Genomic DNA, 123,660 nt, shown 5'->3' with positions numbered 1-123,660 from the left:
TCTTTGTTTATTCCTATTTTGTTTATTTTTTGGTGCTAGTGTAAATGGGATTATTGTCTTAAACCCTTTTTCAGATTATACATTGTTGGTGTATAGGTATGTGACCAATTTTTGCATTTTGATTCTGTATCCTGCAACTTTGCTAAATTTGTTATCCTGCCTTAAATTTCACATTCTGGAAATACAAACTTTTTCATGGAGAATTTTTAAATTAATTTTTGCTGGAACGTAATTGAGCAATATAATAGATGACATCCTCAGCCATTATTCTGAAAATAAACATTTTTATAGTCACATCTTTTACTTATTCTTTCATTGACAGACATTAATCGAGTTTTACACATTCCAGTCACTATGCTTGGATCTGAGTATATATTGATGGATAAGACATTCTTGGTCTCTGCCTCATTGAGTATAGATTTTAGTAACCAAATAAAAACAGTGACAGACTGTGATAAGAACTGTGAAGAAAATGATCTAGGAGTCAGGTCAGGGACTACAGAGAGGTCTCTCTGGGGAGATGACATAAAAGCTGAGACCTGGAAAAAGAACACTGGTGAGGATGGGTGGGGAGGCACACTGGGGACACCATCGGGGGAGAGACCCCTGTCTATGAAGGCTGTGATGCAGGAAAGAGCTCCGAGAAACAAAAAAGAGGCCAGTACAGCTTGAGCGTAGTGTGCAAGAAGAAAAGGTGGGAGGTGAAGGTAGGTAAGGTCATGCCCCTTGAAAAGCCTGACGAATAATATTGAATTGTGGTTTAGCAAAGAAACATCTATAGGGTTCATCGAAATCCATCTGCTTTCTATGTTCAGAAAAGTAGATCATCAGATGAACTCTCGCCAATACCTTGTCATGCCCCTGACCATGGTTAGACAAGATAGAGTGTGATTCTTTTCAGGTTGAGCTTTCTGGGGGAGTGACTGAACTATAGATGTGCTGTGTGATTGGGAGAAAGAAGTGCCAGATGGTGAAAATTAAGGTTCTGACTTATGTTTCTACTCCATTAGAAAGCTATTCCACATTCTCTTAACATGATGTGCAGTCAGCAGGTTCAGTAGACATCGCAAAGTCTTAACATAACTCTGAACATACTGTCTTTGAGATGTAAGTAATTTTCAGTAACATAAAAGTTGGCCAAAAATAAACCCTCCAAGTAAAATGTGTATAGATATTCAGTTTCTTGGTTTGTCGAGAAGAAATTTTAAAGGTTTTTAGAGTATACCTAACAAACTAATTTGCCTATAATTTTGGGCAAAGTTTTTTTTTTTTCATCTGATAAAAGGGCTATTTTATCTTATCAAAAGTCGTTTGGAAAGGGCCGAGGCACAGCATTAAAGTTCCAAGCCAGCGTTTTTTCAAATTTCAGATTTATTTGTGCGGTATACTTTCTTCCAAAGTTTAAAAATCTGCTTTCACTTTTAATGGTATTCTTTAAAGAATAAATATAGGCATATTCTGTAATCATCAGAATGAACCTATTGTGTCTTTGTGTGTAGGATCTCCTTGGGGCATAGCAGAATTATTTTGATAATTTCCACGTAATAGGACATAAACAAAGATAGCTTTTAATGTTATCTATTTCATCCAAACATGGTCAAATGATACTAACAATGTACTATACAATTAGAGATTCATCATAGTCTGATTGAAAAAAAGTAATAGCTAAATCGGTTCATTGCAGGGAGCATCGTTGATAAGCCATGCTGAACGCAAAAGAACCTTTACTCCGACCAGATTCGTTATGCCAGTGGTAATTTAACTTCAACAAAATGATATTATTTTGCTTTAATTTTATTGTTTTGCAGCTTTGATTATAATTCGTCTATAAATTGGATTTGGTTTTATGGTTGTATGATAGCTACAAACTGAAGATTATATCTAGTCTTAAATTCACACATATTTAAGAAATAGTATAATAAAATTTTTTTGCCAACATTGAGAGGTGCCAAGAAACTTTTTCCTTTAAAGGGGTCCCAACGTTTCTCAAGTTTGTGAAACATTCTGCTAAATAAACAGATTTGGTGACAAAAGATTGTCTGTTTTGCTCTTCTAGCTTAAAGTGCTTGTTCTGGTGATTCTCAACCCCGATCACACCTCAGGATCAGTTGAAGAGCTTTAAAAAAATACCCACGCCAATAGAATAGAAAAAGATATACTATGCAAACAGTAACAAAAAAGGAGCTGGATTAGCTAAACTAATAGCAAACAAAATAGACTTTTAGGACAAAAATTTTTACCAGAGATAATGACATTTTATAATGACGAAAGCATGAATCCATTAGAAGAAATAAAAATTATAAACATATACATATGTACCAACAGAGCCTCAAAATACACAAAGCAAAACAGACAGAATTGAAGGGAGAAATAGACAATTCAACAATAATAGTTGAGGACTTCAATATCCTACATTCAATGATGGATAGAACGAGGCAGAAAATCAACAAGGAAATAGAAGGTGTGAACAATATATAAATCGACTAGAACTAACAGGCATCTATAGAACATTCCATCCAATAACAATAGAATACACGTTCTTCCCAAGTGCACATGGAATATTCTCCAGGATAGATATGTTAGCCAATGCAAAAAGTCTCAATAAATTTTAAAGGACTGAAGTCAAGCAAAGTATGTTCTCTGACCACGATAGAATAAAATTAGAAATCAATTAACAGAAAGAAATGGGAGACATTCATAAACATGTGGAGATTAAACAATATGCTCATAAACAACATACGGGTAAAAGAAGAAATCACAAAAGAAATTAGAAAATACTTAGAGAAGAATAAAAAGAATAACATAACATACCAAAACCCTGGGATGCAGCTAAAGCAGTGCTCAGAGGGAAATTTATAACTTTAAATGCCTCTATTAAGAAAGGAGAAAGATCTCAAGTTAATAACCCAAACTTCCATCTTAAAAAACTGGAAAAAGAGAAGCAGAAGAAAGTAAATAAAAAATATTAGAGTGAAAAATAAATTAGAGGATAGAAAAACAATAAAGATCAATGAAACCAACCAATCTTTAACTAGACTGGCCAAGAAAAAGAAACACTGAAATTATAAAGTCAAGAATGAAAGAGGAGACATTAGTATCAAACTTACAGACATAAAAGGACTATAAGAGAATATTGTAAACAATTGTATGCCAAAATAATAGATAACCAAAAAAAAAAGATGAAATAGATAAATTCTTTAAAATATACAAGCTACAAAAACTGATTCAAGAATAGAAAATCTAAATAGATATATAACATGTAAATAGATTGAATTAGTAATCCAATCCAACTTCTCACAAAGAAAAGCCTCAATCAGCATGGTATCACTGGTGAATTTTATCAAAAATTAAAAAAAACCAATACTTTACAAATTCTTTCCAAAAAAAAAAATGTTTTCAACTCATTCTATGAGGCTAGCATTACCATAATACCCAAAACAGATGACATCAGAAGAAAACTATAGACCAGTATCTTTTAGAATATCAACACGAAAATCTTCAACAAAGTGCTAGCTAACAGAATCCAACAACATGTAAAAAGGATTATACATCATGATCAAGTGAGATTTACTCCAGGAATGCAGGTTGGTTTAGCATACAAAAACCAATCTATACCATTTTAATAAAGGACAAAAAGAAAAAGATCATCTTGGTAGACACAGAAAAAGCATTTGATAAAAATCTGACACTCATGATAAAAAACAGTAGGAAAAGGAGGAACATATACTAAAAAGTTATTTGTTGTTACCTGAAATTATAGATGGGGCACAAAGATGATTTCTACATGTTTATGTGATAATTTAGTAGATTTCAAAGAGAGAATGGTATACTTTTATGATTAAAAATTCATAATTATCTTTTTACAAGTAAAATAAATGCCAATATTTAAGCATTTTACAACAAAAAAAAGTTTAAGTATGTCCCATGCAATATTTGGGACATACTTATACTAAAATATTATTCGTTTATCTGAAATTCAAATTTAACTGTATTTTTACTTGCCAAATCTAACAACTCTAAAGGATATACACAGCCTTGAGCTACACACTGCCTCTTCATGTTTCGTTGTGACTCAGCTATTTAGGCATCTTTCTAAAATACCCTTAACTGTGAATCTAAACAGGGCGACTCGTCTCCCTCTAGTGGTGAATCCAGTCAATGTATGTACCTTCAATATCCCGCTTAATTACTTATGAAACACTTACCAAATGTCAGCTACAATGTTAAAAAGATAGTCCTTGCTTTCATGGAGCTTGCCATCAAGCAGAAGATACATACGGACAAATGCTATAAAATCTCTCTTAGGGAGCATGCTAGACAAATGTGCAGGTACAGATGAACAAAAAACTTCTACATGTATAAATGGAGGTCTTTTAGGAAGATTTCAGAGTGGATGACATACCTTTATTCTATAAAATTCAGAATCATCTTTTTTGTAAGTAAAACTCTGGAGTATTAAAGCATTATAGAAATTGGGAATAGATGAGAATTGAGTATAAAAGTTGTATTATTATACTTTTGTTATATATTTAAGGACTAATTGTAATCTTTTAGAAAAACAGACCATCTTTCTATTGGAGAGATAGGAAAATGATTTTGATTTTCTTCTTATTCATTCCCTTTCCCTCAGCTCCTTCTTCTCTGATTGATCTAGACAGTTTTCAGGCGGAGGATAGGAGGTGGGGGCAGTGGGAGGCACCGAGAAATATTTAAGCCAGCTATTGAGAGGTGTAAGTTTTCTATTTCCTCCCTCCTCCCGACTTCTTTTTCTAAGCCAGAATAGCCGCGCCACCGTTTTCTTCATCCTCATCAATTATTGCGTCTTCATTCACATGATGTCCTCTGCTAGAACATAAGTTCCAAGTGGGGAAAGACCACAGGAAAGGTAGGAAACTGCTATATCCTTTGCATGAGACATCAAATTTCCCCTTCCTGCCCGTTTTCTCTCAAGTAAACAACATTCCTGTATTTTCTACATCAATAAAAAAAATCCCATCACAAATATCCACACACATTTACGCGGCCTGCAAGACCTGTAATTCTTTGATTACCTAAACCCAAGACAAAAGGTAGTGAGACAAACTGGACGTTACTGGTATTGTTACTACTGTGAAGGAACAGCATTTCTTAGGCACCCAGAAATGAATGTTTGCTTCCCTGTCCATCTTGGAAAAGAAAAAATTGGAGGAAACTTATTAAAAACACTAATATAGAAAGGTTCACACTTGAATGTCAATTGTGTTCAGCTTCAGATTCAAATGTCTGTATGGCTGAGGATAATTTACATGTGGGATTGGAGAGTCTCCTTAGAAGGAGCTGATTCTGAGAAGTATTTGTAAAAAGCAAGCAGTTTAGTTCAAGCGAGCAGAGTAGGCAACACCACTGCAAACTCACAGGTTCAAGGCTGTGCTTCAGCCAAGTCTTAGGCTGGGGCTGTGGAAAAGAGAGAGCAAACAGACTCTTCGTCCAGGACAAGTGATGGATGGTGGCGACAGTGGTGGCTCCTTTGGGACTCAATGCTAGACGTCGGGACATTTGGCACAGGTATCAGCTCCCTCCGTTATGAACACCTTGTAAAGGCATCAGCTGCAGCACCTTTGCTGCACAGAAGTTTATTAAGTTCAAGCACAACGACAAAATCAAAGGCTTTTGGCCCCGATGTTTATTATATAAAACTGTTAACAGCAATAGGGTTTAAGACAAAAATACAAATGAAATAGAAGATATAACAGAAACACTGAAAACACTATGTCCTCCCACAACTCGGTAAACATATACACATTGTCAGAAACACCTACTTTGTTCAAATTTTTGTCTTTCATTCCTTTGTTATTCTCGGTGCATGTTCTACGTGGAAGGCACCGCATTGTTGCGGCTGTTGGGGACACAGTAATGAATACAAGAAAGTCCCTGCTCTCATAGGGCTCCCAGTCTCCTGGGGGCAGACAGACACCGGGTAAAACAAATACCTATCATGTCAGGTAGTCAAAGGGAACGAGGATGAAGGCGGGGAAAGGAAAGGTTCTGTACATGCTTCAAATTCTTAAGTGTTATCTGAGGCTGCTTTAAAACTCACAGCCTGAAAAAAAGATACAAATTCCAAGTCGTATTTTAAAATAGTTTTCTGTAGGTTACAAAATTCTGGCCAGACTCTACAGTTCACAGTTCTGAGCAGCATTTCTAATTTTATAACTAGAGTCTATACTAAGTACTTCATGGCTATACGAATGGAACATGGCCCGTATCACAAGTGCATACATGTGTAGTAGGTGTAAGCACACACGGATGTGTTCACAGACCCGTCACTGACACACATATTAATCTACACTACATATTAATGTAACATTAGTTCTGGCTGTAATGATGTAGATCTTCTACATAAATTCTTAGGTTATACCCAGCCTCTCCAAGAACTATCAATAGTGTGATGTGGAGGCTCTCAAGGACATGGTACTTCCAAGTACTCTTCAAAAAAAGACCACCTTACAAGCAAGCGCATCTGATTAAGCTACATGTGGACTATGAGGAAGAACGGACTTGAACTGCACTTCCTGTCTGGAAGAAGACAAGGCGAAAGTGAGGATTTTCCTGTTTGCTGCTGCTGCTGCCGCCAAATACACGTTCCTTGAAAGCCAGGGAGGTCTTACAACTTGAAGACCTGTGCTCCCACATCTTCGCACCCTAACGATTTCATTGGTCTCTTTTAATGTCTGAGTTTCCCCTCCTTCACATCTCACACAGGGAACGTTTCTTTCTAGGATACCCAGTCTGAAGCAGCTTTTTCCCAGTGGTAAATCGAGGGTCTGTGCGCTAGACGGGACGGGCCCTGCATGAAAGCCAGTGGTGGCAGGGTGTCATGCCACGCTCTTAACGTCCTCTTTAAAGAAGCTCATTTCCACAGACAAGGCCTTTCCAAACAAAGGGCCAAACTGGAAGGTCTGCTTTAAACTAAATGTTTCTGGTCAAAAAGTTCAAAAGGTTGAGTGTGTTCTGGGCACTGCAGGGAGTCTCCAGCAGAGATCTGTGTCTCAGAAGGGGAGACCCTCCCTGGTCCCCATGATGCCTGTGAGGAGGCTGGACCACAAGTCCAGGAAAGCGCACGCTGGGCCCTGCAGAGCTGCGAGCATGCTAGGGTCCCGCTGAGTGTCACAGCCCTCCCCCAGGCAGCTGCCTTCACCTTTTTTCCCACCCGGATGGAACTGACCTCAGCGGAGACTCCTCAGTAAACACATGACCCACCATGCTCTGAGCAGCTCCTTCTTCTTTCTCTGGTCACCATGGCAACCACTGAAGTTGACAATTTTGCCCTAGATTTCCTAGGCTTCCTTCCTGTGAAGGATCTCCACAAATAACCCCAAATATCAAATAGTATAAAAATAAGCTATAGGTGCCTTTGAAAAGCATCATATAATTTTTTAAATTAGGTGTTCTTCCCACTTAGATTTTCCCCCTCACCTTGATAATAATTTGCACTGTCTCGAGTACATGCAGGTAGAGTGGAATACTGCTGGACAATGCAGAGAAGCTGGCTTCATGTTAAAAATGACAGGTAAGCCATAAAAACAAACAATCCCATGTTAATAATTAAAAGCTGCTTATACACCTTATTCTTATTTTTCACTAAAGTCACCTGTTTCTTTCCTAGTGAATTATTCTACTTCTGTCTGTGTCTTTTCTACCGGTAGCATTTCCTGGTACCAAGGCTTCTTGCATACAGTGTCACTAACATCTACATACTCACACATCTTAAAACTAGTAACTTCTCTAATTAGACAATTTTCCATTTTTCTATAAATTCAATGATTGCAAATTCTAATCAGAAGTGATTCTAGTAAGTTATGAATCAGGAAGTCTTAATGTATAGTAAAAGATTACCTGGTTACTACGATGTAGGAGCCAATATTCTTGGGACAAATTGACAGAATTTCCCTGACAAATCCCAAGGACTATGTTTCTGGCATCTGCAGATGTTTTCTAGAGCAAGCTATTTTCCAGAAAATTTCTTCAGTGGAAGTGGTATTCAGCTTTTCTAAAGAATTTCCTAAGGGTCTGCTTTAGCATCAAAAGAAAAGACCAAATGTTCTAAATATCTTCTGAAAAATAATGAGCAATATTGGGAATGGAGAATCCATGACACATGCAGCAACCAGCAGCATCGTGACATTAACTGTTCGAACATAATACTACTTTTCGCCACAAACAGCAGTGGCACTTCACATGTCATCAGAACGACAGTGGGCATCTTTCGGATTTAACTCATCTCATCTAAATAAGACAGGTCCAACGACAGGTCTTATAAGACATTACACAGGGAAAAGAATATGGAAGACTTTTTTCCAAATTCCTGTAATTTCATCTGTCCTAAGTGGTTGTCTGTGTTTTTAGGACCTGTGATCGGATGTTTTTTTCTTCTCCAACAAGCAAATATCCTCTTGATAGTTACTGAGAGAAGCAAGGAGCTCAGGCTCCGAGTATAACTTCTACGAAACCCTCTAACAGAGCTCGTTTCTGTTCATTCAGTTTCCTCCTGTAAAAAGTCTTCACTTGTTTTACTTCCACTGTTTTCGTCTTCGTTCGAATAGTTTCCTGAATCTTGACTGGTTTGGGAATTATATATTTTGTGATTTTCATCAATTTGATTAGTTTCTTCTACTACAGAAATAGTGTCTATATTTTCAATTATAAAACATCTTTCAGTTTGTTCCTCAGAAGTGGAAAAAAATAGATTCTTTAGCGGCTGTTCGGAGAAACACTAATTGAAAAAAGAGAAAGAACAGAAACAAATTATTTAAAATAATAAAAATGTTTCCTAGTTCTAACAGCTTTAGTTTCTTAAGACCTAGAAAACCTGTCTTTTGGCATGCATATTAGAAAGCCAGCTAAGAGCCTATCACCTGCATGGTAATGTTTAGAATAAAACCATCGCCAGGGAGGTCACACACATCTTAACACCATTTCCGGTAAGCACATGCAGAGTGTCCAAGAAAGGGCCACTGGGCTCTCAGGGGCAGGGACCGTGGGAGCACGGGGGAGGACGGAAAGGGGAGGGCACTGGGGCTGTGAAGCTTTATTTTGAAATAATAAAAATTTTTGTACCCAATCCACAAATTTCTAGGACAAACAATAAATTAACTTTTCCCTGTTCAGCTAAGATTAGCTGTTGTAACTAGCTAGTTATAAGTTCTTTAAATAGTAACTATGAGTATTAGAGAATATAGGAATGATATTTAAAAACTCGGGCAGAAGAGTAAAATAGTTAATATTCACAGAGCAGTTTTACGGGGCTAAGCCCTTCTGGTTTATCTTCGTTGCTTACAACTCTATGGGATGGCATCGCTGGCTTCAGCTCACTAAGACCTGCTCGAGTTCGCAGCGCTCATATGTGCAAATACATTACAGCCTCTCAACAACCCACCTTCAGGTGTCTCTGAAGCCTGAGCTCTTAACAATACTCTCTGCCCTAGGCAGATTCTGTGCTTAGGTCTTCATCACTTAGTGCTTTCATGAAATACGCTGACCTCACAAGAGTGCCAACAAACAAGCAAACAAAAAACCAAAACGGAGAGGTGTCATGGGAGGAAACTCATGATTTGTTCTTTTATTTTCTGTGATTTCATCCCTAAAATACAATTTCTGCACTGATGGTAATGTTTTCCTCTGTGAATACAAAGACTTTCAATGGTAAAAACAAATCCCACAGTAGCCAAACTGCAGAAAAATATGAGATTCAGGACAAACTTCACCATCCCAAAGTTAGTTTACTAAAATGACTGTTTCCAAAGTTAGTTTACTAAAATTCTGAAGAAAATACCCAAATCAGTCTATATTATTTTCTAAAGAAAACATATATCCTGTTGAAATCAAATATATTTCCCCTCCATTTTAACAAAAATTCAGCTGTTGACAAAGAAAAGTAACATACCTCGTCTATAGTGGAAGGAGGCTTACTTGATGGAAAGAACACATAATTGATAAATTTCAAGAAGACCCTCACAACAAAAAGAACAACTGGGATCAAAAACGTGACGCAAATTCCAGTTATAAGCCAGGTTTTGGAAGTAGTTCCTAAAAACGAATAAGTGATGTTTAGCATCAATACGTTTTGACACACAAATACGTATGTTACACTTTTGCAGTCAGTATGAAGTAAGTATAACCATGTGAAAGGAACTCTATTAAATGAAAATCTATTAAATAATATCCTCAGAAATATTTCTGGCAGCACTAAGCCGACAACAGCTATAGGCGACGGCGTTTACTTTTTAAGGGTGGCCTGGGAAGTGAAGTAAGAGATCCTTAGCGAAGGATACGATACTGGCACACAGCTCCAAACATACACAGTATTCTCCAGCACTTCCATAATATGCAGCTGGCACAATGTAAGACATTCTGTGACTAAGCATCTATAGGCTACACTAGAAAACTGAAACACAGACTGGGGATAAGCCTTTCTCACATAAAAAAAAATTCACAACGGAACTAATTAAGTGATTTCTACATGGTAATTATAATAAGGATTACATAAAAATTATTTAATACTAAAAAATTACAGGAAAGTTAAGTCTTTCCCACACACAAAAAAATTCACAACGGAACTAATTAAGTGATTTCTACATGGTAATTATATTAAGGATTATGTAAAAAAGTTAAAAGTCTTATTTAATACTAAAAAATACAACAATTACAGGAAACTAATTATGCAGATATTGGATGAAATATAAAGCATTCAAAAACACTAAATTCAGTGGAGCTGTAATACTATTTTCTAAAACTGAAAGACAGCTTGAAGGTATACTTTTTAAATTCATATAGTTCATGAAAAAATATTCTCTATATATTTTTTCAGTAAAAAGGAAGTATTTTACAATTTTCAATGACTTGATTTATTTTTAAGTCTAGTTACATTTTTTGGAAAAGACATAATGAAACGTTCTGACCTGGTTTTGTTTTCTCGCACACAGTATCACTGAAAACACTGCTTTTATTCCCCTTTGGAGTCTCGATCAGTGCTCTGGCTTTGATACAATATACAGTCAGCGGTTTCAAGTTGGGAAAAGTAAAATCAGCTCTTTCCTTTACAATTTTACTCTATGAAAAAATAAGTATATCATTAATAAAATTTAGTCACTTCATAAAATCAGGAAATATCTCTTTTCTGAATTCTTTCAATATTCAATCTAAGACTGGCCCCCTAAGAACCACTTTTTGCCCGCTTGGAGGTGCCCTGCCCCAGGGGTGTGTGGCGTGTCTGGAGGTGGTTTTGGGGGTCACGGCTATGGGGGAGTGCTGAGAGAGAGTGGGTTAGATGCATGCTGGGGAATCGTGTAACGCACACTCCTGAGTTCTACCCCCGAGATTCTGACTGAGTAGGAATGGGCTCGGGGATCTCAATTCTGAAAGCCACTGGGGGCCCAGATGCAGGTGATCCATAACTCTGCCCTGCAAACAGGGAAAAATGCTAATATTTTTCATATTGTGAATATCTGAATTAATCGGCATTTTTTAAAAATTTAACAAATTTCTCTAAAATTTTAACTTCAAGCCTTTTTTTTTTTTTTACCCAATTATAACTTCCAAATTATACTACCTAGTCTTTTTACCTCAGCATTTGAAATGTTTTCCCAAAACCAAATTTCATAAATTAGTGGGAAATGCTGGTCCACGGACTCGTTCTGAGAGCCTTCTGGGGTGCTGAAACAGACCCGCAGCGAGTTGTTGTTAATGGGCTTCATGTCGATGACTGGAGGAAGTATGACAACTGGAAGAAATGTGTAAAGTCAGTGTTAACTTAGATTAGAAAAACAATTTTAAGAATCTGTACCAAACTGAAGAATTATAATCTAAAGTAAAAACTATTGGCTTACTTTGTCTGTCAATATCAAATTTTTCCTCTTCAGACCAAAAGGATGTGTTATTTCCATCAGATGCTTTGACACGGATAAAGTAATTTCCTTTTGGGAAAACATTTTGGGGAAAGACACACTGGGTAGTTGTGACATTTTCACAATTCGGTATTTGTTTCCATTTTCCTGAATAGTTCTCAAGAATCTTTGTCATAAAGGCACTTTTAAGACACAAAAAAAATTTTTTTAAATTCCAAACACATTAATTTAATAAACATTTTTATTGAGTATCTATAATAGGCTAGACGTTGTTAGAAGCTAAGGTTATAAAGATGAATAGTCCCCACCGTCAGGAAATTCGCAATCCAGTGGGAGAGATATGTATACAACACTAAAGAAAACTGAAGATCTTGCTCGTGCGTGATAAATGGTGTGCTAGAGTTGGCTGATACCAGTGCACAGAAATAACTCACATTTTCAGGAATGCCATGAGCCAGTTGTTAAACACAGCCACTACTAAAAGTTAAATTGTGCAAACTTACAATAAGTAAATTATATTAAAGGTAATATTCAAAACTCATTTTGTCTCATTTTACATTTTATTACCTATGCTCAAAGCTTTTATGTCTCCTTCAGTCATACGGTGGAGACCCCACGTAATGGAGTTACTAGGCATCTCTTCCAACTCCAGGCTCACTGACATCATGTCAGTATCCTGAAAGTGGCCACGGTGGGAGGATTTATATCATGAAAACCGGCAAACACTATAAATAAGGCTTTTCCCATTTGGTGTATGCTAATCATGCACCAGCACAACCATGGGTAAGTGCTATAACAGAGACATACACCAGTGTTTTAACAGCAAGTCTCAACAGAGTATGGGCATCTAACCGAGCCTGGACAGGTCAAGTCAGTTGCTGAGAAACCAACAGCTCAAAGCATCTCGATTTAAGCCTGGAACTATAATAGCTTCCTAACTAGTTGGTCCCCGTCTTTAGTTCACTGAAACACATACAATGCAACCATCTTCACTTTCCTCAAATACAGACCTCATGCTACCCAGCCCTCAACACAAAACTCCCAATGGCACCCAAATGCCTACGGGATAGTCTGAGGCTCAGCCTAATGCCATCCCATGCCCCTCTTTCTCTCATTGCTCTCCCATGCCCAAATGCTCTGCTGCTCTCAAGGCAGGTCCTGCCTACCGTGGTAGGCAAGATTCCAAGATGGCGCCCAGTAGTCCAGCCCCTGGTGCACACATCCTCCCCTTGGGCCTGAACGGACTCGCGAATTCCTGATTAGGCTACATTTCGCAGCAAAGGTGAAGAGATGTTACAAATGAAAGTAAGGTCCCAAATCAGTCGACTATGAGTTACTCAAATGAGACCCCTGGGTGAGCCTGACCTGAGAGGCTCCAGAGGTCAGAGATTCCCTCTTCTGACGCCCTTCAAGAAGCAGGCCACCAGGAGTTCTACAGGTGCAAGAAATGAATTCTGCCGACAAGCACACGAGCTCAGGGGAGGACCCTGAGCCTTGTGTGAGACCACAGCCCTCGCTGACACCTTGACTGCTGCCTTGTAAGACCCTGAGCAGAGGACTCAGCTAAGCCATGCCTAGACTCCTGACCAGAAGTCAGAGAGGTAATAAACGGTGTTTTTTAAGCTGCTAAGTTTGTGGTAGTTTGTTACAGAGCAATAGAAAACTAATACCTCGCCCTTACCCCAGCCTAATTTTAAATCCCTTCACATCCCAAGCTTTGCCTCGTGCTGCCGCCTGGCCTAGGATGCCCTCCTTTGTGCACTTTAAAACATCTGATTCAACAATCAAGGTCTGTTTACATCTCATCTCCTTCCAAATGGATTCCCTTCAGCCCCATCCAACATTGTATTTTCGATTTCTATAACCCTTATAATTTGTATACCACTCCTTGGTCCTAAATTACACTTAAGTCAGCTAACTGCTTTAGATTTCTAGAACGTGTTATATTCTGCTGTATCTTTACAATTTCTTCAGTGCTTTTTACAGTGTGGCAAGTAACCCCCAAAAACGTAGAGACCAGCCATCAGAAACCCCTATCCCTCTCTAGTCTGTAGCCCTATTATTTCACATACTTCTGAAAATGAAGCATACACAGATTACTGCAGCTTCCTGATCAGTCTGTGAGATTATATATATACTGAGGGGCACATATACACATAAAGGAGTTTCCATTATACAAACTCTTTTGGTTTAAAACTAACACTAAAGGACAGGGCCATCTATCACAGCAGCGTCAGCTTTCCCTCGCCCTCGATTTTTGTTTCTTTCTAGTCTCTTTCTTCTTACTCTTCCTTTCCTGCCTTACCTATACTTGCCTTTGGTCCCTCTATTCCTCGTCCCTCGATATTTCTTTCTTTTTCACCCCTTTTCTCCCATAATTCACCTCCCCTTCCACCTGATTTTCCTCTTCTCTTCTTGTCTATTTATCCCCTACAATTTTCCATCAGTGTAAACTATGTGCAGGTCTCTTCCACTATGTGGTGCTTAGACATCCATATTTGTCTAGTCTCCACTCGACCACACAGAACACACTCCCACTAAACTCCCACTAAAGTAATCACTAAAAAATTTGTCAAAACCACTTAAATAATAAAATGAGAAGGCTAACTTGAATTGAACGAGTCATAGTGACTGGACTGAAATCATTTCAAGGACTTATGGAAAAAGTGAGTCTGAAGAAAAGACCAGGGTCATACATTAAGCATTCCAGATTGGGGAAATACATACAACTAGCATTGTACCTTTTTTTTTTTTTGGTAAATTTTTTTTTTTTTAAAGAGCCCATAAGGACACTAGATATTAGACTATACCCATTTTACAACAAATGAAGAAACTAAGGCCAAAAGAGGTTAAGTGATTAGCTCAATGTCATCCAGTTAGTCACTAGCATAGCAAAAAAAAACACCTCTCATCAGTCAACGTGTGTGCAAGGAGTTGCAGGTGGCTGAAGTTGAGTGAAAAGCAGCATAATATACTGGGCAAAATAAACTGCAAGAGGAAATTTATGGATTAGAACTTACTGGAGCCACTGAGCTTGAAAAGTCACGTTTTCACGTGTGTAATTCCACTTAAGAACATAGACCTGATTTTTGGCACTGATTTGTATGTTTTCTGGTGGAGGCAGTTTATTTTCAACTGGAAGACAAAGAATATACAAAAGAGCATATATATTTACTCTAGTGACAGAGTATGTGGTAAGAATTCTTAACGGCATGGGCAAGAAGATAAGAGGCTTTCATTCTATCATTATGAGGTAACAGTTAAATAAGTTACAGTGTATATTCATACAATGTAATACCATATAGCTATTTAAAAGAATGCGATAGACTGACATACAAAGAGATCTTCAATAAATTAGATTAAGTAAGAAAGTTGTAAAATATATCCAACAAGATCCTATTTTTTAATTTAAAACACAGAATAACAATAAAAAACAAAAACAAAAAAACTATGTCTGTGTATATGCTGATATAAGTCCTGGAAAAAGTTTGAAAGGAGATACATAAACTGCTAGCAATGCTTATCTCTGATAAACAGAACTGAGGGTAGGAGGCAGGAGAAGAAAACTTTCCTTTAAACCACTCCCTATGGTTTGATTTAAAAAAACAAAGCTTATTAAATTTATAATTAAGGTAATAAACAAATTTAAGCTCCTATCAGTGACTTTAATTGTTGGCAAGATGTCACTGATTAAATATATCAAGATGCTTTCATATTTTAACGTTTCACTTATAAAGGTAGAATTTTTGGAAGACTAACTGTTCTTCTAGCAACTGCCTCCTCTTTTTTGTAGATTCTGAAGAAAATTTTTTGCTTATGTATGTGCTTTTGTTTTAATATCTATTAAACCATCGTATAAATTTCAGCAACTATGCAAAAAATGCCAAAATTAATAGACTGCCTATCTGTATACAGCTATTGAATCTAAAGCAAAACTTCCTCCTTACCTGTAGTATTTACACAATACGTTGGACTATAAAAAGCAACTTTTCTCTGTAAACGTAGTCCTGCTTTAACTTTTAAACAGTAAGTTGTCTCTGGTGAGAGTTTATTAATTTTACTTCTGGGAATAACAATTTCAGTCCTGTCCTTTAAAAAAGTACAAAGTCAAATTTTAGAATTAATTCACATTGTTTTTCTCTCATAGCAAACAAAGATAAAAATAATGCTTACTTCTAAACTTGAAGACTTTTTCCAGATGACTACGCTGTATATAAAGCTTGTACTAGCCGTGGCCCACATGGTACTGTTTTTTGTTCCAGGAGGAGAGATGTTTACTATTATTGCCTTATCTTCGGGATCTAAATGTACTTCTGGAGGACCAATGTGAGCTGCAAAAATCAAAACATTTACTATATAACCTCATTAATACAACACCGAACATTCATTCAACAAATAATTCTGATTGCTTAATATGTGCCTGACATAATAAAGCAGAGGCAGTCCCTTGTTAATGGAAATATGGCAAAAAAAAAAAAAAAAAAAAAGCAAGCCCAAACAAATACATATAACATCATGTGTGCTATAAGGAAAAATGAAGTACTCTAAAGGGACGGAGAATGGTAACAAGAGCTGATTAGTTAAGCCAGTCAAGAAAAGCCTCTCTGAGACACCTGAGCTGAGACCGCACTCAAATGTGGGAGAATGTCATGCAAATACCCAGGGGAAAAGTAGGTACTCCAAGCTGGGCCTGCAGCAAGTGCAGGGCCCCTAAGACGGGAAGGTGCTCGCCATTTCCAAGAGACAACAGGGGGGCTCGAATGTCTGAGAGGTAGAAAATGAGATGTGAGAGGTAGTTAGCCAGGTAATAAAGAACTTGAAGGCTGAGACTGGAGGAGTGCCATAGTATGATCACCCCGATTTACCTACGAGGGAGCAGGGAGACCAGAAGTAGCTATTGCAATAGTTCAAATGACAAAAATGGCTTGATGAAGGCTCGCAGCAGGAGTGGAAGTGACAAGGGGTTGGATTCAGGATATACTCTGAAGGTTGATCATTCACAATATGTTGACAGATTAAATGCAGGACGTGAGGAAAAGAGACGTTAAAGACGATGCCAAGGCGCTTGGCCTGAGCAAACAGATAGGTGGTGTCATTAACAGGGATGGAAACGCTGCAGGAAGAGCTGGTTTCCAGGGGAAAGATGAAGAGCTTTATTTGGCCATTCTAAGTTTGAGACGACTTTTAGGGATCTAAGTAGGGACGCTGAACAGAGCTGAAGAGTGATACAAATCTAAAGGTAAGGGGACGAAAAATGGGGCTGGAGATACCATTTCGGGAGTTAAGAGCATAGAGATGGTGCAGAAAGAGAAGAGGTGAAATGACTGGGCCCTGCGGCAGTTCAACACTGCAGGGTCTGAGAGATGAGGAGAAACTGGCCAAGGCATGGCCGACGAGCAGGAGAGCCAGAAAGAGCAGTGCCCTAGAGATCCAGGGATGGAAGGGTTTCACAAAAAGGGAGGGACGACCATGTCGATGCCACAGAGGAATGGAGCCAGAAGATGACTGGGAACACAACTGGCATCATGCAGGTCGCTGGTGACCTGGACAAGAGCGGCTTGGGTGTCATGATGAGGAACGAAGCTCGAGTGGACAGGGCTGAAGAGGAAGTGGGGGGAGAAGAGGTACAGATAACTCCGAGTTTCGAACAGGGCGGGGGTTCCCAAACTTTCTGGTCTCGGGACCCCTTTACACACTTAAACTGAGGATCTTAAAGAGCTTTTCTTTATCTGGGGTATGTCTTTCAATATTTAGCATATTAAACACTAAAACTGAAAATAACTTAAAGTATTTATAAATTTACTAAAAATGATAAACCCATTACATGCTAACAAATGTGTGTTATGAAAAATTAACTCTATTTCCCCAAACCAACCAACCAAAAAAGCTTAGCGAGAAAAGTGGTGCTATTTCACGTTTTGATCAAATCTCTGGAATGTCTGGCTTAATAAAGAAGACACATGTATCTCACACTGACTCCTGTATTCAGTCTCCAAACCACACATCAAACACCAGCGTACACTCAAGAGAGAATTTAAATGAAAAAGGCAAACGAGTCTTCCGAATTATTACGAAATTGTTTTGGCTTGACCTCCTGAAAGGGTCTTGTGGACTATGCGTTAAGGACCGCTAGTACAGGGAAAGCAGAAAAACGAGTCCATAGCAGGAATGAGATACAGGTTTAAGCGAATCTTTGTGTGTGTATACGCGCGCGCGTGTGTGTCCGTGTGTTTAAGATGGGAGATTTTCATCACGCATGAGAAGCGAGGTGTTCTGGTAATACTTAACAAAGAATATAATGTAATTAAGCTGGCGACTTTTTTTTTTTACCTTGTTTAATTGGTATAAATGAGTCAACTATAGACCATGAAGACACGTTGTTTCCTTTTTCTGCTCTTATACGCAAATTAAGTTCTTCAAAAACATTTATCTTGAGTGGAGAAAAGTCGCATTTCGTACCAGTAATATTTTGACACCCAGGTAATTTTTCCCAATTATCCATCCCAGGCCTTTAAAATAAAAAAGCAACAGAATGAATAAGCAAATGTATAAACACAAAAGAGCATTTCTAGTTTAAGTAGTTACTTCTTTTACTTGAGTTCATATCCTGTTAACATTTTAAGTGTGTAACATTCCACTCTTTTTCCATGCATATATACCAAGTTATTATTCATAAAAAGGATTAATTCTGACATAAAGTTACTTTTTAATACGGTTCTATAATTCTGTGGGTGGTTTAGATTTCAAAGAAGCAGAGAAAGAAATGACCCGTAGGTAAAAGTGGACTCAGAGTCAGCTTTGTTATGTGACTTCTGGCCAACTACTTTGTATTTCTGGATCTTCTCTTTTTAACTGAAATTCTGGGAACTAAATTCCGTCTGATCTCCTCCTATGAACAGATTTACTAGCCCTAAGAAAGACCTTAGAATCAATATGGTTTGAGAATTTCCTCCGCCCTCCTCAAAACCAAAACATCCCTTCTACTTGCGGATCTCCTTAATTCCTTCTATTACATCACTAGAAACAAAGAACTTAAAATGTTAACATAAACTAATAAATTCCTCAAAGTGGATTTCGTCAATCGAAAAGTTTAAGTGATTAATATCAGATTCTTCAAATACATGAAGAAATCAAGTTGGCAGCCTGTGCCCCAAACACAAAGGACCTGTTGCCACAAAGAGGAAAGAAGTCTGAAGCGAAGGTCAGACGTCTATGGTCAGCCCTGCCTACCTTAGCCAGGCAGAGAAACTATCCTCTGAGAAGGCATTTTTGTCAAGCTTAATTTGTAGTTCTAGCATCAGCTGACTTTTTTTGGTAATACTGCAGACTTCGTTTAAAGATGCTTTATGACAACAGAAACTAGGGATGAAATCCAAATAATTTTGGTGCTGCCCCAAATCCAAGTCTACCTTATTTTTCAAAAAGGAAACATTTTTTTTTTTTTTTTAGATTACCGTAAATACACACTAGCATACAGAATCCTTCCTTCCCGGCCAGTTACCTCTTCTACTTTACCTACCTGAGCTCTAAGATTAGAGCTGGTATTAATGACATTTATTTTAATTTAACAAAAACATTCCTCAAAAACTCCTCCGTATCTCGAAATCCAGATTTTTGGGAGATAGTTTTGGTTTTTTTTTCAAATGGCATTTATTAGAAAATACAATTCCAGGGAAAGTAGGAGATACAAAGAAGTCTGGGAAGTGAGTAAAGCACAGACATCTTTAAATCAGGGGCATAAAGGGTCAAAATAAAATGAGCTACTGGCAAAAAGTAACGTGTCTATGGTCCATTCATCTGGAAAACTCTTATATAAACAGAAACTTTATTAAAAATTTAAAACTAAGCCCTGGTATTGTTTCAACTCACCCTCACTTTTACATCCGTCTTTCCTGCACACTCTGTTACAACTGCTTTTGCATATAAGGGAGCCACTGTAGCAGTAGCTACTTTTATTCCTTAAAAAAAAAAAACTTTACCACATACAGTATTTAGATGAGAACAGAATATAATTTAAAAATGAATATGCAACCAATGTAATATTCAGTTCATAAAACAGGTTTCATAATGTAACTTCATGCCATCTTTGTCTCATTCACTAATGTAGTCTAAGCACCCAGAAGAGTGTTTGGCATTAAAGGCATTCAGTATCTGTTGAATGAAAGAATACTACTACACACTACATACACCATAACAAATTTTAGCTATAGGTCACAAACAATGATGTCTTAGACAGCATGGATTCTATAGGCATTGATATCCTAATAGCTTATTTATGTGCCTGTGTATCATTTACCACCAGTGACATACGTGCTACATTCTGAGAAACACCATACGTACTAAAAAATACCGGTCTACTGCTGATACTAATTACACTTCAACTGATCACTTACTCCATGCCACTGTTCTGAGCACTTTATATATAATTGTTCGACACTGATAAACACCTTCTTAGACACTTATTATTGGGGTATCCTAGCCCAGTTTGCCTAGGACAGTCCTGGTTTAATCTTGTTTCAGCTTATGCAAAATTAAGTGCCTCTTTTCACTCTCAAAAGTATCCGTTTGGATGCTAAATTACGTGTGGTCATAGTTTTTACTTAACAGATAAGGAAACTGAGATAGAGGATGCATAAGTAGCAGAGGATGGATTAACCCAAGCATCCTGGCTCAAGTCCCGATTACACTGCAGTACACTAATGCTATATTGTCTCCCCAAAGCTGCAGTCTGGCATATTTCGACAAAGCAACTGTTTATAAAGCTAACAGTACAGAATAAAGTAAGAACACACTGAAATAATGCATCTGATGCTAGAGTCAGAATGGAAGGGTAATAGATGATTGTGGACTGGAGAATTTAAGATAAGCAATGCAACGTGTGGAGGCACAAGAACGTGAGAGCACTGTCGACTGCTCTGTTCTTTATTATGTGGGTAACTTTAAAGAAGGGGATCTGACGTCTTCTTTGTTATACTTAAAACAGTTGTTTTAAGAATGTTCTGAACTAAGGCAAAAAATAAAATTGGTAACAAAACTCAAAGTTCAATTTAAAGAAAACTTCTAGAGATAAAAACCCTTACATTATCAATTCTGAGAAAAACCATACACGTATTTGTGAACATGTACACACACATATATATATCCATACCTGTGCTCTCCCACACACACATTACTGTTTATTAACAATCAGCTGGAGAACAACAGTGCCACAGCCGTGGGTGAAGTGATGGGATCCTGGTGCTGAAGGTCCTATGCCTTGTTTCTTCGCTGCCTCATTACCTGCCTGCTCTTTCCTGGACAGGTAGTGTGGTGAGCACACAGGCCCCAACACTCCAAGCAAAGTACTGTTATTTCCGGAGCCCTGTTTCCTTCTATAATCCTTTCTTCTGCAAGTTTCTGCCTGCCTATCTTCTTGGTATTTATTAAGTAGAAAGTTAGGACTAGGGAGGAGGAACTGAAACTCCAAAAATATCAGATCTGTGGAAATGCAGGGTCTGCCATACTGATGTTTATAAATGGCATGTAAGTTAAAATGTCGTGTGTGATGGAGATAATAGGAAACCCTGACCAGACAGACCTGGTGTCCTATTCCAAAACCGTGGCTAGGCCCTTTGGGGTTCTCTCCCATATCCTCAAGTTATGGTGATGTTCTAGTCCAGAGCCAGATTTATATTTAAAGAACGTGGAGCATCCAGAACAGAGAAGGTATGGCTGTGGACAAGGAAGCTGTCTGCCACTGGTGTCCCCCAAATCTCTTGTGTCAAAAGTCCAAAGATAAATTTGACTGTCTATATTTGTAGAGGTGAAGTTATAAATATTATGAAATTTCTTTAAAAAATGGAAAACCCAAATGTTTCACAAACTGAAAAAAAAAATGTGGTGTTAAAATTATAAGAATTCTTCAGATGATTCTGGCAAAGCAATAAGCAGAGTCACATACGTTTTATAATCTGCTGAAAAAGTCACATTCCCGACAGACTCATCGCTCTGGTTCCACTTCAGGATAAAGGTGTCATCAATGATGTAGACCTCTACATTTTGGGGAGATTTTAAGTTTGTTTCTCCTATAAAGGTAACAAGAAAGAAGACAGTTACATGTACACCACAGACATTTTTAAAAACGTTATTATTCTCTTCACATCACTGATTAGAGAATGAATGTTTAAATATAACAATTAAGTATATAAAATATTTAAGAACACCTAATGATTGATCTCAGGATAGAGAGGTTGCTAATTATATCTCTGCATCTGAGAGAGCTAAAACAAGATTTTTTTAATCTATAAAAAGTGCTGAATGTCCATTATATCTCAGTAAAGGTGGAAAAACAAAGGAAAAAAAGTAAGTGCTGTTTTTTAATTGAAAAAGAAAACAGTCTTTCTATAAAAATAGAATTTTTGTTTGGTCTGGAAGAGATTCTGATGTTATGGACACAGGGTTCAAATGTTTGGTTTCACATTCTATGTTTGAGATAGACACGTGCTTCATAGACCCTGATAGAGAACTGAACAGATGTGATTTCAAAGTTGACAGCTATTCACAGGAAATGAATATTCACATTAACCAAATCGAGAGGGGTATGAATGTTTATGTCAGCCAAGCCCTATAGGAACCTGAAAAAGTCCTGACTGCCGAACTAATCAAGTCTGAACCTTCTGTTTATTTTTAAGGACTTCTAGAGACCTACTTGATTTCTTACATTGCTAGTACCAATTTTACACCAGGTAGATGCCCTCTCTTCTCATTTTTCCTTTCTGGCCCCTCCGATCCGCATTAATCTTCCTCTCTGACCACCCAAATCCTCCGAGAGCCAGCTCAAGTTAGATCCCTGCTAGAAAACTTTTCCTCATGGTCTTGTTCTTTCTTCATATGCTGCACCACGAATCTGTACTGCTCAATTTCATACAGAAGTAGATGAAAAAATAAATAAAGCCCATCACCCGATATCCAGTAGGCTCTCAAAACTTGGTGAAAAGATCTTTAAAAAATTGCTTCTTTGTGTTAAACACAAATCTCCAACTGTCAAGTTCTTTAAGGGCAGGTCTATCCAACTTCGTACTTAATCCACATTTCTCAGAGTACTCGGCGTAATGCCGAGTTCACATGAACTTTTTCAACATCGCAAAGGTCTGATCTTTCACTATGATAAACTATAATTTTTCAAAGACCAGCTTTTAAATTTATTTCTGGTTCCTACAATATTTCTAGCCTTTACTTCTGCCTCAGGGCAAGCATATTTTCTCCTTGCAGACTTTTTTGAGCACAGGGTCCTTGTGTAGAACTTCCTTCATTGGGACTGTTTCCTCTGCTTTCCAGTTAGAAATATTATGGTATGTCGTCAAAGGTAAAACATTTAAGATTTTCTGAATTTTTTTAAATTCGGGAGCTACTCGTTGAGTGCCCCCACCCCGTTTTCCGTTTCACACTCGTATTCTCTGAGACTTCATCCCTGAACAGAACACCTCCCCTAATCCCACTCGTCTGAATTTAGTTCCCATCCCATTTGTTGGAATTTTATAGACTCTGTGCAACTAAAGGGCAGTGATTGGGCTTACAGGGATTAACAAAAGATCTGATGGCATCTGCAGTATCTAGTCTAGAATATTCTAATTCTGTAATTCTGGGCCTTGACACAGGAAGAGGAAATCTGATGGGGTATAGCCAGGAAAACCCTCAGGGAAGCAATCCTGCTAAAGGAAGGAGACCTGGAGCTAGAGACATCCTGGCATTTGAGAGATCGACAGATAAAAGGACAGAGACTTGGAAATAGAGTTATTAGACAAGATTTTAGATTTTATATTTTGTTCTATTAGTATTAGCAATATCTTCTTGATAATAATTTCTTTCACCCTTTTAGCACGCAAAATGCATAGATGGGCATTTAATCCAAACTTCTATTTATACAACTGGTTGTTTCCAACCCTCACATTCACAATGATGAGCAGATGCAGTTTATTATTTTTTTAAAGTCTAATATAAATCCAAATACATAACATCCATACAAATATAAATTTCCTACCCTATTTTTGGATCGTTTTCCTAGGCTGGGGTCCCAGAACTGCATTCACTAGGTTGAAAAGCATGAATGTTGTTAAGAATTTGAAAGATAGAGCAACATTATGATCTCAAGTTAGGGCTAGCATTTCATTTAGTTTTGAACATTACTATTCCTTTGGGAAAAAGTAAATTAGTTAATTGAAAGATAACATAGAGGTGGATAACAAAGAATTTAAATCGTCTGACCTTTAGGGAAACAGTCTAGTCTTAAGCACTGGAGGTCTGAGGCCAGAGTCCCAGGGTCTGATTTCCCACTCAGCCACTGGCTAGCTGGATGGCCTTAGGCAAATTACACAATCTCTGTGTCTTAGTTTACTTATTTGCAAAAGGAGGATAACAGTGCCCAGCGGTTGTTTTGAAAGCTGAAGGAATTTATACCTTTACAATACTCAGAGTAGAGCCTGGGCACATAATTAAAAGCACAATAAATGCTAGCTGTGTATAAAATTGATTTTAGCAGCTCTAATGTAGATTAGAGTTAGGATTCCAATGCACATCTTCCTGGAAAACTCTGGGGGGAAATTCTTATATTAAAGCAAACATGAGTTTAATGCAAATTTTCATTAACGAAAGACTCCAAAGTACCACGGGTTGCACCAAGACCCCTACTACCACTCCTTCTGCTATACTGTGGAAGAGTTTGAGAAAGAGGATACCATGTATCACGTTGGGGTACGCTTTTCTAAGGCAACAGTTAACTATCTGAATCCACTAGGCGGTTTCCGCGACCTCCAGGATTCCTGACCGTGGTCACTTGGGCCCTGCTTCTCTTTGGGTACCCCTCCCTCCTCACTGCAAAATCAACTTTGTAATAGTTGCCATTCCCCAGATAATCCCGGCTAAATATTAAGGCGGGCAGCAAACGAGTCTGGTGGATCCTAGCCTTCATATTTTGGCTGTGTAGTTTCCTTTTATCATTACTTTTTATTAGGCTGCAAGAATCCTTGCAACCCTCATTGCCCTCCTACGTGAGACTGAATAACTGTTCACTAAACGAAGGATAAGCATTTCAGGAACAGTAGCAGAGTTCTTGGCTAAAGCCTTATGATCAAACGGTCCAGCCGAGATGCCCGATTTTTCGAAAAGACACAAACTCGACACGAATCTACACGAAAGCTCCCGCACACGCAAGGCCACGGGGGTAGGAGCCCAGGGCGTGACCGAAGGCCAGCGGGTGGGCGCCCCCGGCACGGGTGCGCTGGCTGCCAAGCGAGCGGCGAGCAAGGAGCCTTAACACCACTTGCCTAAGGCGGTTTCAATACGAGCGCTGTGGCCACGAGGACCAGAGGTCCCCCAGACGGACATCTGTGTTCCGCCAACCCCCTCCGAGGCCGTGACTTCCAACGCCGACACCGCCCAGCCTCACGCCCCGCCTCGGAGCCTGCGCCGGGAACCTCGTCTCTCACCTGCGGCTGCGGGCGACACCCACGGCATGCCAGCGACCGACACTAGGGTCGCCACGCCTAGGAGGTCGAGCATCGTCCGCGGGGCGCCACCGACCTCACTAGTCACGTCCTGGGCCATCGCACGCAGCTGTTCGGTTCCGTACACAGGACGCCGCGGGGTACAGGCCGCGCCCCGACGCTCATCCCCCACGCTCCGCGGCCTCCCCGACCACCCCGGCACGCCCCGCCATTCTCCGCGCTCGCCCGCCCTCCCGCGCACGCGCCTCACTCGCGGATCCCGCGCCAGGGCCGCCCAGTGCGCACGCGCGCACGCGCGCGGCCGCCCCCTTCCGGCCTGTGACCGCCCCCTCGCGGCCCGCCCTTGCCTTCTCGGAAGGCCGCGGCTAGGTGGAGCGCGGGGGCCAGTGCGCCTGCGCGGGTCTCGCGGTCCGGGAGTCGCCCCCAGATCCGGCTGGTTGCTGGCCGAGCGCCCTTCGCGCGTTCTCCGCCCGCGCCTTTCCTCGCCCGGCCCGCGTCGCGGACTCGGAGGCTTCGGAGAGCAGTATGGGGATTAAAAGAAGCTGGAATGAGGAAACCGCCGAGCGGCCCAGGCCGTGCCCTGGGCGCAGGGCGCTGTGGGCGAATCCAGAGTTAGATCTGGACACGGCTGGCGCTCGAGGCGGCCTCGCGGAGGGGGTACGGGCCCCGGCGAGAGAATCACGAGGCCTCCGGGCTTGCGGTGGTCTCCAGAACAACGGACTTTTAAACTCTTTTGATTAATTCTTATCAATAAACCATTTGAGTCCGCCATTCAAATGGTTATTTAAATACCTTAATAGATTAGGTACATTACGAAGATAAGCAAAATGAAAAGGAAAGGAGAGGTGAAATAAGCAATCAAGTCTTAGCTGTTAATTATAACACCTAACAATATTATCAGTTACATGGCAAAATGAATATTTGTAGAGGACAACACGATTTGAACATGCCTTATAAGAAACTGAGGTGTAATTTACATACCATGAGATTCACCCATTTAAAATGAACATTGATTTTTAGTAAATCTGTCCAGGGTTGTTTGGCTTCTTTTTTAAAAACTTTGGGTTATCACTTTGCAGTTCAGCGATTCTTCGTTTTGATTCTGAGTATGTCAGTGCTTTGTTTTAACGATGTAATAGATGGAAAAATACCCGATGAGAACATATGATCCAAAGGAAGAGGGAAATTCCTGCTTATAACTAATTAGTGAATTATGCTCATGTTAAAAAGCCTTTCCAACGACTCTCTGAAAGTTTTAATTAAAAATCCACTTCCTGCTGTCCAAACGTTGTTCTTGCAAAACTATTTGGAATAGGTTGCATTTTTACATTTAGAACAATAGGCCCCAAACCGATGGAAACATCTCATTTGAAAGATTTTTAAACATTCCTGCCGCCCCCGTGCCTTTAGTGGGCAGCTAGAGTTTTTATAGATGTACAGCATTTTTGACAACAGAAATAACATCCAAATGGAAATATCCCCAAATATTTAACCATGCAAGTTATATGTAGCTTATACTTACAGTTTCTTTTGATTTTCACTTGCTCACAGTAAAAGCACTTTTAAAGAATTTAAAGTCAATGGTTTGTTGTGTTTTTCAGTTTGAGACAGAACATGGTAATATCCACTTGTTAAAAAATGGTGGGTAAATATCTCTTGTAAAAATATAATTCATCTCTGGGTTGACAGCATTTGCATGATACAGATTTTCATGGTCTTTCCTCATCTTAATGCGGAAATATATTGTAAATATTGGATTATATTTTAATAAAATTTACCACAGGTGTGACACCCTGTAGCGCTTTATGCAGTTCAGTTTCAATTTATTTGCTCTAATAGTTTGTGGGTGAAGCATAAATTAATTTCCCGTGTGGTGGATGCTAGCTCTCTAACCTTAACTCAGATCCCCCACTCCTTTATTCAAGTCAAAATGATCCATCAGAGGTTAGACTTGTAGATTATTTTTATTAAATTCTTTTAAAACTTTTGTTTTGAAATAATTGCAAATGTACAGAAAAGTTGCAAAAATAGTAAGAGAGAACTTTGTATCCTTTGCCCAGATTCAAAAAATTGTTAATAGTTTGTTATATTTGTGCTTTCTCTCTGTTTATATACACACAAATATAGGTACAGACTCCTCGTGTGTGAGTGTGTGTGCGCGCGCGTGCGTGCGCATGCTTCCCTGAACTTTTTTAGATCTGGCCTTGGTCTTTCACGACACTAACTTTTTATAATACATGCCAGTTATTTTATAGATGCTTCCCAGTTTGGGCTTGTCTGATGTTTTCTCACGATTAGATTCAGATTATGTATTCCTGGCTGGAATACTGCATAAATTGTGTGCTGTCCTCAGATAGCCCATCTACAGGCAGGCTATGTCTGTTCTCTCCTTATTGGGATGCTAATTTTGATCATATGGTCAAGTGTTATCCAGTTTCTCCACCGTATAGTTACTATTTTTCCCCTTGCAACTAATTTGTGGATACATACCCTGAGATCCTGCAAATAACTGTTCTTCATCAAACTTTTTCAGAACTTTTCTAGAATTAGCATCCGTTAATGACCCCTGCCTGAACCAGTCTATTGTGATAGTTGTGAAATGGTAATTTAACTCTGCCTCCCCCACTACAAGTATTAGTTGACATATTGTAGGGAAGTGCTTTATCTTATTTATTATCAGTATGGACTCATAGCATATTATTTTATTTAATTGGTTATAGTTAATTACTATATTTGCTTATTAATTTTTAATGAATAAATTTTTTAGAGCACTTTTAGTTTTACAGAAAAATTGAGCAGAAAGTACAAAGTTTCCACATGCACCCTTTCCTCTTCCTGAGTTTCCCCTATAATTGACATCTTATGTCGGTATAGTACATTTATTACAATTAATGATCTTATATTGATACATTATAATGAACTAAGATCCATAGTTTACATAGTTCATTCCTTGTGTTGTACATTCTGTGGGTTCTGCCAAATGCATTATGTCATTAGATTCTTTGGTTGGTGTGATAATTACATTGACATAATATGGATTAGTAGAAAAACAACTTTAGTTACACATGTATGGGAGCCCCATGAAAATATGAGACTCAAAGAAGTGACTAAAGCAGGCATTTGTATACCTTTTAGACAAATAAGTTTGTGAAGAATTGACAAGACAAAGGAGTTTGGGTTCATTTTATACTTTTCAGCTCCAACCCTGAAATTAGCCATTTCTCCAAGGGGCAGTATTTTAGTGGGGAATGGTATTTAGAAACCAAGATCTGAACACTAAAACTTTGAGAAGAGTAAATTAGTGAAGAGGTAGCAAGGTTAGTTTACACAGACATCTTGGCCCTAAATTCCCTATCTAGTCCTAAGGATGCCTTCTACCTTCCTGGTACAGGAAGCTAATTTTACGTGGGAGATTTATTGCCTGCTTTAAGGGTGACAAAGAGGGTCAGACTGTCCCTGCACCCACCAGTTGTTTCTCGAGTTACTTGAATTCAAAATAATGTGCCAAAGTGGCATATTATGAAGTGGCATATTCTGCTTCGCTTCATCTCGTACCCACCATTACATACAGAAGAGTTTTATTGCCCTAAAAGTCCCCTATGCTCCACCAATTCAGCCTCTTTATTTTAATGCTCTAAAATTATACCAGTTTAGGCCAGTGGGGGCCATATCAAGCTGGTTCCTTTCTGTCTGCAGGTTGTTTTTTTTTTTTTTCTCCCCACTTCTTTTAACTCTGGCATAAGATATTCCAGATTTATTTTACACTTTTTTAGCTCCAACTCTGAAGTCAGCCATTTCACCAAGGGGCTTTGGTTTCTTTTAATGGGGAATAGTATTTTGAAACCAAGATGTGGGCACTAAAACTTTTTGTTTTAATTAAAATTAATTCCTGTCGCCCGTACATCTTGTTTCTTCCTTGGGGGCTAACGAAAAAAAGTAGTTCCTTGTGTATTTGACTTTTGAAAAGGCCTTGTTGGGAATAGCTGCCTTTATGGTATGTTGCCATGTAGTTATATGGCAAACTTAACTTGTTTCTTCAAATCTGCAGCCTTTTGTAAAAAAAGACATCTTCCAATAGTGTTTGTTGGCAGAGGAATATACTTTAGTTTATCATCACATAGTGGCAAGAAAAAGTGTTTCCCATGGCATGTGGCTTTTTAAATTTGCTATTAAGAAATCAAAAGCAGCTTCTAGACATTGTCATCAGTTGTAGTGAAATTTCATAACGAACAAGAGTGATGTAAACACTTGAATACTTTGTAGAGGTTTGGTTTTATGGATTTTTTTAATGTTATGGTCTTCATACTGTCATTAGCTATTATCTCAAGGCTCAATATGATTTAGTGCCCAGATCACGGTTTCTAAATACCATTCCCCACTAAGAGAAACCAGGGCCCCCTGGAGAAATGGCTGATTTCAGGGTGTAATGACAATGGGTATAAAAACATTTCACAAATAGTCTTTGTGATGATTTTTTTTTTACTGGGTTCTTGAAGGGTCTGATCAGATTGTCATTGTTTTTATATCATAACGTTGTCACAAAAAACTCCACAAAGCTCATACCAATAACCGGAAAAGAGTTAATTCTGATGTTATCTTATTCATTTCTGCGTTATGACAATTGTCTTTAACTCCCAGTTTATTAGCAGGAATCTTGTCACATCCGTTTCCTGAGCTTTAATTAAAACTAGCTATGTAATCTATAAACATGCTTGACTGGGCCAAGTAAACAGCTAGACATGGTCACAAATTCCAAAAACGAACAAGTGGAAGCATCACTCACATTTCCACCTGGTGGGACTCCCACTGTGTGCTCAGGTATGTCACACATCGTTGAACGTGACAGGTGATCCTCTGGCATTTGCACTAAGTGCTCGATCATATGTCAACATTAGTAAAGCTTAATTTATTTCTTGTTTAACAATGCAAATAGAATTTCATTGCACCCTAGTGGACCCTTTATTTCAATACAAATCCCAGAGTGGTGTACCCTAGTTTAGAAGCTTCCAGAAAAATGAGTTTACTCCTTTTGGGGTGGGGAGGTTGGTGGAGGAAAGCTCAGAGTCACTGGCTGAGCAGCAGCCCAACGGAGCAAACTTTTAGGGTGCACAGACACCAGCTCCAGGATGCTCAGGGAGGAGTCTGAGCCACTCTGCTCCGGAATTGCCTTTCTCCTTGGTGCTTTATCATCTTACTCCTTTCCTCGTCCCAGCAGGCAGACAATTTAGTGAACTCTTAATAAAGCAAACAGTACGAACACTCAACTGGTGGCCAGGAGTATGGATCTCCGGAGGCGACCTGGAGTAAGAGGTGAGTAAGTGGAGACCGAGAGTGTGAGTAGGAATCAGCCAGGAAAAGAAGACAGGAACAGTGTTCCAGGCAAGCGGAATGTCATATTGGAAGGCCTGTGTTCAGTGTAGCTTGAGGAAAGACTGAGACCGGCCATGCACTGACTGCATACAGGGAGAGAAAGATATCTGGTTTAAGTACGACCATGGAGGGCAGCCACACCTCTGTCCAGACAGTAACTAAGTATCTCTGAAACAGAACGGTGGGCCTGCTGGTTAAGAGCATGCGTCCTGAAGTTGACTTGACCCGAGTATCCGAGCTCCATCACTCTGGAGCCTTGGGCAAGTGATTTGATCTTGTTTCCTTATGGGGACCAAAAGAGTGTAGGTCATAGTGGTGTCGTGAGGATCAAATCAATTAATGCATTTAAAGAGTTTAGTCTCGTATCTGGCATATGGTGTTTAATAAATATTGGCTATTTCCCGACCCTGCCCCCCGACCATTGTGGTTATTGTTTTTCTACTTCTGAAAGGCTCAGGGGGAAGATTCACTTCTGCTAGAGAAAACCCGAAGGATCGCATGGCCCCAACGATCAAAGGGTCTCAACGGTCAAAATGTCATTCTCCAACCTCAACGGGGCTGAAATTTAAAACCTTCTGCACTTACTGAAAATCTCTGCGCCACCACTTCTCATTTTCAGCAGATGCCCTCCCACCCAACTCACGTTTTCTTCCAAAATTCAATCAGTCAACAGACCAGACCTCAGCTTCTCACCACCAAGACCTCAAACGCACCTGAACTCACAGCCATTCTTTCTTTCCTTCTATTCTTAGGAAGACGTCCTTCCTGCGGTTGAAGGGCAATCTCTCCAACCGGATCTGTAAGCAACCCCTTGCAGAGGTGGCTTCCCACTGATTATTTACATCGATTCACACCTATCTTTGTCTTCTCACTTCCCATGATGTCCCTTCCTGTTTTGTCCTGGCCCCCTTTCTTCTCATTTTAAGTAATCTCTCCTCGTGATCTCCCCTCTGTGAGTTTATTGGCTGTCATTTATACTGATGGCTCCCAAAATTGTCTTCGGCCTCGATCTCTCTCCTGATATTCAGATTTTACACCCGCCAGCATACCGGAAATATTCCTCAGTCATTCTGCTCCCCATTGGAGGAGTCTGGTTCTAGGCCAAATCCTACGTGTGATTTTTCAGTCTCAACCATAGACGATTATAAAGCTTTGCCTGGCAGACCTCACAGGGGGAATGGTCCTCTCCACACGAGATTTGGTGCAGAGCAGTGGACTGCAGTTTTCCAGAGGGAGCTGCTTTCTAGAACTCAGGCTTCCTCTGGCCAGCCGTGTATACCTACATTCCAGGCATTTCCATTCAGAGGACCCAGCTGAGGCACTTTTTTCTGCTTCCATTCAGTACCTTTCTACTCCTAGCCCTTCTCTCTCTCCCTCACCCCCTTTTGTTCAACGATCCTTTGGTTCGGGAGTCTTTCGTTCAGGGATCTTTGGCAGTGAGACCATTCTCTCCATCTGTGCTGTATCCTCCCAACTGGCCTAAGCACTTTTGGGGTATAAGGGAACTCTGGGACCTGGGGCCTCTTTTGCTTGCCCTGTGCAGTAAATGAATAAAGGCATGCTTATTACCTTCAGGTTGGCTCTTGTCCTGATGGACTACCTGGACATTTGATTACCTGACATAACTCAGTGGGCCCTTTCCATTTGAAAATTTGTGTCTCTAAAGCTTCTTGGATCTGTGTGTGTTTATGGTTTTCATTGTTTGGGAAATTATTTACCATTATTTCTTCCAATATTTGTTCTTTCCTGCCCTATCTTTCCAAATACACATATATTAGGTTGCTTGAAGTTGCGACAAAGCTCATTGGTATTCTTTTCAATTTTTTCCATTCTTTTTTTTTTCCTCTTTCATTTTGGGTATTTTCTATTGCTATATCACAGATCTTTTCTTCTGCAGAGTCTGACCTGATGTTTAACTAATTCAGTGTATTTTTCATCTCAGATATTGTGTTTTTCATCTCTAGAATTTTGATTTGGGTCCTTTTAAAAATATCTTTCATGTCTCTCTTTAACATACTAATGCTTTCCTCTACCTTCTTGAACATATGAAACATATAATTTTAACAGCTATTTTATTGCTCCAATCTACTAATCCTATCTATTGTTTCTATTAGTTTATTTTTCTCCTTATGATGCGTTGTATTTTTCCGCCTCTTTGCATGTAATTTTTGATTGGATGCCAGACATTGTATTTTTTACATTGTTGGGTGCTTAAATTTCCTGTATCCCTATAGATATGGTTGAGTTTTGTTCTGGGATTCAGTCATTACCCGGTCCTTTCAAGGCTTGCCTTTGTTAGATTGGACCAGACACGTATTTAAAGTGGGGTTAAATTTGCCCCACTATTGAGATGATAGCCTTCTGAGTACTCTACCTGATTCTCCATGAATTATGGGTTTTTCCATTCTGGCCGGTGAACTATTTCCACTCAGGATTTAGCCAAACAATTGAGGGAGACCCTCTGCAGGTCTCCAGTGCTTTCTTGCTACGTACAGCATCCTCAGCCCTGGTACTCTGCCCTGAGAAATCCAGCTGCCTCAGCCTTCTTAGGTGCTTAATTCCATCTCCTCAACCCGCAGGGCTCTGGGTTCCTCCTTTCTGTGCTGAGGCCTGGAAATTCTCTCCAGAAAGTCAGCCCTTAGAGCTTATCTCATTTGTTTCTCTTTTCTCAGAGATCACTGTCCTGAGCTGTCTATGGTCTAATATTTAAACATATATGATATATATTGTATCATATATAATATGTGATATATATTATATCGTATATAATATAACGTTTTACATATATCCTGCCAGAAGCAGATGTCCGTCATTGTCCAATTTTTAGATTGTTAATCCTCTCCAATTTCTCTGCTTTCTCTTTATTAGCAGAAAGTTGTTCTTTCTTGAGTGACCCTTGATGGCTTTTAATCTGTTCTCTCTAGTTTTTAATCTCTTTGTGTTTTTACCTTGGTTATGAAGGATTTACCTGACCTCTAATGAAAATTTTCTTTCCGCGATTATGTGTTTAATTTTCAAAAGCACTTTCTTACTCAGATTCTTCTTCTTTATTTATTCTTTCTTTCTTTTTTTTTTTTTTAAGTAGCATCTTGTTCTTGTTGTATGGATTTGCTAACATCTCAAATCTTTTAGGACTTGGGTTTTTTTTTGTGACATTCTTTGCAACATTCTTTTTCTTCAAGAGTAAACTTGTTTGTTCTATTTGCTTATTTTTGCCTTTCTCTTTCATGCTGCTAGTTTTTCTCATTGTCTGGTAAACTTTAGGTGTTCATTTATATTTAAAAGGTCAAAAGCTGTTTTTGTTTTTGTTTTTTAAATTTCGCAAAGCACCTAAAATGATTCTTGATCATCATACCTGATGTCTTACTTAGTAGGATAAGTTGTTTCTGGGTTGGAGGAAATGAAATATTATGAACCCACAATAGGAGGCTTTTCTCAGAACAGCTGCTGAGACTGCAGAATTGTGTGAGGCTGAAGGGAGGCTGTGGTGAGTCATGTGTACCTACCTGTTTCTTATCTCATTTTGATCATTTCGTAAGTATATCTGCTGCTTCAGGAATAAGCCAAAACAAAACTCCATCTTAAGCAGGAACTGAGTCCTCATTTTCTAGTCCTAAGACCTGGCCCTTAGTGTCTGGCCTTGCATAGACGGATGCTGTTGGTGATCCATCCCCTTTCCTTGTCTGTGTACATCAGCCTGTATTTTCTAACGGCAAGCCCCTGTACCTTTGTTGGATGCAGGTCAGAAATTCTTAGAAATAATGTGGGAAGGTATAAATACCCCAGCTCCCCTGCCCCTTGGCCAGGATATTTCTGAGGATTGTGCTCGACACCATTCTTGAAATTTTCCATGGGATTAAGATTACTCATCCACTTTGATAGCTAGCTTATCGGAAGTCTTCCTTTCCTTGTATCATCTCTGCTCTGCTCCGGTGCTGTTCCTACACCTTCTAGAAAAACTACATGCTCTCAATTGTCATCTCAGGATCTCCTCCTGGGAGGGAATCCAATTAAGATAGAGAGTAACATGGGCCAAAAGTTGACCCCCGACCCATAACTCCTTACACTGAAAGCTTCACTTGTCTCTCTTCAGAAGTTCATTAGGAGTCTGGTAATAGGGGTGGGGTGGGTTTCCACCCCTGCGCTTCCTATAACGTGTTTGATCTTGCTTACGGCAGGAAGAATTCAGACACCTAGAAGGTGGCAGCTTTGTTTCTCAGTCTGTTAAACCACGATGAACCCAAACCTGCGAGACCAGTTGGCATGTAGGGTCCAGCTGTCATAAAGAGTCTCTCCTGCAGATGCTGGGGTTTCGTATCCGTTTATCGACACCACAGTGGGATACTTTTCTACTCCTGCAAGAGTAGAAGGTCACAACAACACAGTGATCTGTAAATTTCGTACTCACTTGACAATTTATATATCCTTTAAAGAAGTGGTTCTCAAACTTTTGTGTGCATCAGAATCATATGAGCGCTTGTTAAAACACAGATTAAAATCTAGGCCTCACCTCCAGAGTTTCTGACCCAGGATCTGAGGTGGGACCAGAGAGTTTGCATTTCTAGCAAGTTTCCAGGTGATTGCTGTTGTCCAGGAAACATACATTGAGAACCATTGTTTTAAGGAATTTTGATGTTCTTCTCACTCTAGCTTAGGTGATTGTATCTTACAGTATCTATCTGTTCCTTTTATGGAATCTTCTAATGAGATCTATATAGTTTTCCATGTGGTTGTATTGGATCTGATAGATTGTCAAAATTTCCTATCAGTGATGATAGGATATTTAGAATTTTCTACTTATATAGTTATCCTCAAGCTAGTTTATTCCATGACAGCAGTTCTCTTACTCCAGTAAAAAATTAATCTACTTCAATTTTAAACACAATTAGCAACCTCATTCTTTTCCGATATCACACCTAATTAACATGCCCAAATATATTGCAAATACAGTGCAGTCGCTGTCAAAAGTGCCAATATTTCAGGACACTATACACACATAAAGTGATAGGCGTTGAAGGCGAAGCTCCGCTCCTTCCCTTAAGTCTGATGCATTTGCATTGTGTTTTCCATAAGAAAGAACAAGGTCCCCTGGGAGTTTGTGGTTTGCAGTGTGTTGGGGAGATGAAAAAAAATTGACGTCACTGTAGGATGGAGAGCAGAGGGATGACTTCGGGTGAGAGGCCATGACAGCCTTGGCCAGCAGTCAATAGCCAGGAGGGCCACCAGCAGAGCCAAAATGCACGTGGTGGAGATCCGGCGGTCCAAGCAGGTTGGAGAGGATGAGCAGGAAAGCAGGAGCGAAGCAGCTTGGAGGAGAGGGTGCTGAGAAAAGGCAGAGGGGAAGCAAAAAGCATTCCTAGCGTCGTAAGCAACAAAGGTGTAGCAATAGCTTTCTCAATGTGTCTTAAACGATGGAGAAGCAAAACTAGTCTCTGGTAGATCTTAATCATGAGATATGCTTCAATTTTCTATAATAAGAAACATTGTGGCATTCAACTGCTGTGTCCAAGAACAAAATATGAGGAAGAAGGTTAGAGGCTCTTTTATATAAAACATCATTAGCCACATGGGGCAAAGTTATTTGGCTTACGTCATACATGCCGTAAGCCAAATACGGCATTGTAATAAGGTGTTGCCCGTATTACAAATCTCTTTAGGTTTCCTAATAATTAAGACTAAGAAGAAAAAACAAGACTTTGTGGGAAAATGTGATGTAATTTGATGATAAATATGTAAGGCATGTCTGTTCTTGAAAATGAAGTTTGCTTAATAGATTGTAACATACTCGCGGTACTTAAACCACCACTACAATCAATGCCACAGTGTTGTGTTGTTTCAATTCACCATTGCAGTGGAGGCTTTGTTAGTCAGAAAACGTGAGATTCTAGACTTAGTTTTATCTTTAGAGACCTGCTCAAAAGCACGTTGCCTGAAACAACCCTATGTTCACTAATGGATGAATAGATGAACAAAACGCAATATTTATATATACACACATTGGAATATTATTCAGCCATAAAAAGGCATGAAGTACTGAAGGATGCTACAGTGTAGGTGAACCTCTAAAACTTCATGAGAGGTGAAAGAAATCAGACATAAAAGGTCACATGCGATATGATTGCGTTTGCGTGAACTCTACCCAGAATAAGTAAATCCATAGAGACAGAAAGCAGATTGGTGGTTGCCAGGGCCTGGGAGAAGGAGATCTGTGGAGTGATTACTTAATGGGTATGGGTTTTCTTATGGGACAATGAAAATGGTTTGGAACTTGATATGGGTGGTGGTTACACAACATCGTGAATGTACTAAAGCCACTGAATTGTATACTTTAAAATGGTTAATTACATGTTATGTGACTTTCGCCTCAGTTAAATAAAAGAAAAGAAAAAAGAAAAATATTGCCTGTAGCACACATCGGATTCAAATGCAATGTGAAGCTTTTTCTTCTGTGGCAGGTACTCGGCTTCTCTCTTCCAGAGCACGTAGAGGGAGCTTCTCAGCTCTGCTTCCTGTAGCACCTCTAAGCTCAACAGAGAAGGCGAGCGTGACTCACGTGACACAAACCCCCAGACGAGGAAGACTCCTGAGAGTCACGGAGGGAGAGAAAAAGCAACGAGAGGGTAAACTCTCTGCCATAAATTCCACATTTTAGGGTAAATGAGAGAAAGTCCATGGGAAAGTGTTTACATTGCCACATGAGGGAAAAGACGCCGTAAAGTCCTAGTTATGGGTATAGATATTATTTCACTGCAAATTGAACAATGTTAGAAGGTTTACATGTGCTTATTCCAAGTTGTGTACTGATTTACTGGATGGCCTGGGACATTCCTTCATTCGTGTATTCATTCATGCATTCAACAAATAGATCTTAAGCACCGTTCTAAGGCCTGGGGATCCAGCATTGAACAAGACACACAAAGTCTCTGTCCTCGGGGAGCCTACATAGACACAGACAAACGCGAGAACAAATATGTGTTGACCTGAATTAAAATAATGTAATGTCAAGTAATGTAAGCAGAGCGTTTTTTTTTTTTTTAACAGAGCATTCGAGTCTAATACTCCGCAGGTCCCAAAGGAGGAGGGAGCGGCTGGAGTGTGGGGGCGGGATTGGGGTGGGGGTGGTGGAGGAAGGCAGGTCTGTAGGGCCCGCAGCCCATGAGAAGGGTTTGTGTTTCACTCTGAGGGACATGGAGGCCATCACGGAGATTTTAGCAGAGGAATGAACTTATGCCTCAAAAGGGTCACTGTGGCTGCTGTGTAAAGATTCAGGTATGGGGTGGGGGGCTAGGAAGGAAGTAAAGACACCTGTTGGGAAGGCACCACAGTAACCCAGGTGATCGGTGAGGGAGGCCTGATCAGAGTGGGAGCAATGGCAGTGAGGAGGGGTGGTGCACACTGAGATATAATTTGAAAATAAGGTGTGCAAGTCTTGATGATGGATTGTATTCTGGGGTGAGAAAGTACTGGAGGAGGCAAGGATGACTTCAAGATTTTGGCCATGTCCTTGACTCTCTAAGCCTCTGTGTTTTCATATATAAAGTGAGGGGATTCAACTAGGCAATGTCTACATTTCCTCTCGCACTGAAAGTCCAAGATTCTAACAACACTGGACGATACACAGAAATGGAGGTAGCAAACCTCAGTTTACTCGTCTGTTAAATGCACTCATTTGAAGCTGATGGTAAGGAGCCAACGAGGTCGTATATAGCATTAGCATACCCTGAGGGTCAGTTACGAGCTTCATTCCTTTTTTGGAAGATCAAGGTTGCCCAGCTGGGCCAGGCTCTGGAGGTCTCTAATAAAGGGGTTCTAAACTAGCACCTGGGTGGGCCTTGTGAAACAAACCAAATATTCGGCATGCAGAGTGTTACTCAAAACTTACTTCCACATGAAAACCTGCACCTGAATGAGTATAACAGTTCAATTCAGCATTGCCAAAATTTCGAAGCAGTAAAACATCCTTTGGTAAGTGAATGGATAAATAAACTGTGATACACCCACACGATGGAATACTATTCAGTGCTAAAAATGAGCTATTAAGCTATGAAAAGACACGGAAGAAATGGAAACGTATGGTACTAAGCAAAAGAAGTCAATCTGAAATGACTGTTTACTGCGTGATTCCAACTGTACTGATATGTTGCAAAAAGCGAAACTCTGGTGACAATAAAAAGATCAGTGGTGGCCAGGGTTAGGGGGAGGGAGGGATGAAGTGATGGAGCACGGAGGATTTTTAGGGCAGTGAAACTGTTCTGTATTTACAATGGTAAATACATGTCATTCCTCGTTCGTCAACACCCATAGAATGTGCAAGACCAGGAGTAAACCCTAACATAAACTATAGACTTTGGTTAACGATGGGACCACACTGGTGTGAGCTGATGATTGTGGGGAAGGCTGTGTATGTGTGTAGGACGGGGTCTGTGGGAACTCTGTACTCTGCTTCAATTTTGCTGTGAACCTAAAACTGCTCTAAAAAAATAAAGTCTATTATTTTTTTTTAAATGCAAATTACCTTCAGGCACAGCCTGGGGTGGGGGAGTGCCACTCCCCGCCCCCACCGTGGTTTTCCCTGTGGGCGCACAACCCCTGTTTTTTACTTTAACCATGCAATTGAATGGTTTTTAGTATATTCACAGTGTTGTGTGGCCGTCAGCACTAATTCCAGAACATTTCTATCACTGCCCCAGAAAACTCCATGCCCTTTATCGATTATTCTTCATTTCCCACCAACTCCCCAGCTCTAGGCAACCACTAATCTACTTCCTGTCTCTATGGATTTGCTCATTCTGGACCTTTCATATACATGGAGTGATATAATATGTGTTTTTTTTTGTGACTGGTCTCTTTCACTTAGCATAATGCTTTTAAGGTTCATTTGTGTTGTGTCATATGTGAGCACTTCATTTTTTTTTATTGCCAAAGAATATTATTTAATGCGTAGACCACATTTGCTTTGTCCATTCATCCGTTGGTGGCTATTTGGGTTGTTTCTACTTTTTGGCTATTATGAATAATAAAATAGTCCTATGAACATTTGTGTCCAAGTTTTTATGTGGACATATGTTTTCATTTCTCTTGAGTTACAGCTAAGAATAGAATTGCTGGGTCATTCAGATGAAGACATACAAACATTCAGATATTTATTCAGATCCATTGTCCATTTTTAAATTGGGTTTTTTGTCTTTTTAGGCTCTTTGAGACTTTTGAAAGCACCGGTTCTTCTACCCAGAACAACATAGATAAGATTTCATGTTAAGAACTGTGGAACTAGACTCTAGAGCTCACTCAGGACAGAATTGGCAGGTGAACTTGAGAAAGGAGACGTGCAAGGTCACCGGGTGTTTACTCCTTTCATGGTTCACAGTGATGCTGGACTTAATCCCTTTTTAATAATTTTTAACGTTCAAAGGGCTTTTGTATGCCAAAAGGAACCCACATTAAATTGTTATCTGTTTTTAAAGAGTTAATAATTATCAAAATATTCACATTCTGCTTAGATAATCATTATATTGAAAAACGTGAATTTTACAAATAGGAATTCCCCAAACATTTTAACAGTGATTAAAAACTTAATCGGTTAAACTCTTCCAAATGAGAAATTGATGAAAACGATAAGCCAAATTATGAGATACTTTAAAATGCTTCAAACACTTTAAGAATCTCACACACGTGAAAATAACGATTACAAAATTTTCAGTACAAACCTCAACCCTTCCCTTTTTTTTTTTTTTGAAAAAATGCCAGTGCCATGTATCTGAATTTGCTTCTCCATCATCTCTGTTTTCATTCTTACTTCTTGTTTTACTGTTGGTTCCCTGGGGTGCTGGAGGCCTTCCACCTCCCTCCCCAGACCCTCGCTGTCCCCTCCCGTCCCTCCCCCCTGGCAGCCGGCTCTGTGGTCTGGGAGACTCCTTGTATAAAATGCATCAATAGAGTCCTTTATTCTCAGCCTTCAGACTTTGGACTTGGGTTGGGTTCTGCCAGTGGGAGGATCAGCCTGAAAGGGGAGCGTGGGGGGACGGTGAGGTGGGCCTCCTTTCTGTAGGGGCTCTGCGAGTCGGCCGTGTCCCTCAACAGAGGGCCGCAGACCCTGTCGCTGAGCCCCACTCCCCCAGGGGAACTGTTCCTCCTTCCCTCCTCTCTCTCCAGGCCCATGTAGCGAGCTGCCCGTTAGCCTCGTGTTACTGTTCGCTTTCTTGTTGGTTTCCCTCAACCCTGCCCACCCCACTATAAATAGTCCCTCCTTAGTCACCCTGTCGGAGTGTGCCATCTCCTTCCCGTTAGGTCCCTGACAGATAGGATGGCAATTTTATTTGCTTGAGCTGGAGCCAGAGTGACCTTTGATGACCAGTTGAGGTTAACAGTGGAAGGCTCAGAACCAGGGACCTGCCCTCCAGGGTATTCTGTCTGAGCAGAACAGGCTCTTTATCTTTTTAGATAGCCTTTATCTATTACATGAGTTGCTGCCCACGTTATTATCGGCTCTAACCGGGCAGTTTTGATTTGAATTTTTGTGTTCTTCATCTTATAATCTTTTGAAAAATAATGCTGTTTAAACGTCTTATGCAGAATGTGAATATTTAGATAATTATTAACTCTTTAAAAATAATGCTGTTTAAATGTCTTATAATCTTTTGAAAAATAATGCTGTTTAAATGTCTTAGAGCTGATAAAAGACTATGTCTAACTACTTCAGTGTATGCTATGCAAGAAATAGAAGCCATTTTGCAACTGCTTGTTCCCAGGGTGACCCGGTTTGTGTTAGCTAATTACAGTCTGTGCGGCTGGATGAAACAGTGAAGCTGACTTCCCACTGGCCATGGAGACCAACAGTAACGAGGCCTCTGCTGCCTCTGGCTCTGGCTCTGTGTAGGCTCAGCACCCTGGGGTGCACAGAACCCCCTGGGAGAGTGAGCACGGTCAAGGTTATGGGGCGTTTCAGGGAAGCCTGCTTCGGACACCTTCAGGCTTTCAGTAAAACGACCTTAGTGATGCCCCATCTGACAGAAGGAGAAGTGAGAAGAGAAAGAAGCTGTGATTTCACACGAGAGCTCTTCGCCATAGAAACTGTCCGTGCTCTGTGCGTGGAGAGTGGCTGGGATTTGCCGCTTGTATTTTGCCAGCCGATTTGGTGTCTGGATTTCCCTGCCTGTGGGCTGTGGCTGCCTCACGAGGTGCGTAGAGATCACTTTCTGATAACACCGTCAGACGCCGGCTGGGTCCTTTTCATTCCTGCACTGCTAGGAACATAGCGATATGTCAACATCACCCCCGGGAGGGCTTTTCTTCTAGCCCTTTCCAATCTAACAGTGCCGTGTCTCCTCGCTGCGGCAGAAATGGGTGTGGCACTGGAAGCGAGATCCAGCCATTGCTAAATACCTCTAGCGGCCCATTGTCGAGCCAGGCCCTTGGCAGATATTCATTCTCTCACTGGTTTTTGAATAGGCTCTCCACACTGCCCAGCTGGCCTGCTCCTTTGCGGGGCGAGCTCACTTTCCCTTCCCTAGAGGGCAGCTTCCTGCCTACTCATTTGTCCCCCAAGCTCTCTTCTCCCCCTCAGCTGATGACTTGTATGTACTTCGTTGGGATAATAGGAGACACCAGACTCCCTTCATTTCCCACTACCCAGTTGGACAGCTTGCCTGCCCCTGCCCCACGCTCTCCTCTCTTTTCTTCCTCCTGTCAAAGGCCAGTGCTGGGACTCTGGGTCCTGTCACCGCTCGGTCGTCCTTTCTAAGGCGTCAGTTCTTCTCTCATGGGTATCATCAGTGTTTGTGGCAAGGGCTGGGCTGAGCTGGAGACAGAGTGCTGAGCGGCCACGTGTCCGATCAAAGCCAGAAGCCCCCAATGAAAGCAACGACGAGGGCTCTCACCACTTACTGCAAAGTGCAAGCAAGGAGATGCCCTCGTTCCCTGGGTGAGACCAAGTTGCTTAACCTCTCTGTGCCTTAGTTGTAGGACAGGAAACCATACACAGAGAGTGCTGGGTAAGGACCGGCTACTACTGCTGCTGCATCGCTCCTTCGGGCCAGGTGTGCACGTAGTCCCCAGAGGAAGGGCGGGGGGAGGGGGTCGCAGCTGTCTGCTGTTTCCTGTTTTTGTAGAATTGTTCAACTCAATCGCGAGTCTGTCTTGGCCATGATTTCTCCTGCTCAGAGACTTCACCTACATGTGTCTAGCCTTCTCGGCATATTTTTCAGTCACACACCAAGGGCATTAAATTTAGGCTCCTGAGGCACCAGCCCATTAGCAGGTAGCCGTTTAATAAAGAGTCTGATGGGCGTGGAAACAAAGGCATCGTTTGGTGTCGGCGTGGTCCAGCCAGGAGCAGTGTGGCTGGCGGGAGACAGGAAGAAAATCACATTGAATCTTTGTTGCATGAGACAGACTTTTTTTTCTTTTTCTTTTTCAGGGAAGTGAAGTTGGCTAACGCATTGTCTGAACTGGAGAGCTCAGGACACAAGACAGCACAGGCAGGCCTGCAAGCAGGCCCCCTACTTGCTGAGGACAGGGTGGTGTCAGGTTCCCATAGAGTCAACTGGGAGGGCCGCCTGCTCTCCCACCTTCTAAGTACAAAGAAGAGGTCAGGATAAAACAGCAGAGCCTTTCACTGTTGCATTATTTTTCTGTGGCCGCCTTAACAAATTACCACCAGCTGAGTGATTTAAAACAAAAGACATGTATTCTCTCACAGTTCTGGACGCTGGAAGTCTAAAATCAAGGAGCAACAGGGCCGAGCTCCTTCCAGAGGTTCTGGGGGGAGTCTTCCTGGCCTCGTTCCTAGTTTCCGATGGTGACCTGCGATCCTTGGTATTTCTTCTCTTGGAAGACATGTCACTCCAATCTCTGTTTCTGTTGTCACATGGTCTTTTCCCTGTGTGTGTCTGTGTGTCTCTTCTTATAAGGACTCCAGTCAATATTTTAGGATCCACCCACATCTAGTATGACCTCATCTTAAATTAACTAATCATACCTGCCAAGACACTATGTTCGAATAAGGCCACATTCTGAGATTTCGAGTGGACATGAACGTTCAGGGGACACTGTTCGACTCAGTGCAACTACCAGTGACTCTCATACATTCATCTTCACCCTCATTATAGCTCTGAGGTCCTCCCGAAACCTGGAGCCATGAAGAGCTGATCGTGTTCCGGTTCTAGGATTTATGCTTTATTAGCACAAAACCGGGAAATGGAGTGAGCCCGTCTGTGAGCAAACCATCAATGCCGATGAGTCTCGAGATGCACCGTTTGTCATCCTCCTCCTCTGACCATCCTAAACAGGTTTATAGACCCCACCGGGTACGAGGGTGGGGAGGCTCCCCAGACCTCACCTCGCCCAGCTCAGCCTCCCTCCCAGGTCAGCCGCGACTGATGGGCTGTGTGCTGGGAAGGAGAGCACCTTGTGGGGGGCGCGTTCACTCTGACACCGAAGGGACTGATGGCGACCTCCGCCCGCCTCCATGCACCCATCTTCGCTGTTCTGCTTTCTCATCAGCCTTTGACAAGACAGCCTGGAAAGGGTTCAGCTCCCTCCCTCTCCCCAAGTCACATCCCCAGTTCCTTTGAAGCATCTCTACCCTGTCACCCTTTCCACAGGGTACTGCGGGACCTAAATATAATTTTCCATGTATGACCTGACGCAGACCCTAGACACTTTGTGTGTCTCTTCCTTCTTGTTTCAAACCTTTTCCTTTGCAGTAATTTAAAACTGATAGAAAGTTGTAAGAATCATACAAAGAACTGCTTTATACCCTGTACCCAGGTGCACCGATTGGCACGCGGTGTTTCTTTAGAAAACAGGATGGGCCGATAACAAGACCGTGAGACCGTCACAGACAATTACCACGGACGTGCTCCAGATCATTTTTAATTTTCGCCTTCTCCTTTTCGGCACTTACCGTGAGAACTTCAATTCAATGAGAAACCTCTGGTAAGGACATCGTGTTTGCTTTAGTCCATCATTGCCACTTGTTACAGTCTTGCTGAATGTCTCGTTTAATGTGTTCATTGATCATTTTAGCTTTATCTTATTTGCAGATTTGAAAGAAATGGCTTCTAGACCTTTATTCAGTTTGTTGATTAAATGAATGAAAATGCTCCCGGGTGTACCTTCCTTGTGCCACGTGAAGTGATTAACTGATTGATCTTTGGCCACCAATCTTTCTAACTATGTTATTATCTAGGATATATTTCCTCTTCTTTTCCACTTGGTTATCATTAAGACGTTGGTACACGAGCTATCCAGATATCCCATGTTAGTGGTAGCAGTTTCCAAACTATGCTTCTTGACTAGCATCTGTGAATATTTATAGATATTCTTCCAAACAAAGATCTCATCATCAAATGTTTAAAAATGATATGTACTTCATTCTCCCTCTGGGAAAATTCACGATATGTGCTAGCATATGACATGTTATGAAAAGTCTTGCAATAGTAATACATTTTCAAACCAATTTTGTCCAACCAATTGCTCCACAAATGCCTCCATTCATCAAGTTCTCTTTTTATGGTTACCATTTTCAGGAACACTGGTGCTATGAGGAAACACTGTGAAGCAAAAATGGTCTATAATATTTCATTAATTCACTGTACGACTTACTCCATCCGTAGAACAAAGCGAAGTGGCTTAGACAGTGTTCAAAACCACCCATTGAATAATCAGTCCTAGACATTCACTTTTTTTCTGGTGAGTCAGCATTAATCCTAATAGTTTTTAGTTTCCCACATCTTGCTTTTTCCCTCTTTCTGAAAATGCGGCAGTTCTTTGTCTACATCTACAGTATTGTCATCTTCTTAGTCACCATAATTTCTCCAATCTCACTGGCCAGGTTCCGCAAGCACAGTTGTGGATTCTGTTTGGCCTGGGAGGCCATGTATCGTCAAGTGGCTTTGTCTTTGCTCTGGAGGGGCGTCTAGGGTAGATAGATGTTAAATATTCTACCAAGGTCACTCAGCTAATAATGACAGAGCCAGAATCAGAACACAAGCCAAGCTGCCTGCAGAGCACAAAGTAACTTCCCCATCTGAGTCTCCTGTGGCTGCTATAACCAAGTACCACAAATTATGTGGTTTTAAAACAATAGAAATTTATTCTCTCACAGTCCTGGAGGCCAGGAATCCAAAATTAGTAGCACTGAGCCCAAATGAAGGTGTTAGCAAGGCTGCCCTCACTCCAGAGGCTCTAGGAAAGGATGAACCCATTCTTTGCCTATTCCAGATTCTTGTGGTTCCAGACAGTCCTTGACTTGTGGCCACATCACTCCAATCTCTGCCTCTGTGGTCGTATCATCCTCTTCTGTCTGTGTCATCTGCTTCTGCCTCTCTTGTAAGGACAATTGTAAGGGTGTTTAGGGCCCATCCTGATAATCCAGGATAATGTCTTCATCTCAAGACCCTGAACTTTAAAAAATTAAAAAAAAATTATTTTTCAATTATCTTTGGCATACAATATTATATTAGTTTCAGGTGTACCACATAGTGATCAGACATTATATAACTTACAAAGTGATCACCCTAGTAAATCTAGTCTCCATCTGATACCATACATAGTTATTACAATATTATTGACTATATTACTTATGCTACACCTTACATCCCCATGACTGTTTTGTAACTACCAATTTGTACTTCTCAATCTCTTCCCCTTTTTCACCCAAACATCCAAACCCCTCCCATTGGGCAACCATCAAAACGTTCTCTGTATCTATGAGTTTGTTTCTGTTCTGTTTGTTTATTTTGTTCTTCAGAGTCTACGTGTAAGTGAAATCATATGGCATGTGTCTCTCTCTGTCAGACTTACTTTACTCAGCACAATACCCTCTAGGTCCATTCGTGCTGTTGCGGATGGCAAGATTTCACTTTTTTTTTTTTTAATGGCTGAGTTGTATATATGTACCACCCATTCTTGATCCATTCATCCATTGATGGACACCCAAGTGGCCTCTATATCTAGGCTATTGTAAATAATGCTGCACTGAACACGTGGATTCATATGTTTCTTCAAAGTGGTGTTTTAGGTTTCTTAGGATAAATACCTGTAAGTGGGATTACTAGGTCTTCTTTGTCTCTTGTTTTAGCCTTTGCTTTAAAGTGTATTTTGTCTGATACAAGTATTGTTACCCCAGCTTTTCCCCCCATTTTTGTGAAATATCTTTTTATCTGAAATGAGTCTCTTGTAGGCAGCATGTGTAAAGGCCAAACATGTCCCAAATGAAAGAACAGAACAAAGCTCCAGAAAAAGAACTAAGCAAAATGGAGACAGACAATTTACTAGATTCAGAGTTCAAAGCACTGGTTATGAGAATGCTCAATGAACTTAGGGAAAGAGTAGATGAACTCAGTGAGAACTTTAACAGAGAGATTAAAAAATGGAAAAATGGAGATAGAAAACATGAAAAAGAACTAATCAGAAATGAAGGGTGCAATAACTGAAATGAAGGAAACGTTAGAGGGAATTAACAGTAGATTAAATGAAGCAGAAAATCAAATCAGCGATTTAGAAGATAAGATAATAGAAAACACTCAATCAGAACAGCAAAAAAAAAAAAAAAAAAAAAAAAAAAAAAAAAAAAAAAGGAAGATAGTTTAAGGGGCCCCTGGGACAACATCAAGCATACCAGCATTTGTATCATAGGGGTACCAGAAGGAGAAAACAGAGAACAAGGAATTGAAAGCTTATTGAAGAAATAATGATGGAAAACTTCTCTAACCTGGTGAAGGAAACAGACATACAAGCCCAGGATGTGTAGAGAGTCCCAAAGAAGATGAACCCAAAGAGGCCCAAACCAAGATACATCAAAAGTAAAATGCCAAAGATTAAAGACACAGAGAGAATCTTAAAAGTAGCAAGAGAAAAGCAATTGGTTACCTACAAGGGAGCTCCCATAAAACTGTCAGCTGCTTTCTCAACAGAAACTTTGCAGGCCGAAAGGGATTGGCATGAAATATTCAAAGTGATGAAAAACAAGAACCTGCAACCAAAATGACTCTACCCAGCAAAGCTATCATTTAGAATCAAAGGACAAAAACAAACAAACAAACAAACAAATAATAGAATCAAAGGACAGGTAAAGACCTTCCCAGAGAAGAAAAAGCTAAAGAAATTCATCACCACCAAGCCAGTATTACAGGAAATGTTAGAGGGACTTTTTTAAGAAGAGGAAGAAGAAGAAAAAAAGATAAAAAAATATGAATAATAAAATGGCGATAATTAGTTTATTGGCAACAATACATATTTAGCAACAGTCAGTTTAAATGTATATGGATTAAACGCTCCAATCAAAATATGCTGCTTACAAGAGAGTCACTTCAAGATCCTGAATTTAATCCCATCTGCAAAGACCCCTTTTGCAAAGGCCACATTCACAGTTTCCAGAGATTAGGACTTGGCTATCTCCTAGAGGGCCATTTTTCAGCTGACCACAGCACCCCATCCTACTGCCTAATTAATCTCATGATTTAACTAATTAATGCATGATGCCCTGTGTACCAAGTGGAGAAACGTCGCCTTCATGATGGCTCAGTTATGGAAAAGCTGAGAGGTGCTGAAACCTCAGACTGTAGCAAAGTCATCTCCAAATGTTTTAGAACAAATTAAAGCTGCCACTAAGGCACAGTAAAGAGGAAGAGGCCCTAAGAATTGAGATCATGGCTGTATAGTAACATGGAAAGATGAAAGAGAAGTGTAACTAAATAAACGTTTATCCGTTATTGTTTTTTGAGCCCAGACGCAAGAAGGATTTATTCAAAGATTCAAAGTGGGTCCACAGCCAAAGGCAATTGTTTCAGAGCAGCTAGAGCCTTCTAAAAAGAATGCCCCGGAGACTGTAGTCCCAGAATGAGCCAAGAATCTTTTAGATTTAAGAAGCCACATTTGCAGCAGGAAAAACAAAGAGAGGCGGCCCTTTGCTCTGAGTCGAAGGTGTTTTGTAAATGGAGCACCCAGAGGAAGCATAACAATTCACCTGCTATTTTTGCTTTTGGGTTTCGCCATCAAAGAGACTAGTCAGACAGGAAAGGACAGATGAGGCCACGTGCTGCAAGGCAAATCAAAGCAGGAGACAAGCCTAGTAAGGGACATTGGAATGAGCTCTTATCTTCCAGGCTAGAAGACTTTGCAAATTGGACTTTGGAAACATCCCCAAAATATCTGAGAAATACGGGAAATGCTGCTGGAGAAGGGCCGAAGGAGTGAGGATGAAGGAAGCACCAGGGAACTGTTAGCAGATCAGAGTCCTCACGTCATGAAATTATCCAGTCTGACTCATAATGGAGAGAATCCATTAACCATGGCCCCAAGGAACAGAGTGAAGAAATGAAATGGAGCCGTTATGGTCAAGCTGCTCAATTACTAAAATCGAGAAGGTCAAGGCCCGAGGAAATGATTCTATTCTTGTTTTAACTAGTCTGAGAATTTAAATTTTTGAAATTTCCAGTCCATGCCTGGATATATACCAGATCTCCAGATAACCCCTGACTACCCATTACAGGACTCAGTATCCAGACCACCTGAGCTCCATCATCTAGACCACCTCTAGGTGCCCATGCTCCAGATCACCTGACATCTGACTGATAATGGTCCTGGACCATTTCTAGGGCTAGGGATGTGGGACTAGTCATTCTCAAGAAAGCACTTTTTACTATAAGAACTCTTAACTTTTCTTTCTTCCTGGCAACACTTCTGGAGTTTTGCTCATTTTTGTTTAGTTGCGTTTCTGGTTTGCAAACCTTAAGACTCTTGAACAAATCTCTATCATTGCTTTCTAGAAAAGCCTCCAGAATATTTCTGAGTTTATTTGACAGCCCAGAGAATAGTTCTGATTTGGGGGACATTTGCTGGAGATGGAGATTTTTAGTTGAAAAAGCAATAGGGAGATTTATCCAACAGAGACAGATTGAGCCAGCTAAACACTCACTCCTCTCTTTGAGTGTTTATCTCCTCCCTTCTCGAGGAGAATCAAGAGTGTATATGTCTTGAAACCACTGGATTCAATTCTTGGGAGTCCCCTCCTTCCTTTCTCTCCTCCCTTCTTGCCCTGAGCCATCCCTCTAGCCTACATCTCTCACCTCCCAGCATTCTTCCTCTTCGATGCAAATGAGGCAGGTGAAGACATGGAGCTCATGAAGGGAGATCCAGACAGCTCTGGATCAGCTGAAGGGATGGAAGCAGAAATCATAAGAGAGAAGAGAATGATTAAGGAAGAAGAAACAAGGAGTTAGTTTGGGGAGAAGGCAGTAATTACAAACACGTAAAGCTTTACTAAGAAATGTAAAGCCCCATCTCACGGTGACTGTCAGGGTCATTAGTGGACTGGGGAAGATGGGCTGCAAAGAATAGAGAACTTTAAATCTGCAGAAATCTCAGCGACTATCTATTAGCACCTTTGTTCCAAGTGCTGGGGAGACAAGGATGAGACTAGAACATGGTCTCATCTCTTTGATAACTAATGGTGGCAACAGACACTGTGAAAAGGTGGTTTAAAAGTGCAGAACTGTTTTGGAAAACAGTCTGGCAGTTCATCAAACATCTAAACATGAAGTTATTATTTATGAGACCCAGCAATTCTACCTCTAGGTGCCTAACCAAAAAAGAGAACAGATGTCCACACAAAAACCTGTACACAAATGTTCGCAGCAGCGTCGTTCATAGTAATCAAAACGTGGAAACAACTCACATATCTATTAACTGATGAATGGATAAACAAAATGTGGTATATCCCTACCGTGGAATAGTATGTAGTAATAAGAACAAATGAAGCGTCACCACATGTTACAGCATAGACGAACCTTTCACTAAATGAAATGCTGAATGAAAGAAGCCAGTCACAAGAGATCGTGTACTGTATCATTCTCCTTATAAAAAATGTCCGGAAGAGGCAAATCCATTGACACAGAAAGTAGATTAGTGGTTGCCTAAGGGCTGGGAGGGAATGGGAAGAATGGTGAATGACTGCTAATGGGTAGGGGGCCTCCTTTTTGGGGTGATGAGAGAGTGATAATGATCGCACAACTCTGTGAATATACTGAAGACTTTTGGCTCGAACACTTCAAATAGGTGAGTTGCATGTGGTCTGAACTGTATCTCAGTAAAGCTGGTTTGGTTTTGTTTGTCAGGGTTAAAATTGCAGCACACACAGGATGCTGGTGATGACAAAGGTGGGCCACTCACTCACTCCAGGGCTTGCCACAAGCTTCCTGTGCTCTTCGCACTGACATCAATGGCACCGCTTCTCTGCTCTGCTTCTGCTTCCGCTTCCGGGAGGCCCTCCACTGCTGTAATCAGCCGCAAAAGCTTCCTCCGGTCTAAAACGAGAACAATCCAAGTGTGACCATTTCCTTGTTTAAGTAAAACAATCAAATGCGATCCGTTGTCATTTTCAAAAAACCATATTTTCTAGCCATGAGTTCTACATGGAACTTCTGGAAGGCTGAAACAAGAAAGAGAAAATACTGATCTTTTTGGTTTAACTTTTCTCCACCCTGGATGCACCCTGGAATAACTGGGGGTAGTTTTTAAAAACAGTGCTATCGGATCCTGCTCCAGAGAGTGGGGGTTGATTGGCCAGGGCGTGGGCTGGGCCCAGACACTTCTAAGACTCACCAGGTGGCTGCAGTGGCTGTGAGAGGAGAAACAGGGCGATTTGAAGATGAATCCGGGGGTGGGGGGCTGGGTGGGCTGTGAGCCCCTTGAGGAAGTGTGGCGAGCTCCTTTCCCACAAGACTGGGCTGCCAGAAAGAGCCAGAGAAAGAAAGAATCAGGAGAAGGGGAAGGGGGAAAGGAGGGGAGTTTGGCAGAGGCCTTTCACACGAAGAGGACACGTTTCTGCTGCAGCGTCTTAGTGGTGGCTGACAAGATCACCTGCCGAATCCCCCTCTCGTCTCAGAATTCTTGGACATTCTCTCACAAGTGGGGTTCTGTCCTCCGTCTTCACTTCCTACCTGCAAAGTTTGCAGCCTCAGCAGCAGATAGGTTGCCCACATCCTCCTCCATACGTCTGGGTTCCAGAGACTTGACGATGCCACAAAATCTACCCTGAGTACCAGCAAGGTGCAGGTCGTGATGCTTGTCACACATCCAGGTTGAGCTCTTTTGTTCCATGGTTTCAGAGGCTGCTGTGGAAGGTTCAACCACAAAGAACAAATTAAAGATTGTAAACGTCAAGTGTTTTTCAGAGGCTGGCCCACTGTAAGCACTTTCTACATGCTACCTTTGTCAATATAATTACTTATTTGAGAAAAGAAAAAAGAAGATTCATGTATATTTGAGAAGACACCTCAAATAGTTCCATGATGTGAAAAAGAGATCTGAGAAATTCTGCAGAGTAAAGACCTCTGAGTGCCTGAGCTGACAAAGCAAGAATGCAAATAAAAAAGAATCAGCTGGAAAGTTAGCCAGGGCAGGAATTGGTTCCCCAGTGTCCTCGCCAGCATCCTCATGATGCAGTGTGAACGCCATTAGCCCTCTTGACGATGGCAAAGTTTTAACAGTGATTCTAGATGAAGAACATCTAGAACTTTGCCTCTTCTTCCCCGCAGCCTCTCCAGGTAAGCCCCACGGACACAGGCTCAGCCCATCTTCACTCACCAGCCAGTGTGGACATTCTGGCGCTCAGCATTTCTCTGCTGTTTTGGGGCCCCCTCTCAGCAAGTCAGTGTCCCCTACGTGGATGTCCCCCAACAACACCTTCCCTGTCAAGCTGCAGTAGAAATGTTACCTAGCAGACAGAAAGATATGGAGACAAAGCAATTTATAAGGTTAAACAGCAAAATGAGTGTGAAATGCCCAGATTTTTTTTCTGAGACAGAGACCAAGTATCAGCTGGTTATGAGAAAATTGTGTGTATTGTGGGAATTGAATACATGTTGGAATGGTGACAATTTGTAAGCATTTGTATATTCATTACAATTTTCCCCAACATTTTATTTGGAAAACTTTTAAACCTAGAGAAAAGCCGAATGTCTAGATGTTCTTCATCTAGAATCACTGTTAAAACTTTGCCACATTTGCTTTCGCTTTCTCTCTCTCTCTCTCTCTCAATCTCTCTCTCTCTCTCTCATTTTAGCATCTCTGACATTTCGATGTGTCTAACAATCGATAGTGAGGCATAGCTTAAGTGACAACATTTTCTTTCTTTTTTTCCCCAGCGGTTCAAATAACTAATGGTGCATTGACATCTTAGATTCAATAGACAAAAGAATTGGTAATATGATCAGCACAGTGTCTGGCTCATCGTCAATGCTACACAAATGTTAGCTATTATCACTATCCTAATATGATGGTGACTTTGTCTAGTTCTCCTATGGCTTTGTCAATTAGATCTATTTCGAATCTATGTTGTTAAGCTCATGTATTTTTTAAAACTGTTATCTTCCTGACGAACTGGAACTTTTTATGATTACATAATGGTCCTCTTTAACTCTAGTAATGCTTTTTGTCTTCAAATCTATTTCGTCTAATAATAATATAGCGAAATCAACTTTCTTGGTTAGAATTTGCTGGGTATATTCTTTCCCTTCTTTTTAGTTCCAATTGTTCTATATCCTTAGATTTTCTGTGGGTCTTTTAAGAAGAGCTAAAGATTTACTATTATTTTGAAAAGTATTGCCTGACAATATTGTCTTTTACTGTACTATTTAGTTCATTTTCTTTTGGATTTATTTCTGTCATATTACCGTTTGTTTCCATTTGTTCAGCTTATTTATTTATTTATTTTTGAAGCATCTTCTTTCCTCCTTTCTCGTTGGAGTAATCTCTTGACTGAGTAATTTTTCTCATTTCACTTTTCCTTCAGTACAGAGTGTCTCAGGCTCTACTCTGACATTTTGGGCCAGATAATTCTTTGTTGTATGTGGGCTGCCTTGTGCATGGTTGGATGTTTCACGGCATCCCTGGTTTCTGCTCACCCCTCCAGCTGGAACAATCAAAAATGTTTCCAGACATTATCAAATGTCCCCCTGGGGGGGCAAAATCGCCCCTTTCCCCAGTTGAAAACTACTTCTCTAATGATGAGTTTTCTTTAGAAATGTTAACATATTTAACTCATCCACGTCTCAAATTAATCTTCATTCTTCTTTGAAACACAACAAGAATTTTAAAACACTTGATCTTCAATTGTTCCACTTTTTGAGCTTTACCTGTTGTTTTTAAAACCCAGAATACACGATTATTGTTTTATACAGCCGACATTTGTTTGGATTTACTCACGTATTTATTTGTTTCTTTCCTATATTTGTTCTCACATATCATAACTTCCATCTCGGAATGGTTTCCTTCTGTCTAAAATACATTCTTTAGATCTTTGTCTAATAAAGATCTTTTGATGTCAAATACTCTCAACTTTTATTTGTCTGAGTCTTTGTTTTATCTGTTTTCCTGAAAGATGTTGTTTTGGCAGGTTATCCAATTCTAACTTGACAAGGATTTTTGATGCACTTGGAAGGGGTTTATCACTCCTTGGCTTCTATCCCTGCTGAGAAATCCTCCATGGTTTCCCCGTTTTTCCTTTGAAGGCAATCTGCCTCCGCTGTCTCTGACGGCCTGCGGTTTCCCTCTGATCTGACTTCTGATTTGCTCAGCTTGGGATTTGTTGGGATGCCTGAATTTGTAAACTGGTATATTTCATCAGCTATTATCTTTTCAAATATTCAAACGCAGGCATACGTGGGACATGTTGTGGGCTTCGGTCTGGGACGCCACAATAAAGCAAATATCTCAATTGAATGAGTCACGTGAATTTTTTTGGTTTCTCTGCACATATAAAAGTGATATTTACTCTATACTGTAGCCTATTATGTGTACAATAGTGTTATGTCTAAAAAAAAGTATATACCTTAATGAAAAATACTTTCTTGCTAAAAATTCTATCATTGGAGTCCTCGGCAAGTTGTAATCTTTTTGCTGATGAAAGATCTTCGATTTGTTAAAAATGCAGTATTTGCGAAAATAATAATTACCTTACCCTCCCCATGATGAGTAATTTTATGTGTCAACTTGACTAGGCCAGATATTTGATCAATCAACACCAGTCTGAATGTTGCTGTAAAAGTATTGTTTTAGATGAGATTACAATTTAAATCGGTAGACTTTGAGTAGAGCACACTGTCCTCTGTAATGCGGGTGGGTCTCATCCAATCAGGTGAAGGCCTTAAGAGGAAAAAGACTGAGGTCTCCAGAGGAAGGGGCGATTTTGCCTTGAGACTACCTTGGAGCTGAGATATCATCTCTTCCCTGGGTCTCCAGCCTGTCAGTTTGCCCTACATGTTTTGAACGTGCCAGCTTCCACAATTGTGTGAGTTGGTTCCTTAAAATAAAATTTTCTCTCTGAGTGTATATACACACAAATATCTTATTGGTTTTTTTCTCTGAAGAACCCTGACTAATATACTCCTCCTTCTGTCCAGTTGACTTTTTCTCTCTTCAGCTGTGTCTAATCTGTTATTAAGCTCATCCTCTGACTTTTACATTTCGAGGATTATATTTTTTATTTCTAGAGGTATATTTGGTCTCCCCACAAAAACGTTTGGTCATTTCTTGGTGTGTGATGGATTGTGATTATTGCTCCCGATTATTCTCGCCCTTCCTTATAAGAGAATTATACATTCCTACCTATTGCTCTGCAACTTGCTGTTCCTCCCTGGGGAGCAGTACACTTCCCTGCTCTGTTGATATTGGACTTTGCCATGTCTTTGGCCAAAGGGATGCAGGCAGAAGTGATCTGCTTCATGTCTAAGTAAATGCTTCAAGAACTATTGTGGGGGTTGTACTTCTTTCTCCATTTGGAATGTCCTTCAGCCTAGATCCTAAAATGGAGAAGTCACTGAGGTTAAATCAGAACCACAGTTGACATCCAATTGCACATAAAATGAGAAATGAGGCTTTGTTTTTGAAAGTCATGGAGATTTGGGGTTTATGTGTGAGTACCACAAAGCTGAATAATTCAGCCTCTCATGCTTTCCTGATATTACCAATGCCTTCTTGTATTTATTTAACCATTTTAAGCATGCTGTATAATCTCTGAGTGTTTATATCATGATTTAAAGTCTTTGTAGGTGTGGCTTAGCTGCCTGTAGTGTCTGACGGTTCTTGTTCATGATGTTTTCCTTTTGGGTTTTGTGATTTCTAACAGCTAACCCTGAAGTTTTATTTGACCACCCGGATAGTCTGCAGTAGGGGCTGCAAACCTACTATTTTGAGATTATAACTTCTCAGGAAAGATACATTTTGCTCCTTCACTTAGAAACCAAAACCAAAACCGAAAAGGTTTCCTTATAGTCCCTGGTGGGGATGTGTAGCAGGCTGAATAATGACCCCAAAGATGCCAGGTAGTATTCCCCGGCACCTGTGAATGTGACCTTATTTGACAAAAGGGTCTTTGCAGATTAAATTAAATAATTTGAAATGGAGAAATAATCCTGGATTGTCTGGCTGGGCCTTAAATGCAACCGTGAATGTCCTTGCGAGAGGCAGGGGAAGACACACATACAGATGAGGTGATGTGACTATGGGGGCAGAGATTGGAGTGATGCCACGAGCCAAGGAATAAGGCATTTGGAAAAGACAAGGAATGGATCATCTTCAGGACCTCTGAAGACTTCTTTGACACCTTGAATTCAGCCTATGGATACTGATTTTTGATGTCGGGCCTCCAGAACTGTGAGAGAGAGAATAAATTTCGTTAAGTCACCCAGTTTGTGATACTTCGTTATGGCAGTGACAGGAAACTAATATAGAATGGGATAGTTCACCCTTATAGGAGAGGTGGGGGGTGGCTCTTTGAGATTTCAGATTTATGGGGAGGTCTCTTTTCGACCCCACCTTGGGTGAGCCCTCAGCTTTGTCTTTTGTCCCCCAGGAAACATTTGAAATATTGCTTTTGAAACATAACATCCAGCAATTTATTGGATATCATTTGAGGGTCAGGAAGATTGCCTAGTCAGCCATATTGCAGGAAATGGAAGTCTAAATGTGTCCTCCCTGTCACTAAGATTGCAGACAGCTTGTGGCCAAATAACAGATATGTCCCCTTACTACTTATCATGCCAGAGACATGAGCAGATCTCATCATTAAAGATCTCATTGTTAAAGAGGCAGTTAAGAGAGTTATTAATGGAGTCATTAGGAGGATGGTGAGTATGTGGGAGGACTCGTTTTCAGCACTAAACAAATACCTATCAGAGTTAGGGGATGTGTGTGCAGGGTGGAAGTGAGCAGACAGTAGATAGTGCATTTCTCAGTGTGGTAAGAGTGCTTGCTTACTGAGATGCCTCTGGTTCCACCCCACAATGCAAAATACAGGGGTGTTCCCCAGCAGGGTGAGGCAGGCGCTCCTTTGTCAGCTGCTGGCCCAGAGGGGCCCATGCCTTTCTTTCCCTTCATCTTCCCCGGCACCGTGTCTCCATCTTTGGTAGGAGACTGTCAGCCCCCCAGCCTCTGGCTGGCCAATCCCATGCTTCAATTGTCCCCCTCAGAAGCCCTTCAATTGTCCCTCCCACCCGCAGAGGGGAGGTGCCACTGTCAGTTTCTCTGTTAGGAAACCATGGGAAGGGATGTCTCCTTCCTGTCTTACTCCTGAGCCTGACTGGGTAGAGTCTGCAGACCAGGACACCTACAGCCACTCCATTTTGCTCTCAGACGCCTGCTCAGGGTTTTGGTTGCAACCATTAGAAACCGACTGGCTGAAATAAGCACAAAGAGTTTCTCAATATGATGTTGGGGAGCTCACAGAATCTCTAAAAGGGTCAGAGAAACAGCCTCAGGGGTTGGGTCGCGGACACAGGTGGGAACAATGTCCAAATCAGACCCAGTCTGGTGGGGACATCATTCCTGCTAGTGTTGGGGCCCTTTGGCTACTGGACGCTTCTACCGGAAACCCTGCCTCTACTGCTGAGTCCTCTGTCTTCTCCCTCCAAGCTGGGCGGGAGCCCAGGCTGTGTGCCTACACCCCAGCAGTAAGGGCGTGGAGAAATGAGCAAGCGCCACTTTGAGCCATTAGATAGGGATGGAGGTCACACTTGCAAGGCAGAGGTTCCTCAGACATATGAAGGGGAGCCAGGCGCCAGGTAGGCAAAAAGAATGCATGTCCTCTGCAGGGTTACGATAAAAATGGGGTGCCTCCATTTCTTCCCTCCTGATCCAGATGCATCCTCGGGGTGCCCAACTTTAAAGCCCTCGTGTCACTTGTCATCCAGAGAGGAAGAGCCTAACTGGGGAAGAGAATCAATTTCTCCCTAGTCATGTGACTAGCCCCAACCAGAGTAAGGAGGACAGAGAACTGAAAATATGATCACTCCCTCACAATGTGTTACTGACAATAATTTCAAAACACTGAACTGCAAAACTTCTGATCTTTTCCCCCATGCTTCATTTTAAAAATGTCGAGTTATTTCAAAAAGTGTTTTTCCTATTTTGGGGGCCTTTGACTAATCTGCTCTATGGGGCCATCTGGCACAGAAGAAGGGACATCTGTTGCTGAGCTAAGTTTGTGGAGTTAAAGTCATACCCGCGAGATGATGTCTTACGTAAGTACCTACGATGTGCAGGCACTGGCATAGGTGTTTTTATGGAGTATCATTAATTCTTAGGTCTTTCTGTCCCCACATCCAGGCGAGGAAACTGAATGGTCGCAGGCTAGTAAGTGTCTGAGGTGAAGCTCAAGGCCCAGGGCCCTTCTAGTCTTTGACCTTCTTACACTGGGAGCTCCCAGATGCTTTAGGCCCTCTTCCCTGGCACAGTTCCTGACTGACAGCAAACAGGGACGAAGGAATACCTGTTGCATGAATGGACGTAAAAATGCCACGTGAGCGCCTCATTCAGTATCTGACAATTCTGCAAATACAGCATTATGAACACATACAGGTTAAAACTTTATTTAATAGAGTACTAGCACTATATAAAACAGGTACAGGTAGAAAAATAAAACGCAGCTGAAGTATCCGAGAATCCCGAAAGTTTGCACTCTGTGTAGTGTTTCCCGATGAATTTTTGGTTGAGTTTGCTTTTTGGATCAGTCTATTGGTAGTCTGGTCAGATTTTACAGCATTTGGTTTTATTCATCACGTTAAATAGTTTTATTTTTCACATTAAAACTTATTCTTTATATTAGTGAACATAAGAGGATGAAAATTATACCCTCAGTGGCCAACTAGTTTTTAATCATTAAAGTCTTTATAAAGAGGCAAATTCCCAAGGTGGAGTATTTTTGCCAAGCGAGTCTTTAAAATCTAGCTCTTTGGTTGTTTAGATGTCAACCGGGGCTTGCTCAGGTGGTCTCGGCCCTTGTTTTGGCTCTGATCACCCTCAGAGGCAGCCGTGAGAAGAGCGGGGTCGCTGTACCCAGCAGAGTGTGCCCCGCTCCTCAGAAGCTAGCTGGAGAGCAAGCCCTGCCCAGCTGGGGTCCTGAGGCTGCAGCTGTCCCCAGGATTCTGCTTGCTGCTTTCAGAGACTTCTGTGACGACACTCAGTTTGTCAAAAACGTCGTTCTCATCAGACAGGGGGAAGGAGAAAAACAGAAGCCTGCTGTGATGCGGGTGGCCCAAAAACTGCAGGAGGAAAAAAACAAAGTGCATGATCAAGTTTTCCCTTTTTTTGTTTTTTTTTTCCTGGGCTTACAAAGATTTTATATACAACTCGTGGCTGGAAAATGCTGTTTAAAAAAAAAAAAAATGACAATAATAGTATGAGAATTCCTAAAAAATTAGAAGTAGAATGACCATATGATCTGGCAATTCCATTTCTGGGTGTTTACCTAGAAGAACGGAGGAGAGCAGGCTCTCGATGAGACATGTGGACACCCGTGTCCACTGAAGCATTAGCCACAAGAACCAAAAGGTGGAAACAACCCATGTGTCCACCGATGGATGAAGGGGTAAACGAAGTGTTGTCTATGCGTACAACTGTTCAGTCTTAAAAAGGAAAGAGATTCTGACACACGCTGGATGAACCCGGAAGACATTACGCTAAATGAAATAAGCTAGACACCAAAGGACAAATACTGTTACGATTCCACTTCTATGAGCGACCTAAAATAGTCACATTCATAGACGGAAAGTAGAATAGTGGTCGCCGGGGGTTGTGGGGAGCGGGAAACGGGGAGTTATTGTTTAGTGAGTACAGAGTTTCTGTTTGGGATGATGAGAAAGGTCTGGAGATGGGTGACGGTGATGATTATACAACAGTGTGAATGTGCTTAATGCCACAGAACTGTAAACTGAAAATGGTCCAATTTTGTTACGTATGTTTTACCGCAATTCTAAAAAAAGCAACAACAAATCCACACCTCATTTTCTAAGTGGCTGCAGGTCAACTGGGAGGGAGATTTTTAGGCCGATCACGTCACTAGTCTTTCCTGTCTGACTAGTCTCTTGGATGGTGAAACCAGAAGCAAAAATCGCAGGTGAACGGTTTTGCTTCCTCTTGGTTCTTCTCCATGAGCAAAACACCTTCTACCCCTTTGTTTTTCCTGCCGAAGATGTGGCTTCTAAAATTTCACCTGTGAAGATTTCTTGGCTCGTTCTGGGGCTGCAGTCTTGCTGGCACTCTTGTTAGAAGGTTCTAGCTGCTCTGAAACATGCGCCTCGGGCCACTTGTCCCAGATCCCCATTCAAGGTCAAGGCGCTTATTCCCCAGCCTCCAGGAGCACTGGCGCTTAGAACGGCTCACAGCTGAGTCCCTTTCCGGAAGTTGCCCTTCTTGAAAGGAAGTTGTCTCGGGCAGGGGTACGTGTCCTTCCAGGGGGCAGCCTGTGTCAGGGGACTGGCTGGTGTGGGGACAAGGTCTGACATCTGCTCTTATGGCCATATGTTAACAGGACCAGAAGAGCAAGATGTGACAAGGCCTTGTTAAGACGCACACACTTCAGAGGGTGGGGAACTGACCCGGTGAAGATTCAGGGAACTGACACATCAGTAGTTTTAGGGGTCCCGTGGAGGAGGGCATGCTGGGATATCCTCTCCAGAGTAAAGGACCGATTGATTGTGGTGCCTCACCCATGCCACAGACTGCTAAGGAGGAAGCACTATGCTAGGGGGGTGTCTTCGGGTTCTGGAGGCCGCATGTTCCACGCCTAGGAATACGCCGCCGGTGCGTTTGCAGAGCGACGCAAAAGGCTGTCCCCACTTCCCCACGAGGGGGTCCCGAGCAGCAAAGGGCCCCGCAGAAGATGGCATGGGCTGTGAAGCAAACTGCCCTAGTCCCAGAGTATGAAGACTTGGCATGATCTACCAACGACAACACAGCGATTGAACCTGTGTGACCTGGCAGATCCTTCATGGGTCTGCGGTGGGAAAAGACACTGGGTAGAGTTTGAGGCAAATCCCAAGAGGGGCATCACCACACCCATGGTGATAGTCCCGGGCCAGGCCGGGCTGCCCACAGTGGAGAAGTAGACCCTACGTTGAAAACGGATCCCGGAGGACTATGAGGACCTGGTAGAGACAGGGCCTCTGGTCACCGGACACCATGTGGCCATGCTACGTAGAAACGATTATCACGAAGCCCGTCAGGCCCACCAGGTGTTAAAAGGGGGTCAGAGGGCTCACGTGCAGGTGGCCCGGCTTCCTGTGCCATCTACCCCCGCTGCATCGGCATGTCTGCCTCTGCTCACGCCATGATCATGTAGGGACGGCCTCTGCTCACGCCATGATCATGTTACGACCAGCTGAAGACAGAGGAAAAGGCCAAGCGTGGTCCACAGGGAGGTGCCGAAACGTCTCAGCGGGTTTCCTTTTATGCCCAGCAGGAGTGTCCTTTTAGTATCCAAAATCGTATTTGGGGGATGGGGAGTAGGAGAAGGATGTAGTCGTTAAAAGTCGCAGGTGATTTTTTAGCAAGTTTTTGGAATATCTACTTTCCAAAGTCATTTTATATAAGTTCACTACACGAAAGTTAGAAATTATTTAAAAATATGTAAAAGAAGCCAAAAGTCCTCTATTAATCCCACCCACCACGGAGCGGGGAGGAGGTGGCGGGAGGCGTGGCCCTGTGCGCAGCAGGCCCAGTGACCCGCCTGGTGCTCCCTGGCTGTGCAATTTTAGGGTCTGTGCATTTAGAGCAGGGGTCAGCAAACCATGGCCCATGGGCCAGATTCAGGCCCCATGAGTTAAGAATGGTTTCAGAGTTTTAAATGACTACATTTAAGTGGTTATAGAAGTATCAGCATAATATCTCAATTTGGCCTCTTGGCCTGCAAAGCCTAAAATATTTGCTATTTGGCCCATTAACAAAATCTTTGCTGACCTCTGGTCGGGAGGGTTCCCAGAGGGGACAAAGTAGGGGCCCCATGAGACTTGAAGCTATGGCGACCACCTCCTCAAGCCAAGCCCCTCGCGCCAAGAAAGGAATAGAGTGACCGCACTGGTCGTCGGGAGAAAAGGCTGCTGTTATGTAACGGTGGGCCCTCGACGTCCCCGGGCGTCTCGTGGTGTACCCCGCCAATTGTGAGTGCAGCAGCCATCGCAGAGCCGAGGTGACCCAATGGGGTCAGCAGCCCACGTCAGCAGCGGCTAGTCAAGGGAGAGGGGACTGTAGAAGGGACAGCAGAGCAGCGAGACCACGAGTGTGTCTCGTGCTCCTGAGACCAACTGCTGCGGTGGGGGTGGAACCTGTCCCGCTCAACTTCCTGTGACTGCACCCCGGCTCAGCCTCTCTGCTCTCACGGTCCTGCTGCCCCGCACCCTGAGAGGTGTCATTCCCCAGGGCACTCCCCACTAATGCAAATCTCCATCTTCGTGTCTGTGTCCTGGGCAGTGAGGCCACAGAGAAGCCCTCTCACGGCTGCGCTTGGCGAGCTTTCATTTTGAAGCGTGTCCGCCCAGACTTCCACTTCCGGGGGCCTCCGCAGTCAGACGGTCTCCACCTGGACACAGCCTTTCCTGTTTCCTGGCCCTTTGAACACAGCTTTCCTCAAGTCTGGGACACACATCCCATAATAGCAATCACTCTCAGGTATCCCCCCTGAGATATAACTGAAAACATACTTGTTCCCCCGTCTCACCCTCCCCCTGGCTGCTTCCTGGCACTTGGGGTAGCGTTTCCTCTTTCTCAGGCTTTCCCCTCTGAGTTCTGCTTTTTCTCTTCCTGTCCCAGAGCCACTGTCACCTTTGCTCCCTGAGGAGCTGGTGCTTTAGAGAAGGAAGGTCGGGGAGGGAACAGTGTCCAGGTTGGAGGGAGAGCTTCTGGAACGAACCTCCACTTCCTCTGTTAGGGCTCTTCTGTGACCACAGACATCTCTGAAATGGCACCAGGGAACAGACGGGGATGCAAGACATGGGTCGTTCCAAGAAAACATGCTGGTCTGAACTAGGCGGCCCTGAGAAGGGACAACTGCTTCCAACCCGGATTTGCGACCCGCAGCGGGCCGCGCCCCGCCGCTTACCTCTTTCAGGTGCTGTGGAAGTTTGTTCCCATGGGCGAAGGCGTACTTGGTCTTCTTGTAAATGCACCACATCAGGGCGAAGCAGCCAAGGAGGAGCAGGCAGGCCACGCACACCGAGGCTGTGAGGATGATGGCCACGACGATCCACGAGGGGGCTGTTTCTGCAGGGAGGAGGGGGCGTGTTACCGTCTGGTCACACACAGACTGGGTGGCAGTGACCCTCACGCTATTTTTGCCACCGCGACCCCATGGCGGTCCCTGAAAACGGGGCCCACACGTTCATCTCAGAAGGCGTAAGGGAACACAGCGGCTCTCTGAGTAGAGGGGGCCAGAGGTGCTCAACCAGTGTCAGCCCTTTCCTAGCTTCTCCCAAGTTTGGTTTCCAGCATGATGGCTGGTACACACAAAAAGGAACAGGAAGCAAGAACTCTGATCCACTTTCCCTACTCACAGGGTAGCAAGGGGCCTCCTGTTCCGCATATACCTCCTCCGCCTGGGAGCAGAACACGGGGTCCCCCGGGTCCCAGGGCCTCGGTTCAACACATGCTCCAAAGCGTTTTGTGCTGAGAACCGCTAAAGCTCTCAGCACACATGACTCCATCCACACCTGCACTCAGAGACCCCAACTCCAGCGTGGCTTCTAGCAGCCTTAGGCCATGGTGCCGGTTTTCAATAGGTCGTACTTTTATAAAACTTTTGCGTTTTGTCACTTAACAGGTGATCATTTATAGTCACAGAATATTAGAAAAGTTTTCTTTTTTGGTCCAATTGTATGCCTCATGCCATGTTTCATGGTATGAACCTTTAGGAATACTTAACGATGTGATTTTCATAATATTGTTATCAATAACACTAATAATATCTAACATGTACTAAGGGATCACTCTCTGCCGGGTACCCTCTGAGTCCTCCCAACCCCTACGCACGGTGGCAACACTTCATTCCACCCACTCTGCAGAAGAGGCAGCTGAGGCACAGCATGGTTCAGGACTTGGCCCATGTCACACGTTATGCTGGGCTTCATGGCAGGGAAGGGCAGGACGCAGGGACAATAGGGTTTGGGAAAGCAGACAGCAAGTGTTTAGAGGAAAGGATGGGTCTGAGGCGAAGGATCCTAGCGATTCAAGTCGAATGCGGGTGGGGGAGGGATGACTCCCAAGGTACAGAATTCTGGTTCAAGCACACATGATTCACGAGAGGAATAACATAAGAAAAAACGTAGAGAGGGTCTGTGAAAATAACTTGTGGCACACAAAAGGCAGGACTTTTTGTTATTTAAAGGTGCTGTTGAGAGGCTCAGCCAGCTCAGACCATGGAAGGAGGTACACTGACAGCTTCACACAGCCACTGACCCCTACAGAGGACCCAGGGGCTACAGAAAAAGAGTGATAAGAGAATTTCTCTTCAGAGAGACAGCAAGACTTTTTAGCTTCTATGTGGCTCTGCAGTCCTGAGAAAACTGACCAATATAATTACAGAGTAGCCCTGGATGACAACACAGAGACACAGACCTGGAAGAGGCGAAAGAATCCTCGATTTGGGCAAATAATGTGTGCATTTACAAAAGAGGAGGAAAAAAAAATTCAGGAAACTACAGCCCAGGAAGCTTGATGCTGATCTCCAGAAAAAATATAAACGTTCCGGAATGCATAATTACGTGGTTAATTACATACCCTTAAAAAAGATAAGGATGATAACTAAAAATGATAACGACATTAGGGCACCGACACGAAATTAACTCCAAGTGGCTGCCTTTCCTTTTTTAGGCCAGGTTCCTTGTTGATACATCGTGATCTTACGGGCTAGTTTTTCCCAAGCCGTGTGTGCTCCTTAGAATGCGAATCCTCCACAAAGGTGTTCGAAGATGAAATACGCTAAAAACTCTAACGTACAGGGCAACTTTGCAGAGGTGGAAACACAATATGTCGTCATTTTCAGCTGGGCTCTTACTCTGAGATGCTGGATGCTCACGGGACTCAGCTGGGGCAAGGCAGCACCTTGGCGCCAGGTGTCGATTTCGGCTGATATTTGCCAAGGTCGCTCACAAGGACTTTGTCGACAGTAAAATGAAACAGCTTACGTGACAGTACACTATATTCAGAAGGACTGGTGGCCAGGGAGCACGTGGGTAAGCAGCGTAAAGGAAGGGGTGTTTTGGAACACACCGACGGTTTAAACAACAAGCTGGTAAGGATCTTGAAGCTCTTCCCTTGCCGATCAGATGAGACAGTAAAACTGGGCGAGAAATATGTTCAATGACAAAAACCAACATTCAAAGAGAGTGTGATAAGCCGGAATTGTGAATCGAAGCAAATGCAGCACCGTGGATTCCTTAGACCTGCTCGGAGACACGGAGCGGGGAAAGCTCTGCTCTCTCTCCGGAGGGAGTTCTGGATGACTTTCCTCTGTATTTCTCTGGCCCCGTGGCTCCACGCCTCACGCCCAGGAGGGCCTCGCCTCAGTGAATGAAAACGGCCAAAAGTGGACCTGCATGTATTCATCCTTCCACGATCTGAGCTGGTTGAGCCTCTCGACAGTGTCTTTAAATAATAAAAAGGCCTGTTGTTTGTGTGCAGACATCTAGGCCACGGGCTTTATTGCCTTGGATGCGACTGCAATGCGTCTGAAATGATCAGTCTCCAGGCCCACTGGTATCCTCCTCCCTCTCTCTCTCTTTTCTTCCTTCCCTTCCTCCCTCTCGGTTTTTTCTTAAGAAACACCGAGTGCGGCAGCACTCAGCTAGACGCTGCGACCCTTCGCATGCGGAGGACCGTGTCGAGGGGCCTGGCACTGTATTTTACGATGGACTCTGAAACAAGTAGGGTTCGCTGAGGAGCGATAGGATTTCTAAATGCTCCTTTCCTGTCACGTGCCTGAGGGGCTGGAGAAGGAAAGCCTTCTTTTGTGGGCTGTGACAGGCCTTGACCTTTGCTCGGTGGTCTTGGGAGGGCTGATGAGACTTGCGTTAGGGAGCACAGAATGAGCGCAGCGGGGGTGGGGGCACGGAGGCGGACCTCCGTGCTCCTGGCGGAAGTTTCCATCAATCCCTTCGGTCTCAGACTGAACGTGCCCCCCGACAAGGTGCTCTCTCATTAGTTGGGGCTGACCTGGGAGGGAGTCTGAGCTGGGCACGCTGAGGTCTGCGGAGCCTCCCCACCCTTGTACCCGGTGGGGTCTATAAACCTGTTTAGGATGCTCGAAGGAGGAGGATTACAAACGGTACATCTCGAGACTCACCGTCATTGACGGTTTGCTCACAGATGGGCTCACTCCATTCCCCGGTTTTGTTCCGATCGGGAAGAAATCCTTGAACTTGAACGCAATAAGTCGTCCACGGCTCGAGATTTCTGAGGACCTCGAAGTCATACTGACAAGTAACTAGAATCTAGTAATGAAGATAAAAATAAGATCATGCCTCAGCAGGGAAGGGACACCATCTCCCCCCCTGCCCCCATACGCTTATGAGTATAATCTTTACTCCAGGCTCAAAATAGGAAGACAAAGGAATCAGACGCATCTCCCAGTTCATTTCAGGGGTCCCATGCTAAGGGACAGGGCCAGAGCTGACTGTGATCCTGACAAACGATCTCATTTCTTCAATTCTCTAGTTTAGATGACATAAAAACCATTCCACTTCATTTTTTAAAAAAGATGAACTATATGGGTTGAACCGTGTCCCCCTCAAAATTTATATGTAGAAGTCGAACCCCTAGTACCTTAGAGAGTGATTTTAGTTGAAGATCGGGTCTTTACAGAGATAAGCAAGTTAAAATGAGGTCATCAGGGTCAGCCCTGATCCAGCATGACTGGTGTCCTTATAAGAAGAGAAAGTCTGGACAAAGACTTGCACACAAGAACAATGCCATGTAAAGATGTAGGCAGAGATCGGGGTGATGCTTCTACGAGCCAAGGAACCGAAGAAGGCCAGCAACCACAAGCTGAGGGAGAAGTCTGGAACAGATCAACCCTCACAGCCTCAGAAGGAACCAACCCCACCCTCACCGTGATCTCCGACCTCGGCCTCCAGAACCGTGTGATAATACGTTCTGTTGTTTAAGTCACCCAGCTTGTGGTACTTGGTTACAGTGGCCCGAGCTGACTAATACACTGGTAATCTACAGTAAGACTCAATGCGCTTTTCTTTCTAAGTCAAGAGAACGCTGCTGACTCTGGCTGCCCAGCGATCTCTTCTCAATCACTTTACCACCTGTGCACCTGGGGTGCCCCCAGTGGCCCACCTCACCTTGAGGGCACACACCACAGCCGGCCTCTGGTGGGGGCATCCCGGACTCATCTTAGTTTAATATGAATATAAGATATCATAATTGATGATATATTCTTGAAGTTGAGCATGCAAAATAGTTTCCAGCAAAATAAAAGGAATTAGGAGTTTATACTACTTGTATTTCCATCATAGTTATAATGTCCTTAGAGAAGGGTCCTATTTGTTACAGGAATAGGAACATCAATAGAAAGTGAGCACGGACTTTTTACTTTAGTAATCGGTCATTTTTCTTTTGGGGTTGAGTCTGTTGACATCTTGTCTATATTCTTTCATTGTATGAGAAAATAAATTCAACGAGGGCAAGAAATGGATTAATACCAACTGAATATATGAACAGTATGGCATACCTTCTTATAATTAAAAACAAAAATAACACCAAAAAATCCTGGCTTTCATCTCTAGAAATCCAATACCTCTAAAACCTGAACATGCTCTTTCTTCAAAGACTAAACTCAGAGGCTGACCTATAAGTAGCAGGCAGGGAAAACAGTAGCCCAGATGTGACGGGACCTGCTCTAGGGCTCTCTGATTGCTTTCTCCAGCCTTCCTGCACTCTGGGCAACTTCCGGTTTCGCTTTCTAAAAGACAACCATATTGTCTGGCTCCTTTTGGCTGTTACAGCAGAATACCGCCGGCTTGGTGGCTTATACGCAACCTTTCTCTCTCACAGGAGTGGAGGTTAGAAGTCCAAGATCACGATATCGGCAGACCTGGTGTTTGGTGAGGGCCCACTTTCTGATTCATCGAGGGCCCTCTTTTCACTGAGGCCTCACCTGGCCGAAGGAGTGAAGAAGCTCTCCGGGGTCTCTTTTGTAAAGGCAGGAATTGCATTCACGAGGGCTCCACCCTCATGACCTAATCACCTTCCAAAGGCCCCACCTCCTAATACCATCGCATTAGGGATTAGGTTTCAACATATGAATTTGGGGTGGGGGACACAAACATTCAGTCTCTAGCACATATAAACTGGTCACGGTGACGTTGCAGTGAAGAACTGGGGAGCAGACAGCCTTTCCAACGCTCAGCTTGTCGCACCAAAGGCTTTCCACACCACAGGCTGAGTGACGGGACAAATGTGTAACTGGATGCCTATTTTGTGGGCACATTCTAGATAAGGAACTAAAGGTAAACTGGGTTTTGCATTTCATGCTTGGTGCAGGAGGCACTCAGGCATGGGAACTATGGAATCCGATCTTTAAATTGAAGTATGCTGCTAACTCCTTGAGTGGGTCAGTCTCGTCTGATTTTTGCATTCCATAGCTTAGCAGAGACACCTGCATTTGATAAGTGACCATAAAACACATTATTCTGTATTGCTTTCTAGGTGCACATCTCCTGGGGTCTTGACTATAAGCAAAATCATCTATTCTGTGAAGAAGGCAGATCTCTTACGCCATTTAATAGAGCATTTTCTGGAGGAAAAGTTAACTTTAGATATTTTTGGACTATGCAGTAAGTACATATATATTTAATTACGTCATTCTTAAGACAATATTCGTGGGTGACCCTTTCTTCCCAAGCTCTTGAGAATTAAGTGATAAAATCAATATTTAATGTAGAGGAGATAACACGTATGTAACTTATTACACATACGTAAGTCAGTTCAGGACCACAAATGGCATTCAGTTGGGAAGCACTAAGTATAAGAACAAAGCCTGACCGCGGATGAATGAAAATAACCTTAACATGTCTACATTAGGGGATGGGAACCTGGTGTATTGACCATATACACTGGTCAGGCAATGGGACAAGTTTATTCTTTTCATTATGTTACTAAATTCCCTAACAATCCTATGAAATGGGTTATTATCCCCACCTTGTTAATGAAGTGAGTTATTATTCCTATTTTGCAGACATGAGGAAGCCGAGGTCAAGAATGGGTCACACGGTAGCAGGGGCGACATTCCGACCAGGTCTTTCTACTCCTAGCCCTTGTTTTTAAAGGAACTGTCCCCTGAAAAGGAGAGCAATGGAGAAAAGTGGGCTCAAACAGGTAAAATCTGACACTGTTCATCCAGCGTCCAGGGTGGGGCTGCCTGACCACGAGCCTGACTGTCCTGTGGTGTATGTGTGGCACAGGGTTCGTGCCATGAAACAGTTGTCACTCAGCTGATCATGCGATTCAGCTGACTGTAAGTTCCGCCAGCCAACTGCTGAGTCAGCTCTGCCTTCTTCTGCAACTTCCCTTTGGAGAAAGAAAGGCCCACTCTTAACTGCGCAAGCACCCTGAAAGTCTGCTCTGTGAATTTCCCTCCAGTGTGAGCTGGAGATGCTGCTCACCCCTCAGGCTGGGAACTCGCTCGCTCAGAGGACCAGGCCTTAGAGCCTCTGGACTTTGAGGCGTTGCCACCTTGCAAGACCCTGACTAGATGGCCTCCTGTCCTCCTCTCTCCACTGCAATGGCCTCAGACCAACACTGAGCAAAGAACAGGGAGCCCGTACCTGAGATACACACGATTTTCCAGGCTTACCTTTTCATCAGAGCCGTTCTTCCAATATTGCACATTATAAGCCCATGAGTTATAAATATTCTTCATGGTCCATGTTTCATGTTCCTTCTCAATTTTGGGGGCTAAGAAACGTATATGTAAAGAATTAGCAAGCGCTTCTACTTGCATTCCAGGAGGTCCGATAATGGCTACGTATGAGAACAAAACAAAATGACAATCAAAAACCGCATTTTAAAAACATCGACGTTTATTTTTCATAACTGTGCCGACCGGAGGGTCTACTGAGGTAACCTGACAATATTATCACTGTGGATTTGCTCGACATGGATAAGTAAGGAGGCTACTTGGAGTCTGTTTTTAAAAATAATAAATCTGATAATTTTTGCTTTTATTAATCATTTTAGTCCATTTATATTTATTGTGATTTCTCATATATTTGAAATTATTCTAAGTACATTATTTTGTGTTTTCTGTAAAGGCTGCTTCCTCCCCGCCCCCCTCCCCCGCCCCAATCCCCCCTTTTTTGACACTCCTTTTTTTCTTTCCATTAGGCTGAATTTTCTTTATTTCCTTTACTGGGTTTTTCTATTAGTTTTAGTGTTTAACATATATAATTAACCCTATATTTTCCAACAAAGTCTGAAGCTGTTCCCTTCCAAGTGCTCCTTTACTGGATATTCAGGTGGCTGGCCCCTTCACTTCATTTGGGTCTCAGCTCAAATGCCACCTCCTCAGAGAGACTGTCTCTTAGCATCCTATGTAAAGAGCAGCTCCCATCACTTCCTGACTGGGTACCTTGCTTTGTTTTCTTGAGAGCCACAGTCACTATCTGTCATAAAATATGTCTTCCCCATTAAAATGTATGCTCCACGAGGGCAGAGATTTTTGTCTTGTTCGCTGTTGTAGCTTCAGCACTAAGAATGTTCTTGGCACATAGGAGGTGCTCAGCAGTAACTCTAGAATGAATAATAAATGAATAATAAAACCAGGCAACGGTACTATTTGAGTTATATCCTGTATTCTTTTCTGGCTACTGTTATTTTTTTTTTGGCGGGAAGGGGAGTGGGCGCTGCTAATGGGCCTGCTTCTTGCATTCTACCCTGCTTCTCATCTGCTGGTAGCTGAAAACCAAATAATAAAAAAAACTTTTAGATATTTTTGCAGAGCAAGTACATGTAGGTTCCACATGATATCTTGAAGCATTTTCCTACCATATAAACTTCAAGAGGCAAATATCCAATATAAAGTAGGTGTTTATAAGAGTGTGGACGCGGGAGCCTGGCTGTGAATCCTTGCTCGGCCACTCTTCACCTGTGTGACCTTGGGCAAAGCTGCTTAGCTGTTTTGTATCATTCTAAAGGGAACTTCCAAAATAGTCAGGACCTAGTAAATCAGTTAGCAATTACAGTAACAGAAGCCTGTATTGTGTTTTGGAGACTTGACTATTGTCAAGCTGTTTGTATTTATTCACGGTTACTTTTTCTTAGTTTTAATAAAGACACCTTTATAAAAGCTATAACGTTGATAACTTCTGACTCTGGACATAAGAGTTTTTTGCCCAAGCCTGGGCCAGAATTGGGAAAGGGCAGAAGGGCATCCTATCTGCATTCCCTACTAGGGTGGGTGAAATTGTGGGAGCCACTGGAGCCCAGAGCAGGGGGGTGGAATGAAGGTACCTCCACACGTAGAGACAATCCTTTTAATGCTTCTCTCTACAAAGCAAAATTCAAGTGCAGCCTTCCCATTGGCCAACCAATGGGAAGGCTGCACTTGAATTTTGTTAATGAGGTTCTTGTAACCCTTTATCCTCTTACTCTCTCTCGCTATACAGTGGATTAATTAGTTTTCAATTCCTGATGTTCTAATTACGTTCATCTCATGACCTCTGGTGGGCCCCTGTGACCCTCCAGATCTAATCTGGGAACACTTTTTTTTGGATGCTCACCAGCCAACCTGACCCAACGCATCTGCCATTAACTGGATCCATGCCTCCGTCCTTCGTCCTGGGCAAGCTGGCTGTCTGTACCTGGTCTTCCTGTCTCCACGCCTGCCTACAATATCTTTATTCTTCTGCCTATCCTGCCAAATTTCTTTAAGTCATAATTCCAAACTGACTTCCTCCAAAAACGTTTACTACAGTCATGCACCACATAACAATATTTTGGTCAATGACGGACCGCATGTATGACGGTGGTCTCAAAAGATTATAATGGAATTGAAAAATTCCTACGGCCTAGTGACGTCCTAGCTATCGGAATGTCATAGAGCAGTGCATTACCCATGTATTTCTGGTGATGCTGGTGTAAACAAACCTACTGAGCTGCCAGCTGTATAAGAGTCTAGCACTTATAATTATGTATAGTAGGTAAAACTTGATAACGATAACAAATGACGTTACTGGTCTATGTATTTACTAGGCTCTACATTTGACTGTTATTTTAGAGTGCACTGTTTCTATTGCTAAAAAAAATGTCACCTGTAAAACAGCGTGCCCTGTTGCACCAGCAGCAGCAGACTGCACATCTTGTGTTTACCAGGCCTTCTCACTGCATCATTTTCCCTTGGGCTTGATTTTACCTAGTGTTCTTTTTATAGATTTAGTGTGACCGAAGGGTACAGTGTTTATAAAGTCTATAGTAGTGGACAGTCATTTCCTAGCCTCCACATTCACTCAGCACTCACTCACTGAGTCACCCAGAATGCCTTCCAATCATGGTTACTTTACTGTACCTTGTCTATGTTTAGACAGACAGATTTCAGTGCTATGACTGCCTAACGATGCATACAGTAACGTGCTGTACAGGCTTGTAGCGTGGGAGCAGCAGGCTACGCCACAGGGCCTAGGGCTGTCGCAGGGCTGTCGTCTAAGCCATCTGGGTTTGTGTAAGTGTACTCTATGACGTTTGCACGACGACAGAATCACCTAAAGATGCGTTCCTCAGAATGGACCCCCGTAGGGAGGCCGCATGCAACCGTCCACTAATCATTCCAGTTCTCACAAACAGCACGGGCCCCGCTTGTTCTCACCCTCAAGGCATGAACGCGATTACATGGATATTTAATTATCTTACTGACTTTATACCTTTCCTGTCCTGTCTCTCCCATGAACTTCTGTAAGGCCACAGCCCTCTTTGTTACACATGCCTTATGCCCCTCATTCGAGGCCATCCGCCTTGGGGGCACTCAAAGAATTGCTGCTGACAGGCCAACCAATGGGATAAAACCCAAAGCGTGCAGTGACATGACAAGGAAATGGAAAATAAGGCGACTCACTGTCATCCACAGGAGAGAAGGTGACGTTCACCCAGTCTGAGTGCTCCTCTGCAAGTTCGGCCCTGACTCTCAAGGTGTGGTCGCCATACTTGGAAAGACTTGAGAAATCACATTCCGTCAGGGCAGTACTTGTGCACATATCCTGGAATCTCTTGTAACTATGAAACCAAGAAAAGAAAACTCTGAGAGTTCTAACTCCAGTCTCTCTGAGGCCGATGGGTGCTTTATTCTCCCTGCTACCAAAGGATAATGGAGGATAATGAGAGAAAAATAAAGCAGATTCTTAATCATCAATTTTGATGGAGAGTATGCAGCCTTTGTGAATATTTTCCAAATTGTGCTCCATGGGGCCTTAATGATCCTTGAGATATCTATCATGAGACATTTCAAAAATAAGCTGTTCCACGGTCAAACAATTTGGGGGCGAAAACTGGGTTGAACGTAAAGAAGTGTCTATCTCCACAAGAGAAACTTCTCAGAAACTTTCACATCCTCATGAACACATGTTGCTCCCAAAAGGGGTCAAATAGTCAACATGTTGACCAAGAAAGCTTCCTCTCTTGCTTATGTATTTCTGAGAGCAGGACACGATTTATGTAATATTAACAGACACAGATTAACCAAAATAAGTATATTATTGCCCTATACATGACTATTGTTGCGATTACTCTGGAAAAATTATAAAACGGTCTGTCGACCTCAGATCTCTAGCCCTGGAACCCATCACCGAAGAGAGGGTGGCAGAAACGTGAAGTGCAAGAAGAAAAGGGATGTTTGGGGACATCCGCCAGGTGCGGGTAACCTAACCTCACCACAGCCTGAAGAGGTAATTAGCTCCAACCTAACCCAAGAAAATCCAGGCTTTTGTCTTGCAAAAAATAAAGATTTTGTCTGATTGGTTCCTCAGTCCAAGACCTTCCTGTCTTGGTGTCGAAGCCAATTCAGCTGCCCTTCGAGGTGACAAGAAAAGTGATGGTGATAAAAATATTAAAAGCTGACACTTGTGGAGCACTTAGGTGTCAGGCTCAGTGCTAAGTGTTTTATCGGTCTTGTTTTACAGACGAGGCATAGGCATGGAGAACCTAAGAGACTTGCCCATCCGAACTCAGGTCTGTTAGACTTGAGCCCACATCTCGGGCACCACACCGCACCTCCCCACATTCTTAGCAAAGCCCAGAACAGTCTCTTGCAAAAAGGAGATAGAGATGATTGGGCTCATACTATTTTACAATCTGCTCTTCTCACTTAATATACCACAAACATTTTGCCAGTCAGTCAGCTCTTTATGGCTGCCTCACATCCCTAACATCCCGCCATCTGGAAAATCCAGGGGTTATTTCATCAGGGGGGTTTTCTCACGGGTAGCCATTTTTTCATTTAAACTAATGCAGCAACTGAGTATTTCAAAAGTAAAATAATGTTTCGCAATAACTCTTCTTTCACTAGCCCAGTTTTATCGCATTTAAAAATATTCTTCTCCTCATTATATAGGTAATATGATCCATTCCCCATATTTACATCTAATTTTTAAAAACGTTTCCATCTTAAAATCACCCATGCCCCTTCTCCGGTCACCCCTATCCACTGCACCTATATGAGAGAGTTTGTGCCATGCGATCGCTCAGGCTAAATTCTTTTTCTTTGTTGTTTTTAATTTTTTTTTTCTATTTTTATAATTCTTTGTTTTTTTTTCCCCCCCTTTTATCGCCCCCAGGCTAAATTCTAAACAAATCTTTAACAGAACCATGGAAGAGTAGCCATGGAGGACTAATCAGATTTTTCGGGTTCAAATTTCTTCCCCAAGACACATCAGCACATGCTCTTTTGTCCCTGGTACATGTCATGCTCGGTCTGTATTTCCACGCTGAGGAGACCAGGAACCCAGGCACCAACTCTGGGTTACTGGAAAGTCACTGGGAACTCTCAGCTAAAAGACAGATGCCCCAAACCAAACGTCTCTACCACAAGGCCAAAGGACAGAACAATAAAAAATAAACTACAGTAGGGAGAGACAGAGAGAGAGGAGTTCATTTTCCACAGTGAAGTCTCTAGAGCTATCAAGACTGAGTGGAAAAAAACAGAGGTAAAATTATAAAACTAATCAGTGCTAGAAAATACACTGCAGGAAAAAAATAAGTCACAGAATGACTCCTTCTTAAGTCCTTGGGACAAAACTGGAATACGGACTGTAGGTTAGGTGGTGGTATTGCATCGATGGTAAAGCTGCCAACTTTGATTACTGTGGCGATGTAAAAGGTTATCCTTGCTCTTACGAAATACACAATGAAATGCTAAGGGGCCAAGGGCACGAGGTATGAAAGAGGGAAAATGTGGTGAACCTTATCAATTGGTGAATTTGGATACAGGCTATTAGGAAGTTCTTTGTATTGTACTTGAAATTTTGAAATGTTCTGTTATCTTGGAATTATTTGAAACTAAAAAGTTTCAAACAATAAAGTAAACAAGGACTGGGATCACTTTGTAAATAATATGAATGTCTGACTACTATGCTATACACCTGAAACTAATATAAAATAATATTGAATGTCAAAAAAAAAGAAAGAAAGAAAGAAAGAAAAGGCTATCTTATTCATCTCTCTACTTCTCCAACTTCGCGGGCCTTGGATATATTTGTAAACATGAAAGCTCGATGAAAAAGAGTGTGGGATTAATAGAATCTGGAAGCCATGTTTCCTCTGGCTCCACTGAAGGAATTACCTCTGCATGTTTCTGAGTCACACTAGAAGCAGGTGGCCTCCTGCTGCTGTTCGCACCTGGCATAAAGACGCGTCACCTGCAGTCCAACCTATGGCCTATGGTGGCAGGCTGCTAAGAGAGGGCTGGCACGGAGAAAAACCAACAGGAAGGGCAGGTACTGGGAGGTCCAAGCACCACTGAGATAATTGTCTTGGGTGTCACTCAACCTTCCTTCGTAAGCTGACCTTTTCAGAGAATAGAGCGTTTAATAGCCAGTAGCTGTCTTACCTTCAATTTCAGTCAATAGCTGTGGACTGAGCACCCATTATGCAAATTACCTGTACCCCACAACATGGTGGCACACTGTTATAATCCACTGGAGGGGGTGGGTGGTGAAGATGGCATATCTCAATTGACCTGGCATATCTCAATTTTCTTTGATGGCTTCCACTTGTGTATTGCTGATTTCCGGCAATATTACTTGAATAACTGGAAATGGTGTCCACGGCAGTGTTCTCTTAAAAAACATTAATCGTGACAAACCCGATATGTTTGCTTTGTAGTGGGCTACCACTGTGGCCGATGACATCCATTCCGGATGATAAAATGTCTCTATCTACCATTGCCCCTGTGAAAGGAATCTGACCTGTTTTCAGAGGTAAGAGCTTTCACAAGAATTTCCCAGACAGAAAGAAAAAGGCCGCAGGAAGGTTCCCCATGGACTGTCATGGTCACATGAGCGACAGCAGTCAGATTTTCTCCTGTGGCCCAGCCCAGTGACCAGCCAGGGCCACCATCCTCAGGCACGTTCTTGCCAAGAGCCCCTTTCAACTCACCTTAGGTACTGAGCTGTGAAAGTCAGACCCCCTTTGGGAAAAGCAGGCGACTCCCATTGGAGAATGTTCTGAAAATTAACTGAATTCATTCTGACGTTTTCAGGAGGCGGTACCATTCCTAATGCTGTAAAAATAAAAGGAAAATGTCTGCAACGTTTTTCCTCAGAAAAGTTGCCCACGAAAATGACTGTAGCCAATACTCGGGTCTCCTGTACGGCTGGCTCCATGTCTTCAGATGGCCGTGTTGGTGAGGGAGAGACAGTCGTGTTGAGGAGTCTGGGTTTTATTTGAGCAGCCAGGAGAAAAAAACTGTTGCAGGGGTGGGGGAGAGAGTAAGAGTGAGTGGGAAAAGGTGAGGGTGACCTAGATTTGAGTGGCAGGACAAAGGTATGTGTGTGTGGGGGGGAGGGGAGCAGGGAGTGGGGGATCGATGGAGTTTAGACACATTTACAGAAGTATAAACTAGGCTTTCTGACACTTCTGATGTGGAGAAGCAGAGCTTAATTTCCATTCCTGGCTTAAGCACCTGATGCTCTGACTGGAGCTATCGGCAGGAAAAGCAAGAGACCTATTTTCACGGCATCTGGTTTGAGATGCTGGAGAGGTATGCGAGGAACGTCAGAGACTGCGGGACCAATGAGTCTGAGGCCCGGCAGACGGCTTTGGGCTAGCGATAGGAATCATTTTCAAACATTTAAATAGAAAATGTCGAACATACATAAAAAGCAGACAGACGAGTATAAAAAACCACCACTGGCCCATCCACCACCCAATTAGTGCCACTAGAGAGAGAAATGTGTCATGGGCCTGTCGCTGGTATTTCGTGCCAGGATTCCGAAGCCGATATCCTCCAAAGGGATGATGTAAGGCAGGAGAGGGCTCGGGCATGAACCTGGCCGTCAGGAGGTCTAGTGGAGGTGGCGGACCCCAGGTGGAAGCACCTGAGGTGGGGGAGGGAACCCGGGCGAGTGTCCTGGAAGCCAGGAGCGTTCATCAGAAAGGAAAGAGGGAAGGGGTCGGTCGTCTGAACGTGGACAGGCGATTTGGAGGAGGGCAGAAAAGGTTTCGCCGGATTTAGAACTCAGAAGCCACAAAGCTGTGGAGTCCAGAGGGCAGAATTCAGACGTCGGGGTGGCGAGGGGCGGGAGGGGGGGCGCTGAGGACTGAATGGGGGCCCCAGCGGCGGGCCCGGCACTCATTACTCCCAGCGTGCCTACGGGGGCCGCTCAGGGGTCCCCCCCGGGGCCGTCGCTGCCCGCTGTCGCAGGCAGGCCTTGCGGTCCGCAGTCGCACCTCGGGTCGGGGCGCGGCGCCGACGGGGGTCCGGGTCCCCGGGGCGAGCAGCCGGGCCTGGGCAGGTGCGCGGCGCACCGACGAGCGCGCGCCCCGGACCCCGCCCGTCGCCCCCTCCCCGCAGACCCCTCACCTGACACCAGGAGGCAGCTGCCCAGCCAGCTCCAGCGGTTGCGCGCCATGGCCGCGCGGGGAGCCCGGGCGGGCGCTCGAGGGGCGCGGGCCGGAGCCAGGCACACCCCCCACCCCACCGCGCGCGCTCGCTCCGCCAAGCGCCGGCCGGCGGGGCCCCGAGGCCGCTTCCGGGAACCGGCGGGGCGGGGCCGCCGCGCCCCACCCGCCCCGCCCCCGCGCCGGGGCTCCCCGCTTCCCCCCCCCGCGTCCCCCCGCGTCCCCGAGAGCCCCGCGCGAGGGCAGGTGTCGCGGGCTGGGCAGGGGGGCGGACGAGGAGCGAGAGGACCTGGCCCCTCCCTCCGCGCGAGGGGCAAACACCTAAGCGAAACAGGTTGCAAAGCTGCAAGTGCGCGCTCCGACCTGGGGGCCGCCCCCGCCGGCGCTGAAAGCATGTGCCGCGAAAGGCGCCCTCGGGTGAAGCGCCGGTGGAAACATGCGTGGTCGTGGTGTCGCTTCACACCAGTGAGAGCGGCAGCCCCAAGTTTTCTCCAGCGAACCGGCACGGCCTGCAAAAACCCTCTCTCCCCGCAAATAAACTGATTTTAAAGCACTCCAGTAGCGCGCCCAGTTTGAGAGGGTCTTCTTTATCCCCTCCCCCCAGGGGTAAACGACACAAAGCCGAGTCATTTATTTAGCAATAGCTCGTTTCCCTCACCAGGCTGCTGGGAAAGGCTTAAATTCCTCTTTTTAAACTTGCGCCGTGGTGAGGTTGGAAAACCCAGAGCCGGGTAAGTAACTGGGACCGCCTGACGCCTGACGCCTGACGCAGGGACACTCCAGGGCCATGTGAGCGCAGCGGGGGGCTGTCCCCCTGGCCCCTGCCGGCCGCCACACAGAGGGAAAGGCAGTTTTGTGCACCTGTAGAGATGTCAGCAGAACCACAGATCCGCTGCACGTATAGTCAGTCTTTCTAGGAAGAAACGACTCTGAAGACATTATCGTTTACCAATCTCCAGTTATTATACAAAATTTCAACACGCACACAAACACACACACACGCGCCGCCATAAAGCGGTTATCCCAAAAGATTACTCTGGAAATCTTCCAAAATGGGATCGATGCATTCAGAGGACGAATGGCCTACGTATAGGATCAAGTCCCTTTCCTGTGGAATTTCATTAGATTAAGTAACACTTCCCCTCTCACGGCCCCCTCCTCTGAGTCACCTTAGAGCAATTATAAAAATTATCAGAAGTTCTTGCACTAGGACTCATCTAATTTTTGTTTTTCCCCTTTCGCATAGATTCAGAAGGAAGGTCAGAGCACCCTGCTCCTGCGGTGAGGGGAGCAGGACGGGAGGGTCCTGCGCCTTTCATTCCTCCTGGGAACCTCCCGTCAGAGTCTTTATCCCTCTGTAGTTTCTAATATTTCTCCTAGCATCACCGTATCTTAGAGATTACCTACGCTCACCTTCTTATTTCACAAGGGAAAAAGGCTGAGGCTCAGACTGACGAAGCAAAGTTCTCAGGGTCACACAGTGAAACGGTGGCCGTCATGCCTCTGAGTCCCAGTCCTTTGCACTGTTGGCTACTGTTATTCTAGAACCCTCTCCCCGCCTCCCCATTCACAGGGACTGTAGTCACACCTAGGACATGTGGCGTCAGCACACACAGGACTTCTGACATCGTTAAAGGTGACCTGTAGGAATTTTATGCCTTATTTCTTCTGAAGACCTCGAAGAACTTTTGCATGTTTCCTCACTTGCTTTTTTTAAAAAAAAAAAAATCTTAAAATATGGCACTGAGATTCTATCCCCCTCCCTCATGCAAATGTTTGTTTCCTCGGTTAAGGACCTGCCTGACGCTGGAGTTATTTCTGTGTGAAAGTCTGTCTCAGATTGAGGAGGGCTGGACGAGAGGCAGAGAGTCAAAGTCTCAGAGTGTAGGTGACAGAATATGTCATCTGTGAGGTGCCCGAGACTTGGCTGGACCTTCCCTACTTCCAACTTGGAATATGTGCTTCCATTCTCGGGGAGCCCCCTCTTCTCCCTTGTGTGGTCTGCCCTCCCACCTCTTTTTCTGCCTGTTTTCCTGTTCTTTCCCTGAGCCTGTGGAAAACACTGCTGACTGCTCCTGCTGTGAACCCGGTTAAGTGTCTCCCCTTTGCCTCCCCACTGCACCCCTGAAAACCACAGGGAACCTTGCTCCTTACCCTGGGAAACATGAGGCAGAAACATTCTAAATGCATGAACATAGGGGCGGGGCATTTTTCCCTTCAAAGCCTACCACTTCGAACAGGTAAACAATGCACAGAATTATACTGATCCTAGGTGTCGCGCCTCTCCTTCCCCCATACTGGGAATTCGCACAGGTGATGTCATCAGGAGAAATGGGGCCGACTCTGCGGTCTCCAAGTCCTTCCCCCAGAGAACACCTGCAGACCGCAGGAGCGGGTGAGGGTACAGGAGAGATAACCCTGGAGGTATCCGTCAGTCCAAGTTAATTCAATATTTTGGGATTCATCTCATTATATAACCATCCCCAGTGTCAACATCAGACTTGGAAGTGTCATTTTTTTCAGGAGTATCTTCATGCCACCAGGACTCCACAGAGGGGCTGGGGAAGGATGGTTGTGACCCTTCTCCACTGGCCACCAGAAGGCTTGTTTCCATTTCTTTGGGATCCTCTAGGTTGACTGTCTCTTCTGGAAGAGATAACACTGGAGGGACTTCTGAGTCGTCGTCGAGGACCCTCATAAACACAGAATTTAAATCTACATTGAAGATAGTTTTGTCCCTGGATCCCTTAGTGGAGCTGCTGTCCTCCTCTGAAAAGAGGTCCGTCAGCACAGTCTCTCTCCTCTCGTAGGCATTCTCACATGTGCATTCTGACTCAGGTCCTGGTGCCATCAGAGACTCAGATTCATCCTCAGGCTCCGGCGAGTCAGTTTCCTCGGCGTCTGGGGCGTCTGGGGCGTCTGGGTCGCTGCAGCCCTCCAAGGTGGCAGAAGAGGTGGAGGCCGGACACAGAGTCCTGCCTGCTAGTCCGTGCATGGTATAGCCTCCTGCACTTGTTCGGGTGGCTGCTTCGTCATCGCTGTCACTTTCATCATAGTTATAATCCCATACTTTCTTCTTTCTGTTGACGGGAATGACCTCCAACACGGTTACCAGTTCCAATGGTGGCAGCTCAGGAAATATCCAGGCTGAGAAGTTATCAAACTTCTTTCAAGGAAAATGAGAGAGAGAGAGAGAGAGACTATCAATTCTGAGTGTGTGTTCTTTTATTTTCTGACATCATAAAACAATTGGATGGATTACACAGTGATGAGGACAGTGACAACAACAACAACAATAATAGCTAACAGTTATACAGCGTTTACTATTTGCTGGGCGCTACTTTTAGGACTTTGCACGTTATATGATTTGTATCCTTCATTTCTTGGATGTTGAAAAGCAGCTTCGTGTTTATTTTCTAATTGATTGTTGCTAGTATATAAAAATACAAGCATCTTCGTATCGATTATTTTGTGTGCAACGACTTTGCTAAACTTATTAATCCTAATGATTTATCTCTAGATGCATGCGAATTTTTTACTTAGCCAGTCATACCATCTACAGAACACTGTCTCTGCCCCCACCCCTCAGACCTGAAGTTCCAAGATGGCAGGGCATTTTTGTTCACTTCTATATCCCTAGTATCTAGAACATGGGGACACAGAGTAAATACTCAAAAAAATATTCGTTCAATGCAGAAAAAAGAAAAAGAAAAAGAGCTAAGAAGAGATGTAATTAAAAATATTTTAACATCTATTCTTGATTAAACATACATACACAGACACAGCAGACCTAGAGGGTTCTGTTTCACTGTTCCTAGAGTTTCTACTTAAACACAGAGCAACAATTTTTAATGGAGAAATACTAGACATACACAAGACAACAACATCTCCTGTCATCACTTGGGATTAACATAATAGTATATATAATTGCCATATAATTTGGATGCATCTTAAGGAGGGGAGGAACCCCAGGGAGACCCAGGAGGAGGGTTAGTCATGAGTTTAGGTAATTCAGTCACAAGATTTGTCTAGGAGGGTACGGGGGTGATGCTAAGGGCCTTTATATCTCAAGGCCATATGAGAAATATTAGTTGGAGTAGGATTTACCTAAGACCTCAAGGCCAAAGCCATGCGTGGTAGATAGGAAGAGTTGGGATGAAGGAGATATGTCACACTGATAGACAAAAAACATCTATTCTTGCAAGACAGGGATCACAGTGTGAAACCCAACACAGAGCCATCTACTTCTCATAAGGCACAGCCGAATGTCAAAATACTAACTTTAATTAAAATCTCTAAAAGTACGCACACCACCCTAATAAACAATCCTTCCCCAACCCACTCAAGCCAGTAAACTAACAAGAAAAAGGAGTACAATTTTATCGACTGCAGAAGAATATTTACATATGTGGTTGTTAAAAAAAAAATAAGAATAAGGCGAATGAGTTGAAACATAGAAAAATGTTTCCGAATGAAAAATTGCAAAACTAATACAGACAGCCATGAGACAGGGAAAATGATAAGTGATGAGCAAAGCTGAACCCAAAGACATGAAGAGGTTTTAGAATCACGTAAGAGCAACACCCAGACTCGGTGGAGTAGTTAAGGCTCTGGACAGAAAGTCTGTGCCTTGGGAAGCACAGAGAAGAAGCCCAAGTAAAGTTTTACTATTAATTAAAATGATACGAATGAGAGCAACTAGGGGGCTGTTATACCCACAATAAGTGAACAAAAGTGGTAAAAATGACTAATCGAGGTCAGCAGATGTCTGGAGAAATGTGCACACTAACATGTCACCACTGGCATTATAAATCACTCCTTTAACTTTTTATAAGACAGATCCACTTTGTGTATGTTCCACTGTAGTAATCCAAAATACAAAGACAATTAATTCTTAATGGCTGAAAAAAGAAAGAAAACAAAGGAAAAGAAATGAAAAAGAAATTAATCCAAATGCCTCACACCTGGGAAATGATTAAGGAAAAATGATACGTTCAGAACAATGGAATAGTATATGATCGTTAAATATAATATGCAGACAAAGTAGAAAAAGAAAATATAAAATGCAAAATATATTTATAAAGATGGAAAAGAACCCAGAGTGTTGAAACACCTTGGTGTTTTCAGAAAATGGGATTTTCTTCTGTGAAAGTATTTACGTAGATAAGAAAAATTCCTGTTAAAATACAAAACAGACAGAAATTAGAAAAACTACATACCAACATTTTGGGGAACTCATTTCTTAAGCATATATAACCAATCCGTTTCAGTGTTACTATGGTGCTCATGATGACAGCTGCTATCAAAAACAGAGTAATCAATGCTCCTATTTTGGCAGATTCTGATGGCTCTGTTGATGAGAAATTAAATAACTTTATTTCCAAATAAATCCAATAGATGTTCACAGGAAGGAACAAATGCACACTGGTCTGGTGGACAAAGGAGATATCAAGGGAGCAAAAGTTGGACAAAATATTGTTAAATACAAAAATAAAAAATGGAAAGTAATCCAAGTATATATTTTTTAAATGATAAAAATGATTATTTATTTATTTGTTTGTTTGTTTGAATTTTTGTAAGAGTTTATTTGAGCCAAACTAACAACACATGTCAGGGAACATGATCTCAAATGCTCCCCAGATTTAGTTTTTAACCCTAACATTTCTTCCAGCTTATGATTATGTTCTATGACTGCACTGTCCAATATGGTCGCCATTAGCTATGCGTGACTAATTAAATTTGAGTGAGCACAACTGAAAATAAGCCCTCGGTTTCTGAGTCACAGTGGCCACATGTGACGTGCTCAGCAGACGTGTCCGTGTGCACTGCGGGCAGGAAGAGGTGGGAAACAGGGGTACGCCTAAAACAATAGGCTCATTTTGAGGCTGAACTTTGGCCACACTGGGACCTCAACTCCGGCTCCTGCTGAACTCGCTTTGTCCTGTTATGAGTCTTTGTCAAAATTCCCTTTGGAAAATGTCAACATTCTGAACGGAAATAGTTTTTTCCATAAGTTCCACTGGACTGAGAAGAAATCAGTAGTTATGTAATAACAAGAGAAAAATTCTGAGCTGTCCTAAATTAAACCGCAGCGAGCCAGGGAGCGGGAGAGACAGCTGTGGGCAGATACCAAGGCTTCCCACAGTTTTGAATGTTTGTTGAAACTTTGAATCGACTTCCAGGTAGCTATCTAAAACAAAACAAAACAAAACAAAAAAACAAACGAAACAAACAAAAAAAACAACCACCAGTTCATGCTTATATATACGAACTTGATGGTCCAAAACCAGTCAATAAGTAGTAAATATTTCTTCCTTAGGGACTGTACACCTGATACTGGAGAGCTGGTTGGGGATGGACATTCTAGAGAGAACTCAACAGAGCTGAGCTCGGCGACCAGGTTCTTCTTGCCTTATGTTGGGAGAAAGAATTTGCAGACAAGACGAATGTCAGGCGGGAACGTGCGAGGTTTCCCGGAGCGAAAGGACACGCTCGAGAGGGAGGTGCAGCAATGAGACCCAGGGGCGCCAAGCATGTCCGCATCTTGCGGGGTTTTGTGCTTATTGGGGGGTTGGGGGGGGCAGCGTGGAGAGCGTGGTTACTTTGTCTTCTCCCAGTGGGCGGGGAGCTGGGTCTCCCACTCTTTCTTCCTTGTTTGGCGTTTCCGGAGCTGTCATGGTGTCAGGTACATGATGGGGACCTGGGTAACCACAATGCAGACGACACTATGCTTAGCCAAAGGTCAGGTTCGGGTCAAAGATGGCAGCTAGAACGGGCAGGGCCTGTTTTGGTTTGTCTCCCCTTGCTAGGACTAAAACAGGGAAGGGGCGGAAAAGAGCATGGAGCCACATCCTGCAGGGGGAGGGTTCGTTCCCAGGCTACCTGTCCTGCCTCACACCTGTTCTAGAACTGGCCGGCTTCACATTTTCCACCCTTTCAAAACAAGTTACATCATTCCTCTCCAAACTCACTGTATCAAAGAACCCAGCGGCCCCAGGATGTCGGACGTGTCTTCACCTTGCCCTGCTGCTGGTGGTTTAGACGGTATGTTCCAGAACCTGGTCCTTTTCTAGCTACCTTGTGGCTCAATCAACCCTTTCTTTCAGAAATGCTCTTAGACGCAAAGGTCTTTGTTTAACAGTAACTAAGGCTCTCTTACATTTCCAGAAAGATCTTTATTACTATTAATCTCATAACCACAGCCTCAGGCAAAACAGGTACAAGAGAGAGAAGAGGAAAGATCGGCCCTCCTAAGAGCCAAGGGTGCTTGACCTTACAGAGCAGGAATGACAAAAGGGCAGTGAGGGCAGTGGCTAGAGTTGCAGGCCACCATGGATTGGTCCCAGGGGCTCTCGTCCAACAACACCTGTCACTAGCTGTAACCTCTGGCTTCTCTTCCTGAGTCCTCATCTGTAAAATGAGATGAATCCTTACTGTATAGGGTGGTTGTAAAGGTTGTTTAAAAAAAAAAAAACTTAATAACTAACCTAATTGCAATTTTAGCCTCCCCCAGGAGTGGAATTTTAAACAAATCAGTCTGGAATTTCCTGATCAAGCTAGTGAGGTAATCCGCCTGATAAGACCCCTAGTCTTCCTCCAAGGGAAGGCGTCCTTGCCTGAAATAATCCATGCCTTTTTCTTAGTCCACTCTCTTTCTGACTATAAAAACCTGTTTTGAACAACACATAGCTGCTTGGCAGGATGCTGCCTGCTGCATGAATCGCTTAACAAAGCCAATTAGATCTTCAAATTTGCTCAGTTGAATTTTGTTCCTTAACATTACTAGAGTTTCCATTAGTGTGAGGTTGTGATTTATAATAAGAAATCTATTTGGGTTTTGACCCAATTCCTGGCATAGAGCTCTACAGATTGATTACCCTAAGTGATAAGGGCCGAAGTAGAAGGAGTGTCTTTCATAATTCATAACAAACCCCTTTGGATTTATGTTAATGAGTGACTTTTGCAAAGCTCCCTAGTCTAGGGGCTGGTTGCCAGGGGAACCCACCGTGTGATTAGAGTGCTGGAACTTTTGGCCCCACTCTGTGACCTCCCGGGGAGGGGCTGGAGGTTGAGCTAATCACCAATGGCCAACGATTTAATCAATCATGGTTATGTAATGAAACCCAATAAAAACTCCGAACGGGAAGGCTTGGGGAGTTTCCAGGTCATTGAAGGAAGTACTGAGTCCGAGGGGACAGAACTCTTGCACTTGGGATCCTTCCAGACTATGTACCTCTTTATCTGGCCGTTCCTTTGCTTCCTTTATAAGTAAGAGGTAACCATTAAGTATAGTGCTTTCTCGAGTTCTGAGTCATTCTAGAGCATTATTAACTCTGAAGGGAGGTCACAGGAACCTCTGAATCTATAGCCAGGCTGGGCAGAAGTCTGGGTAGCCTAGGGACCTAGGCCTTGACACAGGCATCTGTCTACAGCGGGCAGTCTCGTGGGACCGAGCCCTTTAACCTCAGTTAGTGGGGCCTGCACTAACTCTGGGTAGTTAGTGTCAGAAATGAATTGAATCACCGGCTGATGCTGGAGAATCAGTGTTAGTACATAAATATATACATTTGTTTTGGGTTTATGTGTTTGTAAGAGCTACAGGCATAAAGAATCTATGCAGTTTTAGGTTTGCCCACATTTCGCCGACATTATTAAAATAATTTAAGTTAAAAGTTTAGGATGCCTTCTCCTTTAAAACTAGTCTATGCATCATTTGACTCTGAGGAATCCTGGAGAATAAAATCATGCTGAGCACCCTTACGTGCCAGGCACTGTGTAGCATAGTCACTTAATCCACAAAGAAGCATACCACTTAGTTACTTCCTTATCGGTCTCACCTTATTTTATTTTTACTCTGGTAAATGAAAACTGGAAAGAAACTCTCATTGGGGACAGGAAACTCAGAAAGGCTTCTTTGGGGGAGATATGCATAGATTTTTACTTGTGGCCAAACAATTGGAGACCAAGTGACTTCCTGAGAAAGTAAACAGCAGTGAATGTCCCGAAGCCCCATTATTCTCCCTGCCAATTTCTCCGTTCAGAGATCCTCGGTGCAGGGATCAGGCTGTTGACCGTTCCGATGACTTTGCAACGGAAGAGCTATACCTTGTCAGCGACTCTGTCATCTACACGGTCAGGTTTCCCTCTCATCTGTGAGCTACAGTCAACCTTCCCGAGAGCCAGGCCATATCTACGACCCACACCCAAGCTCGTCACATGCACCCATCATCCCACCCTTGGATACCTCCACCTGCTGCTGCTTCCAGCTCCCTAGCTTCCTCTGGCACTTGGCTTGAGTAACACCCAAGCTAAGAGCACACAGAAATGAACTTCGTCCTGACTCCTGAAATCAAAGTGTTTCTACTTCAGGAGGATTTCGACCTCATAAAGGTAGATACCGGCTGTCGCTATGGTACAGCAACACAAAAGTGACTCCACCGCTCATTGGAGAATGATCTTCAGAAAACGTCGCCGCAATGTGCCTTTACTGGAAGAAATACCATTGGTTCTCCCCGACTTTTGGATTCTTTTCTTTCAATAGGTTTTCCCTCACGGTAAAAGCAAAACATGAATTTTTAAAAACTGTCATACCTGATTCCTGTTCGGGTTGAAGACGGGTACATTTTACAGGCGATCTATTTATTGTTCCCAGATTGGAAGGCTCAAAATAAACAGATATACAGTAGTTTGTGTTTGGAATTAGCTCGTTGATGACATAAATGAAATTCCCAGCGATGTCTGCATTGATTTTGGGTTTATGCTGTAAAAATAAGAAAGAAGATCAGTAAGACTTTGAGTAGAATTTCATTTAGAGGCAGGACCTAACAGTATGTTTGAGAATTCGTCTTCAGGTCTTAAATAGGAATAGAAATATCATTTATTTCTTGCAATAAGATAAGCTCGCAAAAATAAGATTATCTTATTTCATTAATGATATGTCTACTTTACATTTAGACAGTGCTTTCATACATATTAACTCAGTGGACTATCAAAACAGTGTGCTAATTAGGCGTTGTTCTCACTCTCCAGACAAGGAACCCGCAGCTCAGAGTGGTTAAGTAACTTCCCCAAGGCCACACAGCTTGTCTGTGGCAGAATTGAGGCTGATGTCTAGTTCCCTGTCTTCTCCCTTAAAACGCCTTGCCTCTCCTCTCCTAGGTAGTTCTGTTCCGTTTTGGAATTAACGCGATGATACGAAGGTTCGTTCACGAAAAATAACTTTTGTATAAAGCCTTACAGTTTTCAAAGTACGTTCTTACTAGTTCTATAAATTAGCGTTTCTAGCAGTTCGAATATAGCCTTCTGTGATGTTTTTTCTGCAAGTTTCTATTTGAAAGGAGGGAGGATTATTTTAAAACCAACCAACAAACCAAAAGCTCATGCACGGCAAATAAGCAATGAAGAAGAAAAAGAGGACGGAAGCACAAAGTGTCACGGTGGGACAGTGTTTAATAGCGGCTGATTGTCACATCCGGGTTCCATACCTGGCACTGCCATTGTGTGGCCTTGACTAAGTCCGCAACGCCGGCTCCCTCCTGCATGCCTCTGTGCCTCACACTCTGCCTCCGCTGCTGTGATTGGATGCAGAGTCCCTGCTCCCAGCCAAAGCCAACCCCATGCTCACGATATTCCATTCACTCTCATTTCCTGTAGGGTGTTGTTTCAATGTCCTTCCTTACTAGAACATTCCATATGCATAAAAACATGCTGTAATTTCTATTTTAAAAAGTCCCTCCCTCGGCAGCGCTTCCTCTCCAGCTACCACTGTGTACTTCTCCTTCCCTTTATAGAAAAACTGAGAGGACTTAGCTCTCTTCACTGTCTCCAATTTCTCTCTTCCCTCTCTTTCTTGAACCCACTCCCGCCAGGTCTTTACCCCATCACTCCGCCAAAATCTGCCTTATCAAGGTCACCTGGACTTCCATGTTCCTAAATCCAAAACTCAATTCATAGTCCTCTTCTAGCTTGTCCCATTTATAGCATTTGACTCAGTAGATCACTCTCTCCTTCCGGAACTTTCTTCTCTCAGCCACCAGGACCTCCTTCTCACCTAGTCCTCCTTCTACTCTGCTGGCTGTTCTTTCTTAGTCTCTTTGGCTATTTCTTCCTCATTTGCTAGATCTCCACCTTTTGGAGTCCTCCAGGACTCTGGCCTTGGACATCTTCCCTTCTCTATGCATGACCACTCCCAGGTGATCTCATCTGGTCTCAAGACATTCGATACATATCAAGAAGCCAACGGCTCCCTAGGACATCTCTCTCGCTGGGAGTTTTCTGAACTCCAGGCTCAGTATATTCAACTCCTGCTCAATACCCCTTCTGGGATGCCTACTAGGTACCTCAAATTTAACATGTCCAAAACTGAGCTACTGATACCCAAGCATCCACCTCTCTGCCTATAATCTTCACCATTTTAATTAATGGCAACTCTATCTATCCAGGTGCTCGTGCTAAAAGTGTTCGAGTCCTGACTTCTCTCTTTCTTTACCGCAACGTACATCTAATCCATCCAAAAATATTGTTGGTGCCACTTGCAAAATATATGCAGAATCTGACCACTTCTCATTACTACCAAGTGGTCTAAGCCACAACCATCTGTCACCTGGATAAACACCAGTAGTTTCTTTTTTTTCTTGACCTAACTTAAAGATTAATTTTTTTTAACAAAGAAGATTGCTTATCAACTATCGCTTTCCTCTTACAGTGTTATCAATATCCTAATAAACGTAAGTCTTTTATGTTAGAAATAATCTAAAACAGAGAGTTAGTGGCTCGTGGGATGACTATAAATTAGATGTGACTGAAATATACTTAATGAAACTTGATATAGTGTCAACGCTGCATAAGTTTATTTTCTCCTCTGTTATTTTTGCTCCCTTTTCCTAAGCAAAGGATTAGAATGTTGATTATAATCCAGGTCGGTAGTAAAGAAAAAATTATTATAATTGTATAACTTGCTACTTCCTATTAAGTAGTAGTTACCATCCCAATAGCTTCTTAACTGGTTTCCCAACTTCTGACTTTAGCCCATATGGTCTAATCTTAACATACAAGCCAGGATGCCCTATTAGAGCTGTGGGTCCTCCAGTAGCTTCCATCACACTCCAAAGACTTGGACCCACAAAGCCCTACAAGATCCAGCCCTATTCCCTCCTTGACCTCACCTCCTTCTCTTCTCCTGTCTCAATCATTCCATTCCAGCTCCCTGCTGCTTCTCAAACCCACTGGGACCACTCCAGCCCCAGGACCTCTGACTTCCCGTGCTCTCTGTCTGTAATGTTCCCTGCGACGGTTTTATAATTGGCAAAGAACTATGCAAACATAAGCTGCTGTTTCAGCAAGGCCCCTCAGCAAAGCACAGTTTGTCCATTTTCACTCATTCCGGCATTCTAAGCGAATGAATTGAGAAAACTAATAATTTGAGATCTGGAACTGTGTGATACCAGGCTCACCCTGAGGTTACTGGCACTCAGGTAGGTCCTTTGGGGAATCAGGAGGGAACAGAATTGCTGGAAAGAGCCACTTCCCTTACAATGCATGAGGGTGAGAAGGTAGAGACAGATGCTTTTTATGTGCTGCTAAACCATTCTTTTCAAAAAAAATCTCACCCGGATGTGCTGAAATTTGCCTGTTCTCCCCGAATATGCCACGTGCCTCTCTCTCTTCCGTGTGCCACCCGATGGCGTGCGTGCCTCTTATTCTTCGCAAGAAGACCGCACCGCTGGGCTAAGTCAACATGTTTCCCCAACGAATGACCTATGGAGACTTCTTTCCTGAAATCCAACCACGCTGACCCAGACTCTTCCGTTTTAACTGTTCAAATCATTACAAATGTCTTTTCTTTTCTTTTTTTCTTTTTTTTTCTAAGAAGAGTGTCCAGTGTATTCATTGCCAACTCAGAACTGTTTGGACCACCTACCTTCTTAACAATGTTCCCTGACTTCTCTTCGATGACAAGTGACAAGTAAAACGATGATCCTTCGCCATGCACTATCTTGGGCAGGACGGGTGGAAACTCCACGGTCACATTAATGTGGTCGGTGAAACCAGCAATCTCAAAATTTGGCGGTTCCAAAGGCACTGTTCAGAAAACACAGTCAGAAACGAACCCCAATGTCAGTCGGCGATCGCTTCCGCTGCCACAATAGTGCCCAACTTCTTTCCAGCTATCTCCCTGTTAAGCTGCCTCTGGTTCCAGCTGAGGCAGAGGCTGTATATTTTTATTGGTGAAACGATGGGAACAATAAAAGTGAAGCGATGTGTTTAATGTTACCACAAGAAACGGAGGACAGATTTTTGGGATGGAAGCCAGTACTTTCCCAATTTTCAGGCTGTATTCTAAACACAGAAGTCAAAATGACTTCTCTCCATGTTGCAATGATGATACATAACCATTGTAGAAATGTCAGAAAATATAGGCAATTGTCCCGGAATGTGGTTAATCATCTTCGGTCCATGTTGTATGTGTGTAAACATATATAGACATATAGAAACTGAACTAGCTTGTACACACACACACACACACACACACACACACCCCTAAACTAAAATTAAATCATTCTTATCCATACTTTTTTGCATAGTAAATATTTTCGCTTATGTCATAAACATACTAATACATATTTATCTACATCAAGGGCTGACACACTATGGCCTGTGGATTGAATTTTTCCATAGCCTGCAAGTTCAGAATGGTTTTTATTGTTGAAAGGGCTACAGACAAACAAAGAATATGTGACAGAGACCGTATGTGGCCAACAAAGTCCGAAGTGTTTACTCTCTGGCTCTTCGCAGAAAGTCAGGTGGCCCGATTTTCGTCATAACTTTTCATGGCTAATTCTGTTCTGCTAAGCGGTTGTATCATGATTTACCTGATTCACTGTTTCGAACGTTTAGATTGACTCTAATTTTTCTGAATGGAATCTGTATTCCTGGAGCAAAATCTTTGCATTTGCCCATGATTTCTTTAGGACGAATTATTAAAGAGGAATTCTGGATTAGCGCAGGCACGTGTTAAGGTTTTTAATACATACTGCCAAATACTTTCAGAAAGACTGTGCCAAAGTATACTCCCTACATTTCCTCTAAACCTGGGTATTTACAGATTTTTTTTTACAAGAATGAGACTTTAAGCAGTTTTAAGTTAATATTTTTAATACTTGCCATTGTGAGTCTTGAAAAATGATATCCTGTTATTACTTTAATATACTTTCTTTAACGGTCTGAACACCGTGATCTGTAAGTTACACTTTTCATTCTTTTCTATGGATACACACAGATATGTCTATTTACACGCTCAATTCCAGTGGATCTCGCAAGTATCTAATTGTCTGCTTCAGTGGGATTCAGCGGTCATTATCACTTTGCTAAGTGCCTACATAGGATTGCAGACTTTAATAGGGAGCCGAAACTAAATCTTTCTCTCGGAAACCAGTTGCAAAGGAGGACACAGAAAAAGTGATGGCGTCTGGTGGAGAGCCACCGGGGAGCTGACTCCAGTCACAGGGAAAGGGAAAAAGGCATGTCCACTCTTGGGCTCCAGTCTCCTCTTGAGTCTCGACCCTGGACGCACACACGCCCGGGCATTCACACATAAAAGAGGGCTATGATCTGGAGGAGGGGTTCTAGTATTAAGGACAACTGGCCCAGAGAGTTGTCACAGCTCAGATAATAAGCCATGTGAACCTTGCTCCCCACATCCTGTCAGGTGGTTGTTAAAACAAACCGGTAAGCAGCAGCTACGACTACCTGGATGTCGGCCTTCTACGGGCATTGACGATCATCAGCAGAACACAGATGATCGTCTCCCTTTCTGAGTAAGAAAGCTGAGGCTCAGAGAAACAAAGCAGCTACTCCACGGTCACAGAGGTAGGGAGTCACAGGGCCAAGAGGCAGACCTAGCCCCAAATCTAAAACACCTGTGTAGACCTGCCTATTTCATGGCAGAGAAAATAATGATGATCTTGATGACAACGGTGAAGATGATAAAGAGAGGTCAACTCACTATCAATTAACGGGAATAAGCTGCCCTCACAATCGACCAGCGTACTGTTCCCTCGGTGTCCGACTACTCTGAGGGTGTACGTCTCAGACATGTTCACCCACGCATCTGTCAGGTCACAGAATGATCTTGTGATATTTGTACAGTCCTTCACAGTAATGACATCTTCTGGTCCACTTTGAAAGGAAAAGAAATGGTAAAAGGAAAACTTTAGCATTTATATGATGAGAATCCATGAACTCCATACCCTACTTCCTCATTCCTTTGTGATTCTGCTCAAATGTCACTGTATCAAGTCATCTGGCCTAAACATATCATTTAAAATGGAACACCTCATCTTGCCCTGCCCACCCTCATCCCCATTCCCCTTAGCTATCTATTTTTATTCATACCATTAACCACCACCTGCCACATTTTATCTTTATTTGTTTATTGATGTCTGTGCCTACTTTCGGAATGTCTGGACCAATAGGGCTGGACATTGGTTCGTGGTTGGACCACCTAACATATAACAGGTGCTCAGTAAATATTTGCTGAATGAATGAATGAGCAAACCTTGGGCTTTCATGGTAGAGGCCCCAGATGTCCTTGCTCCTGCAGGATAATCATGAGTACCCTCCCTGAGATCCCTCGCTCTGGCTAAAGACCACCTGGCCCGGTCCTAAGTCAGCCTGTGCTATACAGGAATGATGCAGACACCTAATCTCTTGAGTTTCAGAAAGGTAGATGGGTGATACATGTGACTGCCTGCTGCAGAGAGAAATTTAAGACTTTAGTGGGCAACAAGGAGAAACTTGCCAAAGGCCTTCTCTACCAGGTCAGTCAACAGTAGCAACGGCTATAAGCTAAATAAATGACAAACAAAAGGAGACTCTGAGGAGCTACTGGATCAAGAGTAATGAGGGTGACTGTTCCAGATGGAAAGAAGAGAGCCAAAGAAGGTTCCATTCATTATGTCATTAATCGTTAGAGCAACTCCTAAGTAGAATGAATATCTCAGAGAGATTGAGCTCTGTGCCCAGGGTCATAGCAGGTTAGTGATCAAGCCAGACTTTGGATCTGAGCCTCTTCTAGTGTGGGCCAGGCGGCTTTTTGATGTGCCCCATGCCTCTCTGAGTAAAGAGAAGTGACCACAAACCATCAATAAGGTCACCAGATCTTTAGACTCCTGTCCTCAGAAAATATACCAATTTTAAACATTCGGACTTATTGAATTAGAGAAATAATTGTGAAAATGATATACAATAATTATTTTGCTTCTGAGGCTTCGACTTGTAGAAACTGGTTTTGGTTATAAATATGAGCTTTGTCAAAAATAGCTTTGGATTGTTATTTGATTTAAAAATGGATTTGTGTTTGGTCTTTGAATTTTTAAAACTCTGAATAAAAAACAGTACGGGGAGCTCTGTCACTAGTAAACTCACCTCTTCCCCACTCCCACATAACAGAAAGACAATGTATGTAGCAAGAGAAAAATGAAACGTCAAACTAACCTCATGATTGCATACTGTAATGTATAGTGAGTTGGTACAATGGAGTGGTCTTTTAATTTCCACGATAAAATTGTCCGGAAATTTCTTAACGTTATCTTGAAAATGCAAGGCTCATCTGAAACATCTAAAGGGAATAGGAGGGAAAAAAAAAAAAGGAAACACTGAAATGTGCAAACCAAGGCTGTATCTTGGCCACTGTCTAGACTGTCCCTTGCGATTTGGAGCCCACACCTCAAGCAAAGAAGTTCTCTGCAGGCTACATAGGCAGGAAACAGTTTTCTCAAACATGAGAAATAAACTGATACAACCAGTTAATGAGCAACACAATATCAGGGCAGGCCAGCTTAGGAAACAAGAAGTTAGCACTGTGTAAACAGAATTTGAGCTCACTCAATTATCATTGACTCTCAGTGGCTCACTGGATCGAAATAATCCAGGTCACCCCGGGCCACCCCGTTCTTTCAACTCGACTCCCAACTCCCTCTGCAGTCCTCCCTAAGCTGCTCAGCTCACTGCAAGCCTTTCCCCTGTGAATTCCGCCCTGAACTCATTCCCTACCCCAGACGGAGAGAATAATGTGCGTCCAGACATGTTCAAACATTTAATCCCCACAACAAGGCTGAAGTAGGTGCTATTAATAGACCCATTCTATGGACTGTGAAATTGAGACGTTGAATTATGCAATGTTAGGCAGCAGCCAATGAGCCTCTAAAGCTATGCTTGTCAAATCCTGCCTTAAATAGTTACAAGTTTTTAAGATCATCTAAGTATCCTGCGGTTAGGACCTGGGCCTTTGATTCTTGGTTCTCGACTCTTTCTCCAGTGCTCATCACAAGGCTGAACACATACTTAATGCATAGTGGTTTTGTGGACAGATTTATCTATGTGGGCAAGAAGCTTAGTTAAAAAAATTATTTTCCTTTACCTGGTATCAGGTAGGGGATAACAGATAGAAGGGTGAAAAGTAAAGGGAAATTATTTTCGGATCATTTTTTTTGTTTGGCATAGTCTGTGTCTCTTCATTCTTCTATTAAGGGGTTTTAAATTGAATATTCTTTTAAGGGGTTTTAAAATTATGAGTAGTGTTAATTTCTTCTATTAGTTTTGTGAGGCAAATGTGAAAACCAGAAATGGCTAATTTGGGCTCCTTTTACAAAGAAAGGATTTGAGAAAAAGGATTCACACAAAATGGGCAATGGATCTGGGATCAGAAACCAAATCTCTCACATTCTAGACTTCTGAACGGCCACCCCCAACGCTCTGACCCTTACACAAAATTTAGTGAAGCTAAGAAAATCTCTTACCAGGCAAAGCTTGCAAAGTACCAAACACGAGGATAATGTACACTAGGAGGAAGAAAAACACATTAGACGATGGTGCTTTCTCCGGGCTCGATTTATAACTGCTGCTCTGCATCTGGCATTCATTTGCACACATGCGCTAATATTGGATCGAGACTTTCTTGTGCTAAAAAAAATGCTAGAGTCGATGTTCTTAGAGAGTTGACATTGGTATTAGGGGCAGTGGTCCAGGGATTTCATCCTGAGTGAATCCAAAATAAGATCTGTTAGAGAGCTGACACAAATTACAAGCATTGGCTGGTTGAGGGAGTATCCCGAGAAGCAGTTATGTGTCTGGAAAAATTCTCAGAATATGAATAGGCATGATGCTAATTAACAAACTTTAAAGATATTTATCAAGCGTGGTGGAGGAAGAAAGGCGTTGGTGATGGGAATTGGGCTTCTCATTTGTTTTCTGGATGTCACCATGAGTTGTGGGGGAGGGGTACTGGCAGTTTTCATAGGTGGAGACCAAGGATGTTATTTATACGCTCCAATGTCCCATTCAGAGATCTCTTACTCATAAGCTATGGAACAGATGATGCAATGATACTGATATGGAACCAACAGAAAGGTAGCGAAAAGGCACAAATAGGACCATAGGAAAAAAAATCTATAAATTCAGTAAAAATAAATGAAGTGTAAAAACCAAAGTTCAGGGATGACTTTTCAGTCTGGTGACACTGGTAAAAAATATGAGGTCTGGCCTCTTTGTAAATATAGGAGTAGAGTGATAAATTCCACCTTGCATTAGAATGAGGGTATTAAAAGAAATTACTCTTCAAATTACATACGAGGCCCTTCCCCATCATTATTGAGCCTTAAGTCATTTGTGTTCCTTTGTTTTCCCAAAATTAACAGTAGGGCAGAAACCCATATTGAATCCAAACCATCAGCACAGGCTTTCCTATCTGTGCTCCATCTGGCTCTTGACATTGGGCAGGCTGACAGCGGGTCCTCAATTTGCAACTCCCTAAGAGGGCTCTTGGTCATGATGACCAGGCCCTGCTCTTATAAGAGCTATGATAAAAAGTAACACTTACCCATGAGATACAAATTAAGTGGTCCAATCAAAGAGGCATTCTGGCTCAAAAGCATCTTTGTTATTTTATAAGTCCTTTCTTGACGGTCACATCTGAAAAGAAATCGATACGAGGTGATCAAAATTCTGAAGTGTCTAATTAAGTTGAAAGATAAGAACGGACAAAAACAAGACAATGAAAGACTAGCAGGAAGTTCCTGCTTCCAGGCTTTTCGTGCCCTCCTAGGAGCTGGACCATTTACTCCCACATATGTGAGCAGCCTGATCTCAGTTTCTGGGCCCCATTCCCTACCTGGTTGGGGAGAAATTTTAAATTTAACTCTTGACTAGGTACATGGTCATCTTGTTCCAAAAGTTTAAACATACAAAAAAGTAAATAGTGAAGAATCTTGCTTCCTTTAGAAATCCATTTATTTATTTATTTGTTTGTTTGTTTGTTTGTTTGTTTTTGGTGAGTCCTTCAGAATATCTTTATGCATAAACAAAAATGAATGTATATTATTTCCCCCCTGCTTTTTCCACTTAAAAATATATCCAGGGGAGGGAGAGAGCAATTGGGGAGATCATTTTATAAACTATATAGGTGTCTAACCAATGTACTGTATACTTGAAACTAATTAAAATAAACACATAAATAATATATATATTTGGGAGACCTTTCTACATTCACATCAAAGAGAATTTCCTTGTTTTTTTTTTTTTTTCCTAAATAGTTGCACTGTCTATTCTATGGACATGCGTCATTTATATTATCAGTCGGTGATGGCTATTTGATTTGCTTCCAATCTTTTCTTCAATGAATTATCTTAGATACACATAATTCTGCACTTAGACAAGTCTAAGTGAAGGGAAACATTCCAGAAATAGGACTGCTAGGCAAAAGGGTGTATCGGTCAGGGTGCCAGCAGGAAACAGCACATTCAAGCAAGACACTTTAATAAAATCTTTAATCAAATCTGCGAGCAAGACGTAGGCAAACCATAAGGAAGTATAGTACCTGGAGCTACCAACAGCGGGAGCTGTTACCACCCTGGGCTTGATGCACAAAGAGAAGGTGCCCCAACTGGACTTTGGAAGGAGAGACTCCTGTGTGAGGAGCTATGACCTAAGCCAGACACAGCCAGCCCAAGGTGACTGTGCACGGTGGGGGCCGAAGGATAAATAAATTACCCATCACTATCTTTCCTCCCTTCCCTTGGGGCTCCACATTGGGTGAAATCAACCAGAAGTCAGAAAACAAAGATGCTGCTGGCGGTAGCCATAGAAGACAGGAATCCCAGAGCAAAGAAAAGGGTGGGGAAGGAGGAGGCTGGGATGCAGTGGCAGACAGGAGACTGGGCACAAAGGAGTTCTGAATTTGTGATTTCAATATAAAGGCCACAGCCCCACCCTCGTGGCTGCATTAATTCCCACAACCAACTGCAATGTGTGCGAGCTTTCTGCCTCCCCACGGTGTCTTCACAGAGGTTTGGATTTCTAAGAATTAAATTCACACATAAAAAAATTGCTTTCAGACTAATAGTCATTTGTATTTCTCTTATTCTGAGTGAGATTGAGCATCTTTTCCTATCTGTAAGAGCTATTTGTATTTCCCTTCTTGTTAACTGTCTGTATCTGTGCCCATTTTTCTACTGAGTTGCTGCTTTTTCTTCTTACTGGTTTGCAGGAGCTTAGAGTGTAGAAGGGAAATTGGCCCTTTGTGACATGTCACTTTTTCCCCTCTCCCCTTGTCACTTGTCTTTTGATTTGCTTATGCTTTTTTTTTTTTTTAACTGTACAGTAGTTTCTAAGTTTTGTTTTCAGGTTTAAAGTTATTTTCTTTCTTAGCATCTACATTTTGAGTCCATTAGAAAGCCTTCCTCACTCCAAGGCGAGAAATTCTTTAAGAATTTTAAGGAGCCATCGAGTCACTGTTGTTCCTTCTCTGCTCAGAGCTTTGTCTCCATCCAAGCAACGGGCCCTATAGATCCTGAGTATTCTTCTATCCCCAAACAGTAAGGAAGTATTAAGCGCAAGTTGAAAATGACCACAAACTAGCAGACTTGACTGAGTTCAAGCTAAAGACGAATTTAAAAGTCCTCTTTTCAAAAAATATTTTTTTGTTTTTCAATTACAGTTGGCATACAATATTATATTAGTTTCAGGTGGACCACATAGTGATTAGGCATCTATATATCTCACGAAGTGATCACGCCGGTAACTCTAGCATCCATCTGATACCATTCAGTTATTACAATATCAGTGACTGTATTTCTTACATTATTCTTTTTATCTCCATGACTATTTGTAACGGCCGTTTTGTACTTCTTAATCCCTTCCCTGCTTGTCCCCTGTTCCCCCAATCCTCCTCCCATCTGCTAACCCTCAAAATGTTCTCTGTCTCTATGAGTTTGTTTCTGTTTTGTGCTTGTTGATTTTGTTCTTTGGATTTCACATGAAATCACATGGTATTTATCTTTCTCTGACTTACTCCTCTCAACTCAGCACAATACCCTCTAGGTCCATCATGAAGTATTTTTTTTTCCATCCTTTACTTTCAGTCTCTGAAAGTGTCTTTTAATCTTAAGTGATTCTCTTGCAGGCAGCCTATGTAAGGGTCTTGTTTTCTCATCCATTCCGCCAGCCTATCTTTTGATTAGAGTATTTAATTCTTTTTCATTTGAAGTACTCATTGATAGACATGTAGTTATTGCCATTCTTTATTCATATTTTTGATACATATTTTTTTCTCCTTCTTAAAGAAGTCCTTTCAACATTTCCTGTAATACTGGCTTGGTGGTGATGAACTCATAACTTTCTTGTCTGGGAAGGTTTTTATTTGTCCTTTGATTCTAAATGATAGCTTTGCTGGATAGAGTAATCTTGGTTGTAGGTCCTGGATTTTCATCACTTTGAAAATTTTGTGCCAGACTCTTCTGGCCTTGCAAAGTTTCTGTTGAGAAATCAGCTTACAGTCCAATGAGAGCTCCCTTGTAGGTAACTGATTGCTTTTCTCTTGCTGCTTTTAAGATTTTTTTGTCTTTAACTTGGTTATCACAGGCCCTGCTCAGAATACTCCCCTAGAGAAATCCAAGAGACTCCAAGTCATAATTGCCATTCCTGCTGCAGATCTCACCACCCATGAGGGATCTAGGTGCCTCCACCCAAAACTTACTGCGTAATACTGTACCCATTTAGAACACCTACAGAGCTGTCTTCGGACTATGCAAAGTCATTTCAGCTGAGGGCTTGCAAAGTTGTTAGATTCTGGGTGCACCTAGACTTTAGAATGCCACACTGGGGGTGACTCCCTTATACTTGAACATCTGCCCTGTGGCCTCTGGTCCTTCTTTTTTTTTTCCAATGGCAGTATATCCTTTCTGATAGCAGTGCATCTATAGAACGCTTGGTCCCTTTAGCAGCAGAGAAACATGCACACACACAACTACACAATTAGATTACTCTCCTTCTCTGGGTCAATGGACACTCCTCCCTTCTTTGTTCCTGATGACTCACACTCTAGATGTCTGGAAACTAACTAGAGTCTTGCTTTCTGGGAAAACCTAATTTCTCATCTTGGTTTCCTGCCCGGCATTATTAATAAAGCTCCTTAAAACTCTCCCTGACTACAAATAGATCAGCCTTCCTAAAGCCTAGCTCTTGTTACTGTCATCTCTGTGGCCAGGGCCAGCTTTAGTCCCCTGGGCCCTGCATGCAGAAGAGTCCCACACTTGGTTTACTGCTCTCCTGTGGCTGTTTTGAAATTCTTAATAACTTTATCCTTGCACTGGTCTTTTGTTAGTGAAGTCTGACGGGACAATGGAACAGGTGCTGGGCTTGGAGCCTCATATCACTCTTGGTCTCACTAACCCCTCCTTTGCAGGGTGAGAGTCCCAGGCCCGGCCTGGATCCTCTCTACAGCCATGTCTGCTGATGTTCTTCATGTGGGGTGACAGCTGGATCACATTGTTGGAGAGTCCCATGTTGCACTGATGCCTGCCAGCTGTGTGTGCAGGGAGGGTGGGGAACATGAAGGGTGGAAGCTGTCCCTGCCCTGAGCTGTCAGTGCCCTGCTTCACCCAGGAGGCAGCTCGTCTGTTGGGGGTGGGCATCTAGGTCAGCCCTGATCCAGGTACCTAGCACATCCAGAAGCAGAGGTTTAAAGACTCTTGGCTGTTGCATGCTGTGGCTTGGGATGGCGGGTCCTTGGGAAGGAGAGACTTGACTTTCCCAGAGCCCACCCCAGGCTGGGGTGTGGGGTGGCTAGCAGAAGGTGGGTTCTGGCTTCCTTCAGGCCCAACTTCATGTGTGCCCAGAATCACCAGTGCAAGGTTTCTTGGATATCTGTGGGAACTGCACTGGCCCTGAGTTTCTCTGTGCATGAGCAAGTGCTCCTTGGGCTGGCTGTGTGCATGGAGAGACCCCTCCTCCTCCTTGCTACCTTCCTGAGACTGGCTTCCCTTTATTTCTTCTGGCTAGTTGGAGGCACTTTCCGAAGATGTGCTATAAAATGCCAATTGTGTAATTTGGTGATTCCCCATACAAATTAATCGCTCTTATACTTGCGGTTAGTTCTGGCTTTGCACAATATAAAGTAGACTAGTAAAATTCAGGCTGGTAATTTAAAATTTTATTTTTACTCAGAATGGCATTAGCAAATTTAAAAATGCAAGTTGAGACACAGAGACTGTGGAAGAAAAAGCTTTGTATTTTAGTACCTTTAGTACCTGGAAAATGGCATTTTCTTTTGGCCTACAGATCATTTCTGTTTCAATAAAATTTCTTTTATTCTATTTCCGGTGGCATTTTGTGTCCCATTTGTTGGTTTCTCTATATCTGGGATCCCAATTAACCCTAATGCTTGATCATGCTTTGTCTTCCACATCAGATCCTTTCCAACTGACTTAATCTTTGTCTCTTCATCCGTATTCATTGGGCTTAAATCAAGCCTTTCGTCTATTAAAACATATTTATTTTCAGCTGTATTTATTCTGTCCTTTTAGCATTTCTTCTGCAATTATGTTTCTCTGGTCTTCAATTTATTCTTTTAAGTCTGCGATTTCCCTTTTCATCTCAATTTTCACATTTTTTCATCTCTGAGTTTATTTTATTGAATTCATATTTTTATCAAGTTGTTGCAGGTCTAAACCTAGTGTAAGAAATTTCATTCTGTTCCAAGAGTAACGTTTTCTTTTTAGTAAGACTCTCTGCAAGCACGTTGTTCTTCCCCTGCCCCACACACATCATTTCTGTTCACTTTGCACTTGTGTTTGAATGGCTTTGTCACCTGTTACTGTGATACAGCAGAGTAACATTTTGAACTCTTTTTACAACAGTACTTGATTCCAGTTTAGTCTGTAAAGATGAGCCATGTCTCTAACTCAAAGAATTGGTGCTGGGGTGGGGGAACTTGGTCAAGAGAGGGTACCATCTGTCAGGGTACCCGGGCCCTACTTCCTCCCAGAAGACTTGAAGTGTCATTTTCACTGCCCCTCGTGGAGAGGTGAAGTAGTCAGCCACTGGCTTGTGAGTGGTTCCCCTGATTTTTGTGCTGACTTTCCCCATTTCACTGGCCTCTGACCAGCACCAACAGCTCATTGCTCCTTTGTGAGAAAAGCAAAAGTATGCTAAGACTCAGTATCTTCTTTCCTGTTCATTGGGGAGCATTTTCAAGATTTTTGTGGACTCACTGGTATAGTTTCCAGCGGTTGGGCGCACTCAAATTGTAAATATATTTTTTAAATCCTCAGAATCAAAACCACAACAACAGCAATACTTAAGAATAACTCTCCCATGTACCAGTTCGTAAAACCCTGGCTTGCAGGGGAACTAAGTGCACTCATTTTCCTGCTGGCTCTGGAAAAATTTTTTAGTGGCTCAGAACTAACCCCATCCCACATCTCTTTTTTTCCCTCTCGTTTTCTCTTCTCTCCAGTTCTCATCAGCCATATTCAGCAAACCTGTTCTCCCATCTAATTATCGTTTCTTTATTCTTCCTGAATTGCAGACAGCCAGTTTCATTTTTTCGAAAAAAAAAATTTCAGGAAAAAGCAGTGTCGAACTCTGCTCTCGATCAGACTGTATTTCACAAATTATAAGACGCATATTTCCTTCCTGTATTTGAATATCTCTGAAGTCAGAATGCTTCCTACAGTGACATGACATAGTATAACTGACAGTGTTTTTTCTAACTTGGTGACAAAAGGTTAATGTGCATCTTCTACTCAATAGCATTTTAGTTTTGGTAACATATAATGGCTGAGAGTCCAAGAATAAATATGCTGTTAATAGATTGAAGGTCTATAAATGTAATAGTGTGTGCAAGTGGGAGGGATGGAATATATATTTTAATAAGTGTCACTTCTAAGACACTGTCTTTCACTTCTAAGTGATTTTTTTTTTTTAAAGACAAATTACCATTTGTCAAACTCTAGGAACTAAAATTCGGGCAGATTAACTTTTAAATAAATACATTTTTTTTTTAAGACAAATTACCATTTGTCAAACTATAGGAACTAAAATTCGGGCAGATTAACTTTTAAATAAATACATGAGAAACTTTAGAGGAAATATAACAATAAAAGAGCTACACAAATTTTTGATAATCTAAAATTGAAAAAGTTTGTGAACTACAGAACCTAAAAGTTCAAGTCATTTCCTGCAACAGGTAAAATCTTAGTAGGCATATCCATATCGCTAGGAATGTTTACCGGATGTTTTCTTCGGAGCTGATTTTCGTAAGGCCTAGCTCGCTTCCCTTTCCACAGATGTGCGGGGCGCGGGGCGTCGGGGAGAAGATTCGGGGCGGAGGGGTGGGGACCTAGAGATCTCATCAGGTGCGAAGCTGACCGCCTGCAGGTGGAGGGGTGGGCGCCTGCCTCTGCTCATCCCACCTCGTCCTGCTCAGATATGACCCTTGGACATGTCATTTTAGTTTCTAAAACCTCTCGCCAAACAAAAACAAAGAAATATTAAAAGAAAAAAATAAAAAGGAGACCGGATATCTAGAGTTTCTCAGTAAAGCCATCGCTAGACACCTAAGTTGTTTGATGGATAGAACTCGCAACAGGGTTTAACTGGGTTTAACTGGTCGATCTGCTCGGAGTTGAAGCGCAAGCTCCCATTCGCACCCAGTTCCTCATTCCCTCTCGGACCCTGGAGCGGGGTCCGCTCAGCTTGTCTCCTCGACGATGTCCCCTTGCCCTCTCTAGCTTCCACGCGAAGGATGTGGAAGGCCGTAGGTACGCTCCAGCCCCGGGTGCCCCTCTGACCCTCTCCCGCACGGGCACAGGGGAAGGTTAATTCGGGGTGCTCTCTTGGAGAACGGGCTGAAGACCCCCAAGCAGAGGCCCGAGCAGGTAACCCATTTTTGCAAGGCGGAGTGGATCTTGAGGAATTCGACCCTCAAACTTCACAACGAACGGTTCGCATCCAGTAGCGGCACGTGCCCGGGTGTCCCGGGAATCCTGGCTGGCTGGGGAACGGGGAGGGCGGATGCGCAGGCTGGGTGCAAAGAAAGAGGCTCCCAGCTGGGACGAAGAACAGAGGAAGGCAGGGCCGAGGGCGGCGCGGCCGCGGGGGCAGCCCCTGAGCGACCCGCGCGCTGCCAGGGCCCCCCGCGCCCGGAGGGAGGCGGGAAGGAGGGGCCCCGTTACCAGGGCCGGGCGCCGGATTCCGGGAAGTGGCCGCAGGGGCGCGCGTCCGCCCGGGAGTCCGCCGCACTACAGATCTCCGCCATCCACCCGGGTCCCCGCCATCCACCCGCTTCCCGCGTTACCTTGGCAGTTTCGCGTGGCCGATCCGCTCCGCTCCGGGGCGCTCGTCTCGGCTCCCCGCCGGCGGGCCGACCCCTCCGCTGCCCTTCCGTACCCCGGCTGGCGCTCGCCGCCGGCGAGGGAGCGGGCCGAGCGGCCGGGCGGTGCCCCGTAGACTCCGCTGGAGGGCTGTCTCGGCTCGACCCGCACGATTTCCTCCCCGAGAGGTGGGGAAAGCGTCCAGCGCCCCCAGCGCAGGCCTTCTGCAGGGCTCCGCGGCGGCCGGGGGGCGGGCCGGGGGCGGGCGTGGGGCGGGCATAGCAGATGAAGTAACTCACTGACGTTTCTGGAGTCGGCCCCTTACCAACCCCCATCCCCACCGCACATAATAAAAATGGGTTGAATGAATGGATGAATGAACGAATGAATGAATGGATCATTCCTGCCCCCTCCCCCACTTACTAGTTATACAAACTGCTCCGATCATAATTTTGCAATCAGTAAAACAGGGATAAAAAGAGCTACCATTGAGTTGTGAAGGCTTGATTTAGTTTCAAGCTCAAACAGGCCTTTGTAAATATTGGTTCGAACTAAAAGTCAACAACTCTTCCTAGATCCATCAGTGAATTGAAGTCACAGGGCAAATTGCAGCCCCGAAACCCGGAGAGACAGGCAAATGTAGAGCATCAGTTGGACAAGGAATAGAAGTCTCTGAAGTCACAGGAAAACGTAAACTATACTTGACTGATTGCTGGAGGCTGAGCATGAACTTGAGAGATAAAAACTCATAGAGACCCAGTTTTAGCGGGGTCCTCCCATATTCTTGAGCTCCACCCCCCACCCCACTCCCATGTGCTCCATCAGGGAAAGAAAACTCTTCCGTTTTCCCAAGAGATGGGGAAAAGTAACCATTGTGAAACACACCCAGACTGTTTTGCCTCCCAGAGGAATTATTCTACCAGAGCCAAATCTGATTTAGCTCAAGGGCAATTAGACGACTCCACCCGTCTAGCCTTCCTGTCTATTAGTAAAGGGGAGCAGGGAAAATGTGTGTATGTGTGGGAGGGGGGCTAAGAAACTCTTTTGAAGGTCACGGCTCAAAGCCTCTGGCCCCTTAAAATGAAAAGCAAACCCTGAGATTTAATCATAATATTATAGAATGTTTCCCCTCCACAATACTGTACAAGCACATCCTCAAGACTCCAGCATAACAGCAGAGGATTATAATTGTATTTAAGAGGGAGTTTCTAGAAAAATGCAAAGACAATAAGGTAGAGAAAAATGACGACACTATATGCAATCAAATCTGACACCTACAGGCATAGCAAATGTTAAATAGCCCACTTATCTAACAAGTAGCCTACTTATCTTAGCCAGATAAATATCCATACTTCATACTTCATGTCTGGCTTTCAACAAAAAGTACAAGGCATGCTAAAAGATAGGAAAGAACACAATCTGAAGAAACAAAACAAGCTTGAGAACAGGACTAAGATGTGGCAGAGAATTTGGAGTCATCCGACTAGGAATTTGAAACTACTGTGATTAATATAGTAAGGCTCCTGTGTCCTCTGTTCCTGATACAGAGCTCCAAATTCCCTTGTAATGTCCTGAGTAATAGGGGGTGATGGGAGCATCATTTTATTCTAAAGAGGTGCCACTTGGTAGGCTCCTAGATAGCTTCAGTATTGGGACAGGTCACCAGACAGACTAAGTCTTGTAATGGGTAAAGTCTGGAATTTTCAGCGCATTCCGTGCCCACAACCCCCCACCCCTGCCCCCTCCTCCCCCGCCCCCCACAACCTCTGGGAAGGAAACAGGGCTGGAGATTGAGTAAATAATCAACCATGCCTACACTATGAAACTTCCCATAAAAATCTCTCAATGATGATTTTTGAAGATCTTCTGGGTTGGTGAGCACATCAAAGTACTGGGAGGGTGACCCACTTAGAGAGTACATGGAAGTTCTATGCCTCCTGCCCCCGCCTCCACTTTGCCCTATGCATCTGTGGGCAAAAAAAGTAATCTCACAGGTAATCCGATTATAAATTCCTAACTGGATAGATCCTGGTGGGTAGTCATGCCCTGGGCATAAAATGTTTAGCTTTGCCTTAAGAAAGCTCAGACCATTATTCTTGTGCATCTAGGTTAACACACCTTTGAAATAAGCATAACCACCCTCGAGAGAGCACCTAGTCTTATTAATTATCCTGTAATCCAGTCTCTGCTTCCTTAATTCTCCCCTTAATTTCAAATGCATAAAAGAAGCTGCAAACTGTCATTCTGAACTTTTTTCCGTCTGTTGAGATCTTGCTTCCAGGCATATCCTCTGTTCTACTCAAATAAATTTTTATAAAAATTCTCTACAGGTTTGGATGTTCTTACATTTACACATCCTTCCCATTTGGCCATTCCTGATTTATATCCTTTATAATAATCTAGTGATAATAAGTAAAGCACTTTCCTGAGTCCGTGAGTCTCTAACAAATAGTCAAACCTGAAGGGGAGGTCATGGGGACCTCTGACTTTGTAGACAAGTTGGAGAGAAGTGTGGGTAACCTGGGAACCCAATACTTGAGACTGAGCATCTAAAGTGGGGATAGTCTCGTGGGACAAAACGCTTAAATCTGTGAAGTCTGACACTAATTAGTGTCAGAATTTAATTGAATTCTAAGACATCAAGTTGGTTAGAGATTTGGCTGGTGATAAGAAGGAAAATGACTTCTCAGGTCTAATGGAAAAGTGGGTAAGAAAGAACCGATGAGTAATGTAGGTAGAGGGATGAAAATTCTAAGAAAGAATAAAAAAAAAAAAAATAGAAATAATAATAATAAAAAAATTGTAACAGAAATGAAGACTACCTTCGATGGGTTCATCAGTAGACTGGACACAGCTAAGGAAAGAATCAGTGAGCATGAAGGTATGTCAGTATAAAATTCCCAAGCTAAAAAACAAAGGAAAAAAATGGGGGAAAAAAAGACAGAATATTCAAGAACTGTGAGACAATTAAAAAAGGTATAACATATACATAATAGGAATATGAGGAGAAAGAAAGGAACAGAAGAAATATTTGATGTAATGATTGCTGAGAATTGTCTAAAATTAATGAGAGCCACCGAACCATGGATCCAGGAAGCTCAGAGAATAGTAAGAAGAATAAATACCAAAAAAACCTATATTTTTGCATTTCATATTCAAACTACAGAAAACCAAAGACAAAAAAACTTTGAAAGAATCCAGAAGAACACCAATAAGAAATATCAGAAAGACAAATTAAGCAAACAATTCCATTTACAATTACATCAAAATATACCTAGAATTAAAGGTTACAAGGAGGTAAAAACTTGCATTTGGAAAACTATAAGACTTTGATGAAAGAAATTGAAGAAGATACAAATAAAGGAAGAATATACCATAATCATGGATAGGATGAATCAACATTATTAAAAAGTCCATACTACTCAAAGAAACGCACAGATTCAATGCAACCCCTATCAAAATACCAATTGCATTTTTCACAGAATTAGAAAGAATAATCTTAAAATTTATATGGAACTGCAAAAGACCCAAGTAGTCAAAGCAATATTGAGAAAGAAGAAAAAGTTGAAGGTAGCATGCTACCCGATATCAAACTACACTACAAGGCTATAGTAATCAAAACAGTGTGATATTGGAATAAAAACAGGCACATAGATGAATGGAACGGAATAGAGAGCCCAGAAATAAACCCACAATTAATCTATGACAAGGAGTCAAGAATATACAATGGGGTAAAGACAGTTTCTTCAAAAAATAGTGTTGAGAGAACTGGACAAATAAATGGAAAAAAGTGAAACGAGACCACTTTCTTACACTATATATTAAGAATAAATTCAAGATCCATTGGAGACATAAATGTAAGACCCAAAACCATAAAGCTCTTGGAAGAAAACATAGGCAGTAAACTCTCTGATGTTGCTCTTAGTAACACCTTTTGGCTGTGTCTCCTCAGGCAAGGGAAACAAAAGAAAAAATAAACAAATGGGACTACATCAAACAAAAAGTTTTGGCACAGCAAAGGAAATCATCACCAAAATGAAAAGACAACTGACTAAATGGGAAAGATATTCGTCGATGATGCATCTGATAAAGGGTCAATATCCAAAATATATAAAGAATTCATACAACTTACACACACACACATGCATACACACACACACACACACACACACACACACACACACACAAAATAATCTGCTTTAAAAATGGGCAGAGGACCTGAATAGACATTTCTCCAAAGAGGAGATACAGATAGATATGTGAAAAGTTGCAGAACCTCGCTAATTATCAGAGGAGAGCAATTAAAAACCACGATGAGAGATACCTCACACCTGTCAGAATGGTATCATCAATAAATCAAAAAGCAAGTGTTAGTGAGGTTATGGAGAAAAGGGAACATGCATGCACTGTTGGTGGGATTGCAAACTGGTGCAGTCACTATGGAAAACAGTACAAAACATTCCTTAAAAACATAAAAATAGAACTACCGTATTACCATAATTCTTTGTTTATTCAAAGAAATCCAAAACACAAATTCAAAAAGATAAATGCATCGCTATGTTCATTGCAGCATATATAGATGTAGGTGTGGAAAAAACCAATTCCATTTCTGTGTTCTGGATTTCATCTCATTTTTAAGTTTCATGCTCTGACATTGACCAGCCTCACTGTCCTTAGCAAGCATATCGAAGCTTTCTAGTTGATTATTTGTGTTCCTTAAAATGTAGTCATAAATACTTTTGTCAGTAATAGTCAGAGTGGCATAACAACCTAGATAAATATCGAACTCATAGTATTGATTATAAACAATCGTCTATCACAAGTGGTCCTTGGTGCTACTGCTCTCTTTATCCCTTTGTCTTGTCAATCACTAGTATCCGAATTATACTATTTAAAAAAGTACTGTAACAAGGGTCTGTTAGCAGAAAATAATCTGCAAGACTGTTGCTTTCACTTTGACTCAATCTTTCTGTAAGTAAATTACCCTATGATAAATTCTGTTTTGTTTTATGGAGTTGCCTGTTTCATTTTTTTTTGGTCTGAAAATACCTTCTTGTTAGAGTGGCCATTATACCTTTGCTCCCCTGTCAGACACAGCATTATGACAATCGCCAAGATATGGAAGCAACCTGAGTGTCCATCGATAGACAAATGGATGAAAAAGATGTAGTACATATATGCAATGGAATATTATTCGACCATAAAAAAAAATGAAATCTTGCTATTTGTGACCATGTAGATGGACCTAGAGGGTATTATGCTAAGTAAAAGAAGTCAGACAAGAAAGACAAAAACCATAAGATTTTACTCATATGTAGAATCTAAAAAATAAATGAACGAACGAAACAGAAACAAAGTCATAGATAAAGAGAACAAACTGATGGTTGCTAGATGAGAGGGGGTTGGGGACTGAGGGAAAAAGATAAAGGGATTCAGAAGTACGAATTGGCAATTACCAAACAGTCATGGAGATGTAAAGTACAGCATAGAAAATACAGCCAATAATACTGTAATAAGTATGTATGGTGTCACATGGGTACTAGACTTACTGGGGGGAATATCTTATAAGTTATAAAACTGACTAACCACTGTGCTGTATGCCCGAAACTACTATAATATTGAATGTCAATTGTAAACGAAAAAAATTTTTTAAATAAAAAAGAATCCAGAAGAAAGAAACATCTTACCTGAAGAGGAACAAGGATAAGAATTACACATGACTTCTCTTCAGGAACGATGCAAGCGAGAAGAGAGTGGAATGAAATATAAAAACCCCAGCACCTAGAATTCTATATACAGCAAATTATTCTTCAAAAGTGAAGGAGAAATAAAGACTTTCTCTGGAAAACAAAAACTGAATGGATTTGTCATCAGTAGACCTTTCTTACAAGGAATGTTAAAAAGAAGTTCTTCATAAAGAAAAAAAATATATGGAAAAAATTTTAAGGAAAAAATGAAGGTAAAATAAAATCTTTTATTGTATTCTAAATGGATCTAATACATTACTGTTCGAAATAATAAAAGCAACATTATTTGGGGGTGATTATAGCTTATGGATGAGTGAGATGTATAATAGTAATGGTATGATGGATGGAGGACAGGAATTGAAATTCTCTGTTGCAAGGTACCTACATGACTGATGGAGTGGTGTGATGTTATTCGAAAGTGGACTAGATTATTGAAAACGTGAACAATAATGTAAACAAAAGACGGAGTTAGAGCTGCCATCCTCAAGGAGCTGCCCTGCACATTTTACGCCTCACACCTTTGATGTGTTAAAACAGAACAACGTAACTTTTGGACTGGGCCTAAAGCAACATTGTGTCTCAAAGAACTGTTCCCAAGTGTAAAAAAAAAAAAAAAAAAAAAGCAGATCTTATGATTACTGAACTGAAAATTAAAATATTGTTTAGAATCAGCATCACTGTTAGCTTATCTGCACCAATAGAAGTGTCTTCCTATTACCAGTATAATTGTTTCCCTTCTATTTCTCATAAATACTCTTTGCTTTTGTCTCCTAATCAGAATACTATTTGAATTTCTGCCTAAGTCAGTGATTCCCGAAAGACAACTTTTTGATCTCAATAAATGCTTGTTGCCTTTCACTTTAAAAGGCCTTTTATTTTTAGGTTAACAAAAACTCTAGGGCAATCACTAAAGATATGTTTAAAAGAAGTATAATTGATATACTAACAGAGGGGAGAAAATGGAATCATATAAAATCAAAGAAGGCAGAAAGAGAGGAAATATATACACATGAAGAACAAATGCAATGACTAGAAAACAGTTACAAATGTGGTAGATACTAATCCAACTATATCAATAATCACTTTAAGCATGAATGGTCTAAACATGCCAATTAAAAGACAGAGACTGACAGAGTGGATAACAAAACAAGACTGAACTCTATGTTGTTTAAGACATGGATTAAATGTAAAGGGATGGAGAAATACATGACATACTAACATTAATCAAAAGAAAGGTTGACTAGCTGTATCAATATCATTCAAGCAGATTTCAGACCAAAGAAAATGATCAGGTATAAAGAGGGCATTTACATAAGGATAAAGGGAGAAATTCTCCAAGAAAACATAACAATACTAAATGTGTATGCGCCCAACAACACAGTGTCAAAATATGTGGAGCGAAAATTTGAAGAACCGCAAGGAGAAATACACAAATCCATGATTATAGTAGGAGGCTTCAAAATCCATTCATCAGTAGTCGATAGATCCAGCAGACAGAAAAATCAGCAGAGATATACTTGAGCTGATCCACACCATCAATCAACTGTATCTAATTGATAGTTATAGACTACTTCAACCAACAACAGCAGAATATACATTATTCTCTAGCTCACGTGGAACATTCACCAAAATAGACCATATTCTGGGTCATAATACACACCTTAACAAATGTGAAAGGATAGAAACCACACAAAACGTGCTGTCAAGTCGCAGTGGAATTAAACTAGAAATCGATGATGGAAAAAGAGCTAGAACATCTCCAAAATATTTGGAGATTAAACAACACGCTTCTAAATAACGTATGGATCAAAAAAGTCATAGGAAGAATTAAAAAACATTTTGACAAAATGAAGATGAAAATACAATTTTTCAAAATTTGTGGAGACAATGAAAGTGGTGCTTGAGCTGGAGGTATCAAAAAATGACATGAGCAAGACTGAAAGAGAAACAGTCTAGGGGTGGAGGGTGGAAACCCGACTTTCCGTTTTGTTGTGTTAAGTTTGAGAGGCCTGCCGAGCTTAGGTAGAGAGAGAGAGTCCTAAGCCCACTAGGTTGGGCCCAGCAAGACAGGGGTCATGCCAGTGGGGGACGGGTGAGCCATGGAAGCCTATTGAGGGTGTCAGGATCTGAACAGGGGGGAGGAGGGAGAATCTGCATGGGGCACCCGAGTGTGTAGAAGGTCCAGAGCTGTGTTGGAAATGAGATTGCGGCATCCACACTGAGAGTTGTGGGCAGGGGTGGGGTGGGGTGGAGTGGGGGGATTGCTGTGAGGCACCAAAGCCTGAGAGCAGTGGGGAAGGAATTCTCATGTGGACCATCTGGAATGGGGTGTTGGGCCCCAGGGGGATCTGGGACAGGGGTGGCAGGGGAGATGGGAGATTGGTTACACACAGGGGGAAGAATCAAAATGTAAATTATTAAGGATAATGGGAGCTAAAGTTTTCATTGTTGGAGAAGGAAGTTGCCAGGATTGAAAGGGAGGAGCTGGAAGCAACTCCTGGGGTCTTGGACTGGAATCGGAGGTGTTGATGTGAACCTGTGATTTTCTGTATATGGATAGATAGATCCATAGAAAGGGAGAGATGGAAATAACTATAAATATATATGCATGTGTGTGTATATATATCCACCCCCCGCAACTCTTCCTTCTAAGATGTAACTGCATGCATGAGTGTGTGTTCCCCTCCCTAGCTCTGCCCTCTGAGGGGCCTTGTGACACTCCAATAGTGATGAGCACAACTAGTACCCAGATCTCGATTCTAAATATAATTCCCCAATAAAAGAAACTAGGTTCCTGGGAGAAATGGCTGATTCCAGGGGAGGGTCAGGAAAAGTACAAGATAAGTGTGGCTCATCCTATTCGGGAAAGCAAGGAAGTGCTCAAAGAAGGATGGGGGCGTGTCAAAAGGACTGGCCCACGCAGACACAGTGACAGCATCAAAATCACCAAGGATAGTGATGGATTATAAGCCCATGAATAAAAAAGGAAATCATGAGTCCACACTGGTGGCTTCCTTCTTTTATACTGAATAAATTGAAAGTTTGATGAAGAGTGGAATATTTACATAGTTTTAGAGAGTCTCCCCACAAAAATACTTATTAATTACACAGAGGAAAAGAGTAATTTTACAGTGACAAATGCTGGCAGAGGTCATCTGAATCTAATGATCCAATTGAACATTATCAACGATGGGACAAAACAAAATTACATAGCACTCAACAGGAAGCCATGAGAAGACAGCTGTATCACATCTGTGACACTCTGCCAAAGGTGCAAAACCAGATAGAGGGACATTCTACAAAATAACTAGCCTGTAGTAATGAAATAATGAAAGTAATGAAGATCAAGTGATGAAGGTCAAAATCTGAGAAACCATTCAAGACTGAAGGAGACCAAAGAGACATGACAATAAAATTTGATCTGTGAGTCTGAACCTGATCCTTTTCCTAGAGAGTACATGATTGGTGACACTTGAAGTGGGTCAGAGCATTAGATGGTGTTAATGTATCGAAGTTAATTTTGATTGTGATGGTTGAATTGTAGTTATGTAGAAGAGAGTCCTTGCTTGTAGGAAATAAACATAAGGTACTTAGGGGTGACAGGGCGCCAGGAAATGATTCAGAAAATAAGTTCTTTGTACTGTAGTTCAACTTTTTCTGTAAGCTTGTGGTTATAGAAAAGTTAAAAATATATTGAAGACATACAAAGAAGGAGATAGTGAGAAATACCATTTTGGGTCTCAGTGGAAAGGTATGAGATAGGGCTGAAATGTTAGATCATCAATTGTGTGGGGTCCCCTAAAGAACAGAGGGAGAAGAAGGGCTGAGGACCAGGCCCTGGGTGTCACCAATGTTTGGTCATCCAGGAGACAAGTGAGGCAAGAAACGGCTGTACATGATCGGTGTGGATGAGAGAAAACAGAGACTGGATGTCACAGAAGCTGAGAGAAGAGAATTTTCTTGATCAGCTCCATTGACTGTAGCTGACGGGTTAAGCAACACGAAGTGACACTTGGCATTTGTAGCTAAGAGGTTGCCAGTAACCTCTTGACATGAGCTGTCTCAGTGGATCCCAGTTATTGTGTGGCAGGCTGAATAAAGACCCCCAAAGACATCCATATCCTGATCCCTAGAATCTGCAACTACATTACCTTCGATAAAAGGGACTTTGCAGATATGATTAACGATTTTGGAAAAAAAAAAGAAAAAAGATTTTGAGATGGGCAGATTATCTTGGATTACTTGGATGGGTCCAAAGTAATCATGAGGTCCATATACAAGGGAAGTGGGAAGGTCAGAGTCAGAGACAGAAGATGGAAGGACGGAAGGAGAAGCCACACATTGGAAGATGCTACACTGCTGTCCTCGAAGATGGAGTCGGTGAAAGCAAGTGGCCTTCAGAAGCTAGAAGATGCAAGGAAATAAAAGTTTATCTATATAGTTTCCAGGAGGAATGCAACCTGCCATCACCTTGATTCTAGGACTCCTGATCTCAAAATTGTAAGATAATAAATTTGTGCTGACTTTAGCCACTATGATTGTGATAAGTTCTTAACAGCAGTAAAGGGAAACTAATATAGAGAGGATTGTGAACGAAAATGAGAGGTGGGAGGAGAGAAAGCAGCTTTGGAGAAGTCGGATTGTGAAAGTGAGCAGAGAAATGGGTTGGGAGCCTTGACGGGCCCTGGGGGACAAGCGTGGGTATTTTTATTTTATTTATTTTTTAATTAATAGACTTTATTTTTTAAAGCAGTTTTTGCAGAAAAATTGAGTGTAAAGTATAAAGAGTTTCCATAATACCTTTTATTTTTTAATTTATTTTTTAATTAATAGACTTTATTTTTTAAAGCAGTTTTTGCAGAAAAATTGAGTGTAAAGTACAAAGAGTTCCCATAATACCTTTCCCCCAATTTCCCTAATTAATATCTCGCATTAGTGAGGTACATTTGTTACGACTGGTGAGCCAATATTGATACATTGTTGTAAGTCCTCGGTTTATATCAGGGTTCACTCTTTGGGTTGTACGTTCTATTAGTTTTGGTGGCATGCATCTGCCATTGTAGTATCATACAGAATAGTTTCACTGTCCTAACAAAGTCCCGTGTGCTCCGCCTTTTCTCCTCTCTCTTCCCACCAACCCCTGGCAACCACTGATCTTTTTACTGTCTCCGTGGTTTTGCTTTTTCCAGCATGACGTATTGTTGAAATTATACAGTAGGCAGCCTTTTCAGATTGGCTTCTTTCACTTAGCAACATCCATTTAAGTTTCCACCATGTCTTTTTGTGGCTTGACAGCTCATTTAAGTGCTGAATAATAGTCCGTTGTCTGAATGTACTTACCACAGGTTGTTTATCCAGGCACACTGAGGGGACTGGTCTTAGGTAAGAGCAGGGACCTTTTGTTCTCTGTAACAGAAAAGAGGAAGGCAAAAAAACGTGGGTGGCTTTGGAGGCAGAAGGTGAGAGAGTGTGTGACAGCTTCTACTTTTTGCAGGAAGTGTGCTGCCGTCATCTGCTGAGAATCAGGTGAGAAGAAGGGTCATGAGGGAGGTTTGTGGAGGGAGAACAATCTGGATGTGGAATGGTCTTGTGTGTCAAAGACTTCATCATGGGAGGCGCCCCAGTGATGCACGCTCTGGGCTGGAGAGAGTACTGGTGCCTGTCTGATCCTTCTCTCCATCGCATGCATACCCCTGTACCATTCTACTCTTCTGAAGAGTGTGTAGAAAGAATGCCACCTTTGGTGTCTGGAGAACTGGATTTCACCTCAACTCTGCCATGAACATCTCATCGGTCACGTTTACTTCTGAGGCTTAATGTTCAGCTTTAGCTTCCTCTTGGAAGGTCTTGACCGAGGTTTCAGATGGCTGTGCCCATGAGAAGCCACGAGCTCTCCCTCAAATGTGCACGTGTGAAGACAGCGGCCAGTTCCTCTGCTGAGTCTCTGACCGAGAAACCCTAAACTGTGGTTTGACTACACTTAGCCTCTCTCTTTTGGAAATGAGGCAGGGAGGGACTGCTTCTACCAGCTCGGCTGCAAAACGTCTATACTAACAGCACAGGGCATAGTCACCTTGATGTCTTCTGGCCTTGAGTCATAAAGAGGAAGCTGCTACCTTCACAACCCAAATCTCACTCAGGGCTCAAGCCATATGCACGTGACCCTCTTTCCTTATCTGATTCTAAGAATTACTCATTTCCTTTCTCTTTCACCCTCTTTTCAAGAGACCAGCATCCTCTAAGACTTGGCTCTACACCAAAACTTCATCCTAGTAGATTTCTTATGGGGAAGGTTCCAGGGCCCTGGGACTGCTGCAGTTCTCCAGAACCCAGATCACCCCTCAAGCTTGCTTAAGATACGGGTGCAAACAGAGCTTGAAGGGAAAGAAACAAGGAAGTGAGGGGATCTGAGCTGTTACCTCTGGGGTGATGTGAAATCAGGTGTCGCCTCCAGCGGCATGGGGGTGGGAAGGGGCGTCCTTGGTTCTTCCTTGCCGACACAACAAAGAATCGCGGGTCAGCGAGATTTAGAAAAAAGTAAGATTTATCGCAAGTACATTTTAGAGGAGGACGGCGGGCCGAGGAAGGCCGCTGCCCTGTGGGATTTGGGAGGTAAAAAGACAGAGTACACCCCAGGAGAGAAGTGGGTTCTCAGCCAAGAGAGCCGTAAGATGCAGAAGTGGGAAGGTCTGTTACATTTGGACCCTGACAGGACGTCCTAGATGATCCGTACGTGAGGTCACCTTGACTGACAGCTGCCATATAACACTTCGTCTACTGCGCATGTGCGTACCCAGAATTCAGTCTGTTATAGATTCGTGACCTTCCTGTCATATGTATGACATTATAATGATGGCATAATGAAGATGAGGTTATGGGCAGGTTAGGGTAGTACTTTCTGTGCACATTTTGTGGCTGGTTAAACCAGCAGCTTTTAAGGCCTTAGTACTCTAGGATTTGGGGTAATTTATAACCAAAGGGGAGATGTTTCTGGGAGGTCTTCAAGAGAGGTTTCTATGGTTACAGATCTGAGTCTTCAGTCCTGTCACCCATGCCTGAGTAACTACCTACTAGAACCAGCTTTCTCATCTAGAACATGCTGATGGACCTATGGATGAAAAAAGAGATAGAAAGGAATCTCACAGCGGGACCTGATTATGAATTTCTAACTGGGCAGGTCATGATGGGCAGTCACGCTCCGGGCATATAACTTCTTTGTGAAAGGCTTATCTTTGCCTTAAGCCGGCCCTGCCCATTGTTTTTGTGCATCTAGGTGAACACACCTTTGAAATGCCACCTTCCAGACTCCTCCTTCTAATACGTGACCACCCTTTCAGACTCCTGCTTCGAAAGCACGAGAGTATATCGTCTTAACTATCCTGTCATCCGATCTCCTCGCTTCCTCCCACCTTCCTGTAATCTTCCCTATTTCCCTCCTATTTCAAATTCATAAAAGAAACTACGAAACCGTTATTCTCTGCATTTCAGGTCTTGCTCTTCAGCATACGTCCTCAGTTTGAGCTCAAATAAACTCATGAAAATTCTCTACAGGTTGGATGTTTGTTATGTCGACAGACCAAATGATTCCTAAAATCTCTTGAGGTTTTATACTGTGGCAATGAGTTAATTTTGCATACACATTATCGAATCTCATCCAGTAAGTTCCTACAGAAACGTAGATTCATTTTTTAAAAAAATCCCCAAATCTCACTGTTTTCTCATGTACTTTGAGTCTGCCAATGGCCCATGGCCATCTGCTGGGAGAACAAAGTGCACTATGTGATGGATTCCCAGGAGACCCTCCTCTTCTGGGGACATAGCCAGAGGGCAGGTGGCTCATATGAGGCTGGCAGGGGGCTCATTAAGGAACGTGGACTCGATCCTAGGTCCTGGTGGACTGTTGGGGAGCAGTGGTGTCTTTGGGTATAGCAGTCCCCAAAGATCCCCAATCTCACCCAGGGAGAATTCAGTCAGTGTTGTCTGGAGGGAAAACTGTAAGAGACTCCAAGACAAATGCTATGGAGCTTCATGATGGGATTAGTGCCCTTAGAAGAAGACAAGGAGACTCTCACCAGGAACCAAGTCAGCCGGCACATTGATCTTGGACTTCCAATCTCCAGAACCAAGAGAAATAAATATCTCTTGTTTAAGCCACGTGATCTATGGCATTCTGTTATAGCAACCCAAGCAGCAACCCAAGACAGCATGGTTTTAATATAATTGCATTTTCCAGAAATGTGATCTGCTGTGTAAATGAAACAAGACCATAGTGTGTTTTCCAGAACTTCACTGCCAGTTCTTTTCTGTCTGGGAAGAATCTCATGCCAGTAACACCACTCATGATCGATCACGCCTGTATCAGACTGTGTGACAGCTGTGGCACCGGTGGTGAGTCCAGGGCAGGAAATGAGCATGATCCAATGTACAGGTTAGCAAGTTCTCTCCTTGCTGCATCTAGGGAAGATGGGAAGATGATGAGACTGGAAATGTGGAGTGCGGTGTGGAGGCCTCTGGAATAGCTCGGATGTGGTGGAGCCCTGGCCCCAGGCAACGGTGGTGGGGGTGCGTAGAAATATTTAGGAAGATGAACGAATAGGACTCGGTGCTGGTGTCATCGTGTGGAGTTAGGGTTACAAAAAGAGTCAAGGCAAACTCGCAGGGTGCTGGATTAGGCATCTGTTAGGTGGTGGTACCATCTTCTAAGATGGTACGTGTGGTGGTTAATTTCATGTATCAATTTGGCTAGGCCATGGTACCCAGTTTTTGGTTAAATCCCAGTTTAGATACTGCTGTGAAGCTATTTTTTAGAGTAATATTTAGTTTAGCAGACTTTAAGTAAAGCGGATCACCCTGCTTAGAGAAACGAGGGTGGGCCTCGTCCAACCATTAGTAAATCTTAAGAGAGGAAACAGCAGTCTCTTGACGAAGGGATCCTGCCCTCAGACTCCAGCGTCCACCCCTACTCCTTCGTCAATCTCCAGCTTTCGGTTTCCATAGTCGTGTGGATGAGTTCCTTAAAATAAATCTCTTTTCGTATATGTACATCCCACTGGCCCTGTTTCTCTGGAGAACCCTGACTAATGTGGGACACGTCAAGGAAGGAGCAGATGTTGGGGGATGGACAAAGCGATGAGCTCCGTTCGGGGCACGGAGGGTTTGAGGTGTGGGGGTAGATGGTTCTCTGCATCCAGAGTGAAGCGGATTTGAGCTGTCAGAAAGGATTTGGAGCCCAGCAGTATACACACGGCGACTGATACTATGGATGCAGGTGAGTCGCCCCACAGGGACTAGACAGCCAGGGCCTGGGAGGTGAGGACAAAGCTACAGGCAACCTCCACGTTCATGGGACAGCAGAGGAAGATGAACCCGCAGACGAGAGAGGAAAGGAGCAGACAGAGAGATGACAGAAAAACCAGAGTGCTGTCACATCTGCCAAAGGAGGTGGCTGACAGTTAAAGGGTGGAAAATGAAGCTCTGAGCACAGGTGAATTAAGCACCGAGCAGTTGTCACCAGTGACTTTGGCGGAGTGGAGGTTTTGTGCGATGGGGATGGGGAAAGCCAAGGGGCCATGGGCTGTGGACTGGGACCCAGACTGGAGGACGCGTTTGCACCAAGTTTGCTGGGAAAGTGTGGGTGGGAGATAGTGTTGCTGCTGGAGAGGGTTACGGGGCAGACAGAGGTCCTGCTTCATTCTTGCCATTTGTCCTTCCCCCAAATGGGAGAAACTTGCGTGTGTTTAAATTCTGGTGCAAAAGAGACGGTGGCACGGGGGGGAGGGGGCACAGGCACACGGGGGCGCAGGGGAGGTGGAGGAAACAGAAAACAGAGATAAGGGAGACTGAGGTCTGAGTGGCCGAAAGTGGTATCTGATCTTCCCAAGTATTTTCAGACAGCGCGTTTCTAAGAACAAAGGTAATTTCTACTTACATTGTTTTCCAAAGTGGTGAGTTTGCCCTGGGGAAATAAGCCACTGCCTCTCTGGAGCCAACCCTGCTTGAGGGAGCACAAACTCTACAGCACAGTTCTTTCATTTAACATATATTTGTTCTTTCTCTTTCATTTTTAATTAGACCTCAGGTGCACAGAAGGGCAGCAATCATAGTTCTTAGCTCGTGACCTTCTCTCAACATTGGTCCGTATTTGTCCTGCATCGAATTGGTTATTTATTTAATTTAATTTTTCAAAATGATTTGTTTGTCCAGTTTTATTTCGACAGAATTGACATACAGCACTCTATAAAGCCATTATTTTAGATAATATAGTAACATCTACGAGCTCATTTTGTCATACCCTTTCCACCCCTCTTCTCCAAATCTAGGCCCCTAAAAATAACCCACACCTCACTCTCCAGCGTCCTATTGCCCTGCCTTCCCTACACCAGGGCATCCAGAATCCAGTTTATCACTTCGTTATACTACGTGTAACACTTAAAAGTACTTTGAAAATTTTAGTTGTTTTTAATTTAGAGTCTTCGTATAGTTTTTTTCATACAATACGAAATTGCTAAAGTTCATCCATGTCGTTGCAGGTGGCTATGATTCATTTCATCTGACTGCCTCGTAACATTTATCATGTGAAGAGACCATTGTGGAAGACACCGTTTTAAGATGGCCACCCAGCTGAGATTGCTAGGCCCTGGTGTACACACGCATTATGTAATCGAACCCTAATCGAGGTGCTGCTGTGATGGGATTTTGCAGATGTAATTAAGTTTCCAAACCAGTGGACCTTAAGAAAGGGAGCTTCACCCCATCCCAGGAGCTCTTTACATTGGGGTCCAGAGTCAGTAGCTGAAAGCTGCGGTAAAGGTCCCCTGCTAAACTTGCGGTAAAGGTCCCCTGCTAAACTTGCGGTAAAGGTCCCCTGCTAAACTTGCGGAAGAAAGCTGTCCTATCGTGGAGAGGGCCAAGTGGCAGATGGCCTTTAGAAGAGAAAAACAGCTCCAGCCGACAAGCCAGCAAGAAAGTGGGACTGTAGTCCCGTGACCCCTAGTGTGACAGCCTGCTGAAATGTGAAAAGGTTAAAGGATAATTAAAACCTGAAACTGGACAAAAGAAGTCTATACCTTAGGCCTAGTTTCTGGAACCCCTAACCTCATTCTGTTAATCATGAAACTTGTAACAATGAGCTCATATGCTAACTGCCAATTTTAGCCTGTGTAACCCTGCTTGCTTGCATGGCATGAAAAATAATCAATTGTATATAAGCTGAAAATTACTGTTTGGCCATCACCCATGAGAATACTGGCTATTGCCCATGGGAACATGGGCAATCACCCATAGGAACATAACATTCTAACGACAAACTTTCTGCTTCTGTACTCCCCGCTTGCACACCTGACCAGTGGATTGACAGGTAGTGAATAGGAGAAAGATAGACCTTTGTGTTTAAGATAGAATGAAGAATGAGATTTAGGACTTAAAAACCTTGTATCTTGGCATTTCTTGTACAGGACAGCCACTGGCTACTAAACAGCCTTTGAGAGCATACTTGGTTTGGTCTATTCTATACAGGCCACAACACTAGGAACTGAATTCTGCCAACCAGTGAACTAGGAAGCAGACCCCAGCCTCAGATACGATGGGTAACACCTTGATCCAGCCTGGTGAGACCCTGAGCAGAGCACCCAGCCAGGATGTGTCCAGACTCCTGATCTACAGAACTCTGAGATAATAAATGGTATTGTTTTAAGCCAAGAAGTTTGTGGTAATTTGTTATGCAGCAGGAAAAAAACGAACACAAATGTAATCTATTCTACTTTTCCTTGATGAGCATTTGAGTTGTTTCCAGGTTTTTGCTATTGAGAGCAATCTTGTTAGAAACTCTACTGCATATTTTGCCTCTGTTACAGATGCAAGAACTTCAGGTATATTTCCACGAGTGAAATTGTTGAATGATAGGGTATGTGAATTTTTAACTTTAGGAAGACGTGCTAAACTTTTCCCCCAATGTTCTAATATCAATTTGTACCCCCGCCGGCAAATATGCAAGGATTTTTGTTTATCTCAGTTAAATGTGGTCAGAAGATCTGATTTGCGTGATATCCATTTATCATTTTTAGATTTTGCTTATCTTTAATAATACTTTCTGACTATTTTATATTGCATGACCGACCATACATCCTGATTTGCCTAAAAACAGTCCTGGCTTATTTCTCTTTTCCTGGTGTAACTCTTAATAATACCTTTTATTCTCAAAGGTAAGGTATATGCTGGTTTAGACGATAAATGATATATAGTTATGCTAATTTTATATGATATTAATATTGTTATGTGAGCTAATTTTTGGCCAATAGTTGCCTAATATGTCTTTTTACATGCTTTTGCTTTCAAACTTTGTATGTTCTTATGTTGTTTGTGTATCTAATATATTTCTGGATTTTTCTAGTTTTGGCAATCTAATGTCTTTTAATTGGGGCATTTGGTTCATTTACATTTACATTTATTGTCATTATTAATATATTTGGACCTGTTTATGCCCTAGTCCTGGCTTGGATCTTAATTTGTTACTCGGTTTGTCTTATTTTTGCAATGTCTTTAAAAATTAAAATTCGTTAGGAGGGGTGAAATAGGTGAAAGGGATTGAGAGGTATAAACTGCCAGTTATGAAATAAATGTCATGGGAATGTAATGTACAGCACAGGGAATACAGTCAATGATTTTGTATTTAACTTTGTATCATGACAGATAATTACTAGACTTATCATGATGTTCCTTTATAAGGGATATAAATGTCAAATCTCTGTGTTGTACACCTGAAACGAATTATACTATTGTATATCGACTGTATTTCAATAAATGCAAAAATTAAAATATGTTTCCCCCATCACATAAGACAAACATTTAGCCCATTCTAACAGTCCTCGGTGTCCACCGTCCCCAACGCCATCCTGTCAATGTTGCCTGGAGCAGAACTGCACAGAAAATAGTCACTTGCCACATGTGGCTACTGAGCACTGGAAAGTCCACATTGAGATGTGCTCTAAGTGTGAAATACACGCTGGATTTCGAAGGGTTAGTATGTGAAGGAGATGGTAAAACATCTCATTAACAGGTTTTTATTGAGTGTAGGTCGAAATGATGTAAGTTTGTATATATTAGGTTAAATAAAAATACTGTTAAAATTAATTTCACCTGTTTTAAATTTTCAACG

General features: G+C 42.5%; 3 protein-coding genes and 1 long non-coding RNA gene across 10 annotated transcripts; all 4 read right to left on the bottom strand.

Moving 5' to 3' along the window:
- Positions 1–5,639: 5,639 nt before the first annotated feature.
- IFNAR1 (interferon alpha and beta receptor subunit 1) lies at positions 5,640–25,593 on the bottom strand. Its single transcript, XM_039857862.1, has 11 exons — positions 25,346–25,593; positions 21,823–21,946; positions 18,213–18,391; positions 16,056–16,213; positions 15,830–15,971; positions 14,903–15,017; positions 11,865–12,064; positions 11,601–11,758; positions 10,938–11,088; positions 9,923–10,065; positions 5,640–8,752 (listed from the first exon to the last, which is right to left on the bottom strand). Exons 1-11 carry the CDS (start codon positions 25,461–25,463, stop codon positions 8,513–8,515), a joined length of 1,728 nt encoding a protein of 575 aa, XP_039713796.1. The 5' UTR covers positions 25,464–25,593; the 3' UTR covers positions 5,640–8,512.
- Positions 25,594–47,966: 22,373 nt separating this feature from the next.
- On the bottom strand, positions 47,967–52,451 carry LOC120598759 (uncharacterized). Its single transcript, XR_005651742.1, has 4 exons — positions 52,322–52,451; positions 51,676–51,849; positions 51,338–51,462; positions 47,967–51,039 (listed from the first exon to the last, which is right to left on the bottom strand). It is a non-coding gene; the product is annotated as an uncharacterized LOC120598759 (long non-coding RNA).
- Positions 52,452–58,586: 6,135 nt separating this feature from the next.
- On the bottom strand, positions 58,587–78,232 carry IL10RB (interleukin 10 receptor subunit beta). The gene is made up of 7 exons (XM_039857941.1): positions 78,075–78,232; positions 76,649–76,772; positions 73,116–73,273; positions 69,864–70,030; positions 66,345–66,492; positions 63,108–63,268; positions 58,587–59,274 (listed from the first exon to the last, which is right to left on the bottom strand). Exons 1-7 carry the CDS (start codon positions 78,121–78,123, stop codon positions 59,098–59,100), a joined length of 984 nt encoding a protein of 327 aa, XP_039713875.1. The 5' UTR covers positions 78,124–78,232; the 3' UTR covers positions 58,587–59,097.
- An 821-nt stretch (positions 78,233–79,053) lies between these two features.
- Positions 79,054–105,007, bottom strand: IFNAR2 (interferon alpha and beta receptor subunit 2). Of its 7 annotated transcripts, none has more exons than XM_039857933.1 (9): positions 104,745–105,006; positions 96,990–97,081; positions 95,911–95,952; positions 94,607–94,730; positions 93,117–93,289; positions 91,032–91,192; positions 87,704–87,872; positions 83,332–83,462; positions 79,054–81,278 (listed from the first exon to the last, which is right to left on the bottom strand). In XM_039857933.1, the coding sequence occupies exons 2-9, from the start codon at positions 97,042–97,044 to the stop codon at positions 80,574–80,576; spliced, it is 1,560 nt and encodes a 519-aa protein (XP_039713867.1). In that variant the 5' UTR covers positions 97,045–97,081; positions 104,745–105,006; the 3' UTR covers positions 79,054–80,573. The 7 variants fall into 7 exon arrangements, with proteins under 7 accessions (XP_039713867.1, XP_039713868.1, XP_039713869.1 ...); XM_039857934.1 differs by lacking the exon at positions 104,745–105,006 and adding an exon at positions 103,678–104,361; XM_039857935.1 differs by lacking the exon at positions 95,911–95,952.
- Positions 105,008–123,660: the final 18,653 nt, after the last annotated feature.

The sequence above is a fragment of the Pteropus medius genome, unplaced genomic scaffold, assembly GCF_902729225.1.
Source record: "Pteropus medius unplaced genomic scaffold, Ma_sr-lr_union100, whole genome shotgun sequence".
Taxonomy (NCBI): domain Eukaryota; kingdom Metazoa; phylum Chordata; class Mammalia; order Chiroptera; family Pteropodidae; genus Pteropus; species Pteropus medius.
Note: the sequence above shows the minus strand (reverse complement) of the source record. Positions and strands in the feature narration are given on the sequence as shown.

What these genes read in the sequence shown, in the direction of transcription:
- IL10RB (XM_039857941.1), bottom strand. Translation starts at nt 78,123, where the DNA reads ATGGCGCGCAACCGCTGGAGCTGGCTGGGCAGCTGCCTCCTGGTGTCA. An exon ending in TTCACAGCTCAGTACCTAAG is followed by an intron (nt 73,274 to 76,648) that starts GTGAGTTGAAAG and finishes TTGGTTTCATAG; the next exon opens with TTACAAGAGATTCCAGGATA. An exon ending in CTTCTCTCCTGTGGATGACA is followed by an intron (nt 70,031 to 73,115) that starts GTGAGTCGCCTT and finishes TCTCATACGTAG; the next exon opens with CCATTATCGGACCTCCTGGA.
- IFNAR1 (XM_039857862.1), bottom strand. Translation starts at nt 25,463, where the DNA reads ATGGCCCAGGACGTGACTAGTGAGGTCGGTGGCGCCCCGCGGACGATG. An exon ending in ATTTATACCAATTAAACAAG is followed by an intron (nt 16,214 to 18,212) that starts GTAAAAAAAAAA and finishes TGATTTTTGCAG; the next exon opens with CTCACATTGGTCCTCCAGAA. An exon ending in GTGCGAGAAAACAAAACCAG is followed by an intron (nt 10,066 to 10,937) that starts GTCAGAACGTTT and finishes ATTCGTTTTTAG; the next exon opens with GAACTACTTCCAAAACCTGG.
- IFNAR2 (XM_039857933.1), bottom strand. Translation starts at nt 97,044, where the DNA reads ATGCTTTTGAGCCAGAATGCCTCTTTGATTGGACCACTTAATTTGTAT. An exon ending in TACTTTGCAAGCTTTGCCTG is followed by an intron (nt 94,731 to 95,910) that starts GTAAGAGATTTT and finishes TATTCCCTTTAG; the next exon opens with ATGTTTCAGATGAGCCTTGC. An exon ending in TTACAGTATGCAATCATGAG is followed by an intron (nt 93,290 to 94,606) that starts GTTAGTTTGACG and finishes TTCCTTTCAAAG; the next exon opens with TGGACCAGAAGATGTCATTA.